Below are 144,179 nucleotides of genomic sequence, written 5' to 3' on the forward strand. Positions count from 1 at the left end.
GTGTCCCTCATCTCTTCCAACTATCCTCATCACTTTGTTCTCCTTACAGTCACCCACTTCCCATTCTCAAAATTCTCCAACATTCCCTGGGGAAGAAACTTTGTGGTGCTTAAATAGTTGTCTTCCAAACTGGTAGTGTAAATGTCCACATAAATATACAAAAATATCATGTTTTGCCAAAATTGTTTCTACTCGATGTCCCCTTTCTGTGCCACTAGTAAATGAAGTAGGAAAATTCCCATACACCAGCTTAGTTATCTTGTCAAGCTCAGTCCTGTTCCACTGACCAAGTTCTCTGTCCATCATTTGCAGATCTCTTTCTGTCACATGTCCAAACAAATTACTAGGGCCTCGAAGACCAACAAACTTTAGAGTCTTCTTGTAGACATCCAAGAGTCCATTGAATTGACGTTCCCCTCATTTCTTTGCACCCTTGGCATCATTGGCAAGGCGAGTCCTAGCATAATCAAGAGAATACACAAGAAGGAGGGAAGACGCCAGGTTACCAGCAAACCAGGCCCAATAGCCATCCTTGTCGAAGCTTGACACGTTCTATGGGAGCAGCCGCAGTCTTTGAGACAGCTACAGAGATTCCTCCCATCAAAGGCAAAGGCATATGAACCCTTCTTCTCCATGGCATGTAGTGCTAATGTATCTTCTTCAAAAATGCTTTGTCCCGCATATTACGTCGGCCTTGTTCACGTGCAACCTTTATCTTCATAGCTTAAATGTCGACTTCTACAAAGCTTCCTTTGATTCCACGGTTGCCTGCACTTTTCTTGAAATTCATCATTGAATATATCAGATGTGTCCAATCGTACTTGATGGTATCCAGATTTAAGATCTATCTTGTTAAATATTGCAGATCCTTGTAGTTTGTCCACAAGATCATCTACCATAGGAATCGGATATCTATTCTTAATAGTGATCTTATTTAGGGTACGATAATCAATGCACATCCTATAGGTATTATTTTTCTTCTTCACTAATAGGATAGGTGTACCAAATGGAGAACTACTAGGTCTAATGAGTCCTCGGGTTAACAATTCTTCAACTTGGGATTGAATTTCTTTCTATTCAATTTGGTTATGTCTATATGATGTTTTACATGATTCAAGAATTAGGTCTATTTTGTGATCTTCAGGACGTATAGATGGTAAGCTAGATTGTAAGTCAGTAGCAAAACAATCTTGAAATTGTGAAAGAAACTATGCGTGCTTAGGATGCATCTGATTTTCTTTAGCTTCAATTTCATTCACCCATATTAAGTAAGATTTGCTACCTTTTTATAATGCTTGTTTAGCATGTGTATGACTAAGCAATGGAAAATTATTGAAAGTGTGTATACCAAGCATTGTGGTTTGTTTTCCATTAGAATGAATCTTCATTGAATGCGTGGAATAATCTATATCGGGATTGTACTGATGACGCCAAGGCATTCCTAAGATAATGTCACTAGATTTAAAAGGCATAACTAAGAAATTTCTACGATTAACATAATCACCAATTTTAACTTTTAAGTTATGCACTTCTTGTATTCCATTGTATCTAGTGCCTAACAATGAAGCCTTGATACGATAATGTGTAGAAATAGTATGCAAATTCAATTCTTTGACCAATTTTGCTGAAATAAAGTCATGTGTGCTCGCATCATCATGTAAAACGGCTTTTTCTTTACCATGCACAAGACATTTCATCGTTAATAAAGAATGGGGATTTGGCATACCTGGTAAAGTATCTGAAGTAGTACCGATATCGTCATCGTCTTCCGTGAAATCTAGCATTTCTTCATGTTCTTCATCTTCTGTCGCTCCCAAATAGTTGATATGAATAGTTGGCTTTTTGGTTTGTCAATTCGCCGCTAGATATCCAGGTTGATGACATTTGTAACAGGCTATGGGTTTGGCTTTAGACACATTATTGGTAATAGCGCGAAGTTTAGGAATATTGGGATTTTGCTGGAAAGATGGCTTAGGGTTTGGATTTGTGTTTGATGGTAAAGCAGGGGGTCGTGTCCAAGATTTATGAAATGAAGATGAAAGGAAACGATTTTGATTGAATCTTTGAAAATTTGAATTGAATTGTTTTGAACCAAAGTTAGCATTAGTTTGAAATTGTTGTGGTCGCTTCTCTCGTCCTCGAATTTTGTCTTCAGTGTCATGTGCCAAGGAAATTGCATCTTTAAGAGTCGTTGACTTGAACATGTTCACCTCGGTATAAAAATGTCCAAGTAAGCCAGACGTAAACTTGTGTTTATGGGTTGCTTGAGGTACATCTTCAAGCATTCGAAGTTGCAATAAAGCATTCCAAAAACACTCAGTATATTGTGAAATAGGGCTCACAATCCCTCTATTGCAGAAGATCTCGTTGTTTGATTGTTTTTTCATGGTATTGGGGTGGAAGGAAATCTGCAAAAATTTCTTTTGAAAAGTCTCTCAAGTAGTAAGACAATCAATGCTCTTGCGGACAACAGTCCACCATAGGGATGCTCTGTCCACTAGATGATTAGTGACACCCTTAATTTTATCTTTCTCAGCATATTGTTCTTCATGGAAATTCTTTTACTTATCTTTATTTCTTTCTGAATATATTGCGCTTCAAGTGTTGCATTGATCGTATGTCATATAAGATCTTTAGATTGCAGTCCATCTTGGTCGGCGATAGATCATTGCAGATTGGCCAATTGAGCTTGCAAAGTTTGACATGCTCTTTGTTCCTCTTGACACTGCATCATAATCAAATCCCATTTTTGCTCCATCGTTGGTTCGGGTAGGTCACCTTCAGCCATAAAATCTTCCATGGTTTGATCGAACATCTTGCAAAATTCCAAAAGACCTCACACACTTGAAATCTTGTTAAAGGGTTGAGCGTAGCTCAAAGTAGGGTTTCTAAGGCTTATTTTTTGTTTTTTAATGGCTTTTTTGTAGTATTTCTTCTTTGCGAATGTAGAATTTGATCACGGTTGTCTTCCAAGAAAATAATTCGTACGTGCAAAATGTGGGTAGCAATATGTTTGCTGGAATTTGGCTCTATCAGTCCAGAGGTGTGAATACGGGCTTGCAGGAGGTTGAAGACGAGTTCAAGATTGATCCAATGTGAACGCTAGCTAAGGAGGAATTTTAAGATTGACTTTGAAGCTTTAGAAACCATAGAGTATTAAGCTTTATTTAAAAAGCTTGAATATTTTTCATGAATCGAATCAGGACAATAAGATATTGATGGCAGATTCAGCGCCCACGAATACATACCGCCGCTGTCGTTTTTGAGAATTGGGAGGATTAAGTTTTACTAAAAAGATTATTAAGCTTTTAAGCTTAAATTCACTTATCTATCTTCTCTGGTCTTGAAAGAAAAACATATTGATGAAGAAGCTTCCTGCGTGGTCCTTGGCCTGTAGAGGCCGGTCCTTCGCGATCCAATAGCGTAGCAGGGGGTTCTTCACTACAACACGTTGGTATTGACGGATTGACTGTAGAGCTCGATCGTTCATGTGATATTTTTGCTGACAAAATTACAATCCCGCGTGAGTCTCATGCAAATGACAATGCCAGCATTGAAGATACGAACGGTGCATTCTTTATGTTGTACACAACATGATCCTCCATTGGCAAAAATCAAGACTAAGGTTTAATAAAAACCCAAATATCTATATGTGAACCTCCTCTTGGGAGGAGGTCAAAAGGATAATTAATAGATATATGGCAAAAAAAAAAATTTACCCTTCTTTCCCCCAGGCGAAGGCTGTGTTGGAGGAGAGGGAGTAGGCTCGGATGACTAAGCGCAGTGCTGGAGGTCGTCGGGGGGGGATATGGCCATGCAATAGGCCGCGTGGGGGGGGGGGGGGGGGGGGAGGTCCCCCTCCCTTCACCTGTAAAAACCCATTGTAGGGGGGGAGCAAGGGAGGGAGGGCGTGAGGAAAGAAATACTGCGCTAGTCTATCTGAGTGGAGGGAAGAGAATAGGCTGATCGTGAGAGAAGGGGAGATTTCGCCACAAGGTGGGAGGCTTATTGTTGATGTGTTGCTGCTAAAGACCGTCGTGGAGTGGAGAGGGACAAAACACTGTCGCCAAGCTGACAAAATTGCCGCCACCTAGCTCATTGGCCACCATCCTCAAGAGCCCATCTCCCTGCTACATGTCGTAGTGAAGCCTGAGAAGCTTCTTAGAAGCTTCTGAGGGGGGGCTCTTTAAGGCCCATTCCCTTGCATTCTTACACAAGGGGTTTTTACCCCGGGAAATTAAGCCTTCCCCTTGCCTTTCCCCCCGGGATTTAAGCAACCCTTCCCGTGGAAATCCCCACTCAAGTTCATATTACTCCCAGGATACTTAAAAACCTTTTCTATTGACCCTTCTCAAGCGGTCTTTACACCCCCGAAATTAAGGCCTTTCCCCTTGCATCCTCGGGAATTGAGCACTTTCCCTTGCATCCCCTATAAAGCTCACACTAGCCGGGTTTTTTTAGGCCCCTTTTTATAGCATTTCCACAGGAGTTTTTAACCCCGTTTCCTTTTAAAGCCTCCCCTTGCATCCAACAAAAATTCATTTTAAACCCCCGATTTCCTTTTAAAAACCCTTCCCACACAAGTCTTTTAAATCCATTATATCCCTTTTAGTGAAGGCCCTATTATATCTGTAATTTGCAAGTCCCCTTTCCCTTACATTCCCCAAAAGCCATTTTGCCAGTTGTAAAGTCCTTCCCGTGGACTCACGTAAGCCCATTATAATTGGGATTTAAAGCCTTTCCCATTGTACGCGTCACAAGCCCAAACTATTTGCCGAGTTTAAGGCCTCTCCCATTGAATCCTCCTAAAGTTAACTTCTCTTTACTCCAAGCTTCAAGGAGGAAGCCTATAAGGCCTTCCAAAGCCCAAATCCGCAAGACGGTGCATCAATCAAGGAAGCTGAATCTCAAAAGGAATTGCACATGCAAGGGAGACAGGCCAAGATCATAAGTCTACGACCAAGGCAAGGAGGTCGAATTCACGATGGCCCCTAAAAAGGCACAAGGCGCAACCGTAGGAGGATCATCTCTTAACATTCATGTGGACATTTCACTGAATCCACAAGTCCAGGTTTTCTTCCTATTTCTTGATTTACATCGAAATATTACAAACATGCATGGTTAATTCATGGAATTAGGTTGCGCTTATGCTTGTCAAATCCACCTAGTTTGATAAAATGCACTTTTGCGCTCGAAATACATTGGCTAATTTAAAGGAAATAACTCACGATTGAAGAAACGGGTCAATTGTATTTTTCAATGAAACAAACAAAAAAAGAACATAAGATCTCTATGCATTCTTAGCAAGTGGTTTTTATACATTGCAAAGTAATGAATCTAGATCAACTAATGACCATAATTACAAAGTCGAAATTATTGTAGTACACTTCGATTATGCATGGAAAGATAAAATCGCATGTTGCACTATTAGACATCTCTTTCTTCGCAATGATTCATTAAAGAAGATTGCTAACAACCCTAGAAATTCGCAAGGCATGGAAATGATTCTAGGGTTGCATAAAGTAGATTAAACTGTAGGCAATTGGCATAAATCTCGTTCAACTACGAAGTAGTTAGAAAAGGTTGCATGGTTTGTTTTAAACATAAAACCCTAAAGCTTAGTAGCATGAATCTTGAATGCATGTTCTAGAAGGATCAATAGAAATTATGCCGTAACTTAGCATATGCTTTGATCTTAACCAAAAAAGTTAGGGTTTGTAAATCTAACCATACATAGGCAATGAATCATGTGATTACGAGGATGGTATCATAAATATCTTCTAGAATAGACAAGTATATTGTTTTACCCTAAAACACTTGAACCACAAAGGACTCGCTTAGGAATGGTTAAATCGATGCAATATATCCCAAGTGTTAGCACGTTGAGGACGTGACCTAGTTGCACCTATTGCCAAAATGAAACTCTCATACCCTAAAGACCTGTCCACATTCACGGTACGTAGGGAAAATATAGGACATACTTGCAAGAAACGATCTAGGGTTTCTACCCTAAGGATTGCCTGCTAAAAAGATAAAACTCAGTTTGAGAGGAACCCTAGGATCGACAAAATCGGCCTTGTGTAATCAGAAATGGATTGGATATGAAGACACCCTAAACCCTGTTTCCTATCTAATCATGATTTCGTGATTAGAAGACGACGTTCGATGGGTAAAATAGTCCCATGGATTTTGATGTGACACTTGTGCAACAAGTTGCAAAGTCGCATGATCTTGTGATTTGATCACAAGGGAATGGCCAATTCCTCGGAATAAGATTGGAAAATTCTTGTGCAAGTTTATCTTGCAAGAGGATGAGTAGTCGTCCTGATATAGTACCTTTCTTGGGAAAAGTGACCAAGATAAGGGGATTAGATATTTGTATGGAAGCAAAGGACCAATCAATAATCTAGAGCAACATATTTTCTGTTAATAGAACTTAAGGTATTGGTTAAGTTGGGTAAATAGGGTACGGCCCTAACCCAAGGACATAAGGGTTAACAAACAAACCCTTGGGGATCTTGCCAAGTCGCAATTGATCCTGGATCGAATGCTAGATGCGTTCGGAGAGAACTATTCACTCCTTAGTGGTTGGCCAAATTAACGACCACTGGAAATGATTGTGCTTGTAACAGTTTAGAGAGCACTGTTTGCTTTGTTTGCTCAAGGAGTTAAAGAATGAAAGATATCTAATGCTTTAGGTTGAAGGCCTGAAGGGAGAGGCAGCCTTAGTTGCCCCCGACTGTCTGCTTAACCCTAACCAAGGGGGTTGTTAGTCACGCCGTGAAGGTGGACCGAACCCGCCGCGTGAGATCTCTTCGTTGAGCGCTAGTTGGAGTAGGACGACGCTTAGGTGCCAGGGGGCTCTGGCCGTAAATCCCTAGCCTTCCGGGCCCTGCACAAGAGGCCAACGTGACTCGGGATTGGATCTCAAGGCCCGCATACTAGTCTATGGGCACAATCTTGGATTAGTAATCCCTATGGATTGCTGGATAGCCTTCGGGCAAATTATGGATAAGCCTAGGGGCTGGACTTTATGAATGTATTCCAAAGATAAATATGATAACATGTTACAAAGGAACTTGTTTGACACTACTTTTCTATGTCAAGTACTATGATTACGTGAAGGAACCGGTGACTAACGGGCTAACTAAGGAAGTTGCTTGATGCATGTCCAACTAAATGTGGTAAGTAATTAAACAACTAAAACAACATGAGGAAAGTGCGGTGGATGTGGCCATGGGTCCGTCCTACGGATGGGTGGTCTCGGTTGGCCGTGAACTTTTCTCAATCATAATGGACAACAAGAAGATCGTCTCAAAGGAAATGAATAGCAAAGGCGCTGACCTAGACTCTAGGTTATATTAATCCCGATTTACGCTGTTTTAGGGGAACGGAATGGGGCTATGACTTATAGCAGAGAGATCGAGCTTTGCATTCCTCTCATTTCCCATTCTCCTTAAACCAAGTGCAGCGTAAATACGCTTTGGCCCCGACGTTTTTGCGTAAAGTAGTTCGCTTGGGGTTCGATGCTAGTTGTCGTTTAGGAAATGACCATTAGGGGGAACCCTGATTCAAGTCGTTCCTAAGTGGGAACGGCCAGAATACTTCCGCTATGTGGCAGATGTGGGAAGTCCTAGATCACAAACCCCATAACATTACATGGGAGTGCTGGGCGGAGCTTTCTAGATCTTCTTTTCGATGGACTGCTAAGATGTGTCCTGAAGGGAATAGGTGGACACGTTACAGTTGGTATCAGAGTGAACCAACAAAGAATTTATTTTTAAGAAATCTTAATAAGAAGAAGTAAAGCAAATGTTGTTGTTCCGAACATTTCCTTACTTTTGATGCTGTCTTGCAGAATTATGAAGCATGGAATAGGTTCTTAGTGTTTCGAGTCATGTTTATGACCGCGATGCATTCCCCGGATTATCGACAAAGGGTTGAGATTATGAACATCCTAGATCGTATTTATAATCTATCATGTTTGCACGTGGAACAGAGATGGACGGGTGACTCACGAATCTACTATATAGCTGCCCATCGATTTGCATATCTTCAAACCAACCTAAAGAGGATCAAGTGGTTGGAAGACCTGAAGATCGTGAAGCTATTCATTTTTGTGGAGGCTCACGTAAACTCAACTTTACATATTCAAGGTCGGAGGGTTGAGATGAACTCATATGTATATGAGGAAGTGACCCGTGTAATCCCCGCCGACGGGATCAAGGTGTTGGGGCACTATGAGAAGAATGGGTTCCAAAGGAAAGGATACCCTAATCTTCCGATGACTACCGATTCTTGAAGATCCATGACCCGAAACCATACTATTATCCAGTTCCCGTAGATAAATGTAATACAACATTATTCTCCCCAAACTAAATGTAACAGTTGCCCTACCATCTCAAGAAATGTTGTACTCCGAAAGGGTTATGCCCATATAAATGCAAAAAGACTTCTTTTTATCAATATCTGTCTTGTCCATGAGAATTGATAAAAAGTTAAGTGGCTAGGATTCTTGGTTGATAGCTGAATTGGGTATGAAATATAAATCATGATGATTAGCGGGTTATAACGTTAAGAATCCTTTATCCAGACACAACCCTAGGTACAGATTCCCAGTTTGCCTCCTACATCAAGTACTGCTGTGATCCAGGAGAAGAAGTTTCTACTCAAGCAGATTAAGCCGCCTGATTTTGACGGGAAAGGTAGGACTATCCAAGTGGATGCTGAGATTTGGATAGAATCCATGGAGGATTACTTTGAAGCAGCCGGTACTGCACCCACCAACCAGGCTATGCTCGCCAAGCTGAAGCTCACCAGTGAAGCCAAGCTCTGGTGGAAGCAATGGTGCAGAGATCAAGGGGCTGCGGAAGGATTTGTTACCTGGGAAAAATTGAAGAAAGTCATGCAAGGAAGATACTTACCACTTGCGTATCGCACGCCGAAAATGAATGAGTTCTACGAGCTGAAATAGCTGGGACTCACTCTTGATGTATATTACTCAAAATTCGTCTCACTTCTTAAGTATGTGCCACAGATGGACATGACACAGCAAGTGTTAAAATTTTGTACTGGTTTAAACCCACCAATGAACACCCGTCTTGAATCTATGCCCCCATCAGGCCCTCACAACGCACTCATTAGCTGCGCCTATAATTCAAGAGGTGCTGCAGACTAGGCCAAGAAGTAACAAAACTTGGTCTTATAATGACCCGAATAGAGGAGCATATAGGCCTCAAATGAAGAAAGTTCAAGGTCAGAATCGGGGACAAAGAAAGAAAGCAAGGACTAATAATGCCAACAGCTTTGTCCCTACCCAAGGCAGTGGCCGAAACCTCCATTGTTTCCACTGCAACGAGCCCGGTCATTTCAAGAGGCAATGTCCCAAGCTTGGAGGAGGACATCGCCAAGCACCTTTCCAAGGAACTGGCCGTGGCCAGGGAGCCACTACCCGAGGCAGAGGAAGAACCGCATGTGTTGCCAACCGGAAAATGTGCAAAGAAGAAGATCCGACCATGGAAGCAGAGTTTGAAAGGGCAACAGTCCATGCCGCTCTTCACAAGAAAGGGACGAATTGCCAGTTTTCGGTGATTCAGACACCATCGGACTATCAAGGTAAAAGTTTCAAAACCTTGATTGATTGTGGCAGTATACATTCCTTTATCTCACCAGCTTGTGCAAGAAGATTAGGAATAGCCACAGTAGAAGCACCTACCTTGCTTGTGGAATTAGCAAATGGTTGTGAGGTCACTTGTACTAGGCAAACTGCTAAGGTGGAATTCTTTCTGGGAGGAAAGATGACTTTGGTCAAATTCAAAGTCATGAACCTAGGTATTCATGAGTGTCTACTCGGAATGGATTGGCTTAAACCTAATGACACCCACATTCATTGTGGAAAGGTCCAAATTTCCTTTCGAAACTCTAAAGGGGAAATGGTCACAACTCAAGGTGAGGTTGAAAAGCCAAAAATTCAATTGGCCGAAGCATCTCGAATTATAAAGGGAGTCAGAAAGGGACTACCTGTCTACTTGCTTAAGCTCAATAAGTTAGATCAGAAGCAGGACTCTAGTGAAGGACCTTCATGGCTAAAGAAATACGCGGAAGTATTTCCTGAAGAGTTAACAGAACTCCTGCCTCAATTATGGTTTCAAATCAGCCTATGTGTCGTGGAAAAACAACCCTTTTCATGAATTTTTGCTAATACGTAATGTTGCATTGTACAAACCTAGCACTCAGGCAAACCTCATGCTGTTAAATCCATTACTTTCAAATAAAGCACATCCTAAATGTTATGCATATAGAGAAAAATCATACTTTGTATTAATTCAACACTTAAACTATGGTATAACATCATCCTTCCCCTCACCGTTTAGATTTTGCTGCGGTGCATATGTGTAGAGGTTCTTTTATGTCATTTTTTACATGTAAAAGCAACAAGTATCCTATTCCTAGAATAGATGAGCTTCTTGATCGTCTTCAGGGTGGGAAGTTCTTCTCCAAGATTGATCTCAGGTTTTGTTACTATTAGATAAGGATCAAGGAAGAAGATATCCCAAAGACAACCTTCAACACAAGATATGGACACTTTGAGTTTCTAGTTATGTCATTCGGGCTTAGCCACCTTCAACAGGTTAATGCAGGATATCTTTAGGCCATATCTTGATGAATTCGTACTCGTCTTCTTTGACGACACTTTAGTCTATTATAAACAAGAAGATCATGAACCCCAACTTTGGATTGTCCTTAAGACAATGAGAGCCCATAAGCTCTATGCTAAGATGAAGAAGTGTGCATTCTTCAAACGTCAGATTGAATATCTGGGATTCATCGTATCAGCGGAAGGAATCTCAGTGGATCTGGCCAAAGTCAAAGATGTTCTAGAATGGCCAATACCAACAACTGTCAAAGAAATATGTAGTTTTCTTGGATTGACAGGATGGTATAAGGTCTTCATAAAAAATTATGCTTTGATAGTAGCACCTCTGATGGACTTATTGAAGAAGTAAACATCCATTGCATGGTCAGCTTGTCGAACAAACCAGCTTTGATAGATTGAAGCAAATTTTGGTATCAGCACCTATCCTAAAACTTCCAGACCTCAGTAAGAAGTTCGAGGTAGTAACTGATGCTAGCAGGCTTGCCTTAGGATGTGTGCTCATGTAGAAAGGTCATTCTGTAGCATACTCTTCAAGGAAACTAAAGAGCCATGAGAAGAATTATGCTACCCATGATCTAGAATTGTTAGCTGTCATCCATGCTCTAAATCTTTGGAGACACTACCTGTTGGTGGGTAACAAGTTTACTCTAGTGACTGATCATAAAAGTCTCAAGTTTACTCTAGTGACTGATCATAAAAGTCTCAAGTGGATCTTTACTGAGAACGAGCTTAACATGAGGAATCGTCGGTGGATTGAAGTGTTGGAAGAGTATGATTTTGAAATCAAGTACCGACCGGGAAAGGAGAATGTAGTTGTCGATGCACTGAGTCGCAAGGCATTCCTTAATTCACTAATCTTGCAAAATCCATCAACAGCTAGATCTCTAGTCATAAAAGTGTCCATGCCAAACAACCCAATACTTGAGCTAGCTAGACAGGAAGCATGCCATGACCCAGCCTATCAAAATATGCTAAGGAAGATCCCTATCAAGGACCAGGACCAAAAGATATAGGCTAAGTATCATGAATTCTCTATCAATAGTGGACTTGTCTACTATAGAATGAGATTATGTATACCGGCAAGCTAGTCACTTAAGTAGAAGATACTATGGTAAGCTCATCATTCCCCTTTTTCAGGACATCCTGGCTATGCCATGACTCTCAATGCAGTTAGGAAGAGCTACTATTGGGAAAGGCTTAAAGGTGACGTTCTCAAATATGTCATTGAGTGTTTGTCTTGTCAACATATCAAAGCCGAACATGTCAAAATGCTAGGAAAGTTACAACCACTTGACATTCCCCATATGAAATGGAAATTCATCAGTATGGACTTTGTTGTTGGCCTACCCCAAGTTAAGGGAGGATACAACTCCATCATGGTTGTGGTTGACATGCTTACTAAGGTTGCACACCTTATTCCAGTAAAGACAAACTATAAAACCTCAGACATTGCAAGGTTGTTTATCAAGGAGATATTCAAGCTACATGGGTTACCCAGAAGAATCATTAGTGATCGTGATTCTCTCTTCACATCACACTTCTGGAGAGCTATCTTTGAAGCCATTGGAACTCAACTCTATTTTAGCACCGCTTACCATCCTCAAACTGATGGCCAAACGGAGCGAGTCAATCAAGTCATCGAGGATATGCTAAGGGCACACTGTTGTCGTGAACCAAAAAGGTGGATCCAATACTTGCCTTTGGTTGAATTTTCCTACAATGCTTCTTACCAACAAAGCATTCAGATGACCCCTTTTCAAGCATTGTATGGTTATGGCTACCGAAGACCCCTAAATTTTTTAGATCCAACCTTGAGGGTTGAAGCTTCAAGGCAGATGTTGGAAGAGATGGATGACCAAGCAAAGTCAATAAGACAGGACATCCAAGCTGCCAAGGATAGAAAGAAGGCATATGTAGACTTGAAGCATCAAGATAGAATCTTCGAGGAAGGAGACATGGTCTTCATTCGCGTACGCCCAAAGAAGAGTTCCCTATCCTTAGGAGATTGCAAGAAGCTAAGTCCAAGGTATTGTGGACCATACAAGATCCTCAAGTGCCTAGGACCTAATGCTTATAGACTTCAACTCCTTGAGAACCTAAAGGTTCATAATGTATTCCATATCAGCCTATTGAAGAAGTGTGTACCTAATCCTAGTCATGTACTTGATGACCAACAAGTTGTAATGCCTAATCAAGGAGTCCTTGAGCTACGGCCTGATAGGATCTTAGATGTTAGGGAGAAACAACTGAGATCCCGAACCTTGAGAGAATACCTTGTCCAATGGAAAGATTATCCTGAGGAGGATGCCACTTGGATAGATGAAAGTACTCTCAACCATCAATATCCCCAGTTTATCTGGAGATGAGGATATCTCGATTCTTCCAAGGGGGGGAGAATGTAATATTTCTGCTGAAAAATATTACGAGCCCCCGTGAGTCTCATGCAAATGACAATTCCGGCATTGAAGATATGAATGGTGCGATCTTTATGTTGTACACAACATGACCCTCCACTTGCAAAAATCAAGACTAAGGTTTAATAAAAACCCGCATATCTACATGTGAACCTCCTCTTGGGAGGAGGTCAAAAGGATAATTGATAGATATATGGAAAAAATTTTGATTTTACCCTTCTTTCCCCTAGCCAAAGGCTGTGTTGGAGGAGAGGAAGTAGGCACGGATGACTAAACGCAGTGCTGGAGGTCGTGGGGGGGTAGATGGCCATGCAATAGGCCGTGTGAAGGGGGGGGGGGAGCAAGGGAGGGAGGGCGTGAGGAAAAAAATACTGCACCAGTCTATCTGAGTGGAGGGAAGAGAATAGGCTGATCGTGAGAGAAGGGGAGATTTCGCCAGGTGGGCGGCTTATTGTTGACATGTTGCTGCTGAAGACCGTCGTGGAGTAGAGACGGACGAAACGCTACTGCCAAGCTGACAAAATAGGCGCCGCCTGGCTTGTTGGCCGCCGTCCTCAAGAGCCCATCTCCCTGCCACGTGCCGTAGTGAAGCCTTAGAAGCTTCTAAGGGGGGGTTCTTTAAGGCCCTTTCGCTTGCATTCTTACACAAGGGGTTTTTACCCCGAGAAATTAAGCCTTCCCCTTGCCTTTCCCCCAGGATCCAAGCAACCCTTCCCGCGGAAATCCCCACTCACATTCATATTACTCCCGGGATTCTTAAAACCATTTTCGATTGACCCTTCTTAAGCGGTCTTTACACCCTTGGAATCAAGGGCTTTCCCCTTGCATCCTCGAGAATTGAGCACTTTCCCTTGCATCCCCTATAAAGTTCACACTAGTTGAGTTTTTTAAAGCCCCTTTTTATAGCATTTTTGTTGAGATGACAAGCTCAACACATGCGGACATTGATGATGGACCGCTTGGTTAGATGGGTCCACACATCTACACTTAGCTCGTCGGTGGTCATTATGACTCAGACATGGCCACTGACTCATTACTTATCATATTCAGGTTGTTACACCTATTTACAGTTGGCATAGTTATAATGTCAGTCAACTAGTGTAGTCAGTTATGCATTGTTTGACTTAGTAGGCCACTTTCCTTTATGTTGTACCTTATCTATACTTTGTGTACATTTTAAATAGGGTGGAAGAAGAAGAAGAAACCAGCGAGAAAACGTACTTGTATGTCACTACTGTAGCAAAACAAGTCATATTGCAGCCCAATGTTATGCTAAGAAAGATGATATTTGCAGTGGTAAGTTGCAGTAAGGAAACTATGCATTGTCTTTACAACAGAATGAAGAAAAAAATGAACGTCTGTTTGTTATGCAGCATATGCTGAATGCTGTTACAGGAAAGGGAACACATGATGATGTTTAGTATGTTGATTCAGGTACATCCAATCATATGACCAGCCATGTAGAATGGTTTGGAGAGATGCAGGATTTGCAAAATGCAGGTTATGTGCAGACGGGTGATGATTCATGTCACCCAATTTCACACATTGGAAAAGTTCCCTTGTCCTTGCATGATGGTAAGACAAAGAGTCTTTCAGATGTATTACATGTGCAATCTATTACAAATAACTTGGTGTCAGTCGGTCAAATGGTAGAGCAAGGGCTGCAAGTCAGATTTAATGCAAAGGGTTGCTTTGTAGAAGACTTCAATGACAAGTGCAGGTTGGTAGCAAAGGGAAGTAGAGTTGGACATATGTTTACTCTAGATGGTGGAATTCCAGATATTGAAATTTGGCACAAATGCATTGGACATGCAAATGTACAAAGGCTGAAATTAATGTAGTTCAAAGGGTTGGTTACAGGTTTGCCTACATCTAGAGTTGCAGAATTTCATAAGGTATGCGAAGCATATCAGTTTGGTAAGCAGGCAAGACAACCCTTTTCACATGACATAGATGTAAGAAGAAATATCCTTGATGCTGTGCATACAAACATTTGGGGTCCTTCACAAAATGTATCCTTTGGAGGTAGTTCATACTTTGTCACATTCATTGATGATTGTTCTAGAAAGCTGTGGGTATATTTTATGAAGGAAAAGAGTGAAGCATTTGAGCACTTTAGAACTTTCAAGGCTGTAGTTGAAAGAGAAACAGGCTTGAAAGTAAAGTGCTTGAGGTCAGATGGAGAGGGAGAGTACCTCTCGAATGAGTTCAGTGATTTTCTGAGGTCTCATGGGATAAAGAGAGAGTTCACATGCAGGTATACCCCACAGCAAAATGGGGTTGCAGAAAGGAAAAATAGGCATATTGCAGAAGTTGCACACACCTTGATGGCTGAAAATAATATTCCTAAGCATTTCTAGTCTGAGGCTATTGTGGGAGCTTTCGCTCAACCGCCAAGACCCTCGGACCGCTTATTCTTTCAAGCGTTTCAAGCAAGCTCTAATGGCTATCTCTCACCTAGCCGACATGCCGTCGATCCTACGAGTGTAGTGAGCTTACCTTGATGCTCGATCGAGTACCCTCCTCTCTCTTGCACTCCGGTAGCTCCACGATCCTAGATGCTAGCTCAAGCATCCTCAAGCCTCCTCCATCTCCAAGCTCCATCCTCTTTGGCCGCGTGCACAAGAAAAGAGAAGAGAAGAGAAGAGAAGAAGAGGAGAGGAGATGGTGAAGAGCTTCACCCTCTTGATCCCTCACTCTCACACACACTCACTCCCTCACACTCTCACACTCCCTCTCTCAAGAGCACATACAAGCAAGAAGGAAAGAAGAAGAGAGGAAGAAGAAGACTCCTTTTGCCACACACCAAAGAATGAGCTTCTCATTCACTTTTCAACTTTATATACATGCCCTAATTTCCATGGGCGGTCATCCCCCTTTTTTACATGGCCGGCCATTAGCCTAGGCCCCTTTTCTCATTGTCCTTCTATCTTCCTAGCTTCCTTCCCACCGCCTGTCTACATTTACAAATTTCACGGGTGAGAGCCCGGCGCTCTTTTACAAGATTTCAGGATACGCATTTTTATTTTAAAATGCGCATTTTCCCTTTTGCATTTTCCTTGGACTTTTAAGATTGCCCTTGCGCTTTTGGTCTTTTTTCCTCTTCTTTCTTCAGTCGGGCTACCTTTTTTCTGCCTTTGCCCTGCGTCTTTTCCACTTTCTTTTTCTTTCTTCGTGTTGGGGTTAACATTACCCCCCTCCTAGACGAGTGCCAGTCCCATGGCACTCTGGTGGGAAGTAGTGGAATAGATGATGCTATTGCTAGGTGTAACTGGTGGGTAGATGACACTGAGGCTTGTGAATGAGAAGTGATGGAGTTTGATGACGATGACCTGGAGAGATTTCGGCGTGCTTTAGGTTTCCTGACGATTGGCGGCATCTTTCTCATTGTTCTGACACCCCTATGGAGCCGGTCGTCTTTTGAGTATCCGAAACACTTGAAACAATAAGCAATCCCTTAGGAGGATGGTATTGGAGGGATTTATTCTGGAGAAACCCTCTGAATGCTGTTTGCCTTGAAAAGCCGTGGCCTCGGCTGAAAGCCCTTGTCGGGGAGTAGAGGATCTTCAAATTTGAGTTGGAAGTCTTCAAGCTTGTGGTGTTAATAAGTGATCCGTAGATCTTGAGGCGGTGGGCATGGATCATCGGACGGTGAGGTTCCAAGATCTATGCCAATGGCAGCCCATCCCGGGGTTTTCCTTCTGCTTGATTTGGTTCAGTCATGGCAGCCATTAGTAGGTGGATGACTGGCAACATGAAATCCGTTGAGCCATTGAAACGTTCGTAGCGAAGCTCCTGAAGTTGCTGTAATGGGGTCATGTCCGACTCCTGGAAAAATTCCTTATCATTGGAGGATGTAGTAGATGATCCCTTCAACCCAACATCCCATTCTTGAAACATGAACATAGCATGCAAGGAAAGTGGTGCACTTCCTAGGGGGTGTGTCTGTCTCACTGTGTAGTGCATGGTGCCCGTGCCAGTGGAACTGGGAGATGGATCTAACCTTGGGCAAGCCCTTGGTAATGTCCCACACTTGAGGACCCAGTTTGTGCATTGTTGGTGGTGCAGTGCACGTCTTAGGGTGACAGGTCTGAACGTCCTGCCCTTGATGTGACCTAAGTGTGAAGTGGGGGGGGGGGGCTAGGGAGGGTCCTAGATGCGGTGATTGTGGTGCGTCTTTCCGTTTTTTTTTTTTAATATAATAGCATGAGGAGGCGTATACATGGAGGCAAGCGGTACAAGGGCATGACAAGAGTTTACTCCTCTTCATCTAAATAGTGGGTAGGGGTTGGTGGAGGGCAGGGGGCCTTATTAAGGAATTTTTGACTCAACAAGTAGCCTTTGATGTGGAGGCGGGTTTTGAGGGTGGTGGTAGAAAGGAAGGGGTGGTTGCACTAGGTGAATTTGTTGTCATTCATGTCTTCGAGTAGTGCACCATAGAAAGATGGCAAAATAGAAGCACGCATCATGAGGCGAGTTATGGTGTTGCTGTCTATGGCATTGGGGTCAAAATAGAGGGGTGAGAGGTGGTGTTCTTGGGGTGCGGGCTCTTGGTGGACTAGGATCCTAATTAACCTAAGATAATTACAAGTGGTGATGAATGCAGGGTCGGGAAAAGAGGTAAACTCGCTAAGAAATTTATCTATAGAGCTATACAAGTCGGGGAGGGTGAAAAGAAGGGCGTTTCTATGGGAGGTGCTATTGGTATTATAGATGATGGGAAAATCGAACCTGCCGTGGATGGACAGATTGAAGTCTACCCCTACCCTTCAAGGATACAGCATAAAAGTGGGGTCATTTCTCTCTGAAGGGAGGGTGTTGCAAAATGCCATCCATGCTTCCAGGTTGATGTCAAAAATGTGTCTCCTCCAGATGGGTTGGCAATTATAGCCTTCCACTGATCTAGGCACCTGGAGGACTATATCTTGCCAAAACTCGTGGTCCTCGGCTCCCCAAGCAATTGGGTGAGCCTCACGCTCCGCTAACCATTTGGCTTTGAGCCTTGCCCCCATGGCAATGGCATCCTCCAACAGTTGAATGGGTAGTACCCTATTCAAGGCAGTGGAAAACTCAAAGCGCAAGTCGAAGGGGTCGCGGTTATAGTCCTGTTGTTCCCAGATAATCAATTCGGCATGGAATTCAGCAGGGGAGTCTTGGGTGTGCAGTAGGAGAGGGGCAGGCTGTCTTGGGATAGGTTTGGCATTCAGCTTTCTTCTTGCCTTGTCCACCATCTCTTCCCTATGGTTGGTTTGGGCCGCTCTTCTCTCGGCAGATGTATTAGGGGGCTGCACTTCGGCTTGTTGTGGTTGAGGGGGTGGTGGGACGTATTCCTCCTCCTGAGGTCCCAGATCGAGCTCCGGTTCACCCCCTTCTACTTGCTCGTTATCTTGTGTTTTTTCCTCTGTGAAACCGAGGTCATCTATCTCCTGCGCCGTCAGGCCTACTTGTGCAAGATATCTTCTCTGCTCTTCTAGGCTCTGCGGCGGCGGGCCTCCTAGCTGTAGCGGCACGTGCAAGCCTGCTATGAGAGCTCTGCGCACAATGGTTAGTTTCCTTTGCAGCTGATCATTGGCTTCATCTCCTTCTAGTCTGGTGACATGGAGCAGCATATTGAGAAAGGTGTACTGCTGCTGGGCTATCATGGAGAATTGGGCCACTTCTACCTGATTCTCAGCCAGCACCCTGTCTCCTTCGGCCTTGGCTAGCCGGCGTGCTAAGTCCCGTACTCTATGCTCGTTATGATCGGACCATTCTTTTGTCCTTGTTTCTATATGTTCTAGGCTCTCCCCCTGATGGAGGGTCATTGCCATGAGTTGTTGCTGTTGGGCCTCGAGCTCAGGTGCAGGCGGGACTGCTCCTGGCGTTCCTCTGCGATTTGTGCATTGAGCTGGTCCAACTTCACCTGCATCCTTCGAACCTATTCTGCCCTTAATTGGTCCAGCTCTGCAGCCTCCTATCTAATTTTTTCAAGCTGGCTTTGCGCTTCCAGGTTGACTGCAGATAACTGATCATTTTTGCGCCGAAGGTGGGCATTTGTTTCCCTCTCCCCGTTGAGACGCTCTATCAAGATTTTTCTTCTTCCCTCCCAGGCAGCGTCACGTTCCTTTAGGGCTTTTAATTCTTCCACCTCCTTAGTGCTGGCTTCCTCCCTGAGCACCGCAATTTCCCTTTGATGTTCTGTTATCTGCTTCATTCTTTCTAGCTGGAGGGCGGCTTGTGATTCTCGTTCCGTTGCCACCTCCTCCACGGCTATCCTCCTTTCTTGTCTGGCCCTTTGCAACTGCTCGAGCAGTTCCTTCATGTACTCGTCGTATAGGCCTACTGGAGGTGGGGGGTGGGGCATGGTCGTAGTGGTGGCGATCTCTTCTAATTTTTGCCTTTTCAGTTTCAACCTTGGCTCCAGTTCGGCCGTGGCTGCCCTTTTGGCTCCTGAAGCTGGGGTGGCCACGGCCGCTTCCCTTGCCAGCTTCCTTTCCACCAAAAACTGCAGCCAGGTGACCACATTGCTCTCTCGACTTTTGGGGTGTGCACCCGCGTGGCGGTGGCAAGGGGTGTCATCATGATAGGGGTGGCTTGCATGGGTGGTATGAGGAGAGGGGAAGCTGGCCTGATTAGGTCCTTTCCTTTTCCTTCTGCAGGGGGCAGGGACGCAATTTCCGACACACCAATACTGGGACCGGGTGCCTCAGGTTGGTTCGGACCCTTTGCTCCTTCCTCGTCTCTTCTTTGCTGTTCCTCGATGGAGCGACGGGTTGCCAGCTCCAATTCTTCCTCTTCCTTCCTTCTCAGCTCCTCCTCGGCCTTCTTTTTTCTTTCCTCCTCATCCCTTACCGACTCCCTTTGGGCCCATTCCAGATCTTCCTTCTATTTCTTCTTTCGCTCCTCCTCTCTTTTTCCATGTACGGCCTTAGTTCGTTGTTCTGCCTACCTTTCTGATGTAGCGTGGGGTTCTCCCTCCTCATCGGTGTCCGTTTCCGTTTCATCAGACGACCTGTGCTGCTCTTCCACGTGAGGCTGGGACTGTGACAATGATTCACCACTTTCCTCGTCACCTCCCTCTTTGTCTTCTCCTGCTTGTCCCTGCCCTATCGCTTCTTGAATGATTGTCGTCAGGACACCTCCAAACCCTATGGTGGAGGCCTTGGAGGATGAGGCTTTGCAGGTCAATCAATTTGACGGGGACTCTCCTGCCACGGCTCTTCCTCCTGTCGCCAGGGCCTTTGCCGAAGCCTCAATTGTCTTTCTTACGAACCCATTGAGGTTCACCTCGTCCAGTGATTGCGCCGCGATGCTGTCGAGCAGAGGTACATTGATTTGGGTCATAATGCTGTTGTACCTCTGGCTTGAGAACAGGGCGTGCACCATCTTTGCCTGCAGCTGAATTTCTTGGTTGGGGATGTCCACCAGGCTAATTCCGTCATTGGTGTGAACCTTCACTTTATCCATCCCCAACATGGCATAGATGTCTCTTTTTTGCTTCCTTTCCACCTTATTTGGCAACCCTATTGCCCTTTCCGCCAGCTCGGGGGTTAGCTCGATATGCACCTGTCTGGTAGCTTCCTTGTCACGCACCGTGACGGTGCCCCTATTTCTATTGAAGGTACGCAAGAAATCAGCGCACAGGGTGTAGTCTATCCTCCGGCCCACTACATCCAAGTACTTCTGTAGGTGGTACTACTCTATAATTTGACGTACTGCTGGTTCTTCGATGACTACGTCTTCCAGGTTGAATACGTAGCGGAACTTTAACTGATTGAAAGCTCTTATTTCCACCGTGAGGCCGTACTTTACTTGTTTTTCCTCCGAGAAGGGGAGCTTGCCTGCTTTGTCCTGGCTTGCCATGGTCACCACCTGCACATTTAGCCATTTCCCTCTTTAGTATTTTTCGGCAACTAATTTGCTGGACGACCAAAAGCATAGCAGATTTTATTGCCCATAGCCTTAACTTTTCCTTTCAGACTTCTATCACCTCCTTTTATATTGCATTTCAATTTTGAGCGTTTCACACTTGGTTTACTTTTTAGATTTTATTTCATTTATCCCCTTACTGCCTCTTCCCCCTTTTGGAAAAGAAGAATCCGTCCCAGGATTGGAGGTTGTGGGGCCAAGGCATTCATGTTTATTTGTGTAGGAGCCAAACGTAGAAGTTGGGGTTATATTCCAGTTGTGCAGGGCAGTCTAGGTCACAGGGTCGAATGCCTACATGTGTGATGTACGTGAGGACATCTGTGAGCAAATCACCGGAGTGGACCCTACTTGCGATGTGGAGCTCTTCCTCTGTTAAGAGGCGGTCGAGATAGGGGTGCCCTGAGATATGATCGTCCATGGGCCGACCCTGAAGAGTGGTTAACACTGTATACGAGGTAGGCGCGACATAGGTGGAATCATACTCGGCCGTTTTGATGGCTCGGCGTTGTTCAGCGTTGGTCATTATGCGACATCCGTCGACTTCCCACTGCAACCTAAGAGCGTACCACTGCTTCAAGAAGGGTGATCCCATATCCGCCAGGTGGGATAACCTTGCGCTCTCTTGGTCAGACGTTGTCTGTGGGTCAAATGATATGATGAGACGTTGCTTAATGGCTTGCTCTTTGGAGACCTCACTAGCGAGCAACTCAGCGGCAGAGCGAGAAGCTTGTGCAAAGGCGAATTCAAAAGTCTCCCAAGAGCAAGGCATATTGCGCACGTCTGTTGCAAAGGGTTCTGCTAATAGACCTAAGTCCAGGCGGTCATAGCTGGCATTGAGCTGTTTGATGCAGTCCACCACATCATCTCCAGTGTCCTCTGTAAGGTCAACGGCCAACGTTAGAAATGACTTTCGTTCATAGGAGGGCTTAAGGCCGACGGGTGGTTGAGGTTTGCTGGAACTGGAGGTTGTGATAGTATAGAGTTGCAGCTGGGGGTCCATTTGAGTTGGAAACCTGGCTGTTGGCAAGATGGATGGGTCGGGTTTGATCTCAGCAGTTATGCTACTGCAGTCAGCTAGGCTGCGGAGCGGCAGGTTGACTTGGTTGGATGATGCCACTTGTGATGATGGCCATTGTTTGGGCCGATAGGTGTGTGTGACTCTCTTGGGTTGATGCGTAGAGGGGTTGGATGAGTGGGGTGAGCACTGCGATTCATGGTCTTGAGGCGTCGAGGGACAAGGACTGATCAAACTTGAGGTTGACGTAGAACTAGTGCTTTTGGCAGTTGGGATTTTAGGGATCCACAGTGAGGCATTCCCGTCATAGTAGCCTTGTGCACGCAGGAAGATTTTAGGGACCCATATTTGTTTAATCACGCGGCACTTGCGGTGATGGCGTCTTGGTTTCCTAGATTTAGATTTGTAGGTCTTATGCAGACATGCGCGTCTAGTTCTAGGCGGTTCTCGAGGCTGTTTAGGTACCCATTGCAAGTGAGGCTGTTGGGGTTTTTCTTTGGGTGCTGCGGCCTGCGGTTTATGGAGATCTAGGTGCGGCAGATATGCATGACCCCCCTCCTTAGTCCTACCTATGGCTATTTCTATCAGTGGCCATGTGAAGTGGTGATAGGGTTACGAGGCCCTTGCTGAAAGTCGTGACAATACGCACGTTGCCGATCATTAAGTGGATGCACTGCGACTCATAATCAACATTGCAGTGAGTCTGCTTTTTAAAGGTTCACCCGAGCAATGACTCTGTGTTTGCATCCATGTTACTTGGCAACATGTAAAACAGAATGGGGATAGTTTCAGACTCGATAGAAATGGCGACTTGGCATGTGCCGAGAAGCGGGTAGGATTGAGCCCCGTATGGCCTTAATTTCACTGTTGTGGGATGAAGTATTGGCTTGCCGAGCTGGATCCAATGCTTGTGCATTAAAACATTGAGATCCGCCCCCTCATCAATCAGGGTGTTGAAGGAGCACGTTTGCTTGGCAGTGACCATGACACGGAGGTAGGCGAGTTCTACAGGCTCCTCCTTATTCTCGTAGATTTTCGTAATTGTGGCTACTCGTATTTTGACAAGTGGTTCTACCATTGGTGGCTCATGCAAAGGATGAGTGGGTGGGTAGTACTTCTTGACACGGCTGCCATTGAAGAAGCCCATTCCTTCACCATCCAGTGTCTCAAGTTCGACATTACCAGTTCGGCTGATTGCTCGGACCTTGAAGGGTTCGAGACCTCTGAATTTCATATTTTGATTATGTCCTTTAATTGAGTAGAGGAGCACTAGGTCACCCTGATCAAACTCCCGTCGCTTGACATGTTTGTCAAACCAGCTTTTGCGTCGGGATTTCTCGCATATAAGTGCGTGGGTGGCTAGAAGACGAATCTCTGATAGGCGTTCCAGCTCAACCAAGCGTTGTGTCCATGCTTCCTTCCCTTCCCACCATTCTTGGAGTGCTATTCTCAGGCTAGGGACGAAGAATTCTAATGGGAGAATGGCTTTAGTCCCATAAGTCAACCTAAAAGGTGTTTGATCGACGGCCGTTTTATAAGCTGTTCGGTAGGCCCACAAGGCTGCCATCAACTTGTTATCCCAGTCCCTTCGTGAGGCTGAGACCACTTTAGTCAGGACATTGATGAGAATTTTATTGGTTGATTCTACCTGGCCATTAGCGTGAGGGTAGTATGGTGAGGATTTGCGATGGATGATAAGAAAGGCGGATAGGAGATGGGCTATCACTTCGTTGATGAAGTGCGTTCCCTAGTCGCTAACCAGTTAGCTGGGGCAACCAAAGCACGAGATTACTTGCTCCCATAAGAACTTGGCAGTCGTCCTAGCATCGTTTCTCTATGTGGCTCTCGCCTCCGCCCATTTGGTGAGGTAATCCGTGGCCACCACGATGTACTTGGCTTGTGAGTATTGCGCCGCGGGGCTGATGGGTCCTATGAAGTCAATCCCCCATTTTTCGAAAGGTTAGCAAGAAATAACAGGGGTTAACTCCATCTGATCCTTACGAATCGGACTTTTGTCCATTGGCACTCGTCACAATGCTTGACGAATTGTGTAGCATCGCGGAAAAGTGTGAGCCACTATAGCTGGGACTGCAGCACCTTCCGTGCTGTTGTGTCTCCGCTAAAGTATCCTCTTGCAATACCGTTGTGTGCCTCTTAGAGCACATCGTGCATCTCATGCTCACATACGCACCTACGTAGCAATCCGTCTTGCCCCAGCCTATAGAGTTGTCCTGCAATCAGCTGGTAGGGCTGGATTTTCAGGATCAAGCGCCTAAGCCATGCCCGTTCTATTGGTCGTTCGGGCAGCCCATGTTCGAGCACTTGTACTATGTCGTCTGCCCAGTATGGTGTCAGATCATCCCTGAATAGGTCTCCTTTGCTGGACAGATGGAATAAGTGGCTGTCTGGTAACTCGTCCATGATGCCTTGTCCAGCAGCTTCTCCTGTGGGTATACGGGACAAATGATCAGCCATGTAATGTTGTTTTCCCTTCCGCACCACCACGAAGAAATCGAACTCTAGGAGTAGGAGAAGCCATCGAGCTATACGTCCTGTAGCACAAGGTTTGTTCACTAAATAGAGCAGGGCTTGATGGTCTACGAAGAAGGTGAAGGGGGTGGCCAGCAGGTAATGCTGGAACTTCTTCACGGCGAACACCATGGCTAATCCCTCCCTTTCCGTTGTCGAATAATTCATCTCCGTCTCAGTGAGTTTTCTGCTAGCAAAACTTCTGGGTAATCTAGGTTATGCTCACCAGGTTGGCACAACACTGCCCCCACAGCAAACTTAGAGGCGTCAATGTGTACGTGGAAAGTAATGGTCCAGTCTGGGGCTCATAGAATAGGTGCCGTTGTTAGAGCCTTTTTCAATTCTTCGTACGCCCGTTGGCATTCTTCTGTCCACTCGAAGACAATTAGCAGCTTGTACAATGGCCTAGCGATCAGCGCGTAGTTCAGTACAAATCGCCAATAGTATCCTGTGTGACCTAAGAAGCATTGAGCTCCCCTATAATTACTTGGGGGTGGAAGGTCAACGATAACTTTGACCTTCGAGAAGTCCGTGGAAATGCCGTTCTTTGACACCACGTGTCCTAAGATGCATCCGTGCTTTACCCAAAACTGACATTTCAAGGGGTTCAGGGAGAGACGGTATAAGCGACGCCGTTCAAAGACCGCATGAAGTTTGTCTAGGTGTTCAATCCAGGTCGAATGGACACACAGGTCATCGACAAAGACCTCTAACTCCTTGCAAAGCATGTCCTTGAATATGGTGCACATGAGGCATTGAAGGGTGGCGGGGGCATTGGTTAACCCGAAGGGCATGACTTTGTACGCAAAGAGGCCCCACTCAGTGGCGAAGGCGGTCTTGTGCCTGTCTGCAGGATACACTTGCACCTGGTTGTACCCTGAGAAGCCATCCATAAAACTGTAGGCTTCCTTGCCTGCCACTCTCTCAAGCATGTGCTCGGTGTACGGCAAGGGATAATTGTCTCTCTTTCTAGCGGCGTTCACTTTTTTGTAATTGACGCACACTCAAATCTTGCCATTTTTCTTCATCACAATGACTATGGGTGACACCCAGTCTGTGTGCTCAATTTCGTAAATGAATCCAGCTGTCATTAGCTTGTCAATTTCCTCCTTGACAACATGGATGTGTTTTGGATTCATGGGGTATGGTCACTGCTTGACCGGCGTTGCGTCCGATGTTATGGGTATATTGTGAGTCACAACACTTGGATCTACCCCCCGTAGCTCTTCTAAGGACCAAGCAAATACGTCTATGTACTCCCACAAAAGAGTGACAAGACTGGACTCTTCTTCACTAGTCAAGTCCTCGACAATGAACACTGTTCGGGGCACTTCCGCTTCTAGGGCTAGGTTTACCTCCTTGACCTTGGCTAGCCCTTCGATTGGTTCGCTGGTTTGCCCTTGGCGCTTGGCACTTAGCAGAACCACTACCCTGTCCCCTTTTTTGAATTTAGAGAAGCATTTAGGGAGGTCTTGCGGCTTCCTTTGTTCCTCTGATCGTGCATCCTTGGGACGCTTTGCCTCATCCTGCCGCAACCGTCTGCGCCTCAGGTGGACAGGTAAGTCCCCCTTCGTGCATCTGGTCATGGGTGGCCTAGGGATTTCTGGGTCACTATCCGAAGTAGCTTCCGATTCAGAGTTAAACCCCCCATTTTCACTAGAGGAGGTGGTCTCCCCTGGTGGCCGCAATTCCGATGGTGATTCGGTTCTAAGTATTGATGCCGTTCTTGCTTGGGCTAGGCCTGCTTGCTCCAGGTCTATGGCCCCCATACATTCCAACCATGCACAATCACATTCCATGCGCATGACTCTGTGCTCCAGTCTAAGGGTCTGCCTTTGTTGTGGCTTGACGTCTGCTCGTATCTGCTCAATTTTGCGTCCATCCGTGTCGTACTCTATGGTGTCCACTTCACCCTCGCTCTCACCGTTGAAAGATTGGCAATCTTCGTATTCATCGCAGGAATCTATGTCATTCAACTGCCCATCGTCTCCTAAGGCTTGGAGTGCTCCGTCTCCTTGGTCTCATATCAGGGCCCAGTTATACATGAGGTTCCGCTCGTGCACTCTGGTCTATTGCCACTTAGGATCCTCTAAGAGATCCTGGAGCAGCTTGAAGTTGGCAGCCGGGTTACCCGCTAGCTGGTCTGCTAGATATTCCAGTACCCCCTGGAGTTCCCTTTTGTTGGATGGTACTTGGAAGATGACAGGCTTAGGCCCTTCATGGAGGCTTGCTGCCATCATGTAGACAGGTGTAGAGAGTGTTTCGTTTGGCTTGCCAAATGTTTTGATAGCCTGCTCGTACGCCTCATGGTCTGAGAACGGCAGGTCAAGTTTAGCGAGAACATGCATCCAATCCTGCTCGTCCTCCAGGCATGGGATATACTTAGTTAAGGACCCATAGGGTTTCTTGACCTGAGTGTTCCCTTTGAGCATAGTAGAGATGGTGTCTAGGTCGACTGGTGAGGTCTTCCAAGTGTCCATCTCTATTCTCACGGCGTCAGTTCGGTTGCCAAGGAAGATCAGGCTGTTACCCCAATTTTCGATGACTCTAGCATTGCGCATCTAGGGTCGACCCAATAGGATATCATAGTCCACTCCCTTCATGACTATAAAGTCGACAGAGAACTGGACTCCTACAATCTTTATTGGCCAATTCTTCAAGACCCCGAATGGCTTTACTCGCATACCGTTTGCTAGCGTGACATTAAACCGAGCAGCTTCGACAGGCGGGTTTCCCCACGTCTGCAGCACTGCGTGGCTAAGCACACTAACCCCAGCTCCTATGTCTACAATTCCCTTCCTCGTTGCGTCCCCCAGGCTAGGACCAACAGGACTGCGTGTATCTCCGAGCCCTCCCAGAAGGCGTTGACGTGCAAGGATTTAGGCCTGGAGTGTAGCGTCAAACTTGGCAATTGTGTTTCCGCATCCTGGTCTTGAGGATCTGCCGTGGCTTGCTCTTGCGATTCCTCGACCCATTGCTTGAGGTCTTGCCATAGGGCAGGGTGCTGCTTAAGCAGATCTCCCAGGCCAAACGTTACAGGGGTGGTCACTAGTGTGGTCAGGAGATTGCTAAACACTCGTCCTTCCTTTAGCCTAGGCTGTCCAGGCCAATGGCCGCGGTTGGTCTGCGGCTCTGTTGCATCTAGGCTTGGCCTCAATGGCACTGCTTGTGGCATAGTAGCCTTGGCCGACTTAGGTTGAGGCGGTGACATTGGCGTGCTTATGCTGGAGAGATCATCGATCTCGTCCTCCATGATGGGTTCAACATATTTGAGGTGCGGTTGAGCCTCCCTCAACCATTCCTTCACCTTTTCTATGGCCTCTACTTGCCGCTTGGGATGTGGGTATTCCCCTATCTTAGCACTTCCCTTTTGGGCTGTTTTAGGGGCTGAAGTCTCTGCCTCTGCGTCTGAGACTTTCTTCCCATTAGGTAAGGTCGTAATACTGTCGGTTTTTAGTGCCACCTTAGCTACCGATCTCTTCTTTTTTCACCTACGGCTTTTCTTTCCTACTGCAGTCACGTCAAGATTGCTAGGTCCTGGCAGAGAGATGCCAGCCTGCTTTGTTTGTGCTCGGGTCATAACTCACAAGGGAATAGGTGTGGCCTCCCCATCGGGGTTTTCAACACCAAACAGCCCCAATGGGATGGATGGAAAATTAGTTGAACCGGAGGGCGACTTCCGTTTTGGGTAGTCTATGAAAAGATGGGTGATTCCGCACTCTGCGCACCTTTGGTCAGCTTTGTTTCTGTTTTGCTGCTCTCTTTCGGGGCAGCGCGATGAGACATGACCGGGATGTCCACAAGTCCAACAAGTGATCGGATCCTGTGGCTGCTCTCCTAGGCCTCTATCCCGTTCTTGTCCTAATGCCATCACCAGCACGGGTCGATAATCCATGAGGACTGCGTTTCCCTCTTCGTCATGCGAGACGTAAGGGTATATGTAGGTGTCTTCGTCACTGGGCTCCTCCACGTAGTGTACGGGAGCGTCGCTCGGTGGGTGGGTCACATAGGGACCAGGCGGTCTAGCGATGCCGGTAGGATTCATGTCCAGGCTAGGGACAGCTGGTTTCATATCGTTAGGCGCAGGTAGGGCTAGCGGGGTTCCCTGTCCGAAGAATGGCTGCGGCCTGTTAGCCGGATAAGGCTGGCAGTAGGGTTGCGCATATGGTAGTCTTCGTGGTAGTCTGCAGTGTGCGGCATCGTGGCCGAACCTACCGCAGTTAGCACAAGGTCTTGACCTAGGGTCTTGACACTCTTCTGGCAGGCGATTTCCTCCACAGTACACGCATTGGATGTGTGGACGCGTCGGTCGCCTCAACATGTCTTGTATTTTGGCCAATTCCATCTTGACCTTGGCCACCGTCTCAGTGGTCTTCCCCTTATCTTGGGATGATGGGTTTGATTGCTCGCTAGAGGTTGACGTTCGATCTATGCTTCATGGGTTAGTCTCTTCCAGAGTTGAGCTCCTAGAGCTTCGCTCTTTCAGCTGGTCATCGACTCTGATGACTTCCTCAAAAACCCTGGCCACCACGTCTCGCTGCAAACGTGAATTGCCTGCCAATGCCTTGTACAACTCCTCATCTCTAATTCCACTTATGAATATAGTTGATACTGCTTTGTCCGTCGGTTGCTCGCCCAAGGGGATTCTCTTAAAGAGACTTCTCACGTGGGTCACATAGTCGCGGATGTCCTCCTTCTCCTTCTATTTGACATTCATCAAGCGTACTAGCAGGTTGTCGGAGTATCCAGGCTCGGCAAACCTCTTCACGAAGAGATCCTTAAGGTTATTGAAGTTGGCTTGCTCTACGGCATCCAGGCTTGTATACCACGTCCTACCCTTATCTCTTAAGCAAAGTCTGAATGCTTGTGCACGTTGAGTCTGGTCGTTGAGGCCATTGGCTTTGCAGACTTGCTCAAACTGCTCAACAAAGCTGTACGGATCGTCACGTGGCTGGTACTTGTCAAGTTGCTTGGCAACAATCGGTATTTTGGCCTGGTTCTTTGAGCCCTGGTTTGCCCCTAATCCTGCAAGCAGCGACGTCGCTAGTGTAGTGGCACTCTGCTCTATTGCGGTGTTATCTAGCAGCCATTTCATGAGGAGCTGGCTCAGCATCAGGTCTCCCTCTAGTGCTCTTTCCTGGTCTGTCTGGTTCTGGCCAGTCAAGTTCAGCACTCGCTGCACCTCATGTAGCTCTATGCTTTGCCTTAGGCTCCTGGCTTGTTGATCCCTATTATACTCGGCTATGCCCTGCAATGCCTTGCGGGCTAGCCTTCTCTCCTCCTCTAGGTCCGCAATGATTGCATCTGTCGTCCTGCCACAGTGCTCGTACCAAGCATGCGCCTCGTAACTGCTCACTATCTACTGTATAGCGTCTGGGAATGCACTCACATCGAGCTCCTCGGTAAACCAATGGTCTGAGCCTTCCTCTGTCATGGTTGAATGATTGCGCCTCGCTGCCCTCTCGATCAAGTTAACCAGTCGTGAGACAGCTCCTTGTCGTTGATGCTCCTTGCTTGATTCTCCCCTACGCTTCGTGCGTTTGCCTATACCTTGGGTCTTCTCCTATTGGTGGGTTTTTTGAGCAATTTATCTGATTGAGTTCCTTTAATTTTTAAATGCAGTGCTCAACTTATGGTCACTCGTGAGTGTGTTGTTCCTCGTGCACTTGCCCTCAATCAGGCTTTCAGCTTTCTTAAGTGTACTTCAAGTGCAGAAATTCAACATGAGTGCTGCAAGCAATCCCCTGGCGTCTTACTCACTCTCGCTCGTTTCGGCCCTGATAGGCTTTGCTACTCCAGTCCTGGCCATTCTAACGGGTTATAGGGTCTTGTGCTGCCTCCTATTGTTCACGCGGGGATGGGTCGCTGGGGAGTGCCCCAGTGTGTCCCTGGATGGGTCAAGTTTTTTTTTTTTTGACTCTGGGAATCGGACGTCTGATTTACCAGTGGTTTGATTTACCAGTGGTCCGATTCTGGGAATCGGACCAGGTGTATCAGGGCTGAGTGGCAGTCTCAAAGTTCGAGTGTCCGATTCTCAAAAATCGGAAAGGCAAGTGTTCAATGAATCGGACAAGGGGGTCTGATTTTGGGCTGATCCGATTTTGGATGATCTAATTCGTCCGAATGGTCCGATCGGACAGGGTGGTCCGATTTCTAGTAGTCGGACGGTCCGATTCTGGACTAGTCCGAGTGGTTCGATTATGGGCAGGTCCGATTCTCGGAATCAGACTGGGCAGGTGGTTCGATTGGTGACATGTCTTAATTCGTCTGATCGGACAGGGTGGGTCTGAGTCAAAGCGTCCGAGTCTCCGAGCATCCGATCGGACGGTTGTCCCAGTGTCCGATTCTGGGAATCGGACACTAGATCGGCCGTCCGAGTCCGCTGGCCCGACGAGCTTGCACACACGGATTCGCCCAAATATCTCCAGATGTCTATTACTATTAAACATGAAATTCACCAGCGATGGAGTTGGAGTGGTAAGGGGGAGATCGGTGTACCTGGGGATCACCGAATGCAATGTCACTCCGTGCCCTGGTTGATCGGACGGTCACCAAGCTCGCTCTCTCTCTCTCTCTCTCTCTCTCACTCTCCGTTGGTTGCAAATGGGGGTTCTCTTGCCCTTCTAGAATTTATACCCTGCTGGTCCTTCCCTCAACACTATAGATCACTCTCCTGGCGTTTCCTACGCAGTTACATTCGCATTTCCTCTATTTTCCCCCCTGTTTTCTCTGATTTTCTTTCTGTTTCACAGCAGCAACCCTCTGCCTCTTTGTGTGTGATTTCCTACTATTAATCTACCCTAAACACAACATAAATTGAAAGCAAAACAATGAACTAGTTTCTCCATGTTTTCCAATCATCAAAAAACCAGAATATCCCAAAATACTTACCTATTCTAAAGATCGAAAACACCCAACTTCCTACCTATCTCAAGCTCCGTTTCGGGGATGAATACCCTACTTCGATGCTCGATATGAGGCACGCAAGTGCTCAAGCTTGAATCCGTTGGTTCCCACAACGGAACCAAAATGTGGGAGCTTTCGCTCAACCGCCAAGACCCTCGGACCGCTTATTCTTTCAAGCATTTCAAGCGAGCTCTAATAGCTATCTCTCACCTAGCCAACGTGCCATCGATCCTACGAGTATAGTGAGCTTACCTTGATGCTCGATCGAGTACCCTCCTCTCTCTTGTACTCCGGTAGCTCCACGATCCTAGATGCTAGCTCAAGCATCCTCAAGCCTCCTCCATCTCCAAGCTCCATCCTCCATAGCCACGCGCGCAAGAGAAGAGAAGAGAAGAGAAGAGAAGAGAAGAAGAGGAGAGGAGATGGTGAAGAGCTTCACCCTCTTGATCTCTCACTCTCACACACACTCACTCCCTCATACTCTCACACTTCCTCTCTCAAGAGCACACACAAGCAAGAAGGAGAGAAGAAGAGAGGAAGAAGAAGACTCCTTTTGCCACACACCAAAGAATGAGCTTCTCATTCACTTTTCAACTTTATATACATGCTCTAATTTCCATGGGCGGTCATCCCCCTTTTTTACATGGCCGGCCATTAGCCTAGGCCCCTTTTCTCATTGTTCTTCTATCTTCCTAGCTTCCTTTCCACCGCCTATCTACATTTACAAATTGCACGGGTGAGAGCCCGGCGCTCTTTTACAAGATTTCAGGGTACGCCTTTTTATTTTAAAATGCGCCTTTTCCCTTTTGCATTTCCCTTGGACTTTTAAGGTTGCCCTTGCGCTTTTGGTCTTTTTTCCTCTTCTTTCTTCAGTCGTCGGGCTACCTTTTTTCCGCCTTTGCTCTGCGTCTTTTCCACTTTCTTTTTCTTTTTTTCTTTTGCTTTCTTCGTGTTGAGGTTAACAGCTGTTCATACTGTTGTTTATATTATGAATAGAACTCCCACAACTGCAGTTCATGGTATGACTCGTGAAGAATGTTTTACTGCAAGAAGCCTGTGTATCACACTTGAAAGTGTTTGGCTGCATTGTGTATGTTCATGTGCCAGATGAGTTGCAGAAGAAACTGGACCCAAAGGCTGAAAAGTGTGTCTTTATTGGATACTCTTTAGAGCAGAAAGGGTATCGCTGTTATAACCCTGTCATAACTTACTCATGTAAGTTCAGAGTGAGCAGGGATGTCATCTTTGATGAAATGAGCAGTTGGTGTGCATCTAGTGGTGATGCATTGGATGATGATGATGATGATCATGACACTCATGTGCAGGCTAAAAAGCAAGAATCACGAACTCTTAGTGGACCAGAGACATCATCTAGTAGTCCTTGGTCTGGGAGACTAAGGAGTACCTCTACATCTTCAGGTGCATCTAGTAGCACTACAAGTAAAGACAAAGGAAAGAATAAAGTGTCAGATGGCATTGATGCAGTTCTTGATGGAGACTCTAGTGGCTCAGAGAGCTTAGATGATGAGCTTGCTATTCTTTCTGTCAAGACACCATGTGTACAGAGAGCTCATAATAATGTAAAGGATCCATTGAGTGATTCGGTGGTATGCAGATCTAGCAGGGTTAGATACCCTGTTAAAAGATTTGGTTTTGAAGGTTATGCAGCTCACCATTATGCTTATATGGTGAAACTAGTTGAGGATGTTGAGCCCACTTGTTTTGAGGAGGTTGTTGGTCATGCTCATTGGGATGCAACAATGGATGAGGAGATGGCTGCATTAGAGGCCAATAAGACTTGGGATCTAATATCATTGTCGAAGGGCAAGAAAGCTATTGGATGTAAGTGGGTTTATAAGATTAAGCACAATGCATATGGTTCTATTAGTAGGTACAAAGCTAAGTTGGTTGCAAAAGGCTATGCCCAGATATATGGCATAGATTATGATGAAACCTTCAGTCCAGTTGCTAGAATGGCAACTGTCACATGTGTGATTGCTTTGGCAGAAGCCAAAGGTTGGAGGTTGTAGCAAATGGATATGAAGAATGCCTTCTTGCATGGTGATTTGCAGGAAGAAGTGTATATGGATCAACTAGCAGGTTATGAAGATTTAGAGCATCCCACATATGTGTGCATGTTGAAGAAGGCACTCTATGGGATCAAGCAAGCAACTAGAGCATGGTATGACAAGATTAGAGAGTATCTTGTCAATATTTCCTTTTATGTTTCTGATGCTGATCACTCATTTTATGTGAGAAAGGGAGATGCAAGTTTGGTCATCATAGTCATCTATGTGGATGACTTGATTACTACAGGTGATAGTGATAGTGGGATTTTTGAAGTCAAGGATTTTTTGAAGAAGAAGTTTGAGATGAAGGATTTAGGTGAGCTAAGGTACTTTCTTGGCGTTGAGGTGATCAGATCTGATGATGGTATATGGTTGTCCCAAAGACAGTATGGCTTGGATATGTTGTCCAAGTATGGTATGACAGCATGCAAACTACTTTTAGTCCCGTTGGAGCAGAATGTAAAGTTGAGTGCTAATGTTGGGGATGAGATAGAAGACCCTACTATGTTTAGGAGGATAGTGGGGAGTTTGATCTACATGACCATTACAAGGCCAGACTTGAGCTACACTGTTGGTCTTGTGAGTCAGTTTATGCAAGTACATTACATTATGGACTTTTCTATGAGGCAGGTACAGATATACAGGTGTTTGGATACACAGATGCAGATTGGGCTGGTAGTATGTCTGATAGAAGATCTACCAGCGGATACATGTTCTCTCTTGGTAGTGCAGCAGTTGCTTGGAGCAGCAAAAAGCAATCTACAGTTGCTCTGTCGAGTACATAGGCTGAGTATAAAGGTGTTGCTATTGCAGCATGTGAGATAGTATGGCTACAAAAGTTAATGGCTGATTTGGATATGCAGGTGGAAGGTCCAGTTGTCATTTATTGTGACAATATGAGCAGTATACAGTTGGCTAGGAACCCTGTGTTCCATGCCAGGACAAAACATATTGAGATAAACTACCACTTTGTGAGAGAGAAGATACTAGCAGGTGAGATTGACTTGGTGTATGTCAGCACACAGGATCAGATAGCTAACATCTTCACGAAGGCATTGGGTACAGAGAAGCTTCAAAAGTTTCGAAGCTTACTTGGAGTTGCAGAGATGCAGTTGAGCTTGAGGGGGAGCGTTGAGATGATAAGCTCAACATATGCGGACATTGATGATGGACCGTCTGGTTAGATGGGTCCACACATTTTCACTTAGCACATCGGTGGTCATTATGACTCACACATGGCCACTAACTCATTACTTATTATATTCAGGTTGTTACACCTATTTACAGCTGGCATAGTTATAGCGCCAGTCGACTAGTATAGTCGGTTATGCATTGTTTGACTTAGTAGGCCACTTTCCTTTATGTTGTACCTTATCTATACTTTGTGTACATTGTAAAGAGGGTGGAAGAAGAAGAAGAAACTAGCAAGAAAAGGTTTTTGCCTCCATCTCTCTTCTTGTCTCTTGAGTGAGCTTCTCCTTGTGCATTCTGTGTGTGTTCGGCGCAGCATCTTGAGCAAGTCCCCCCACCACGCAATTCTTGACAATTTCCGCAAGGCTTTTTAACCCCGTTTCCTTTTAAAGCCTCCCCTTGCATCCCAAAAAATTCATTTTAAACCCCCAGTTTCCTTTTAAAAACCCTTCCTATACAAGTCTTTTAAATCCATTGTATCCCTTTTCGTAAAGGCCCTATTATATCTGGAATTTCCAAGTCCCCTTTCCCTTACATTCCCTATTATATCTGGAATTTCACCGGTTGTAAAGTCCTTCCCATGGACTCACGTAAGCCCATTATAACCAAGATTTACAGCCTTTTGCATTATACCCGTCACAAGCCCAAACTCTTTGTCGGGTTTAAGGGCTCTCCCATTGAACCCTCCTAAAGTTCTCTTTCCTCCGATCTTCGAGGAGGAAGCCTATAAGGCCTTCCAAAGCCCAATTTTGCAAGATGGTGCATCGGTCAAGGAAGCCGAATCTCAAAAGGAATTGCGTGTGTAAGGGAGACGGGCCAAGATCATAAGTCTGCGGCCAAGGCAAGGAGGTGGAATTCACGATGGCCCCTAAAAAGGCATAAGGCACAACTGCAAGAGGATCATCTCCTAACATTCATGAGGACATTTCACCGAATCGACAAGTCCAGGATTTCTTCCTATTTCTTGATTTACGTTGAAATATTACAAACTTGCATGGTTAATTCATGGAATTAGGTTGCGCTTATGCTTGTCAAATCCACCTAGTTTGATAAGATGTACTTTTGCGCTCGAAATACATTGGCTAATTTAAAGGAAATAACTCAATATTGAACAAATGGGTCAATTGTATTTTTCAATGAAATGAACAAAAAAAGAACATAAGATCTCTATGCATTCTTAGCAAGTGGTTATTATACATTGCAAAGTAATGAATCTAGATCAACTAATGACCATCATTACAAAGTCAAAATTATTGTAGTACACTTCCATTATGCATGAAAAGATAAAATCGCATGTTGCATTATTAGACATCTCTTTCTTCACAATGATTCATTAAAGAAGATTGCTAACAACCGTAGGAATTCGCAAGGCATGGAAATGATTCTAGGGTTGCATGGAGTAGATTAAACTCTAGGAAATTGGCATAAATCTTGTTCAACTACGCAGTAGTTAGAAAAGGCTGCATGGTTCATTTTAAACATAAAAACCTAAAGCTTAGTAGCATGAATCTTGAATGCATGTTCTAGAAGGATTAATAGAAATTATGTCGTAACTTAACATATGCTTTGATCTTAACCAGAAAAGTTAGGGTTTGTAAATCTAACCATACGTAGGCAATGAATCATGTGATTATGAGAATGGTATCATAAATATCTTCTAGAATAGACAAGTATATTGTTTTACCCTAAAACACCTGAACCACAAAGGACTCGCTTAGGAATGGTTAAATCGATACAACATATCCCAAGTGTTAACTAGGGCTTAGCACGTTGAGGACGTGACCTAGTTGCACTTATTATTGCAAAATGAAACTCTTATACCCTAAAGACCTGTCCACATTCATAGAATGTAGGGACAATAGGACATACTTGCAAGAAACGATCTAGGGTTTCTACCCTCAGGATCGCTCGCTAAGAAGATGAAACTCGGTTTGAGTGGAACCCGAGAACGGATGGAATCGACCTAGTGCAATCAGAAATGGATTGGATATGAAGACACCCTAAACCCTGTTTCCTATCTAATCATGATTTCGTGATTAGAAGACGTCGTTTGATAAGTAAAATAGTCCCATGGATTTTGATGCGACACTTGTGCAACAAGTTGGAGAGTCACATGATCTTGTGATTTGATCACAAGGGAATGGCCAATTCCTCGGAATAAGATTGGAAAATTCTTGCGCAAGTTTATCTTGCAAGAGGATGGGTAGTCGTCCTGATATAGTACCTTTCTTGGGAAAAGTGACCAAGATAAGGGGATTAGATATTTGCTTGGAAGCAAAGGACCAATCAATAATCTGGAGCAACATATTTTCTATTAATAGAACATAAGGTATTGGTTAAGTTGGGTTAATAGGGTACGGCCCTAACCTAAGGACATAAGGGTTAACAAACAAACCCTTGGGGATCTTGCCAAGTCCCAATTGATCCCGAATCGAATGTTGGATGCATTTGGAGAGAAGAATTCACTCCTTAGCAGTTGGACAAATTAACAACCACTGGAAATGATTGTGCTTGTAACAGTTTAGAGAGCACTGTTTGCTTTGTTTGCTCAAGGAATTAAAGAATGAAAGATATCTAATGCTTCAGGTTGAAGGCTTGAAGGGAGAGGTAGCCTCAGTTACCCCCGACTATCTGCCTAACCCTAACCAAGGGGGTTGTTAGCGGCACTGGGAAGGTGGACCGAACCCATTGCGTGAGGTCTCTCCATTGAGTGCTACTTGGAGGAAGAGGACACTTGGGTGACAGGGGGGCTCTAGCCGTAAATCCCTTGCCTTTCGAGCCCTACACAAGAGGCCAACGTGACTCGGGATTGGATCTCGAGGCCCGCATACTAGTCTATGGGTGGAATCTTGGATTAGTAATCGCTGTGGATTATTGGAAAGTCTTCGGGTGGATTATGGATAAGCCTAGGGACTGGACTTTATGAATGTATTCCAAAGATAAATATGATAACATGTTACAAAGGAACTTGTTTGACACTGCTTTTCTATATCAAGTACTATGATTACGTGATGGAACCGGTGACTAACGAGCTAATTAAGCAAGCTGCTTGATGCATGTCCAACTAAATGTGGTAGGTAATTAAACAACTAAAACAACATGAGGAAAGTGTGTGGATGTGACCATGGGTCCTTCCTACGGATGGGTGGTCTCGGTTGGCTAGGAACTTTTCTCAATCATGATGGATAGCAAGAAGATCGTCTCAAAGGAAATGAATAGCAAAGGCGCTGACCTAGACTCTAGGTTATAATAATCCCGGTTTACACTGTTTTAGGGGAACGGAATGGGGCTATGCCTTATGGCAGAGAGGTCGAGCTTTGCATCCCTCTCGTTTCCCATTCTCCTTGAACCAAGAGTAGCGTGAATCCACTTCAGCCCCGTTGTTTTTGCATAAAGTAGTTCACTTGGGGTTCGACGCTAGTTGCCGTTTAGGAAATGACTATTACAGAAAACCTTGTTTCAGGTCGGTCCTAAGTGGGAATGGCCAGAATACTTCCACTACCTGGTAGACGCAGGAAGTCTTAGATCGCAAAACTGGTAACATTCCATGGGAGTTCCGGGCGGAGCTTTCTAGATCTTCTTTCCGATGGACTGCTAAGACGTGTCCTGAAGGGAACAGGTGGACACATGTAACGTGTCTACTAAAATCATCCAGGACACGTCTTAGCAGTCCATCGGAAAGGATGTCTAGAAAACTCCGCCCGGCACTCCCATGGAATGTTACGGGTTTTGCAATCTAGGTCTTCCCGTGTCTGCCACGTAGCGGAAGTATCCTGGCCGTTCCCACTTAGGATCCACCTGAATTTGGGTTTTCTTGTTTGGTCATTAGCTAGCAGCACTAGCGTCAGACCCGAGCGAACTACTTTACGTAGAAACGCCAGGTCCGAAGCGGATTCACGCTGCACTTGGTTCAAGGAGAATGGGAACGAGAGGGATGCAAAACTCAACCTCTCTACCATAAGGCATAGTCCCATTCCGTTCCCCTAAAACAACGTAAATTGGGTAAAACATAATTCTAGGTCATTGCTTTCGATGATCCTCCCGCTGTTCTTCGAGATTTTTGAGAAAAGTTCCCGGCTAACCGGGACCACCCATCCGTAGGACGGACCCATGGTCCATCCTCCGCACTTTCCTCGGTTTGTTTTAGTTATGTAATTATCTAACACATTAATTTGACATATAACAATCAACTTCTTTTAATTAACCCTGTTAAGCACTGGTTCCTTCACGTAATCTTATCACGTGACATAGAAAAACAATATCAAACAACTTCTTTTTTATCATTTCATCATTTTATCTTTGAAATACAAGGAGTTCCGCCCGTAGTCTTGTCCATAATCTGCCCGAAGGCTTATCCAGTAATCCGCTAGGGATCATTATTCCAAGCTTCTGCCCGTAGACTAGTATGCGGGCCTCGAGATCCAATCCCGAGTCACGTTAGCCTCTTGTGCAGGACCCGGAAGGCGAGGGATTTACGGCCAGAGCCCCCCTGGCACCCAAGCATCCTCCTGCTCCAAGTAGAGCTCAACGGAAAGACCTCTTGCGGCAGGTTCGGTCCACGTTCCCGGCGCGGTCAACAACCCCCTTGGTTAGGGTCAGGCAGGCAGTCGGGGGTAACTGAAGCTGCCTCTCCCTTCAGGCCTTCAACCTGAAGCATTTAGATATCTTTTCATCCTTTAGTTCCTTGAGCAAACAATGCAAACAGTGCTTTCTAAACTATTACAAGCACAATCAATTTCCAGTGGTCGTTTATTTGGCCAACTGTTAAGGAGTGAATCCTTCTCTCCGAATGCATCCAGCATTCGATCCGGGATCAATTGCGACTTGGCAAGATCCCCAAGGGTTTGTTTGTTCACCCTTTTGTCCTTGGGTTAGGGCCATACCCTGTTAACCTAACTTAATCAATACCTTAGGTTTTATTAACAGTAAATCCTGGCAACCATGTCGCTCCAATTTATTGATTGATCATTTGCTTCCAAGCAAATACCTAACTTTCCTTTACTTGGCAATTTTTCCCAAGAAAGGTGATATAACAGGATGACTACTCATCCTCTTACAAGTTAAACTTGCGCAAGAACTTGCCAACCTCATTTCAAGAAATGGCAAAACTCTCTTGTGAACAAATCACAAGTCTATGCGATGTTGCAACTTTTTGCACATGTGTTGCATCTATTCCACGGGATCATTTCACCCATTGAATGGCGTTTTCTGGTCACGGAATTACCTCCACCCGAGAGCAAGGTTTAGGGTGTCTTCTTACCCAACCCATTCCTAATTATATTAGGCCACGGTCCTAGGAATTCCAACTCAATCCGGGTTTCATCATTTGAACGAGTGATCCTTAGGGTAGAAACCTTAGATCGTTTTATGCATGAGCATCCAATTGACTCAACATTTCGGGAATGTGGGTATGATCTTTGGGTTTGAGGGTTTTGACTTGACAACAAGTGTAAAACTAGGTCGAATCCTTATCGCGCTAAACCCTAGTTAGCACTTGGGATAATTATCATATCGACTGAACCCTGCCTATATGAATCCCTTGTGGGTTAGGTGATTTAGACAATTCAATATACTTGTCTTGCGACAAGGATGAGCCTTTCCTAGAGATAATAAACTACATATAAAGGAGGAAAAATAGTTACAACTACACCAATACATGTAAACATGCGATTCATTGCTTCTATGCATCACATGGTTCACAATAACCCTATCTTTCCTTGGTAAAGTAAAAATGCATGATAATCTGGATACTAACTTTCCTAGGTCCTACTAGGACTTACATCAAATAATCATGCCTACAACCTTGTTGTCTACACTTTAGAATCTCATGCTTTGATAAACCATGCAACCTTTCCTAAATGCGGCTCCTGATGAATGAAATTTTTACGTATGATGAATGTGCAACATGCAATCCTTTCCTAACTACACGTAGTTAAATGAGATTCATGCGAATTGAAGCTAGAGTTAACCTATTAATGCAGCCCTTAGAATTATTTCCATGCTTTGCTATTTCCTACGGGTGATAACGACTTCCTTAATGAATCATTACCAAGAAGATTTATCTAAAGAAAATGTGACATGCCATTAATCTTTCCATGCCTAGTAAAAGGTGTACCTCAATAATTTCAACCTTGTAATGAGGCAACAGTTGTCCTAGGCTCGTCACTTTTGAATGCACAAAAGGAAACTTACTGGTAAGGTCCTAAAAATGCATAGACACCTTATGTTCTTTTCATTCATTCCATTGAACGTACCAATGATCAATTTTCATATCTTGAGCTAATTCTAGTAAATGTTCAAATAGCCAATTCATTTTCCAATTTCATTTAACTTGACTAGTTGAATTTGAACATGCATGAGTGCTTTCTAATCCATGAAGTTATCGTGACTAATTCAATACTTTTGTGTGGAATCCAATTAGATAAAACCTGGACTTGTGGACTCCAGGAAATATCCACGTAAATACTAGGAGAAAATCCTCCCGCTGGCGCGCCTTGTGACTTTTTAGGGCCATCGTAGGCATGATTTCGGCTTGTGGTTTGCCTTCGTGGTCCATCAATTTTACTCATCTTGGTATGCAGCCTTTTGATCTTTGCCTTTCTCCATCGTACATAGGAGATTCCTTCGCGGGACTTCAGATGAACAGTGCTTGCGGAAAAGGGCCTTGATGAGCTTCTTAGGAAGAACCCGAGTGGTGGCTAGGACTGGGTTTACGGATGGCTTGTGGGCTTTGAAGCCTATTTGCGGAGAGGCTCTTACGATGGGTCTCGCAGAAAGGAAGCTTTATAAGCTTCTTCTTCTTCTCTTCAAAATTCCGAGGCTAGGAATGGGCTTGTGGGTGATTGGTGGAAGGGCTTGTAGACTTCCCCTTCTTCTCTTCAAAGTCCGGGCTAGGGGGGTGGCTTGTAGGAGTTGCAATGGGAAGGATGGATTTAAATTCCAGAGGGTAGAGTAGACTTAAAGAAGATTCAATGGGGAAGGGGTTTAAAAGGAACCCGTGGGGGAAAAAAAAAATGGGCTTTATGAGGAATCCATGGGAAGGGGTTTATAAAAACGGGGGAGGGTATAAAGGCTTGTGAAAGTGTAATGGAAAAGGGGGCTTAGAGAGCCCCCTTAGAAGCTTATAAGAAGCTTCTAGCAGCTTCTATCAATTACGTGGCGGCATGGAGACCGACGATGCCATTGAGGGGGGGGATTTGGCAGAGATTGGTGGTGGTGTGATAGCCCGTGGCGGAGAGTGGCAGTAGTAGCGGCAAGCCTAGCGGCTGGTGGCGGCCCACTTTTTCAACGCGGCAACGATGTATGGAGCCTCCCTCGTCCTTCCTCTGATGTAGCATGGCGACTGGCAGCTCATGTAGCAACTCCTCCCTCCACACGGTGCATCACAGCACATTGGCAGCGATGTCGCTCCTTCCCCCCCTCCTCGCAACACGACCTCCTCTGGTTCCTCTCTACGGCCGCCTTTTGTCAGCTCCTCCCCTCTATCAGTCTCCCGACTCTCCTTTCAGCCCCCCAACTCCCCCGTTAGAGGGGGTTTATATAAGAAAAGGGGGAAGAGGACACCCTCCCATGTGGTGGCCTGCATGGCTCTTCTCCCCTCCACCTCTCAAGTTCCCTATTTCAGTCCATCCCCTTCCCTCAGCCACGCTTTGGCTGGGGGAAAGTAATAAAAAAAATTTGCAATAAATATTACATTATCCTCTTGACCTCCTCCCAAGAGGATGTTTACCTATGGTTATGCGGGTTATTTAAACCTCGGTCCCGTTTTGCCAGTGGAGAGGTCATGATTCTTCGGTCCCGATTTACCAATGCGGAGTACTCCTTTTCTCGCGTACGATCATAAATCAACTACCGGAAATGGAGATAACCTTTTCACAAATTTACGATGTGCGGGAGGTTGGTCTAGTAATATTACAACACATTACAGTTCCAGGAGCTCCACCTTCGCACGAGATGATAAGCGATTTGGAAGCCGTTGATGTTAGCTTCGCTCTGATACCACTGGTGCATAGATCGAATGTTGTATTCGCACGTAGCAAGCATCGAAAGGTCCCCAAGATCAAAAGAACTCTACCTTTACACAAAAAATAAGAGAGAATACTTGCACAACATGAAGCAAAAAGACTAATTGGGTACAATCTCCCCCGATGCCTTGTGTGAGTGCTCCATAAAGCATGTATTTGATATATTATTTATCTCCAAGCTCAAAAAATAGCCCAATTTACAATTAGCACGCTTTAGCTTTTGTGTTTGCTTTTGTCTCACTAAAGAATTAAAGCTATTGGGCAGCCAAAGAGAATACAATGTCCAATAAAATATTTAAATCATGCGCCCATGTGCATACAAAATAATAAATAAATGTTAGGCGCTTCAATAAATAATTGCATAAAAATAAATATTGACACCACGCCTAAGATGCGCGCCCATCAAAAATGATAATTTCTTCGAAATAACTTGAATACACGCTATCACCACACTGTTTCCCAACGCCACCGCTGCCTGCTCTACACATCAACTGAAGCATTTACAATTGTTAAAAAATAATAAAATTAAACTGACAAAAGTGAATACTTAGTAGTCTTCAACTACTAAATAAATAAATTGGTTAGAACTCAATCCTAACCTTAATTTATTACGAGTGCGCATTCTAAACTCATAAACGCGCATTAATTTAAATATGTATTTTGCAGAATCACCCGCTATGGAATCACCCACTTACACATTAAATTAACAAGACGCTAAAAAAGGGCAGGTGTCCCCATTGACTTTTCGCACAAGGAATCCACCTTGTGTATGAGCCTGAGAAATAAATATAATTTTATGGAATCCACGGCAAAACCTCATGGAATCCACCATGGAATACGCCTCCTTGCATCAAATAACTCATTAGAACACTCAACAAGTGAGTCATTCTCCACTAAAGTGGCTACATTTGTTTTCTTCTTTCTCCTAGTAAGCTTTTTTATATACCTTTGGTGTGAGCACTCAAAAAGAGAAAATGAAGCTATACAAGAAGATAACTAGTATAACCTTCACACATAGCCATGTGGTTCACATGGTCCCAAAGAAGAGGTATATGAAGATGCAAGACCTCCTCCCTCATTCAAGGCAAATCAATAAGGAAAATTTTGTAAAAAAGACAAACGAAAAGGATGTGGTGCCCTTAGGTTTTGTTCATCCTGTGTCAAAGCCATATGTTATATAAATGAAAAACACGCGAAGATAGCCTGATATGCCCATTGATAGATTCCATGAAGTACCCCTTAAGGCCTACTGGGGTGATTTAATCATGGTAACATACTATTATAGCTTACACTCTACAGGCAGTAAGTACCCTATTAGAAATACTTTGGTGTCTATCTTTATTATGAGAACATAGTAGAGAAATCAGAGGGGGGGGCTCCTCATATCATTTTGAATTAAAATCTACAATAGGGATCCAATTGTGAATTGTGAGATTTTCATAATATATGCCCTTATCTCCCTAATAGTTGCATGCCTTTTGCACCAGTGCAATGCCAAACCATCCTTAGTAAGGCAGTTGAACGGTTGAATGTGTATGTACAGAATATAAGACATTACACATTGTTGTTTGTATAATATAAGAAGTACTATTTCTTGAGAGGCTAATATATGAGAGGAGAGCAATCCCTCATGTTACGGACTACCTCCCAACTTCTTGCTTAGTTCTTCTTCCACCCTCTTGTAGTATGGCAGTACATGGGAGGGTAGATAGATTTGCATGCCATGTTTAATGACAACTCAAATAGAGCAAGCTCATTTTGAATGGGATGGTGTAAAACCATTTGTATATAAGAATCCTTTTTAGAATTGTGTAAATCCATACATAAATCCATTACTTGTTCTTGTATGGCTCCCACTCTTATAAGACTAGTGCCATTTAAACCAACGTAAAGGAGGGTTTTAAGCAATGTTTTAGGGATATCCTCTCACCATTCAAACATAACAAAGGACAAAAAATGACTAGTTTTGTAGACCTCCAATGTATTTAGAGCTAAACCTCTCCCTATAAGACCCGCATAAATCATTGCATGATAGGCCATTATATCTAGTTCCTCAAGAATTAGATGTTGCGAAATGACTATTTCTTGTAGTAGCTCCTTGAGAACCTTCATACACTCCCTTTTTAGACAAGAGATAGTGCCAGATCCTTCAATCTCATGGGAAATTAGTCTTGGATAACCTAATTGGGCACCGATGATTAAAATAAGTGCTACCTTGTCTCCTAAATAGCCTAAATAGCATATAAAAAATGTCCATTATTGGGGATCCTGCTCTATTTATTAGGTCAAAAAGGCTTTGAAATTGTAATTGGGATAGCTTTAATTTTTCAATATATTGCTCTAAGGCTGGATCTAGCATGTACTTTAAACCATCCATGGTGGTTGAGAGACACAGTGTAGATGGTAGTTGAATGCTAACAGTATATGATTTTACTATGGATTGGTATACCTTCTCTACCTCCTCTATGATAGAGTAATCCCCTTGTAATATGATTTTTGGCCTCATCTACTATACGCTCTACAAAACCAATCCTCCTATTAGTTTGCCACCACATCCTTTAACCATGGATAATTTGAAAGAAATTCTTTGGTTTTTTGGTCTTCTAGCACTGTCAAAGATCCCACTTTTTCTTCAATTAGATAGGAAAGGATCCCTCTATTGAATTGCTTCTTAATAATTCTATTGCCCTTTGCACTCCTTGGTCTTTCCTCTAGCCTTAATAGCCTATTGTCCTACTTTTCTATCCTTTTTCCTTTGTCTATTTCTTCAAATGGATTGACTATTGTCATTTGAGTTCTTTTAGAATAGACAATCTTGTTAGATATCTTAAAGTCTCCATGGTCCTCATGATCATCATAGTCGTCATGGTGGTCATCATGTTCTTCATAGTCATTATACTCATCATAGTCATTATGGCCATCCTTTCTATCCTCCCTAATGGTAACTCATCAAAGAACCCTTACCAAGGCTCCATGTCCATCAAATACTTAATAGTGTCCGACCATAGGCTTCTTTTTATAAGTTCTTCCTCTTCTAAACTGATGCCTTTTACCATTCTTCCATTCATCTTCTTTTGTATGATGATATCACTATATCGCAATGATCTTGGAGAGTTAGTGAGCACTTATTCAAATGAAAGGTAAATGGTGGGATCAATCCTATTTGCCTCTATGTACTATATATATGAATTGTACAACCACCTAGGTATGGGTATCTTCCTCACACCTAGTGGTATTGCACAAGGGGGTGATACTTTATATTGGTAAACAACCATTCTAGTACACAAGAGACATCTCTCCTGTTAGCTATATATAGTCTGTCTATATATAGCACCCCAGGTCCCCTCTATATATTCCTATCACGTGTGCTCAGTTGACACACTTTCGAGGTTCCTCTTCTGGTGTCTCATATCTCTCTTCTCTCCTCTCTTCCTTTTGTCTCTTGTCTTCCTCGCAATTTCCAACATCTCCCCCCTCCACTTAGGTTGTTAATGGCTTCTACACTCTATCCTATTCGAGACAATTTGGTAGGCATATCAAGTGCCCAAGTAACTAGCGCACTTGCATCTTTTTTAGTTTTGTAAGTAAATATGGGTCTCTTTTTATAGCCACTGTGGGTATAGAATACACTGTCTGAAGCTATTGGTTGGATGTAACTTGTAATAATGCTATCATGGGTGCAAAATAAGTACACCCATTTTTTATTTCCACTACAAGCTTATTGCCCGATATCATCTTCTTTACAATGGAACACTACACGTTGTCCTGTTGCTACATGGACAAACTATGAAAAACCTTTGAATGTATCATCATCTGGCTTTCGTATTGATCTAGGGAGTCAATGTCATCTTAGTCATTGGTGCTAGTGTCCATAGTATGATTAGTTCCAAAATATGGGATTTTTGGACAAGTTTAGTATATTTTTGATATTTTTGATATTATTTCTTGTAAATATCCTAAAAAGGTAAAGAACGCTTTTAGAATAGAGTGACATGCAAAAAGCAAGTGGCTTTTCAACCAATTTTTGGTTGCGCAATGCGCGATTGCAATTTACAGGTAGCAAACAACACTGCGAATGGAGAGAATAGGAAGGAGCAACCTAGGAGGATTTTGAGCAAGTGTCATGCAATTTTACCCCCTTTTGGAGCTAATGGAACCACCAAATTAGCAATTTGAGCAGCGGAGAAGAAGTTAGTGTTTGGTGTACGTTTTTGGTCTACCAAGGAGCTCCAAGAGGAGATCTAATGCTTGGAGATTTCTTCCGAGTCGTCACTAACAAGGATTATGTTTGTCTTTATAGGTTCTATCAATACATAGTTCTTTGATTTATTATTCTTTGTCTTTGTCTTGTGTACCTCTTGCCTGATTTTTTTCTTCTCTTCTATGTCATATTCTCTACTTCCTTCTCTCCTTGATCCCCGGTGGATATGACCTTTCAACTAAAACCCCTTTGATAGCATCGTTTACTTTGTAGGTATATCTGGAAGCACAATTAATATTTTATTCTATATTATTTTAATTTCAAAGTGATTAGTCAATCTAAGTAAATCCAAGGAATGTGTTACATCCCCAAATATATGCTCCAAAAACTGCACAAATGTAGACTTTTTGATTACTCTCATGATCCCCATAGATATAAACAAGACTATTCATGGTTATCATTTGTAAAGAGTAATCACAGAAAAAACCCTAATCCATTGCACTTAAGAGGGTATCATCTTATCAAACTATGTGGCAACCTTTTGTTTGTTTCAGACAAGGGTGTATACAAATCCAGCTTTATATCCCTTCAATGGAACAACCATAAACATGGATTGGGGGGTTGCAAAACCTTTCGTCCATTTTTTACAATTCATATATTGTTAGTAAAATGTACCCCCCTTAGGGGATGAACAAATTTGTGCAGCTCTATCCTTAGGCCTGGGACCAATGCCTTGTCTTCATAAGGGGTGACATTTGGTTGCAAAAGAAATACGGATGGTTAGAGCAAAAATAAAAGTGAGCGAAAGAAAAAGGATTTAGTGTCGCCTTGCAACATCTTGGTAGGTTCTTGGATACCGAGAGACAAGACCTAAGATCAATACCATGTTCTCCTTGGGTCACAATATGCTCAAATTTGTCCTTTTTACACACGCAAGTATCAAGTCCAAAACTATATATTGATCATAATCTACATAGCTCCAACACCCCCATTCAAACAAAGGCCTATTGTTGTGAATGAAAAAACCCTTGGGGAGCACAAAGGAAAGACTCGAGCTCCTATATATAAATGTGCATATATAATCAAGAAGGATTATTGTGTGCATGTAAAGTGAATCCATGTATGTGAAGTAAAACTAAATATGTATGCACAAAGATGACCAATAGGTCTGAGGTGTATGTGCCTGGCAGCGGGTTTGTGGCGGCAGTGGCGTCCTCCCAGCACGCCGGCGTTCTTCAACTGGCAACCTATCATATGCTCCTCCTATCTCGTCAGTTCTCCAGCGTGGCAATCATTCCTTTTGCTCCCTCAGTGTAGCAGCCCACCTTCAATGCACGACCCTTATTCCTCACGGCAGCATCACAAGCTCCTCCTTTCCCCAAACCAAAGCTAGGGGGGGTTTTTATAGTTTAAGGGGGGGGGGGGGAAGATGTTAGCCACCACGTGGCCATGCATGGCTCCCCCCCTGGACACCACTTCACCACATCACCCCCTTCTCCCATTCCCTTCCCTCCAACCATGCATCGGCTGGGGAAATTAGTAAAAAAATTTACATTATTTTCATTATTATCAATTTTTCCCAGAGGGTGTTTCCCCGTGTTTATGCAGTCTTGAACCCTTGGGCTCGATTTCACAATGCCGAGACCTCATTTTTATGCGTGCAGGTTACGGGTTAAAAGTGCCGGTAAATACAATACAGGAGATAACCTTGCATAGGTTTTACGCGGTGGTATGCAGGGAGTCAAGTTTGGTAATATTTTTGAGCAGGAATATTACATTCTCTCCCCCTTGGAGGAATCAAGATGTCCTCATCTCGAGAAGAACTAGGGGTATTGTTGGTTGAGAGTGCTTTCATCCATCCAAGTGGCATCCTCCTCGGGATAATCTTTCCATTGGACGAGGCATTCTCTCAAGGTTCTGGATCTCAATTGTCTCTCCCTAACATCTAAGATCCTGTCAGGCCGTAACTGAAGGACTCCTTGGCTAGGCATTACAACTTGTTGGTCATCAAGTAGATGGCTAGGACTAGGTACATATTTCTTCAGTAGGCTGATATGAAATACATTATGAACCTTTAGGTTCTCATGGAGTTGCAGTCTATAAGCATTGGGTCCTAGACACTTGAGGATCTTGTAGGGTCCACAATACCTTGGACTTAGCTTCTTGCAATCTCCTAAGGATAGGTAACTCTTCTTTCGGCGCACATGAATGAAGACCATGTCTCCTTCATTGAAGGTTCTATATTGATGTTTCAAATCCGTGTATGCCTTCTGTCTATCCTTGGCGGCTTGGATGTCTTGTCTTATTGACTTCATTTGGTCATCCATATCTTCTAGCATTTGCCTTGAGGCTTCAACCCTCAAGGTAGGATCTGAGACGTTTAAAGGACTTCGACAGTCATGCCCATACAATGCTTGAAAAGGGGTCATTTGTTAATAAGAAGCATTGTAGGAAAACTCAACCAGTGGCAAGTATTGAATCCACCTTTTTGGTTCATGGCAATAGTGTGCCCTTAGCATATCCTCGATGACTAGCTCTCCAAAAGTATGATGTGAAGAGATAATCATGATCACTAATGATTCTTTTGGGCAACCCATGCAGTTTGAATATCTCCTTGATGAACAACCTTGCAATGTCTAAGGCTTTATAGTTTGTCTTAACACGAATAAGGTGTGCAACCTTAGTAAGCATATCAATCACAACCATAATGGAGTTGTATCCTCCCTGAACTTGGGGTAGGCCAACAAAAAAGTCCATACTAATGAATTTCCTTTTCATTTGGGGAATGTCAAGTGGTTGCAACTTTCTTGGCATTTTGACATGTTTGGCTTTAATACGTTGACAAAACAAACACTCAGTGACATATTTGAGAACATCACCTTTAAGCCTCTCCCAATAGTAGCTCTTTCTAACTGCATTCAGGGTCTTGGCATAGCCAAGATGTCGTAAGAAAGGGGAATCATGAGCTTCCCAAAGTATCTTCTCCTTGAGTGACTGGCTTGCCGGTATACGTAACCTCATTCTATAGTAGACAAGTCCACTATTGATAGAGAATTCTTGATACTTAGCCTTTAGCTTCAGGTCTTGACCCTTGATAGGGATCTCCCTTAGTATCTTCTGATAGGTTGGATCATGGCATGCTTCTTCTCTAGCTAGCTCAAGTATTGGGTTGTTTGGCATGGATACCTTTGTGGTTAGAGATCTAGTTGTTCATGGATTTTGCAAGATTAGAGAATTAAGGAATGCCTTGCGACGACTGAGTGCATCGGCAAATACATTCTCCTTTCCAGACTAGTATTTGATTTCAAAATCATATTCCTCCAGCACTTCAATCCACCGGTGTTGCCTCATGTTGAGCTCGTTCTAAGTAAAGATCTGACGTTTGAAGAGTGCACACTTCTTCATCTTGGCATAAAGCTTGTGTGCCCTCATTGTCCCAAGGACAATGCAAAGCTCATGTTCATGATCTTCTTCCTGTTTGGAATAGACTAAGGTATCGTCGAAGAACACGAGTACAAAGTTGTCAATATATGGCCTAAAGATATCCTGCATTAACCTGTTGAAGGTGGAGGTGCATTCGTTAGCCCGAATGACATGACTAGGAACTCAAAGTGTCCATATCTTGTGTTGAATGCCATATTTGGAATATCTTCTTCCTTGATCCTTATCTGATAGTATCCATACCTAAGAGCAATCTTGGAGAAGATCTTCGCACCTTGAAGACAGTCAGAAAGTTCATCTATTCTTGGAATAGGATACTTGTTCTTAACGGTTTATTGGTTCAACCCTCTGTAATCAATGAAGTGTTCCATCCTTCTTCTTCTAGAACAGCACTGGAGCTCCCCATGGTGAACTACTAGGACGGATGTAGCCTTGATCTAACAGTTTCTTGAGTTGCTTCTTTAGCTCAATTGCTTTCGGGATGGACATTCTATAAGGCCTCTTTGCAATTAGCACAGCTCCCGGCACTAGCTTGATCTCATGATCAACTTGCCTTTGAGGCGGAAGTTCTGTCAACTCTTCAGGAAATACATCCGCGTACTCCTTTAGCCATGAAGGTTCCTCACTAGACTCCTGCTTCTGATCTAGCTTATTAAGCTTAATCAAGTTGACAGGTAGTCCCTTTCTAACTCTCTTTATAATCCGAGATGCTTTGGCCAATTTAATTTTTGGCTTTCCACCCTCTCCTTGAGTTGTAACCAATTCCCCTTCAGATTTTTGAAAGGAAACTTGGCCCTTTCCACAATGAATATGGGCATCATTAGGTTTAAGCCAATCCATTCTGAGAAAACTCTCATGGATATTGATGGGACCTAAAACGGGCTGGCACTAGCTCCTGCACTAGCCAAACCTCTATCATGCGCTGAACAACCCCACGACCTTGCGGCCAGGAGCGTGGATGACACATACATCATCTTCCTAAACATATTGCGTTTGTACTATGTTTTATAGTCCAACTCTAACCCAATTAACACTCCTCAGAGGGAGTCCCAGCACATTGCCAAATAGCATGAAGCACAAACATAGGAGGTCCTCCAACGGCTGAATGCCGCTACCTCACTGCGACTCTCCTACACCTTGGGGATTGGCCTCTCGATGCGTCGCTAAACATATATAACACATGCGAACACAAACTTCTCTCTTTTATGATCCATGTATTTCCAGGAGATATACCATGCTTCCTCACTTTCTTTCCCCTAGACCCAATGCCTAGCCTACAGCTTGGACAACCTTACTCACTAAACGTTGGTCATATTCCTCTAAAAAACAATTGCTATGCATCCAGGGGGTATTATCTGATACATTTTAAATTTCATACTTCATGCAAATTGTGAATGTCTACGTGCTCAAACAATTAAGAAAATCAGCATTGGTGCTTAGTGCAAAAGCATTCTTTCAATGAATTTGACTATTACTCATATGCAGCGTTGCATGAACCTGGCACCGAGAAACCCTCGTGCTACTAGGTCCTTAATTTCTAATTATCAACCGATCTATATGATATGCATAAAAACCAGCAAGATTTTCCTCATTTCATTCAACATTTACACGCTTTTTATACACTCCAACCCCTCTCACCCGTTTAAGTTGTGCATTGTGCATAGGTTTAGGATTCATTTTCCGCATTTTTTTTTCATAAAAGCCATAAAAACTCACTAGAACATAAAGGTAGGGCTGAACTGAGGCTAAACCTTATACTTCAGACCCCCCATACATCCACAAACATGAATCTTATTTTTTCTTAATTTTCGACACTCAAAATTTATTTTTCCCCTATTTTTTCCTTATTTTCTCTATTTTTCTTGTATTTTTTGCAATAAATAATGACTGAAAATTCAAAATGAGTTATGGGCTATGGCCCTTAGGTTCATTTTCAGCAAAAAGACAAGTTTAGTTGGTGTGTCTTATGATATTTTCCATTGATATCTCAAAAACACCCAATTTTCCCATATTTTGCATATTTACGGGTTTTTTCACTACTAATTTCATCCACAACACTTATGATTTTATGATTTTTTGAGCATAAACAATTGAAAAACATTGAAGACAACATTATAATGCATAATCATCTCATGGGAACAAGAATTCATGAAGCAAATTGCATAAAAACACCATTTTCCTTTGTAAAAATGAGATTACCGTTCTTTGTGGGTTGTGGGTTTTTATTTGCCATATCTCAGGACTGATTTTCAGCCACCATTAATGCTCATGACAGTCCACAATCAGCAATCTTCAATCTTCTTACACCAGGGAGCAATCCGGTCTTCATTGGACAAGCATCCATCATCCATTCTTCTTCTTCCTCTTCACCACATGAATCTGCCTTTAGGGGAGAGAGAGGGAGGAGAGAGAAAGACTAGCTTTCTATCTCAGCATTTAGGCCACCATTTGATGGGCGAGAGGCGGCGATATGACCAGCAGGGAGAAGGAAGACAAGGCCAATGATCAGTTGGGTGGGTTGCTTGCAACCCCCCATCTCCCTCATCCTCCCATATGGCGCATTTTTCGGGCACATCTTCTCTTCTTCTTCTTCACGGTTTTTTTTGCCTCCTTCTTCATTCGACAATTTTGTGTGGCATAAAATGCCTCCCAAGACCCCAAGGGTCACTTACCATTTGGCCCACCACCTCTTCAAATCTTGACCAATTCTTGGCCATTTCCCCGTCCGGACTCGGAATTGAGCTCTGAAAAAACTTGGGCATCCAGCTCGGCATCCCGCATTGGCCAGTAACTCATGTCAACCCGCATGACTGTCTGACAAATTATGAAAAATCAACAAGTGTCGCTCGGGCGCCTTTAAAGCACTTTGGCGCTTAAATCGTCCTAGATCGAGCCGTCGCCTTTGATGCTGAATATTTTTCCCTTGATATTCATAATTTTTAGCTATTTTTAAGCACTTCTTGACACCAAAATTCTGCTCTCATTGGCGACCACGGGATAGGGCAGCTCAGCTCATCGAATCCACGAACATATCTGCACATAAACAACCAAAGAAGCATCAAGTTGATACAAAACAAATATGCGATAAAATTCAGCACAATGCTCACCCTACCCCCTGAAAAACCAAGGCATGACATCCACAAGGAGTAGGCCTAGTATCATCTAATAGAAGATCTGAAGTGAGTCACTAACCAACTGCTCCAACACAGCCAAACTAAAAAGAATTGTTAAAGAGGTTGCCTTAAGTGGTGGTCTGAACTACCTACCAACTAAAGACAACACAACTAGGAGCCCCTACTAGGCAAGGACTCCTATAGCCTGATCAAGAAGTATTTTCTTGCAGCACCTTTTCCTTTAGGGCTTTATTTGAGTGACATACTCGGGTATGTAAAAAGGAGGGAGTTGAGCGTAGTGACCCAAGGAGAACAGGGCATCGGCCTCAGGACCTGTCTCGGTACCGAAGAACCTACCAAGCACTCGCAAGGCGACACTTAATCCTTTTCTAACGCTCACTTTTATTTGCGCTCCAATTTTCCTTAATTAATTTCTTTTTTCCAGCAAGAAGCCACCCCTTGGAAGACAAGGTATCGACCCCGGGTCTGACTCGTCCCCAGAAACCTACCAGGCCTTCGCAAGGCGATGATCAAATGCTTATAATTTTTTCTTTCTTTTCTTCTCTTTGATAGGGATTAGAACCCCTTTTTACACACCTTCGTATTTATATTTATTATCTTGTCAGATATTCAGGGTTTTTTTTTCCTTTTACCATTATTATTTTTCTTATGGCAGGCTTCTCTAACGGCCTCACAACTAACAAGAGCGCCTAGAACGGCTGCCTAGCAGGCTAGCAGAACAGGGTTACTAGAACTCCCTTCTAAAATAGGTCTTTCGATGCCTGACAATGTCTTTACAGGAGGCAACGACTACTCAGACCTCCCTCAAACATATTGAACCTAAACCTTGGAACTTCATGCCTTGGACGCCGGTCCCCAACAAGAAACAAAAAACCCCCCTTAACAAGTACTCAACCACATATAACAAACAACCACAGTACTCATAAAGGAAAGATATCACCTGGATAGGGCCACAAGAATCTTCCACGCAACAAAAGGCTCCTTCCAAGCTCATCTTCAAACCTGTCTAGCACAAAACTCAAACAAGAAACCATTAACTGCACCTATACTAAACAGACAACTGGCCCTCTTGGCCTAATGAAATAAAACACTTTACTACAAAACTGAATCGGCCCTCTTGGCCTAACAAAATAAAGCACAGTAGCACCTACACATCCTTCCTCAGAATAGCACAGATACACAATCATAAGCTCCTTTCCAAGGAGGAAAATAGGCTCGTAGCCCTAAACTAAATGCATGAGGTTATGACCCATCCCTCCTGCATAGATAGCAAGAGGCGTACACATAATATGATGTCTAATCAACCGATGGGTCCCAGATAATAACGGTAGATTGGTCTCGGCTACTCTTTGCATCACCCATATCAACCATCGTCTGCCATATATTGCATGTTCTGATAACATCCCCCACAAGCGGCGGGGTCCTGTTTCATCATTGATCACAATATCCAAACTAGGACCACAATTAAAGAAGAGGTCTTCCTCATAAGCAAGATTTTCTAATGAATCCGCAAACTGATTCCAGTAACGTGGGATTAGATGAAAAGACACTCTCTCAAAATCCTCAAGTAGGGTCATCGCAGTCCGATGATACATACAAAGAATGGGATTCCGCACTGTGTATGTCCTATCTAACTGATTCAGGATCAACTGGGAATCCCCTTTTATTAACAATCGACAAATACCACCTTGCTTGGCAATATACAGTCCCATAATCAAGGCTTTATACTCCGCCATATTATTAGTGAATCCTACCCCGAGATAAGCAACTAACTTCATCGTAACTCTTCGTCGGGGGTCTTGGATTACTACTCCCACGCTTCCTTTTCTATTAGGGCCTCTGGACGCTCCGTCAAAATATAACGTATACGTCCATAATGGGTTTACACAGCCGGCCATCGCGAACTCCTCTATTCGTAATTATGGTAATTAAAGTTTAGCATGTTGAGAGGATGAACTGACGGCTCCATCCTACCTTCTTCATTGAACTCAACAAGGATACTCGTCAACAGTCGTAGATAGTGATGGTAGAAGACTTTAATCTCCCACACAAAAGTTTCGTCCTCTTGCTCAATCACCTTATATCCTTTGCTCCACCAAATGAGTTTCCCTTGATGGTATCTTTGCTCCAGATATGGGTGCTCCAAATAAGGGATTAACCGACCCATCAACCAACTTTTAAGCTCTTTTCCGCAAGTCTCAGATCATTCCTAGTATGGACCTGCAATGCATTTCCTTTGTATTAGTAGACTTAGAAATAGTAAGGTTTAATCTTATTAAGATTAACCTTATTCTTAAACTCTACTCCCTGTAGATCAGCTAATAGGGCTGTAGACTTATTCTTCCCTAACCTAACGATTTTGTAGGGTCCATTCCATTTAGGCTCCAAATTTTCTGTGAAAAGCTCCCTACGCGCATCATAATATAAAACCAGTTGTCCCTTCTTAAAGGTGTACGTCTTCGCTTTTAGATCATGCAACTGTTTCATGCGACGTTTAGCCACCTCTTGGTGTAATAGAATTTGCAACTTAAGTTCATCTAGGTGTGCTAAGGTCGTAAATCGCTCTAATAGGGCGTCCTCATTACCCAAAGAATGGTTTATTGCAAATCTAATGGTCGGCAACTCAATTTCCAAGGGTAAAACGCACTCTTCACCATAAACTAGTTTGAATGGCATGTGGCCAATGGCTCGCTTGAACGTGGTATTATATGCCCATACTACCACATACAGCTTCTTATCCCAGTCGCGTTTCTTTTCAGATACGACTTTCGATAGGATACCCACAAGCTGCTTGTTAGTACTTTCAACCTGCCCATTCGTCTGTGGATTATAAGGAGTCGTTTTGTTGTGCTTGATCTGCCAAGCCTCTGTTAAGCTTTTGATCACCTTATTCACGAAATGGGTTCCACGGTCCGACACCAATTCTTTCGGTGGACCAAAACGACATATTATCTGCTCTAAAAGGAAACTAGCAGTTTCTTTAGCATCATCTTTCCTTGTTGCATGTGCTTCTGACCACTTTGTGAAGTAGTCAATTGCTACAATGATATACCTCTTTTGCGCAGTCGACAACGGAGTAATAGAACCCAAAAAGTCTATTCCCCACTTCTCAAATGGAAGTATCGCCATAATAGGGGTGAGTGGTCTTTTCCTATTCTCTCGACTATCATGTCATTGACAAATATCGCATCTCTTAACATACGCAAACGCATCCTGGAAGATGGCAGGCCACCAATAACCTGCTCTTAAAGCCTTTTGTGCTGTAAGCCGTCTAGCAAAATGGCCTCCGCAAGCAGAATCATGGCATTCTTCCAAAATAAATAGCACCACGTCAGGCATCACACATCGGCGATAGATGTCATCAACCCCTTGCCGATATAGTGTACCTACGATCAAGGCAAACTTTAATGCGTGCTGCTTAATTTTCCTTCTCTCAGCTTTAGATAGTTCGGATCCAGCCTCTCCTGTCGATAAATAATGTGTTATGGTAGCATACCAGGAGGGAATAGACGCCGTATCTATTTTAAATAACAACTCCATGTCACTACCTTCAACCGCAAATTCTTTTGGCTCCCCAAAGTCCACAAGACATTCCACAATGCCCTGTAACCTTGGTGGCTTACTCCTGATTTCATAATCAAACTCCTGCAAAGTGATTAACCACTTCATTAGACGATCAGGCGGCTGCAGCTTATTCATCAATAGTCGAAGCCCCTCCGCCTTCATATAAAGCACGAATTTCTCATAGAGAATATAATTCCTGAATTTCTTAGTCCCAAAGACCATCGCAAGACACAACTTCTCCATGTGGGTATAATTGATCTCTGAAATGCCCAATTTCCGACTAGCAAAGGCTATCGGATGATACCACTTTTCTTCCCAAATTTGGGCTAAACAGCACATCTGATACTATGCATGGTGGCTGCTGAAAATATATAGAACATCTCACCTCTTTTAGGTGCTTTTAAAATGGGAGCTTTTACTAGCTCCTGCTTCACATCCTCGAATGCTACCTTACAGGGGTCGCTCCATACAAACAAATAGCTAAAGGACAATAAATTTGTAAGCGGCAACGTTCTTTCTGCCAAGGCATTTATAAATCTACGGTAATAACCAACCGAAGACAGAAAGCTATGAACTTCTTTCGGAGTGCGTGGTGGACCCATGGCAACTATGACTTTGACCTTCTCGGGATCTGTTGCAATACCTACCGAACTGACCACATGGCCCAGCAATAGCCCATAAGGTACTCCAAAAACACATTTTCGTGTGTTTAGGGCGATGCAAAATTGTCTGCAGCGCTCAAAGCATTTTCTTAAAGTGATCAACTGCCTTTCTCTCATGGTGGCGGCCCCTAAGTCATCAATAAACACCTTCAACTCCTCAAGGGATATGTCACCGAATGTCTTATCTGCTGTTCGTTGCCATCAACCAGGCGCATTGCATACACCAAAGGCCATCACATGGTACGCAAAAGTACCAAAGACAGTAATAAAAGTTGTTTTCATCTTGTCCTCTTCTACAATTGCCATCTGGTTATATCCTACAAAGCAATCCATAAACGAATATATCTCCCTACCTGCTAATTGATCCAAAATCTGGTCAATAAATGGCAACGGGTAGTAGTCTTTAACTGTCTGCTTATTCAGCTCCCTAAAGTCTACACATAATCGGATTTGATTCTTCTTCTTCTTTCTAATCACAACTGGCGAGCACCATTCTATGTGTTGCACAGGGAAGATCAAACCCGCTTTCTGAAGTTTCTGTAACTCTTCAAACAGCCCGTCCCTCAATTCAAAAGGCATACGCCTTACTTTTTGACATACAGGACGACTGTCTTCTTTCAATGGAATTGTATGAATAGCAAGACAAGGAGGAATGCTCATCATAACTCCATGCAAATATATTGCGGAATTCCTGAATCAAGGACACATAGTCCTCCCTTTCTGCTGTGTTGAGCATAGAACCTAATTTGATTGGTCGCAACTCATCAGGCGTACCAAGGTCTAGCTCGATAACATCTGCATCTCTTATGCAATCTTGGGCCTCTATCGGCTCGTTCAAAGTGATCTGATAGATGTCTTCCATGGTGGATCCCTCTTTGGACTCATCACTCGATGATGTCTCACTAGCGGATAAATCTTCTAATGTCTCCAATTCTGTAGAAGATAGAGGAGCTCTCTCACTTTGCGGGGACTCAGGATAAACATCAACCACCACGCATTGGGCACCTCTGCTGAATATCAGCCGACCGATGGGTATATCCACTTGGCAGTCCGCTTGCAAGATCCAAGGTCGTCCAAGTAATACTTGGTAACTTGGACGCCCTGCAAAACGAATTACCCTAAAGTCCAACATGCATTCTACATTTGCAACAGTGACATGGACCTTAGTAATGCAGCCTTCCGACTGTCTCAAACTATCATCTGCCATCCTGAGAATTATGGAGGTATATTTCTAGATCGCAAGACCCAACCTTTCCATTAGTTCAGAACTCGTGATGTTAACAGATGATCCCATGTCGACAATGGCATAATCTACTAATATCCCATCAACATAGGCTGCAACCCTTGGGCAATGCTTCTCAGCATGCTCGAACCAGTCATCACCAACTCGCGCAATACCCAAAGGTTCCACGATATACCCGGTATTATGCATGATCTTTCTAAATTCCTTGCGTACTCCTGGGGAAAGCTTAATAAGCAGTAAAAGATTCACATCCGGCTTGACTTTGCAAAGAGAGCTCGCCAAATCGAATTCATAATAGTTCGACAGAGTTCGCTTTTCACGCCAAACCATCCACTCTTTAGGTCGCTGAATCGTCTTTATTGCCTCTTTTTTAACTTTCACCTTCTTCCTCGGTGATTCCTTATCCTTCTTAACATCGGCTTTACTCTCCACAGGCTTCAAAGGTCCCCCTTCCATGGCAGGATCCAAAACTTGCATTCCTTTGTCGCCTTGTTTAGGGTTTCCGTCGACAGGCTTATTCTTGTCGGCCTCTCTACCCTTTTGACCTCTTGTAAGGAGAGCTCGCACATTAGGGGTTTCAGCATCATTAATGCGCACAGCCTCAATCAAACTAACCCCACTACCACTAGGCAGCTCCTCTACTGTAGTCTTTGGTCGTTGAAGTATTTGTTTAGGCACGTCTTCTCATTGGGAATCATTTCCTTGCGCACGATGATTAACAGGCCATGGTTGCCGACTACCTCGCTGGAGGGAACTAATCTTACTCCAGCAAGTGACTGCTAAATGGCTGGATTTTCCACAGATGTTGCACTTGACATTTGGGCAATTTCTTGGATAATGTTGCCCACCACACCATTTGCAGCTAAACCTCGAAAGTGCACCCTCATTTGGGTATCTACTTCCTATCAAGTTTTGTTGTTTTTTAAGAAAGTTGACATCAACGGCTATTTGTCGATACTGCTCCGTAATCATGTTAGTATAATGCTTCATCATGTCCTTAACCTTGCCAAGAACATTGGAAGCACTCGACTCGTAGCCTTGTTCATTACCCTATCGTTCCATCGGCTTAACAATTCGATTAGGCACTGGTTGTTGAGCCACAGGCATGATATTAGAATTAACTGCCTGGCCTCCACCATTTGGAGCTATTTGACTGCCCGTAGGCATCGACATGCTAGGGGAAACTGGTAATAAAGGCATATTCTACATCATGTTTCCTCTCCCATTAGGATTAGCCATCGCTATCCCTTGGCTACCACTATCATTGGCCGTCACCATATTGTTTCCCAATGTTAGACCCATATTTGAATTGCCTCGAGAAGAATAAGCTCCTTGTAGTCGGGATTCCACCTCTTGTGCGCGTGTAATGGCAGTATCTATATCCCCCAAGGGGACACTACTCAACTGCAACTGGATATTAAATTCCAAACCATGCAGAAAATATTGCAATTGGGCAGTTGCGGGGATAGGAATAGAGGTGTCCAACTTACGGAAAACCTCTTTTATTTTCTTCGCATAAGCATGAATATCCTTGTGTGGTTCTTAGTGGGTTACGTTGAGTACACGTAACCAATATTGCCTACCCCTTTCAGGGGCAAACTCCCTTTGAAAAGCTCCATAAAATGCATCAATATTCAATATGGTTCCAGCTTCTAAACCATGATATCATATGGCAGCTCTTCCTTTGAGAGTCATGTTGAAGAACATCATTAAATGTCCTTCTTCTTGGATATGACAGTTAAACATCAGCTTTTGGAACTCCCTGATATGGAGTTCTGCATCTTCCTCAACTAGCTCATTAAAAATGGGTAGCGGGTAACCTAGAGCCGGCAAATCCATCGTTCCTACAGGAATTGCAATAGGCTGCGCCATGACGAGAATTGGGATTTGCACTAGGAATAGGGGACGGTGGGGTTACACCACCTGCACTTGATGTAGACTGGCTTATGGAAGCAAGGGGAGCACTAGAGCTTCCACCTTCTCCTAACTTACTGCTTGTGGCACCAAGACCACTAGATCCACTCCCTCGTAAGGGTTCAACACCGCTACACTTACGGGAATATCTCCTAAAAATTTCAACATGTCGCCTAGCTCTTTCATCTCTCTCTTGCTTTTGGATTTCTGCTAGATGATCCTTATCGATAAATAACGGATCAATCTCAGTATCCTTTGGCATAAATTGCTAATTGGTCCCTAGAAAACCAAGATTCGAGGATCGCCACTTCTAAGCGGCTCCCGGCAGATGCACCACTGATGGGACCTAAAACGGGCCAGCACTGGCTCATGCACTGTTGAGAATTAGCAATCACACTCAAACAGCCTCTTTGTATGGATTCTCAGGGTCAAGGACATGCAGGGTACATTATCCCATATGCACAATGGTGCCTACTGCAGTTTCCTACTTTCCTATAAAGCATTGTACTTGCTTCCTTTCTTAATGCAATGATAGTACTCTTTTCATTTAAGTAAAGTGTCAATGTCATTGTCCACATACACAAGATTGTGTTTATGAGTCCAAGCTTCCATCTTGGAACCTAATTCACTTGTGTAACAAACAGTGTCATTCCATCATGAGTCTACACTTCTCCTTCCATCCTCCATAGCTTCCGGTTATGTCATGCTCTAGATCCCGCATTTCTAACATGGTATCAGAGCACAGCTGAGCATGGCTTAGCATGTCTCAGGTCTCCTCTCTGCTCTTTCAGCTCCTCTTCATCTCTGGACAGCTCAAGATTGGTGTATGACTCTATTTCCAACTTCATACTTCATCCTCACTCTTGTCTGCCATAGCCAGACAGTACCCAGCTCACTTGGAGCTTCTTGATCTACTTCTACAGCCCATATTTCCCCACGCTTCTTTCTGGAGAAACTTTCCTATGGCTCTAGCGTAGCTCCTCGTCACATCAAAGACCGACATTGGTAAATCGTAGCTTCAGCATTGCACAAATTGGAAGTCGCTGCCCATTCTGCGCCATATTCCGGTCGTACAGTTCGCGCTGCCTCTGCGTGCTGTGATCTGGTCCGTGTGCATAGGGCAATTGAAGCTCATTACCCAAGTTTCCTTCCCATCAAGTATTATGCAAAATGGTTACGTCTACGAGCTGCACGAGCTGAAAAACCAGGCTGCATCCTGCAAACCCTAAAGGGAAGCCATAGCTTTTCTACTTCAAGCTTTCATTTCACTTGAATTTCTCACTTCTCTGGAGTCAGCAAAACCCTTGCCACTTTGAACTGATCAACTTTCCCATCAAATCATCAAGGAAGGGAGATTTGTGCTTGGAAGATTTGATAAAGTTGAAGAAATCAAGTAGCTCAAGCAATAACCACATCAAGCTCCTCTTCCAACTCTTACTTCTCACTCAACTGAAGGTTTTGCTACACTTATCTACTCCAAAACTCAGCCTTCAGCTAGAAATCAAAACATCAAAATCAACAAGAAGAAGGTCCAAGAAGATCCAGCATCAACATCAGGCTCATCAAGAACAGTATCTATTGATACTTATCAAGTGTTATTTGACACTATTTTTCTTGTATCCTTTGATACACTTGAGTACAACACTCTTACTGATTTCACTCAGATCTGAAGACATCAGCATCAAATCAAGAAGGGGTAAAAGACTTTTGCAGATTTGGTATTCATTGACACTCAGTTAGTGCTTTTTAGCACTTGTGTCTCTCAATCAATTCGTCTGTTGCTCAAATCTAATAAAGTCTGAAGTTGATTTGCTACTGTTTCCGTAAATCTAACATGGGCAAAGACTCGCCAAATGCTCGATTCAAAGGAGTCGGATTCCACACTTGGCAAACCCGCATCAAGCTCATCCTGATGAAGAAGGGTCTCTGGGCCATTACAAATGGCAAAGAGAAGAAACCTCGGGATGTGGACCTTGCAACTACTTGGCAAAAGAATGATGACAGAGCCTAGGCCATTATCAAATTGGAGCTAGATGACAGTTATATCCATCACATGGATAACTGTGAGACCTCACAGGATACATGGAAAAGACTTGACACCCTGTTCGGTGCACAATCTAAATCATCAAAGTATGGTCTCCTAATTGAATTCTTCAGGCTTGAAATGAAGTCCAGCACATCACTTGCCACACATCTTAATTACATGGAAGGACTCCTAACCCAACTTGCAGGAATCAACATTAAAATGGATGAAGATGTTTGCATCGGTGTTCTACTTAAGAGCTTGCCTCCTGAATATAATAACGTATCAACAACTTTAATCAACATGCCAAATCCTGAACTTGTTGATATCCAGGCATCACTGTTAGAAGAAGAAAAGAAGCTAAAAACTAAAGAAGAACCAAGTACCTCTAGAGATGAGCATGCATTATATGTTGGCAACAGGTACAAAGGCAAGAAAGATCAGCTCTTTTGTGACTTTTGCAAAAGGACCGGACACACCGAGAAGTTCTGCCACGCAAGAAAGAGATCCCAAAAGGCCTATCTAGTCGCAGTCAAAGAAGAAGAAGAAAATGAAGCAAAGGAAGATGAAGATGAAGACCACCAGGATCGGAAGGACAAGACTCATCAGTCCTTGTACTCTCATAATTCTGATAGACTGTTTTAATAGCCTTGTATTTTCCTTGCCCTAATGTTTCCTGCCATAAGCTTTGTAAACTCCTTATGTAACTTGGCATTACAGTCCCTGTACACTTTGTGAGGCCCCTGTTACAGCCTCTGGATGTCCACCATGTTTATGGTACCCACACTTAGCTTTTTCTGTGATAGCCTCTGGTGTTTTGCCATGTCTGTGGTATACCCACACTTTGCAGGTGGTTCTCATTACAGCCTCTACACACTTTGTGCCTGTCCTAGTTGTGATTGAGGAGGGATGTTGAGAATCAGCAATCACACTCAAACAGCCTCTTTGTATGGATTCTCAGGGTCAAGGACATGCAGGGTACATTATCCCATATGCACAATGGTGCCTACTGCAGTTTCCTACTTTCCTATAAAGCATTGTACTTGCTTCCTTTCTTAATGCAATGATAGTACTCTTTTCATTTAAGTAAAGTGTCAATGTCATTGTCCACATACACAAGATTGTGTTTATGAGTCCAAGCTTCCATCTTGGAACCTAATTCACTTGTGTAACAAACAGTGTCATTCCATCATGAGTCTACACTTCTCCTTCCATCCTCCATAGCTTCCGGTTATGTCATGCTCTAGATCCCGCATTTCTAACATGCACTAGTCGGACCTCTATCATGCGCTCAACAACCCCACAGCCTCGCGACCAGGAGCGTGGATGACACAAACATCATCTTCCTAAACATAGTGCATTTGTACTACATTTTATAGTCCAACTCTAACCCAATTAATACTCCTCAAAGGGAGTCCCAGCACATTGCCAAATAGCACGAAGCACAAACATAGGAGGTCCTCCAACGGCTGAATGCCGCTACCTCACTACGACTCTCCTACACCTTGGGGATTGGCCCCTCGATGCGTCGTTAAACATATATAACACATGCGAACACAAACTTCTCTCTTTTATGATCCACGTATTTCCAAGAGATATACCATGCTTCCTCACTTTCTTTCTCCTAGACCCAATGCCTAGCCTATAGCTTGGAAAACCTTACTCACTCAACGTTGGTCATATTCCTCTAAAAAACAATTGCTATGCATCCAAGGGGTATTATCTGATACATTTTAAATTTCATGCTTCATGCAAATTGTGAATGTCTAGGTGCTCAAACAATTAAGAAAATCAGCATTGGTACTTAGTGCAAAAGCATTCTTTCAATGAATTTGACTATTACTCGTATGCAGCGTTGCATGAACCTAGCACATTTTAAATTTCATGCTTCATGCAAATTGTGAATGTCTACGTGCTCAAACAATTAAGAAAACTAGCATTGGTACTTAGTGCAAAAGCATTCTTTCAATGAATTTGACTATTACTCGTATGCAGCGTTGCATGAACCTAGCACCGAGAAACCCTTGTGCTACTAGGTCCTTAATTTTTAATTATCAACCGATCTATATGATATGGATAAAAGCCAGCAAGCTTTTCCTCATTTCATTCAACATTTATATGCTTTTTATACACTCCAACCCCTCTCACCCGTTTAAGTTGTGCATGGTGCATAGGTTTAGGGTTCATTTTTCACATTTTTTTTGCATAAAAGCCATAAAAACTCACTAGAACATAAAGGTAGGGCTGAAATGAGGCTAAACCTCATACTTCAAACCCCCCATACATCCACAAACATGAATCTTATTTTTCCTTAATTTTCGGCACTCAAAATCCATTTTTTCCCTATTTTTCCCTTATTTTCCCTATTTTCCTTGTATTTTTTGCAATAATTATTGATTGAAAATTCAAAATGAGTTATGGGCTATGGCCCTTAGGTTCATTTGCAGAAAAAAGACAAGTTTAGTTGGTGTGTCTTATGATATTTTCCATTGATATCTCAAAAACACCCAATTTTCCCATATTTTGCATATTTACGGGTTTTTTCACTACTAATTTCATCCACAACACTTATGATTTTCTGATTTTCTGAGCATAAATAGTTGAAAGACATTGAAGACAACATTATAATGCATAATCATCTCATGGGAACAAGAATTCATGAAGCAAATTGCATAAAAACACCATTTTCCTTTGTAAAAATGAGATTACCGTTCTTTGCGAGTTGCGGGTTTTTATTTGCCATATCTCGGGACTGATTTCCAGCCACCATTAATGCTCATGACAGTCCACAATCAGCAATCTCAATCTTCTTACACCATGGAGCAATCCGGTCTTCATTGGACAAGCATCCATCATCCATTCTTCTTCTTCCTCTTCACCACATGAATCTGCCTTTAGGGGAGAGAGAGGGAGGAGAGAGAAAGACTAGATTTCTATCTCAGCATTCAGGCCACCATTTGACGGGCAAGAGGCGGCGATATGACCAGCAGGGAGAAGGAAGACAAGGCCAATGATCAGTTGGGTGGGTTGCTTGCAGCCCCCCCATCTCCCTCATCCTCCTATATGGCGCATTTTTCGGGCGCATCTTCTCTTCTTCTTCTTCACGTTTTTTTTTGCCTCTTTCTTCATTCCACGATTTTGTGTGGCATAAAATGCCTCCCAAGACCCCAAGGGTCACTTACCATTTGGCCCAACTCATGTCCACCTCTTCAAATCTTGACCAATTCTTGGCCATTTCCCCGTCCAGACTCGAAATTGAGCTCTGAAAAATCTTGGGCATCCGGCTCAGCATCCCGCATTGGCCAATAACTCATATCAACCCGCACAACTGTCTGAAAAATTATGAAAAATCAACAAGTGTCGTTCGGGTGCCTTTAAAGCACTTTGGCGCTTAAAATCATCCTAGATCGAGCTGCCACCTTTGACATTGAATATTTTTTCCTTGATATTCATAATTTTTAGCTATTTTTAAGCACTTCTCGGCACCAAAATTCCGCTCTCAGATATCTAGGTTCATGACTCTGAATCTAATGGAAGTCAACTTTTCTCCCAGAAAGAATTCCACCTTAGCAGTTTTCCTGGTTGGCATGTGCGGTACTGGCCGCTTCAAAGTAATCTTCCATGGTCTCTATCTAAATCTCAGCATTAGCTTGGATAGTCCTTCCTTTCCCGTCAAATTCTGGCGGCTTGATCTGCTTGAGAAGAAACTTCTTCTCCTGAATCACAGCCGTACTTGATGTAGGGGTCAGACTGGGAACCTGTACCTGGGTTACGCCTGAGTAGAGGATTCTTAGCGTTAACAACTCGCTAATTGTTACTATTACATTACATTTCATGCCCAATTCAGCTTTCAGCCAAGAGACCCAATAACTTAACTTTTTACCAATACTTATAATCAAGACAATCATTGATAAAAAGAAGTCTTATTCCATTCATATGGGCATAGGCCTTTCGGAGTACAATATATTTTGGGACAGTAGAGCAAGTTGATACATTAATTCGAATTGGCCACTGAAGATTGCAGGCGTCTAGTTCTCTGTTGACTTTATACTCATGAAGGGAGTGGACTACGATATTCTATTAGGCCAACCCTAGATGCGCAATGCTAGAGTCATCGAAGATTAGGGTAACGGCTTGATCTTCCTTGGCAACAGAACGGATGCCGTAAGGATAGAGATGGATACTTGGAAGACCTCACCAGTCGACCTAGACGCCATCTCTACTATGCTCAATGGTAACACTCGGGTCAAGGAGTCCTATGGGCCCTTGACCAAGTATATCCCATGCCTAGAGGATGAGCGGGATTGGATGCACGTTCTTGCTACAATCGACCTGCCATTCTCAGATCAGGAGACGTATGAGCAAGCCTTCAAAACGATCGGCAAGCCTAGCCACGCACTCTCCGTACCAGTCTGCATGATGGCAGGAACCCTTTAGGGAAAGCCTAAGACTGTCAACTTCCAAGTCCCAACCAACAAAAGGGAACTCTAGGAGATGCTAGAATGCTTGATAGACAAGCTAGCTAGCAATGCAGCTGCAAACTTCAAACCACTCCAGGATCTCTTAGGTGAATCCAAGTGGCAGTGGACCAGAGTTCATGACCTAAACCTCATGTATAACTGGGCCCTACTCCTTGACCAACGACAAGAGGTGTACCAAGCTATAGGAGATGACGAGCAGTCTAATGAAGGGGATTCTAATGACGAATACAAAGACTGCCAATCCTTCAGTGATGGAATTGAGGGTGAAGTAGATACCGTAGAATACGACACGGAAGGACAAGAAATAGAGCAAATATGAGCGGACTCCAAGCTGCAGAAAAGAAATATCTTTAGGATAGAGTGAGGGGTCATGCGCATGGAATGTGACTGCGCCTTGTTGGAACATGTAGGAGCCATAGACCTTGAACAAGCAGGCTTAGCCCAGCCAGGGGCAACACCAGTCCTTAGGATAGAATCACCATTTGAACTACGTCCACCAGGGGAGGCTACCTCTTCTAGCGAAGACGGGGAGTTCAACTCTGAGTTAGAGGTTAGTTCGGACAGTGATCCAGAAATCCCTAGGCCATCCACGAGTAGACACACGAACGGGGATCTACCCATCCACCTGAGGCGCAGACGGTTAAGGCAGGAAAAGGTGGAACAACCCAAGGATACGCGAACAGAAGAACAACGAAAACCGCAGGACCTCCCTAAGCGCTTCACGAAATTCAAAAAAGGGGATAGGGTAGTGGTTCTGTTAGGTGCCAAATGTCAAGGACAAACTAATGAACCGATCGAGGGACTAGCCAAAGTCAAGGAGGTGAATCTGGCCCAGGAAGGGGAAACACCCGACCAGTCTTCATTTCCGACAACTTGACTGAGGAAGAAGAAACTAGTCCTGTCACTCTCTTGCGAGAGTACATAGATGTATTTGCCTGGTCCTTGGAAGAGCTTAAGGGGGTAGATCCAAGTATCGTGACTCACAACAAACCCATGACGCCAGACGCAACGCCGGTCAAGCAGCCTCCATACCCTATGAATCCAAAACATGCTCATGCTATCAAGGAGAAAATCAACAAGCTGATGAGAGCAGGATTCATTTACGAAATTGAACGCATAGACTGGGTATCACCCATAGTCATCGTGATGAAAAAGAATGGAAAAATCTGAGTGTGTGTCAATTATAAGAAGGTGAACGCTGCTACGAAGAGGGACAACTATCCATTTCCGTACACCGAGCACATGCTTGAGAGGGTGGCAGGCAAGGAAGCCTACAGTTTTCTGGATGGCTTCTCAGGGTACAACTAGGTGCAAGTGCATCCTGCGGACATGCACAAGACCGCCTTTGCCATTGAGTGGGGCATCTTTGCTTACATAGTCATGCGCTTCGGGTTGACTAATGCCCCTACCACTTTCCAATGCCTCATGTGCACCATCTTTAAGAACATGCTTCGTAAGGAGTTAGAAGTCTTTGTCGACGACCTGTGTGTCCATTCGACCTGGATCAAACACTTGGACAAACTCCGTGCAATATTTGAACTGTGTCACTTATATCATCTCTCCTTGAATCCCTTAAAGTGCCAGTTTTGGGTAAAGCACGGATGCACCTTAGGGCACGTGGTGCCAAAGAATGGCATTGCCATTGACTTCTCAAAAGTCAGGGTTATTGTTGACCTTCCATCCCCAATTAATTACAAGGGAGTTCAATGCTTCTTAGGCCATATGGGGTACTATCGGCGGTTTGTATTGAACTATGCGTTGATCGCCAGACCATTGTACAAGCTGCTGATTGTCTTCGAGTGGACCAAGGCATGCCAACGAGCGTAGGAAGAATTGAAAAAGGCTCTAACCACAACACCAATTCTACAAGCCCCAGATTGGACCATTACCTTCCACGTGCACATCGATGCTTCTAAGTTTGCCATGGGGGCAGTGTTGTGCCAACCTGGTGAGCACAACTTAGATTATCTAGTGATCTTTGCTAGCAGACAACTCATTGAGATGGAAATGAACTACTCGACAACAGAAAGAGAGGGATTAGCCATGGTGTTCACTGTGAAGAAATTTTGGCATTATCTATTGGCCATACCCTTCATCTTTTTTGTGGACCATTAAGCCTTGCTCTACCTACTAAACAAACCTTGTGCTACAGGACGTATAGCTCGATGGCTCCTTCTGCTCTTGGAATTCGATTTCTCCGTGGTTGTGCGAAAAGGAAAACAACACTACATGGCTGACCATATGTCATGCATTTCCATAGGAGAAGCCGCTGGACAAGCCATCGTTGTGATGAATTACCCGACGCCCATCTTTTCCACCTGTCCAGTGAGAGAGATTTATTTTAGGCTGATCTAACGCCATATTGGGCGGATGACATAGTCCAAGTACTTGACCAGGGACTACCTGAGCGACTAATAGAAAAAGCCCGACTTAGGTGCTTGATCCTTAAGATCCAGCCCTGTCAGCTCATTGCAAGCCAACTCTATAGGCTGGGGCAAGACGGATTGCTGCGTAGATGCATATGTGAGCATGAGATGCACGATGTGCTCTCGGAGGTGCACAACGGCATTGTGGGGGGACACTTTAGCAAAGACATGACAGCACGGAAGGTGCTATAGTCTCAACTATGGTGGCCCACGCTTTTCCACGATGCAGTGCGATTCGTCAAGCATTGTGACGAGTGCCAGCAGACAAAAGTCCCAATTCGCAAGGATCAGCTGGAATTGAACCCAATTATTTCTTGACAACCCTTCAAAAAATGGAGAATTGACTTCATAAGACCCATCAGTCTTGCGGCGTAGTACTCACAAGCCAAGTACATCATTGTGACCATGGATTACCTCACAAAATGGGCAGAGGAAAGAGCTACACATAAAAATGACGCTAGTATGACTGCCAAGTTCCTATGGGAGTAAGTGATCTCGCAATTCGGCTACCCCATCGAACTGGTTAGTGATCAAGGCATGCACTTCATCAACGAAGTGATAGCGCATCTCCTATCCACCTTTCTCATTATCCATCGCAATCATCGCCATACTACCCTCAAGCAAACGGTCAAGTAGAATCCATGAATAAGATTATCGTCAATGTCCTGACCAAAGTAGTCTCAGCCTCATGTAGCGACTGGGACAAGAAGATTATGGCAGCTTTGTGGGCTTACCGTACGGATTATAAAACGACTGTTGGTCAAACCCTGTTCAAGCTGACTTATGGAACAGAAGCAATCCTACCCTTAGAATTCTTTGTTCCTAGCCTGAGAATAGCCCTTCAAAAACGATGGGAAGGGAAGGAGGCATGGACACAACGTCTGGTGGAGCTCAAACGCCTATTAGAGATCCGTCTTCTAGCCACCCATGCACTTATATGTGAGAAGGCCCATCGCAAGAGTTGGTTTGACAAGCATGTCAAGCAACGCGACTTTGAATAGGGCAACTTAGTGCTCCTCTACTCCGTTAAGGGACATAAACAGAAAATGAAATTTCGAGGCCTTGGCCCCTTCAAAGTTCGTGCGATCAGCCGCACAGGCAATGTCAAACTCGAAACCTTAGACGGTGAGGGAATAGGCTTCTTCAATGGCAGTCGTGTCAAGAAGTACTACCCTCCAACCCATCCTTGGCATGAGCCCCCGATGTTAGAACTGCCTGTCAAAGTACGAGTGGCCGCAATCACTGAGATGGATGCCGAGGATGAAGAAGTCGTAGAGCCCGCATACCTCCATATAATGGTCACTGCAAAGCAAACCTACGCTTTCAACGCTTTGATCGATGAGGGAGCAGACTTCAATGTCCTAACTCATGATCATTGGACCAAACTTGGCAGACCACCACTTCAGCCCACGAATGCTCAGTTAAGCCCATATGGAGCCCATTCCTACGCACTCCTCGGCAAGTGCAAAGTAGCCGTTTCTATCGAGTCTGAGACTATCACAATGATTTTTTACGTATTGCCAAATGCTAAAGATGCAGGCACGGAGTCACTGCTAGGGCATACTTTCAAAAAGTAGACTCATTGCAATGTTGATTATGAGTCGTAGTGCATCCACCTCACAATAGGCAACGTTCGCATTTCACAGCTTTCAGCAAGGGCTGCGCGACTTCATCACCGTCTGCAAAGCCCCTGATAGAATTCTCCATAACCAAATCTAAGGAGGGGGTAGTGCACGGCCGCCACCTCCCAGAATTCAGGACTCACAGCCCACAGTAGCAAAACATAAAGCTCAACAGCCTAGATCTCAATGGAAGCCTAAGCAGCCGCAACCGTCGCCTAGGAGTCGACGCCCCTATCCTCATATGACCAAAAACTCTAAACCTAAGGGGCCAAGATGCAGTCACAGAAAGCGTCGCATGATCAAGCAAATATAGGTCCCGAAAGCCCTCTTACGTGTGCAAGGCTACTACGAGGGAAATACCTGGTTGTGAATCCCTAAGGCAGACACAGCTAAGGGCACCATTCATACACCACCCTCAAGCTTGATCAAACCGCGTTTCATCAACCCTCAAAACCACAAGTCGCAGTGCTCTCTTGAACCACAACCATCCACCTCATCCACGCCTAGGTCCAAGAGAGTCCCACAAACCTACCGGCCCAAACCGCAGGCTCCGTCACAAGAGTCATCACCCGGCTGAAGTCAATCCGCCTGCCCAACTCCAATCTGAATGCAGCAACCCATCCATTGTGGCTACTTCTAATCCACTCAACCTCCAAGCGGCCCAACCACAAACTCATGAACCCTCCCAACCGCCAAATCTTCGTTGTCAAAAGCTCTTGTTCTGTTAAACCTCAACCTCCTGTCGGCCTTACGCCCTCCTATGAACAAAAATTATTTTTAGTGCTAGCTGTTGACCTCGCTGAGGACACCGGGGATGACGTGGTGGATTGTATTAAAAGACTAGATGACACTTTCGTGTCACTCGCACTAAGATATGACCGCTTGGACTTAGGTCTATTAGAAGAATCCTTTGCAACTGAAGTGCAAAATATGCCTTGCTCTTGGGAAACCTTTGAATTCGTGTTCACAAAAGTTTCTCGCTCCACTGCTGAGTTGATTAACAGTGAAATCTCCAAGGAGTAAGCTATCAAACAGCGCCTTATCACATCATACGATCTACGAACCACTTCTGCTATCACTAACCAAAAAATTGCAGAGTTATCACAACTCGCTGATACTGGATCACCCTTCTTGAGGCAGTGGTACGCTCTTAGGTTGCAATGAGAAGTTGATGGATGTCGCATAATGACCAACGCTAAGCAACACCATGCCATCAAAACAGCAGAGTATGATCCCACTTATGTCGCGCCCACCTCATATAGAGTGTTAGCTACTCTTCGGGGCCAACCCATGGAAAAACACCTCAAAGGACACCCCTACCTTGATCGCTTGTTGACCGAGGAAGAGCTACACATTGCTAGCTGTGTCAACTTGGGTGACTTCCTCACGCATGTTCTCACATACATCACGCAAGTGGAAATTCAACCCTTTGATTTGAACAGCGCAGCTCAATTAGAATACAATCTAAATTTCTATACTTGGCTCCTTTACAAGTAACTCCCACACCCACATGCCGAAAGCCCTTGACCTTTTGACCCTCAATCCTAGGAAGTATTCTTCTCAAGATGGAAGGGGAGGGGGTAAGGTGAAATGAATTAGATGAGAAATGAATCAAAGGGGATAAATCAAAGTAAAATCAGTGAAAAACATAAACATGTATTATGAAAAAACGGATAGGGTAGGAAAATGGGCATGAAAACTTTGAAGTAAAGGGCAAAAAGTCCAAGTCTAAAAAGGAAAATATACATTGCTTCTTAATGAATTCATTCAAAAAACATAGAGTTTTTCTTTTCTAGCAATCAACGAATTAATATGTGGAAAGCACTAATGAAAGTTACGATTTATGGGCAGGAACATAAAATGTCGCAGCAAGACCGCGCCCACCGACTCCCGTTCATGGACAAGGAAAGAGAGCAATACCACATCTACCTAGAGAACCGCACCTTCAGCCAGCTGAAGTTTCGAACCATCCACAACATAGAAGTTGTGGTGGCCAAGGAGGAAGCAACTATGAGGGTGGTTGAACAATGCAACTCACGAAGTGTCTTGAAAAGTTCTTGCAGGAGCCGGACCACCTGAAGTGCATGGAGTTCCTCAGAACGTACAACCCAGATCAAGAATGTGGCACTGTGACGGTGGGCAGAGAAGAAAATGCAAAGCAGGTACAGGTCCGCTTAGACCCAGCCTTGGTGGAGAAGGCTTTGGGGTTGGAACCAAAGACAAAGAGGAAACATAAAAGAGATGTTTATACCATGCTTAAAATGAAGAGGGAAGATGTGCTCACAAATGACGGCATAAGCATCCAGGATGTCCCCGATGTAGAAGCCAAGATGCAAGCAAAGCTGATACATGTGCTCTTCTCTAGCCGGTGCTACAACTCATTGATGCATCGAATTAGCATACCTGTGCTAGAGAATGTAGCAGCCCATACCCTAGATGAAGTGGACTAGAACAGGTATGTGCAAAAAAAGATCGACTAGGCAGCCAAAGCATTGGCCTTGGGAAGGGTGCCAGCAGGAGAAGAATCTCTAGCCTCTAAAGCTACAAACAGAAAGAAAGCCTCCTCCAAAGCCTCTTTTATCGGGTATGGAGGTGTCTTGACTGCGCTCATCTAGAAGGCAGTGAAGGAAGCACAGGATGCAAAAGAAGGAGAAGGAGAAACGCGAGAAAGGTTGCCTCCTCACTAGGACAAGGATAGGTCCACCGATAGAACTGAGACAGAGAAAGAAGGGGAAGGACAGACAAGCAAAAAGACAACCAGGAAGCACAAGAAGAAGACAACACAGAGAAAGAAGAAGGATGACAAAGGCAGAAAGAAGGAGAGAGAAGACTTGGAAAGGGCAAGGAAAGAGTCCCTAAAAGAGGCCAAGGAGAGAGGGAGGAAGAAGAGACACGACGAAGAGAAGGAAAAAGAAGAATTACAAAAATCAAAGAAGGCATCGAAACAGGAAGCAGAGGAGAAGAAAAGAAAGGAAAAAGAAGAAAAAGAGAAAAAGAAGGAAGAGCAGAGAAAAGCGGAGGAGAAAAGGAGAAGAAAGGCGGATGAGAAAGAGGAAGAACTAAGAAGGAAGGAGGAAGAGGACCTGGCAGAAGCCACACGCCGGTCCATCGAGCAACAAAGCGGAGCAGATGAATTGGGGAACTTAAGCCCGCATAGAGAAGAAGGGCCAGGGTCTAGCACATAGGTACTGAAGTTCGTGCCACCTCCAGTTACTGAGGGCAAGGGCAAGGCCCCGATTCATCCAATTCCTACCCTCCTGGTGCCTTCCACTGAACCCACCACCATCACCCCTAGCATCCCGATCAGTGCCGACGTGTCAAACTTCGTGGCGTGGATGCAATACTTCATCAACAAAGAGATGGGCCAGGAACAGAGCACAGAAACCACAGCCACATGACAAAAGAGGCCAGCTACTGATGCGGAATCGAGACAAGATCCTAAATGGTAGAAGGTAGAAGCCTCAACCTCACCCATCCATACAACGATGATGCCATCGGCTAACTACGACGAGTACGTTGCCGAGCTGCTCTCCCAATTAGAGAAAGCTAAGGAGGAACACAGGATAGCCATGGTTGAGTTGGCAATTGAGAAGGAATCAGTAACCACCTTCCAGCTGGATAAAACGAGGATGATAGCCATGCAGCAAAGGGAGATCGCAGATCTCAAACAAGTAGTCAAGGCCAAGGATGACAGGGAGGAGCACTAGAGACAACAGCTTGAGAACGAAACACAAGAGCTAGTGAAGATGCAAAGAGAGCACAAACTCCTGATAGTGCAGTACCAGGAGCTCATCACGAAATCTGCTTAGGTTGATGCGCTTGTGGGTGAGATGAATGCCAGAGATGAGGAGAGAAAACAAGACATAAGGGAGCAGCAAGAAGAAATTGAGCGCCTAATAGATCAACTAAACTCTAAAAAGGAACAGCAAGAGAGGCTGGTTAGGGAGTTGCAGGACCAATAGCAAAAACTCATGATACTAACCCTAAAGCAAGGAGAGTCGTTGGAGGTGACACAAAGAAAGCTCAACATCGCACGTAGAGCCTTACATGCTGGATTGCAGATGCCACCCCAACCTGCGGAGGTTAGACTGAGCTTGGACGAGCAACAAAAATACCTATTGCTGACCGGCCTAACCCCCCAGGAAATTGATGCCCTCGGATTCGAAGAAGAAGCACCATAGGGAGAATAACAGGGGGAGGAAGGAGAACTTGAGATCGAATGAATCGATTCAAGGAGGATATAGTCCCACAATCCCCCTCGCCGCAGTCTCAAGATCCACCACAGGAGGACCCATGTACAGAAAGACAAGCCGCATCTAGGGAAAGACGCAGAAAGCTTGTAGAGAAAGCCAGGAAACAGCTAAGAGCCAAACCAACCGTGCTGCCATCCGCACCCCTGCCACCTTGCCCTAATGATATCCCCGCGGGATTCCACGCAAAACTGGTGCTGTGGGAGATACAAGAACAAGGAAAGGATCCATTCACCTTTAGTTTTCTCCTACCCAACAGTCTGCGGAGGGTCTTGCTGCTCAAGGTGATGGATGAGGTGATCGCAATCGGTGGCGGGTTGGGACAAAGATGGCTAGAAGAGCGAGAAAAAATCCCGACCTCCTGGGGCATAGAAGTGGCTGATTACTGGCAGAACAAATTTTTTGAAGTCCCACACACTGTATAGGGCCACAAAAGCCAACCCCTGTGGAGGAGGCGAGTATGCGACATCAGTATGCTTGCCTGGATGGCATTTTGTAACACCCTGCCATTCGAGCGGAACAACCCTACCTACATGGCATACCCTCGAAGGGTAGGGGTGGATTTTGATGCCACTCTCCACGGGTGGTACGACTTCCCTATTATTTATAACTCTAATGTAGTGTCCTTCAAGCATGCCCTTCTCCTTACCTCCGAAAGCCTAGATGATTCTATGACACGCTTTCTTGCGGATTTCTCCTCATACCCTGACCCTGCCTTTGTAACAACCTGTAATTATCTTAGGTTACTTAAGCTACTCCTTAAGCAGGACCCGACTCCACAAGAGTGCAGCCTACCTCCCCTCTTCTTTGACCCTAACGCTATTGACAGCTGCGCCATGGCTCGTCTTATGATGAGGGCTAGTCTCCTCCCCTCTTTTTGCCTAGCTCTCCTAGAAGATATGAATGATAGCCAATTCACTAGGTGCAATCACCCTTTCCTCTCCACCACTTCTCTTCATGTTCGCATGAATCTGAAAGATTACATGCAAAGTCACTAGTTTTTGAGCAAATCCATCCGGCCCCCTTCCCCTCCTCATTTAGATGAAGATAATTAGGCCTGGCTATCATTTCAAAAAAAAAAGGGTCAAAGCAAAAAAAAGAATAACATGAAAGGAAAAGCACACAAGTACTCACTTGCAGAAGCACTCAAACACCACATAGAGCACTATCACTGCACCTAGGGGTTCTCAAGTTAGGCATGCTCGGTGGCTTCAGTCGGCCGGGTCCGCTCCTAACCCCCTAGCCCTTTTTGCTTCCCCACTTCATGCTTAGGGCACATCAAGGGCAGGACATACCTAGGGAGCTAACACTCACCTATGGTTAGACCTATCACCGTAAGTCACTTGCACTGCACCTCCCTTAATACAAATGGGATCCTCAAGTGTGGGACATCACCCAGGCTCACTTGTGGTTAGACCCACCTCCCCATTCCACTAGCACAAGCACACTGCACTACAACAGTAAGGTGGACACTCCCCTTAGGAAGAGCATCGCACCTTCTCCTTTCAGGCATCACACAAGCGGCAACCCACCAACTTCGGAGGTCCCTGTCAACCACTCACTATCCATCAAGCTTCCCCGACAAATGTCAGCTTCCACACACACCTAAATCTACATGTGGTGTGGCCCTTCCCTTTACACCATCATTGCCCAAGTGCTTACCACCCTACAACAACACAGAAGTGCCATGGGACTGGCACCCGTCTCGAAGGGGGGTAATATTAACCCCAAGTCAAAATGGCAAAAAATGGCAGGAAATGAAGGAAAAAGTGGAAAAAGCATGGAAGAAGAGCAAAGACACACAGGCAACCTCTAGAAGCTAATCCAAGACCAAAGGCGCAATTTTAAATGAAAGGTGCCTCAAAAAACTTGGAAAAATCTTGTAAAAGAGTGCCAGGCTCTCTCATGTGCCAATTGTTAAATATTAGACGGGCATAGGCTACAGGCATAAGGCTAGAAGAGGGAAATGGAAAAAAGACCTTGCCACAATGGCCGGTCATATAAAACAGGGGATGGGTGCCCATGGGATTTTAGGGTTTGTATATAAAGTTCAAAAAGTGAATGGAAGCTCATTCTTTGGTGTGTGGCTAATAAGAGCCTTCTTCTTCTTCTCTTCTTCTCTTCTTCTTGTTTGTGTGTGCTCTTAAGAGAGGGAGTGTGAGAGTGTGAGGGAGTGAGTGTGTGGGAATCAAGAGAGTGAAGCTCTTCACCATCTCCTCTTCTCTTCTTCTCTTCTCTTCTCTCCTCTTTTCTTGCGCACACGGCTATGGAGCATGGAGCTTGGAAATGGAGGAGGCTTGAGGATGCTTGAGCTAGCATCAAGAATCGTGGAGCTATCGAGGTGTGCGAGGGAGGAGGCTACTCATATCGGCATCAAGGTAAGCTCACTACACTTGTAGGATCGACGGCGCGTCGGTGAGTTGAGAGATAGCCATTAGAGCTTGCTTGAAACACTTGAAGCAATAAGCGGTCCGTGGGTCTTGGCAGTTGAGCGTGAGCTCCCACTATACGCGGCATGCAGGGAGTCAAGTTTGGTAATATTTTCGAGTGGGAATATTACAAATATGTACAATGCTGTGACAATGTCATAGTAGATTAATTCCCAAAGATTGAAGTTAAGACAACTCCAAGTTCTAAGTGCAGCATAGTGCATCCTTTGGTGAATATATCTGCGGTCATGTGATCACTTGGACAATTTTTAATCATGATCATGCCTTTATTTACTTCATATCAAACATAATAATAATGGACTGCAATCAGTTTAGACTTTTTATGTTGAACATAGTCTTTAGCGAGACTAATAGCACTTTGGTTATCACATCAAAGTGGTGAGCTAGACATTTGATGATAGAACCTGTCAAAGTCATACTAACTCTCAAGATGCTAAAGTTGTAACTACATATTCATCCTTTGTAGTGGAAAAAACAACACAACATTGTTTCTTGCTAGTCCAAGAAATAAGAGAACCATTGATAAAGAAACAATTTTCACTTATAGAATGCATAGATAAATGAAAGCTTTCCCAATCTGCATCTATATAACCCAAAAGTTGAAGTGAATGTAGAGAATCACAGTTTTGTTGGTGTTGATAAACCAACCCAAAATCTTTAGTACCTTTCAAATAATTGAAAACTTGTGTAACTACAGTCCAATATTTAAGGCATGGAGAACTAAGATGTTATTCAATAAAATTTGTACTGAAAAGAATGTCAAGCAGAGAATTTAAGCCAACAAATTGAAGTCATCCAACAAGATTAGCATAAGGTTGATGTAATGTTAATTGTCCATCATTTTGCAGAAACTAAGTGTCTTTGGTAGAGCCTCACAAGACAAGGAGTACTATAGAATGAGCAAAACCCAAACCAAACTTCTGAATAATATCTTGAATAAACTTTGTTTGATATAGGAACAAAACACCCTTTTCTTGATAGTGTTGAATCTGAATACCAAGACATGAATCTATGTCTCCAAGATCCACCATGTCAAATGCAGAAGATTGATGGGACTTGAAATGGGCCGGCACTGGCTATAGCACTAGCCGGACCTCATGCTCATGACACACAAACACCTGCACGGTCTCGCGGACCAGGAGCATCAATATAAGGCTGAAGGACAAACCGCCCTAAAGCTTAATTCTTGCATTTATAGTTTATAGTCCAACATTTCCCTTAAACTCCTTAGAGGGAGATCCCAAAGTACTTAGGCATAATGCCTCCTCACGCACATATAGGAGGCACTCCACCAACTAATAGTCAGAGCCCCACTGCAGCTCTCCTACATCTCAGGGATTGGCCCTTTGATGTGCTGCTAGATATATAACACATACGAGCACAAACTCCTCTCTTTTATATTTCTCGTATTTCCAAGAGATATACCATGCTTCCTCACTTCACAGTCCCTTAGGAAACTGACCCTCTACCCTATGGCAAGGGATAACCTCACACTCTCAATCGTGGATCAAAGTCCTAAGAAAACAATTGCTATGCAGACTAGGAGGTTTTCCTTTGATACCATGAACCATGCATAGTGCATAATGTGAATGGTTTAGTGCACAACCAATAGAAAATCAGCATTGTGTGTCGTGTGAAACCAATCTTTTCATGATTTCCATACTAACGTTTATGTATTGAAATGAGGAGAGACATCGAGCCTTACGCTCATACTGCCTTTTCCTTTATTTTAAAACAACGTCCTATAGCCATGATGCAACACATAAATCAAATTTAAGATTTTACTTTAACACTCAAACTCCCCTCTCACTCTACCGTTTAATGTTTTGCAATCGTTGATAGATGTAAGAGTCGTTTTATGTGTATTTCTTTGTAGAGAAAGCAATAAACACGAACGGAAACATAGAAATGAGGGTAAACCGAGGCTAACCTCGTGCTTTACCTTCATTATACATTTCACAAACACTTATGTAATTTTCTGGAATTTTCCTTTTATGGTTTTCTAATTTTCTCCCATTTAAAACCCATTTTCCACCATTTTTTGGTATTTTTGGTCTATTATCTTTAAAAAAAAGTGACTAGAAATTGAGATTAATTGTGGGCTGTGGCCCTTAGATTTCTTGATAGCAAAATTTCAGGTTTTATTGATGTTATATCTCATGTTTCCCCTTTATTTTGCAAAAAATCCCCATTTTGCCTCTTAAACGCGTGGTTTACGGGTTTTATACCATTAATTTCAGCCATAACACTTATGATTTTCTGAGCATAAACTGATCAAAGTCATAGCAAACAACAACATAATGCATAATCAGCCCATGGGAACAATATTTCATTACCCAAATAGCATAAAAACTCATTTTTCCTTCATAAAAATTGAATTACCGCTTAGGCTTTGTGTCTCGGGATCTCGATTTTGCTATGGGACTGCGTGTCAGCCCTCATTCAATGCCAAACATCTTCAAAATCAGCATTCTTCATGTCTTTATCCACCCGGGAGCAATCCGGTCTCATCCGGACAAGCTTTCCTCCATCATTCTTCATTGTCTTCTTCCACACAAGAACAGCCCCTTAAGGGAGAGAGAGGGAGGAGAGAGAAAGACTGAAATCACAGATCTCCATTGAGGCCACCATTTGACGGGCGAGATACAACGATAGAGTCAGCATCCAGAGGGGAATGAATGCCCATGATCATTGGGGGGGGGTTGTTTGCAGGCAGGAGGATGTATCATGGAGGGATGAGGCGCAAAAATCGGTGCATTCTTGACGCCCTCTCTCTCCACGCTTGCATATCTCTTGTGCATGAAAAGTTTCATGCTACATCTAAAATTTGGGCTCCCAAGGGTCACTTGCCCATTTGACCAAAGTTTTGTCCACCTCTTCGCATCTTGACCGTTTCCTTGGCCATTTCCCCGTCTGGACTTCGAATCGAGCTTTGAAAAATCCTGGGCGTCCGGCTTGACATCCCGCATTGGCTGGCAACTCCTGACAACCTGCACCACAGTCTGAAAAATTATCAAAAATCAACAAGTGTCGCTCAGGCGCCTTTGAAGCACTTTGACGCTTAAAATCGTCCTAGGCCGAGCCGCCGCCTTCGACGTTGAATATTTTTCCCTTGATATTCGTAATTTTTAGCTATTTTTAAGCACTTCTCGGCATCAAAACTCCATCTCATTGGTGACCACGGGATAGGCGACTCAGCCAGTCGAATCCCACAGTAGATCTGCACAAAACAACCAAAGGAAGCATCAAGCTGATACAAAATAGATACGTATTAAACACATCACAGTGCTCACCCTACCCCCTGACAGAACCAAGGCATGACATCCACAAGGAGTAGACCTAGCATAATCTGATAAAATGTCGGAAGCTAGTCACTAACCAACTGCTCCAACACGGCCAAACTAAAAAGAACTATCAAAGAGGTTGCCCTAAGTGGTGGTCTAAACTACCTACCTAACTAAGGTCAACACAATTAGGAGCTCCTACTAGGCGAGGACTCCTATAGCCTGATCAAGAAGTATTTTCTTGTAGCACATTTCTTCTTTTAGGGTTTTTGTTTTCCATACTCGGGCATGTAAAAAGGAGGGAGCTGAGCGTAGTGACCCAAGGAGAACAGGGCATCGGCCTCAGGTCCTGTCTCGGTACCCAAGAACCTACCAAGCCCTCGCAAGGCGACACTTAATCCTTTTCTGACGCTCACTTTTATTTTCGCTCCTACCTTCCTTGATTTCTTCTTTTCCAGCAGGAAGCCACCCCTAGAAAGACAAGGCATCGGCCCCGGGTCTGACTCGTCCCCAGGAACCTGCCAGGCCTTCGAAAGGCGATGATCAACTACTTATAAATGTTTGTTTCTTTTCTTTTCTTTGATAGGGGTTAGAACCCTTTTTTACACACCTTTGTATATTTTTATTGTTTTTAAGATATTCAAAGTTTATTTTCCTTTATCATCATTATTTTTATTCTGGCAGGCTTCTCTAACGGCCTCACAACTAATCAAGAACTCCTAGAACGGCTGCCTAGCAGAGGCTAGCAGAACAGGGTCACTAGAACTCCCTTCTAAAATGGGTCTTTCAATGCTTGGCAATGTCTTTAGAGGAGGGAACGACTACTCAGACCTCCCTCAAACATATTGAACCTAAACCTGGAACTTCATGCCTTGGACACCGGTCCCCAACAAGAAACGGAAAAACCCCTTAACAAGTACACAACCACATAGAGCATAAAAACCACTGTACTCATAAAGGAGAGATATCACCTGGATAGGGCCACGAGAAGCTTCCATGCAACAAAAGGCTCCTTCCAAGCTCTTCTTCAAACCTGTCTAGCACAAGACTAAAATAATAAACCATTAACCGTACCTGCACTAAACAGACAACTGGCCCTCTTGGCCTAATGATATAAAGCACTTCACTATAAAACTTGATTGGCCCTCGTGGCCTAACGAAATAAAACAGAATAGCACCTACACATCCCTCCCTAGAATAGCACAGATATACAATAATAAGCTCCTTTCCAAGGAGGAAAAACAGGCTTGCAGCCCTAAACTAAATGCATAAGGTTATGACCCATCCCTCCTGCATATACAGCAAGAGGCGTACGCATAACATGTTGTCTAATCAACCTATGGGTCCAAGATAATAATGGTGTCGTATTGCTGCGCATTCGCGGTGTGAAAACCACCCAAAAGTTGTGTGTGTGATTTGAAACTTTGTACATACTTAGTTGTTGTGTTTACATTTATTTTCTGCGTATGAGAGAAGTTTGGAGGCATAGTGATGGGTATGTATGGGAATTTTGGAAATATTATGGATGCGGAGATCGTTTTGTGAACATGCTGAGCACAACGTTGTATTATGGACTTTATAATTTATGGCAAGAATGCTACAGTTGAACAAGTTCAGGAACTTTTTGGGATTATAGAAGGTCAGGCTGGTTTAGATATTCAGCTTATCGCATCAAATTCAGAACATATTGATAGGATCTTATCATGCTTTGATATTAGAAAGCATTGGCATGTGGGAATGCCTAGATTTTACCCTACTTCAGTTTTTACAGGTGTTGATACCTCCATTTATGGGGACACTGTGAAATATGTCCTTAAGGCCAGCATGGATAATATCAAGTTGGATTTCTATGTGATTGGGACTTATAAACATGACAATCACATGTTTACTTTGGATGATTTTAATTCAAGACCTTGGACTGCGCTATGACTATGATAAATTTAGCCTAATGGAAATGGAAAAGCCAGGGATGGTTATTTTTGACACGGCTATTTTTGAAAAGGGAGCTTTTTGAATCGAAAAGAAAGAGGGAAAAGTAAGGAGCCTGGAAAAGGGATGAAAGGACAAAAACGGAGAGAAGGAAAGGGGACAATACTCTGCAACTTGACGAAGGGAGGTGAAAGGCTAATCTGAGGGGGAACAGAGGATTCAAGGGAGATCTATGAAGAGTTCAGAAGGGGGATGAGGGGGACTTGTTCTTCAGGAGCTGAACGTATCAGAAATGGAATGGAAGATCGTCATCTGGAGGGCAAACATTGTCCAGTCGACGAGGATTGACTGAGGAGAAAGGCATTGACAATAAAGAGCAGGGGATTTCATGGATCCTTCGTGCTTTTCAACATCGAAGGTATACTGCGACTGGACAAGAGAGAATTACACTAAGGAAGAAGGGGGATATGAGGGAAATTCCACCACGAATTGGAGTTGAGGAAGTTCTCTGCTAATTCGTCTCTCTATTACTTGAGAATATCTGTATTGCGATCAGTGCAACTATCTCTGGGAGATGTAAACCTTGAAGCAAACAGTGGGAGCATTGCAGAGATCACGGCAACGTTGCTTTTTCTGCTCTGGGAGAGGAACAGAGCATTGGAGGATCGACTAAGGAGGAAGACGGAGGGTATCCTGAGGGTCAACAAGAGGGAATTAGGCGGGATAAGGCGGAATTATTCGGAACAGAAGAGAAAGTGAAGTCGATGCTGTCTCCACCCTCGGTTCCTCTTGGAACCTCTCTGAAGACACTCTCCTGCATAAACTCTGTGGCAAAAGTAAAACAAGGAAGAAATTGCAATATTTCGTGTGCAGGATTAGACTATTTATCGTCAAGAGTAGTGGGATTTACTCTGATTGCAGTTCTCCTTCATAAATCTGACGAGAATGAGAGGCTGCAACGACGATGCATCAACAATAGAAGTCGAGGATTGACGAAGAAGATGGAGGTAATAAGGGACTTAAAAGCGACAGTTGAGGAATGAAATGGAGGAAAAACCAATAAAGCGAGTTCTGTGTTCGGAACAGAGGAGAAGGGAAGCTGAAGACGAAGAGGGGGTAATTCACAAAAATCTTCGTGATCAGGGAACACGGCCTCCACTCTTTGGTTGCTGTTGCCCCTGCTGAACCTTCAGCCCCTCCAGAACGCCTCGCTCCAACATCTATTTCTGGGAGACTCGATTCCAATAAGCTTCGAGGGCCGTCACCTTAGGGGTGAGCATGTGGTGTATGATCTAGTCATCCATTTACCAAAGAAGGTGCAACCCCAGTTGGATGTCTCTTCCATCACAATCCACGAGTTCAGATCTTTGAAACTGAAGGAGAAAGGCAAATTAAGAATGATTGGAGTTGTTCGATTTATGCCAGCAGTCACTATGCAGGACACTTCATCTTGACAGCTTCACCTTAGACACATCATGCTAAGCACATGGAGAATTGTGGTTTCCAGAAGCTGCATCATCAAGCATCTTGACATTTGTAAATATTTTCGTCCACATACCAGCTGGAAAGAAAAATCTGATTCAGTACAGAGATCATTGTTGCTGTGAACGAAGGATCTTCTTTGGAATCATCATGAATTTCTTACAAACGCCTTGTAACAAAAAGAAATTTAGACAAGGATTTTAATGATCTTGATGAGAGTGGTGTGGAGGAATCTGAATACAGTGGATTAATGGTTCTTTTAAGTGAGTTTCAACCATGTCTCTTTACCTCCAAGCTTTGAAACTCTGATCATGGATAAATTCGGGAAGCTTATAAGCAAAGACTGTCATTGCTTCTTTCAAATAGTGGATAAAGTGCTGCTCTGTGGAAGCGTGCAGAAATAGAAGATTTAGCCAAAATCATCAATTCCTTCTTGACGACATCTCATTCATATGTCACTTTTTCATTCCCTCTACTCCATCACCAAAGAACATTGATTATTCTGCAGGAAAAGAAAAACACACATGATATATATTATCAGAATTCTTTTATGTTTTTGAAGATGGTTCACTCAATACAAAGAATTTTATATAATCATGTACATGATTGATCTTCCCAAGTGATCAACATCACAGGAAGTATTTGTTGTCATAACAGATTTGACTTCGTTCTTTTGCTTGATTTTCTATCCTGAAATTTATCAAGGACTTCTGAAGTTGCGACATTGCTTTCGAAACCCTTCGACAACGGTATATTGGTCTTGGCTACTCTTTGCATCACCCATATCAACCATCGTATGCCATATATTGCATGCTCTGATAGCAGACCCCACAAGCGATCGGGTCCTGTTTCATCATTAATAACAATATCCAAACTAGGACCACAATTGAAGAAGAGGTCTTCCTCATAAGCGAGATCTGCCAATGAATCCGCAAACTGATTCCAGTAACGTGAAATCAGTTGAAAATACACTCTCTCAAACTCTTCAAGTAGTGTCATTGTAGTTCGATGATACATACAAAGAATGGGATTCTGCACTGTGTATGTCCCATCTAGCTGATTCAGGATCAACTGGGAATCCCCTTTTACTAACAACTAAAGAATACCACCTTGTTTGGCAATATGCAGTCCCATAATCAAGGCTTTATACTCCGCCATATTGTTAGTGAATCCTACCCCGAGATAAGTAGTTAGCTTCATCGTAACTCTATGTCGGGGATCTCAGATTACTACTCCAACACTCCCTTTTTTATTAGGGCCCCTGGATGCTCCATCAAAATATAATGTGTACATCCACAATGGGTTTACATAGCCTGCCATCACAAACTCCTCTATTTGTAATTATGGTAATCAAAGTTTAGCATGTTGAGAGGATGAACTGATGGCTCCATCCCACCTTCTTCATTGAACTCAACAGGAATACTTGTCAACAGTCGTAAGTAGTGATGGCAGAAGACTTTGATCTCCCACACAAAGGTTCCGTCTTCTTGCTCAATCACTTTGTATCCTTTTCTCCACCAGATAAGTTTTCCCTGATGGTATCTCTGCTCCAAATATGGGTGCTCCAAATAAGGGATTAACCGCCCCATCAACCATCTTTTAAGCTCTTTTGCAGGTCTCAAATCATCCCCAGCATGGACCTGCAATGCATTTCTCCATATTAGCATACTTAGAAATAATAAGGTTTAATCTTATTAAGATTAACCTTATTTTTAAACTCTACTCCCTGTCGATCAGCTAATAAGGCCGTAGACCTATTTTTCCCTAACCTGACAATCTTGTAGGGACCATCCCATTTAGGTTCCAGCTTCCCTGGAAACAACTCCCTATGCGCTGTCGTATTGCTGCGCATTCGAGGTGTGAAAACCACCCGAAAGTTGTGTGTGCGATTTAATACTTTATACACACTTAGTTGTTGTGATTACATTTATTCTCTGCGTATCTGTCTATGTTGAACAGGATCAAGGAGACAAGACATTACAATTATTCAAACAAATGCATGAGGAGGATATCTCTTTGGATAGTATCACACTTGTATGCACCTTAAAAGCTTGTGGCATGGCTGGAGCTATAAACAAGGGCCAAGAAATACATGTTGAGATTGATAGGATAGGGCTATTGAAGACAAATGTGGATGTGGGCATTGCATTAATTGATATGTATGCGAAATGTGGCTGGCTGGCAGAGGCACAAGCAGTGTTTGATATGCTTCCTTATCGAGATCTAGGCACATGGAATGTCCTAATCACAGGATATGCACAACTTGGAAAGACTGAAGATGTATTTTATATATTCGTCAAAATGAGGGCACAAGGCATAAAACCAAACTTGATAACATTCAGTAGTGTGCTTAAAGCATGCAGTCACACAGGTCAACTGGGCCTATTAGGCGAGGCAGTAGCAGTTATAAAGAAGATGCCATATTCAGCTAACCTTGTGTTGTGGCTTACTTTTTTGGGTGCTTGTCAGAAGTGGGGCAATGTGGAACTCGGAATGCAGGCCTTCGAACATGCATTGTAATTGAATAAGAAGAATCCAGTGGCTTATGTCTGTATGTCTAATATATACTCGGATGCTGAAAGGGAAAAGGAGCCGTGCTTTGAGGGGAAAAAGAGAAGCTTTTGGGCTATTTTTAAAAGCAGGTTTTTCCACGGATGGCTATTTTTGAAAAAGAAGGCTTTTTGGGGGGAAAAAGGAGTCGACATGCAGAGATTGGAGGGCGGAATTAGGGAGGCATTGAGCCTGGTTTTTGTCGTGAGACAGTGAATGGAGGGGCGCAGAATTCTTGAGAAAAGGAGTCGACACGCAGGGGCAGAAAAGCATTAGACGCTGCTGCGTGGGGGAAACGGAAGGAAGAGATTTTCGTTGAAGGCTGCTGTGACAGAGATGATGAAACTGAAGAGAGGACAGACGAGATGACAATGAAGATGGAGAAGCACATTGTCTTCTGAACTGACTGCGGCCTCCAAGTGGTGTTTGATGTGGGGCGGCATAATCCGACTGGCAAAGAGAAGCGATGTTAGATCATTAAAGATGGTGAGCAAGTTGGCGTTTCGACGGTAGATGGTGGGCAAAGACTGCATCAACAAGATGGTTTTTCGTACTGGAGCTGATAGGCTTATCTTAAATCTCCACCAACATGAATCGACGACATAAGGAGGGTGGAGGGTGAAAATCACATTCCTTCAGCACACACACCCTGCCCTTCCTCACTACTCTGATGCAGAGTGGGAGTGGCTGCGTGGAGCGCTCTCGACAGTGGATCGTGACTATGGCATCCTCAATCACGTGTTTCATCATATAACAGACACTCACGTGGCTCATCACATATTCTCTACAATGTCACACTATCATGCAGCTGAGGCAACAGAGGTAATCAAGCCTATATTGGGCAACTATTACCAGTTTGACAGCAACTGATTATTATTCAGAGGCAATCAAGCCTATATTGGGCAACTATTACCAGTTTGACAGCACCTGATTATTATTCAGACAGAGCTTGCAAGAGAGCACGAAGGAAGAAAGGAAGGAAGGCTAACCAAGGCTTGAAGACGGAGGTGGCCAAGGTGTCCATGAAGGTTGGCGTCGATGGAGTTGCTGTGATCACAGTGAACAATCCTCCTGTCAATTCCCTTTCCATTCCAGTCTTTTGGGAATTGAAAGCAAAATATATCGAAACTCTACAAAGAAATAAAGTAAAAGCAATCGTTGTAACAGGTGCAGGGGAAAACATCAATCCCTCTGTATTCTGCTGCTCTGCTGCTCCTCTATGGGAAATCATGAAGTACTTGTCTGAGAAGAAATCAAAGGATACAACCAGCAAAGCACATAAACAAAGTGGCAGCAGCCTTGAGAAGATTTCATAAAGGAAACCATATCTACCAGAAATTTCAGTGACATTGCAACCTGATGCCTATGAAGACATTAAAAAACAAAATCAGAAAACATTACCAAAGACTTATTGCTCGTTTGATCATGCAATGTCATGTGAATTTAATTCCTGTATTGGAATACAACTAGCACCTACTGATGCTTCTCAGACTGACATTTAATACAAAACCTCTTCAAAGAGGTTAGCAGGCTGGCTATTTCCTGCATTCACATGTATGTTGAAGTTTGTGGTGTCAAGCATTAATCAGCTTTACGAAACTTACAAGAGCCATGTGTAGATGCCATAATCCATTCATATTGTAATGCTGTCATGAAATCTGAAGGATTAATCGACTTTTCCATGGAAGATGCTCCCCATAATTACATGCTTGAGCATACACTCACAACCATAAAACAAAACCGTCTGGAACTTGTTGCTGTGTGGAAAATTGATCAATAGGATTATTCACATGTTGAATCTTCTATCCTGAAATTATTCAAAGTCCTCAGTGGTCGCGACTTGGCTTTCGAAAACCCTTCGACATCTTTGGTGAACCCGATGTGAAAGCGTCGCAGAAATTTCAGGATGGGAGACACTTCAGCCTCTATTTCAGCTTCCTCTACAACTCCAGCTGCCTCTACTTCAGCTCCATCAATGACTGCTGCGTCAAGTACTTCAACGGAGGATCTAAAACAGATTTTGCAAAATATGTCGATGTATATGCAGCTCCAAAATCAGCAAACACAAATGTATATGTAGCAGCAACAACAATTGCATCAACAACAGTTGTCTTAGCAAAGGTAACTCTATTCGGAGCATGAGAATGCAAACAGTGCGACTAAGGCTATTGAAGCAGTTGAGAGTGAGAAGAAGCTATTTGACAGGCGTAATGTTTCAGCATATTTGAAGACATATGAGATCAAGATGGGGTTTTTTGGACTTCTTGCTGGACTTATGAGTAAGTACTTCCTTCGTCTTGTCACACCTGCTTTGAGGACAAAAGTGACTGATCTTTTTATTCAAAATACACACTGGCAAGATTTTAAGAAGGCTCTAAAAGAAGAATACTTCCTTGAGGACTTTGGTATGGCTACTCGACGGTCATTTCGAGAGTGGGTCTACATGCCAAACAAAGGTCTTGCTGCTTCGGAGTTGATTCGAGAATTCGAAGAGAGGTATAGTCAGCTTGATGCCATTGAACAAAGAGCATTGGATGTTGAAAAAGTTGAACTTTTCTTGCAAGGTGCAGATCCTGCTCTTCAAGAAGAATTGGGTGAGCTTCTTGAAGATCGCATGAAGCCTATGGGTCTTAAAACTGATTGGCAGGATGCACAGGATGCAGTCTCGACTTTGACCAAGAGGAGGATATGGAAGACTCGCCTACAGAATGGTTCCAAGACACCTACACCATCATCTGCTCCTATGCCTACTTCTATCCCTGTTATTTCTTCTCCTCCTCAGCCAGTTTCTTGGCCTATGCCAGTGCCTACTATTTCCACTCCACCTATTCCTCCTGTTCCACGACCGATGCCTACACCTTCTGCTCCAAAACCATCCGCTCCATCGGTGCCTACCTCTATTGATGATATAATCAAAGGCATCACAGATTTGACACTTGAGTCAGTCAAAGCGGAGTTGGTGGGTAAGTTGAAGGAGCAGTTTGCTTCGACTGTGCCTACTACTTCTAGTGCTCCTACTGCGCCTAGGAGTGCTCCTAGTGCTCCTAGGAGAGATCGGAGATGTATTTGGTGTGATAGTACGGAGCATCAGCATTGAGGGATTGTGACTCTTTCCAGGATGCAAGGAGGCAGAATTTGGTATATTGGGGGCAAGATGGTAAGATTTGGTTGACTGAGACAGGAGCTCCACTTGCTACCAACTTTGGTAAAGGTGGAATGAAGAAGTTAGTGGAGGACATGGCTGCGCGTACTTCTTATGTGACGGCTAGAGGTGATGCTTCTGCATATGGAGTACAGATTGAGAAGGGATTAGAGACTCAGTCCGCACTATGGACTTATGCTATGGAGACTGTAAACAAGGGGAAAATTCAGCAAACTGTTTTGACTAGTGCAGGCTCTAGCATCAGATCAGAGACAGGTTGGGACTCGCCTGTTGACAGGTATTCTATTTATGCTTATTTGGCTAAATCTCATGGTGCAGATGTATTTGTTGAGGAGAAGCGTAAGAGGGATGAAGAAAATCCAAGTGCAGCTAAGAAGACTAGAGGGGGTGAGTTTGTTACTCCACCTACTGTAGGACCGTCTTCAAGACCAGGGCCAGATCGACAGATGGAGGATGCTCAAAAGAGGGAAAAGAGGCAAGAGCCTAGAGAGAGAAAGCAGCCAGGATTCAGATTGATGTCCGATATTGAGACATCTACAGACATGAAGAAAATCTTTAATGATAAGATACTTGGAAGTGAGGTGACTTTCACTATTTCTGAGATTTTGGGCATCTCAAAAAGAGAGTTTCAGGATCAGTTTCAGGAGGTCCTGAAGAGGAAAAGACATGCATTGGCTACCACTGATACACAAGGAGTTTTGATAGGAGAGTTGGATGATGATGATGATGATGAGGTTATGGTTGATAATGCTTCTGTTTTGCCGCAGGCAGAGAAGAGGGTTCAGCCTATGCGTTATGCTGAAATTGATGAGCCTGTTTTGATACCGCGTAGTCACTTTTCGCGGAGCCATTGGGCTAGGGCAACTACAAAGACGATGGTAAAGATGGGAGAGAAACAGGTGCCTTATGTTGCATTGGTTGATCATGGTTCAGAGATTAATCTCATAGTTCGTGGAGTTTATGAGAGTAACAGATGGCCTATGGATGTAGAGCATGGGTGGCGTATAAGAGCCGCCAATAACACTGCAGGTGATTTATATGCTGCTTGCCCTAGTGTCAGGGTTTCTATTGGTGATGTAGAGGAGGATTTTCATTTCTTTGTGCAGGATTCATGCTCTTATCCCATAATTCTTGGTCAGCCATTCATTACAGAGATGCGCATGGAGACAAAGGTCATGGATGATGGATCTGCTAATGCACGGATTCGCAGTAAAGATGGTATGAGAGCAGTTCAGTTTATGACTGTATGTGTGAACCATGTTAGAAACAGGGATACTCTCAGAGATGCACCCTTGCCCACTGTGAGGGATTCGGGTTTTCATTAGGTACCGCCGTTTCGCGAGACGACGGTGGTACAGAGCAGAGGAGATTGGAGTTCTCACCTCCTGGCAGCGATGTTTTCTCCTCCGGTTATGTTGGGATTTCAGCAAACAGTTCAATGAGTTATCAGAAGACTTCTAGGTTGCCTAGAGCTGCCAGGCAGTATATATGCAAGAAGGAGAAAAATTTGAAAAATGCAGGAATTTTGGAGGATGATGAGCACATAGATGGTATGTATGACAGTGTGATTTGTGCAGATACGATGACAGAGATGGGAGATATGCTGAAAACTGATATGCTGAATTGTCATGGTAATGTATTAGTGCAATCCCTGGACATGTTTAATGAAATTGCAGATTTTGTGTCACAGATTGAGTCAAAGGCTAAGGTAACTCAGCAAAGAGTATTGAGTGCTGAGTATTCAGGTTATGATCAGTTTCAGTTGGCTTTGGAAAGCAGGGACATAACCACCATGAGAACTCCTATTGGGCTTGTTAGGATGTGTACCTTGCCTGAAGGTGCCACTAATTCTGTTGCGCATATGATGAATGCCATGCATAAGGTCCTTCGTGATTACATACCTCAGCTTACTATGCCTTTCTTGGATGATGTGCCCATTAAGGGGTGTGCAGAAGAAGAGAAAAATGAGAGCCTAAATGAGCAGGGATGCAGATACTTTGTGGCTGATCATATTTCAGCATGTGAGAAGATTTTGGCCAGGTTAGAAGAAGTGAACTTAACACTTTCAGGGAAAAAATCTGTTTTTGGAGTGAATGAGGTTGTCATTGTTGGGCATATGTGTGGATATTATGGCAGGAAACCCTCACCTGATAAGGTGAATGCTATAGGCAAGATTGCAGAGTATTGTTCTACCACTTCTGAGGTACGGAGATTCATTGGTGCTTGCGTGTTTTATATGATTTGGATACCTCATTTTGCACACATTGCAGATTGTTTGTATCAGTTGCTTCGAAAGGGGCAGAAATTCTATTGGGATGAGAGTCACACTAGAGTCATGCGGAAATTGAAGAAGTTATTGCAGAATGCTCCTACTCTCAGGAAAGCGGATTATAACTGTGATAGGCCTATTGTATTGACAGTTGACACTAGTCCAATTGGCATAGGTTGGGCTGTGGGTCAAGATGATGCAGATGGAAATAGGTATGCTATTCGGTTTGGGGCGAAAGTCCTAAACGAGAGACAGAGGAGATATCCGCAAATCAAGAGGGAGTTATTGGGGATTGTCACGGCTCTCAAATGTGACAAGGAGTACTTTATTGGAGCTTCAGTTGTGGTAGAGACAGATTGCTTGCCATTGATTGGCATGATCACGAGTTGCTCAACTCCGGATATAGCTATGTTGAGATGGATTGCATACATCAAGTCATTAAATCCGGAATTTAAACACATAGCAGGGAAGGATAATCCAGTGGCAGATATGTTGTCTAGAGCCAGATATGACGATGAGGAGACTCTACTTGCAGAAGAGGATGATGCAGAAATTTCAGCCACTATGGTTGATCATGTTTGTCATGTCTATGATATTGTGGCTTTCAGAGAAGAGCTCTATGTTGGAGATTGGTTGCAGATTGGCAGGTACCTTAGTACACTAAGCAAAAGAGATGAATGGACAGATGAAGAGTTTAAGAAGATCAGAAGGAAAGCCTATGGTTATTTTCTCAAGGACGGATTTCTTTGGAAGCATCCGAAGAAAAGAGGCGGATTACCTTTGCGGGTTGTCTGCGATAGAGAGACACAGTTACATGTGATGAGGGAGTTTCATGAGAGTCCTTGGGCTGGTCATAGTGGAGTATGGGCTACTTATGAGAAAATCAGGGAGAAATATTGGTGGAAAGGCATGTACAGAGATGTTTCTCACTTTGTTGAGACTTGCAGAGACTGCCAGATGTATTCAGTAGTGCGTCATAGAGATGAGCTTCATCCGACTTATCCGCTATGCATTCATTATAAGTGGGTAGTTGATTTGGTTACCATGCCTATGGGTCTATGGCAGATGAGATACATTGTTTTGGCTAGAGAGGATCTTACTAATCATGTTGAGGGCAGATCTTTAAGAACGAAGACCACTAGTGCAGTGTGTAAGTTCTTATTGGAGGAAATTTTCTGCAGGTATGGTTGTGTGGGTAAGATCACTGCGGATCGTGGTGAATTGGATGCAGATGTAGCTAGGGAGTTTTTCTCTCAGCTAGGAATCAAATTGGCTCTAACCACAACATATAATCCAGAGGGAAATGGAAAGAGTGAAAGAGGGCATCCGCCTATAGTGAAAGCATTAGCCAAAGCATGCAGAGGACGGATTGGAGAATGGCCAAGACTTCTACCATTTGCTTTATGGGCTGATCGTACGACTCATAGTGTTACCACAGGATATATGCCTGCAGAGTTGATGTATGGTCAGAAACCCGTTATGCCGATTGAGACTTGTGCTTTGACTTGGTCAATTTTACCTTGGCAGGAGGATTTGACGAGAGAGGAGCTCTTAGCTCTTCGGATTCGACAGTTGGAGAGGAGACCTGAGGATATTCAGCTAGCTATTGACAGGTTGAAGGTTGCTAGACTAAGAAATAAGGACAGGTTTGACAGCAGGCATCGCTTGCGGCCTAGAGCAGTAGAAGAGGGAGATTGGGTATTGGTGTTTGATAGCAGCCTTGAAAATCAGCATACTACACTTCGGAAGATGGTGAAAAGATGGTTTGGGCCGTACATAGTCAGACATGTCTTTGATAATGCAACATATGAGCTGACACAATTGGATGGAATAGTGCTTAGAGTGCCTATTGCTGGAAAAAGAATCAAGATTTTCAAGAAAAGAGATGATGAGGATTATGCATTGGAAGAATTTTCGAGAGAAGAGCAACGACAAGAAACTCCAATGGAAGAGACAGATGATATGGCTGAAAATCTTGTTGATCTACCGGAAATGCATAACGAAGAGATTGATTTGTTTGTGGATCTTGATGATAATGATCATGGGTAATTGGCCCATCCGGAGGATGCGCAGGATTAGAGGGGGTGGATGTCGTATTGCTGCCCATTCGAGGTGTGAAAACCACCCGAAAGTTGTGTGTGCGATTTAATACTTTATGCACACTTAGTTGTTGTGATTACATTTATTCTCTGCGTATCTGTCTATGTTGAACAGGATCAAGGAGACAAGACATTACAATTATTCAAACAAATGCATGAGGAGGATATCTCTTTGGATAGTATCACACTTGTCTACACCTTAAAAGCTTGTGGCATGGCTGGAGCTATAAACAAGGGCCAAGAAATACATGCTGAGATTGATAGGATAGGGCTATTGAAGACAAATGTGGATGTGGGCATTGCATTAATTGATATGTATGCGAAATGTGGCTGGCTGGCAGAGGCACAAGCAGTGTTTGATATGCTTCCTTATCGAGATCTAGGCACATGGAATGTCCTAATCACAGGATATGCACAACTTGGAAAGGCTGAAGATGTATTTTATATATTCGTCAAAATGAGGGCACAAGGCATAAAACCAAACTTGATAACATTCAGTAGTGTGCTTAAAGCATGCAGTCACATAGGTCAACTGGGCCTATTAGGCGAGGCAGTAGCAGTTATAAAGAAGATGCCATATTCAGCTAACCTTGTGTTGTGGCTTATTGTTTTGGGTGCTTGTCAGAAGTGGCGCAATGTGGAACTCGGAATGCAGGCCTTCGAACATGCATTGTAATTCAATAAGAAGAATCCAGTGGCTTATGTCTGTATGTCTAATATATACTCGGATGCTGAAAGGGAAAAGGAGCCGTGCTTTGAGGGGAAAAAGAGAAGCTTTTGGGCTATTTTTAAAAGGAGGTTTTTCCACGGATGGCTATTTTTGAAAAAGAAGGCTTTTTGGGGGGGAAAAGGAGTCGACACACAGAGATTGGAGGGCGGAATCAGGGAGGCATTGAGCCTGGTTTTTGTCGTGAGACAGTGAATGGAGGGGCGCAGAATTCTTGAGAAAAGGAGTCGACACGCAGGGGCAGAAAAGCATTAGACGCTGCTGCGTGGGGGAAACGGAAGGAAGAGATTTTCGTTGAAGGCTGCTGTGACAGAGATGATGAAACTGAAGAGAGGACAGACGAGATGACAATGAAGATGGAGAAGCACATTGTCTTCTGAACTGACTGCGGCCTCCAAGCGGTGTTTGATGTGGGGCGGCATAATCCGACTGGCAAAGAGAAGTGATGTTAGATCATTAAAGATGGTGAGCAAGTTGGCGTTTCGACGGTAGATGGTGGGCAAAGACTGCATCAACAAGATGGTTTTTCATACTGGAGCTGATAGGCTTATCTTAAATCTCCACCAACATGAATCGACGACATAAGGAGGGTGGAGGGTGAAAATCACATTTCTTCAGCACACACACCCTGCCCTTCCTCACTACTCTGATGTAGAATGGGAGTGGCTGCGTGGAGCGCTCTCGACAGTGGATCGTGACTATGGCATCCTCAATCACGTGTTTCATCATATAACAGACACTTACGTGGCTCATCACATATTCTCTACAATGTCACACTATCATGCAGCTGAGGCAACAGAGGTAATCAAGCCTATATTGGGCAACTATTACCAGTTTGACAACAACTGATTATTATTCAGAGGCAATCAAGCCTATATTGGGCAACTATTACCAGTTTGACAGCACCTGATTATTATTCAGACAGAGCTTGCAAGAGAGCACGAAGGAAGAAAGGAAGGAAGGCTAACCAAGGCTTGAAGACGGAGGTGGCCAAGGTGTCCATGAAGGTTGGCGTTGATGGAGTTGCTGTGATCACAGTGAATAATCCTCCTGTCAATTCCCTTTCCATTCCAGTCTTTTGGGAATTGAAAGCAAAATATATCGAAACTCTACAAAGAAATAAAGTAAAAGCAATCGTTGTAACAGGTGCAGGGGAAAACATCAATCCCTCTGTATTCTGCTGCTCTGCTGCTCCTCTATGGGAAATCATGAAGTACTTGTCTGAGAAGAAATCAAAGGATACAACCAGCAAAGCACATAAACAAAGTGGCAGCAGCCTTGAGAAGATTTCATAAAGGAAACCAGATCTACCAGAAATTTCAGTGACATTGCAACCTGATGCCTATGAAGACATTAAAAAACAAAATCAGAAAACATTACCAAAGACTTATTGCTCGTTTGATCATGCAATGTCATGCGAATTTAATTCCTGTATTGGAATACAACTAGCACCTACTGATGCTTCTCAGACTGACATTTAATACAAAACCTCTTCAAAGAGGTTAGCAGGCTGGCTATTTCCTGCATTCACATGTATGTTGGAGTTTGTGGTGTCAAGCATTAATCAGCTTTACGAAACTTACAAGAGCCATGTGTAGATGCCATAATCCATTCATATTGTAATTCTGTCATGAAATCTGAAGGATTAATCGACTTTTCCATGGAAGATGCTCCCCATAATTACATGCTTGAGCATACACTCACAACCATAAAACAAAACCGTCTGGAACTTGTTGCTGTGTGGAAAATTGATCAATAGGATTATTCACATGTTGAATCTTCTATCCTGAAATTATTCAAAGTCCTCAGTGGTCGCGACTTGGCTTTCGAAAACCCTTCGACAGCGCATCATAATAGAGAACTAATTGCCCTTTTTTAAGGTATATTTCTTCGCTCTAAGGTCATGCAACTGCTTCATCCGACGCTTAGCTACCTCTTGGTGTAATAAGCTCTGCAACTTCAGCTCATCTTGGTGGGCTATGGTCGTGAAACGTTCAAAAAGAGAATCCTCATCTCCCAAGGAGTGGTTAATTGCAAACCGTATGGTTGGCAACTCAATCTCGAGGGGTAACACACACTCTTCCCCATAAACCAATTTAAATGGAGTATGGTCGGTAGCTCGCTTGAACGTTGTATTGTACGCCCATACTACCACATACAACTTCCTGTCCCAGTCTCGTTTCTTCTCAGAGACTATTTTAGACAAGATACCCACAAGCTGCTTATTAGTACTTTCAACTTGCCCATTTTCTTGCGGATTATAAGGAGTCGTTTTATTATGCTTGATTTTCCAAGAAGGCTTTTGATCACTTTATTCAAAAAATGGGTTCCACGGTCCGACACTAATTCTTTCGGTGGACCAAAACGGCAGATAACCTGCTCTAAAAGGAAACTTGCAGTCTCTTTTGTATTGTCCTGCCTCGTCACCCGCGCTTCTAACCATTTTGTAAAATAATCAGTGGCTACTATAATATACCTCTTCTGGGTAGTAGACGACGGGGTAATAGGACCCACAAAATCAATGCCCCACTTCTCAAATGGAAGGATAGCCATGATAGGTGTAAGTGGACGTTTCCTATTCTCTCTGCTGTCATGCCTTTGACAGGTATCACATCTCTTCACATACTCAAAGGAATCTTGCAATATGGACGGCCACCAATATCCAACTCGTAAAGCTTTCGACGCCGTCAACCGTCCCGCAAAGTGCCCTCCACATGCAGAGTCATGACACTCCTCCAAGATGAAAGGAACCTCATCAGGCATCACACATCGGCGATAGATATCATCAACACCTTGCCAATATAGTGTCCCTACGATCAAGGAAAACTTCAATGCCTGTTGTTTGATTTTCCTCTTTTTAGACTTTGACAAACCAGCTCCCGTCTCTCCTGTTGATAGATAATGCGTAATAGCAGCATACCAAGATGGAATGGAAGCTGTATCAATTTTAAACATTTCCTCAATATCACTTCCTTCAACCAAAGTCTCTTTCGGCTCCCCGAAACCCACAAGGCATTCCACAATACCCTGCAACCTCGGTGGCTTACTCTTAATCTCATAATCAAACTCCTGCAAAGTGATTAACCACTTTGCCAAACGATCAGGCAGTTGTAGCTTGTTCATAAGCAATCTAAGTCCTTCCGCCTTTGTATAGAACACTACCTTTTCATAGAGGATGTAGTGCTTGAATTTCTTAGTCTCAAAGACCATCACAAGACACAACTTCTCCATGTAGGTATAGTTAATCTCTGAAATGCCCAATTTTAGACTAGCAAAAGCTATTGGATGATACCACTTTTCCCCCCAAATTTGGGCTAAACAGCTATGCATGGTGGCTGCTGAAAATATATAGAACACCTCGTCTCTTTTAGGTGCTTTTAAAACAGGTGATTTTACTAGCTCTTATTTCACATCCTCATAAGCTACCTTACAAGGGTCACTCCACTCAAATGAACAGCTAAAGGATAATAAATTAGTTAATGGCAATGTCCTTTCTGCCAAGGCATTCATAAACCTCCGATAGTACCCTATCGACGAACAGAAAGCTATGAACCTCTTTTGGAGTGTGTGTGGACTCATAGCAACTATGACCTTGATCTTTTCAGGGTCAGTTGATATTCCTACTGAATTGACCACATGGCCTAGCAATAGCCCATAAGGTACTCCAAAGACACACTTCCTTGGGTTAAGAGCGATGCAAAATTGTCTACAACGCTCAAAGCATTTTCTTAAAATAATCAACATCCTTTCCCTTACAGTGGCTGTCCCCAGGTCATCAATAAATAATTTCAACTCATCTAGGGAGATGTCACCAAAGGTCTTGTTTGCTGTTCGTTGCCACGATCCAGGTGCATTGCATAAACCAAAGGCCATCACATGGTACGCAAAAGTACTAAAGACAGTAATAAAAATTGTTTTCAACTTGTCCTCTTCTGTAATTGCCATCTAGTTGTATCCTGCAATGCAATCCATAAACGAATATATCTCCCTACCTGCTAATTGATCCAAGATCTGGTCAATAAACGGCAACGGGTAGTAATCTTTAAACGTCTGCTTATTCAGCACATAAGAACAGCCCCTTAAGGGAGAGAGAGGGAGGAGAGAGAAAGACTGAAATCACAGATCTCCATTGAGGCCACCATTTGACGGGTGAGACACGGCGATAGAGTCAGCATCCAGAGGGGAATGAATGCCCATGATCATTGGGGGGGTTGTTTGCAGGCAGGAGGATGGATCATGGAGGGATGAGGTGCAAAAATCGGCGCATTCTTGGCGCCCTCTCTCTCTCCACGCTTGCATCTCTCTTGTGCATGAAAAGTTTCATGCTACATCTAAAATTTGGGCTCCCAAGTGTCACTTACCCATTTGACCAAAGTTTTGTCCACCTCTTTGCATCTTGATCGTTTCCTTGGCCATTTCCCTGTCTGGACTCCGAATCGAGCTCTGAAAAATCCTGGGCATCCGGCTTGACATCTCGCATTGGCTGGCAACTCCTGACAACCCACACCACAGTCTGAAAAATTATCAAAAATCAACAAGTTTCGCTCAGGCGCCTTTAAAGCACTTTGATGCTTAAAGCCGCCGCCTTCGACGTTGAGTATTTTTTCCTTGATATTCGTAATTTTTAGCTATTTTTAAGCACTTCTTGGCATCAAAACTCTGCTCTCAAAGATAAAACCTTCCTTACTTGTTAAAGAAAGTTAGAATTGTTAGAAACAATTATGGTATCATCCATATATAGAGCAAGAATAACAAAATTATTATTGCAGTGCTTGACATATAAGTTAGGATCTGAAGAAGAAGAGATAAAACCTTATTTTGCAAGGAAGAGATCAATCTTTTGATACCAAGCTCATGAAGATTGTTTAAGACCATAGAGTGCCCGATGAAGTCTAGAAGAAAGATTTTCCTTATGTTTGACTATGAATCCCTTTGGTTACTCCATGTATATCTCTTCCTTTAAATGACCATTAAGAAAAGCAATTCTCACATCCATTTGATGAACCTCCAAATCAAACTCAACAACAAAAACTAACAAGACCAGAATACTGGTAATACAAACAATAGGTGAGAAAGTTTCTTGATAATCCACCCCTCAATTTGTGAGAAACCATTGGCAACTACTCGTGCTTGGAAAAGAATATGCCAGTACTTTATAACTATGAGGCATTCCTTTACAAACTCACTTCCACATTTGGAGATGTCAATACTCCTTGAGTAGCAAAAAAAAACTTTGGAAGCCATAAGAAGATAGTTGCCCTACCTCTGCTTATGTATCCAAATCTAGGAAATTAATGTGTGATCTCACTTGGCATGAGGAGTATTTTATCAGTCAATTTAAATGGGGTCTTTGAGGTGACATCAAGGACCTCATGCTCACTATGCCTAATGCAAAATTACTCAATGATTATATTATGCAAGCCATCCAGTACGATAATAGATTGTTCAAGAGAAAGGAAGATGTAATGTACCCACCTTGATCTCTTGATAGATAACATTTTAGTAGTAACCCATAGTTTACATCCCAGTCGTCGCCATTTGTACTCAAACCAGAATGATCAGATTTTTTTCAGTTGGTTAACCCTAGGTCTACCTACAAGGGAAGTGTCCTATTGTTACCCATACGCAGGACCAACCTAAAGGTTCCTAATTGATCTAACAATCACCTATCAACAACTAGCTCACATTCGGAGGTGTCCTTTGATAGGCTTCTTGTCTGGAAGGAGCCACTTCCATTACCCTTGGTTCATGGAGTACAACGCTTTTTTCAAGTAGAAGACTAAGGATTTATGGAATCCCTCACAATGCTCTGGCACAACTGCCATACCTTTCCTCTAAGATAATCTACAGTCCAGGTTCTGAGACCAAACCTTAAGTAAGTTAGCGACTCGACCCTTCGTAGATTTTCTTCCTAGTGTTTGTTTTTGGGGAAACCTCTCAGCTAACCGCGACCACCCTACCATATGACTCGATTCATCGAGAATCTATCCACTCGCTTCCCTCTATGGAAGTTCTTAGTTATCTATTTACCTACCACATGATGTGAAACATATAAAAAGAACTTCATTAATTAAAATCCCCTTTTGCACAGTTGTTCATTTACGTAATTTACTCACGGACATACAATCAGAATAAAACCAGTTCTTTGATTATATTCCATAATGTGTGTTCTCCCACCCATAAAGGAGAAAAATTACAATATCATGTGATGCCTCATCCAGCGCATCTGCACGTCGCGTGCTGCCTCATCCAGCGCATCTGCACATCACCAAGATCAAATCCACCTATAGCTAGCGTTCATAGGTGTCCCAAGTAGAACTTGAGCCCATACAAGGGACCAAGTAGTTCCTAGGTGCGAAAAAGAATTTAGTATCTAGAGCTCCCTTGGCACCTTTCCATCTCCTACTTAATATGATCCCTACTGGGAGACCTCTCGCCATTAGAGCCAACAGTCCATGCTTCTCTGGCAGTAAAAACATCCCCTCTTGGTATGGGGATTTGGCACATATCCGTGGGGGACGTATAGGGCTCCTCAATTCATATCTATTCCAATTCTTAATTCAATCAGGATCTAATCTAAAAGATCACAAACAGATTGATATCTACAAGAAATTATGACTTCAATCAATTATGCATCTTTCAAGTTATGCTTAATTCTAGTAGCAATCGACACTTGAGTTTCACATAATGAAATCTTTCCCTTGGAATTTAACCAGGGACATCTAAATTTTGGGGTCTCTAACTTCCCAGATCTTGTAACCAAGTTTCTTGGCCTTAAGTTAGTATTTCTCAAGAGACTTATCTTATTTCTATTGAATCTAGATAGAACTTTATTTTAGAAAAACCTGTGATGTCACGGTTGGTAAAGGGTTGTTATCAACACCCGTGACTCCATTTGTGACTCTCGAGCCCACAACTCGAATTGTTTCTTCCATGTTAGTAGGGTCATTCGTGACTTCTATCTTTGAATTCTTTTTATTTGGGGCCATGATAGAATAGAGATGAGAGTACAGGTATGATAGAATAGGATAGAGTTCTTCAGTGTCTTCTTTTCTTAGATCAGAGTAGAAGAGAATGAGAGACCTTCAGCATATCAATTTCCTTGGGTTGAACGGGATGATGTCTCTTCGTCTTGTGGAACAATCTCTCCTTCTTGATCAACATCTCATCCTCATCAAGATTGCAGGTTGTCACTCCTCCTTCTCCATCAGTGCCTCATCTCGTCAAGATTGCTCTGGTCCTTCCTCATCTTGTGGGAGCCATGGAAGAAGTCTAATGGGTTCGAGAAGCACTTTCACGTAGGGTTGGCAAGAGAGAGAGAGAGAGAGAGAGAGAGAGAGAGAGAGAGAGAGAGAGAGAGAGAGAGAGAGAGAGAGAGAGAGAGAGAGAGAGAGAGAGAGAGAGAGAGAGAGAGAGAGAGAGAGAGCTTGGTTCTTTACAACAGAGCTTCGTTGCGTTGTTATGCGAGCGGTGATCGAGAGCAAGCCTGACTCACAACCTGATAACGAGACGTTAAGGAGTGCCGGTTGGGGTAATTGACTTTGTCGAATGCTCAACACAACTTGAAAATTTCAAATATTTAATAATACACCACAAACCACATATAAAAATAAGACAAAACACAATGCCTCTTGAAGCTCAAAACAACTAAAAACCCAAATGTGGGTAGAACATCACACAACCACAACACAACGAAAATACCAACAATTCGAAAAATAAACCAAGTGAAATATATTCTCGTACTTAACAACCTTGAGCCGATGCTCGGCGCTTTGACACCCAAAAGCTCAAACTTCCAAATTGGCATGACAAGAGCTTTTCTAGCATGTGACCCTCCTCTCTCCTCTCTCATCAAATACAATTGTAATCAAGGGGGAAGGCCCTTAACTCTCCATTCACATCTCCTTATATAGTTTTCTATCCACACTCACACACATTAGGCTTTTTGCTTTCAACTTTTGGCTTTTGCTTTTCTATTGCTTTTCACTATTTTGGTTTTTTCTTGTCATATGCCTATTTGCAACTTGTTTGGATCATAACTTCGTCATTTGAACTCCGAATATAGTTGTTCAAGTATTCAAAAAATTTGAAACATATTTGGTCGACAAGCCAACGCGGGCAGAATTACGAAAATCCATAAAAAATAGGTAAAAATATTGATATTCGTAAATCGCATCATTTTTCTCCATCTTTTATCTTGGACAACTTATTCCCTTCCTTGGCCTATTGTTCTTATAATTTCACACACTTTCAGCACACATGTTCTCATTTTCTTCAAGAAATACTCGCTGACGATGTAAAACATACGACCTTTTTCCTTTGATCCTTGAGTCTTCAAAATAAATATTCGCTGGATATGAACCTGTTTCTTTTATACAGTGTGCCCTAACAGAAATATGCTTTGGAATAGAACTCCGTGCACAACCATACATGATTTGAGAAAATATACAATTGATCTATGATATGCAATCAATCAATCCATGCTATACACAAAACAATGTATGCATTGAAGAATCGTGCCTAGCCTATCTAGATGTGATTGTGCATCATGCAAAATGCAAACATAGTTCCTTGATTATTTAAAATCCTTATCCTCACCTCTCAACACTCTTCAAAAAGATATAATATACTCCACTCCTCCCATCCAATTCTCACAATCTCTTAAGAAAATGATAGTCCTCAAGATGTTGACCAGATAGGAACAACCCTTCTCACAATTGGTGGTGTCCTTCACGACCCTCTAACTCACCCAACCTCCTTACACACACAACAAGAGGTTCCTAACTTTGTGATGAGCATTCCAAATATCGTGTGTGCAAGAAATGTGTGTGCTCAATGACACGTGCATCTAAAACTTACTACATATAGCTATAGTGGACCTCATGCCGTGCTAGTGCTCAATGATGATGCAAAACGTGTTTCATCCCAAGCCATGGCATGGAAATACTTGATAAGAATAGGAGACGACCCTCGAGTGCAGTCCATCAACAAGTGTAACGTGAAGTGCTCGTGAACCCATCATCCGCGTGATATGCAAGAGTCTTGACAAGAATACATACCTAGCTCCACAATTTTCAGTAGCTATTGACAAACACAAGCTTCATCTTGTTCAAAGAAATACCAAGCTCGACCAAGGCTATCAAGTTTCACACTCAACAAATCAAACAAATTGACAGAAACAAATCCTATGCTAGTCAAACACAAAAAAACCAATTACAAAACAACAAAACAAACTGTCACACAAACAACTAAGCTAACAAAAATCAAACCTAACTACAATTTGACTAGGGGTTTTTAGTTTTCACAAAAACGCTTGACATATTTAGCCCTTTCCCTAGTCTGTAAACATTCATGTGCAACAGTTGTTTTCATAAAAAGATGCAACATTTATGAGCCAATCAAAAATCAAATCCAACGATCTATCCACAATCTTCTCAACAAACACAAATGGCACATTTCTCTCAAACAAATCCTTTACAGGTAGACAAAACTCATCCATGAAATTCTCATCAAAATCCTTGAGACCATCCTCTCCATCTAAGGAAAATACATCATCCCCCAAATTCTTCAGATCCCTCAAGTCATAATCACACTCAAAAATGTTCAAATCCCACAAATCCCAACCATAATCCAAAATCTTTATATCCCACCCATCCTCCCTAGGAAAAACCATGTTATTTTTAGAGTATCTAAATAAAAATTTGACCCTTTCTTTGTTGCCAATGTCAAATTCATCCATTAATTCATCTACAACTTCTCCTAAAGATACTATGTAAGGATCTCCCAACTCAGTCTCCAAATCAAACACAACATCAAAAGGAGTCAACTCCGGACTCATAACACCACAAAAACCAACAACATCCACAAATGGGGTCACTCCAAGACACCCAGCAACATTACTCAACTCATCAACAATACAAGACTCCATCGAGTCTTTCACACACGAAGAGTGGTAAACAACTTCCACAGTATCCTTACAAGAAACCTCACAAAAAACTGAAGAAACCTTTACCTCTATATCATCACAAATAACATCTTCACTGTATAATAATTTTGGGTCTAAAACCTCAACCAAAGACTCATTAACTACCAAATCCCCTACTAGCTTCTCAAAAACCTCTTCCAACTCTATTTCCTTGGTTTTAAATCTCTCTTTCCTCAAATTCTCAATCCTTTTTAAAGCCTTACTTAAATTCTCTCTTACATCATCATCAACGTCACTCTCAAGATCCTCAAAACCCCAATCAAAATCATTACAAACAACATCAAAACCTTCAAGAGAACTCAAAGAAACTAAAAGACTATCAGATGAAGTTTTCTCTTCGACATTGTTGCCTAAAACAACCAAACAATCATCATCACAACTATCAAGGAGTAAGAGATTAGGTCTACTCAAAACCACATCATCAACATCACAAACAAAAGCCTCTCCAGGGCTACTCAAAACATCACCAACCAACTCACAAGACTCAACTGAGTCAACAACACCAACACCAAAATCACAACATGAGTCAGAACCTAAAACCTCAATACTCTCTTGATCAGTAAACTCATAACCAAACTCAACAAACTCATCAAGCAACAAATTCGAACCCTCAACTTCATCTTGGAAACTTACAGTTTCTAAGCCCTCCCCCTCATGGTCTTCCAACAAACTCAAAAATTCATCCTCTATTCTCTCTTCATCTTTTAAACACTCAGGTCCATCAAGACAAATACACTCATTCTCAAAGCTATTACTGCTATCTTCAATACTCCCAAGACTTTCAAAACTTCCATCACTCCTTTTCTCATAAAAAATATCAAAAATCTCTTGACTCTCATCCTCACTCAAAGAACATAAAAACTCTTGGTCTTTAAAACAATCAGATCTCTTCTTTTCTTCCTTACAACTCAGATCCATCTCTAGCTCATCTCTATAGTCCTCAAGCTCCAAAGTATCATAAGACCATCCCTATTCTCTAGTTAAATCACTAATCATTGAACTAGAAGTATCAGTGGTCAATGGGTATGAATTCACACTCCTAGACTCTTCACTCCAAGTATTTTTCTCCTCAACCACCCTAGGAAGTTTCTCCTCACATACTTCAATTGATTTCTCACAAGTCAACTCATCTCTTCTAAATAGAGAATATAGTATACCTCTCTCAGGATAGACATAACTGACTCTCTTCTCCTCAAAAACTTTTCTTTCAACTCGCCTTGAACTCAACATTTCCCTTAGTTCATCCTCTCTTGATATTGAGATTCCTCAAAAGTCTTAGGGTTCTTTAACTCTAATATCATTCTCAAGTATTCTAATTTCAACCCATTTACAAAATACATTATTTTCAACATAATTGGGGCTATCTCACCTTCTAACAATGTTAGACTCCATCGATTCCACAATCTCTCAAACTCCCTAGTAGAGTCCTCAACACAAGATCATCTTTTTGAACACAAGTTTCTATTTTTGCCCATATCTCACATTGACTTTCTCTTTTTTTAAACCTAGATAGAAAAGTATCTTTAATGGTCTCATAGTCCAAATTTCGTCTCTTAAATTTCAAGCTTCTCTCAAAGTCAAGCAACCAATTTTGTGCTTCTCCCTGCAATTGATATCTAAAAATCTGAAGTTTATCCTTAGGGTCAATCACTCTCTCTATCAAACAACAAAGCTCTATTTTTTCTAAAAATCTTTCGGGATCTTCAGTATGATTACCATGAAACTTAGGAAAATCATTAGCCATTTTCATCAATCACAAGAAATCAAAACAAACTCACATTCAAAACAACAACAATGTCAATTTCGACACTCCTCAGTTGGGGCTCCAAAAAAGAGATGTTATGCAAGTAGTGATCGAGAGCAAGCCTCACTCACAACCTGATAACGAGACGTTAAGGAGTGCCGGTTGGGGTTATTGACTTTGTCGAATGCTCAACACAACTTGAAAAATTTAAATATTCGATAATACACCACAAGCCACATATAAAAATAAGACAAAACACAATGCCTCTTGAATCTCAAAACAATTAAAAACCTGAATGTGGGTAAAGCATCACACAACCACAACACAACGAAAATACCAACAATTCGAAAATAAACCAAGTGAAATATATTCTCGTACCTTAACAACCTTGAACCAATGCTCGACGCTTTGACACCCAAAAGCTCCAACTTCCAAATTGGCATGACAAGAGGTGAATCTAGCATGCGACCCTCCTCTCTCCTCCCGCATAAAATACAATTGTAATCAAGGGGGAAGGCCCTTAACTCTCCATTCACATCTCCTTATATAGTTTTCTATCCACACTCACACACATTATGGTGCGTAGATCAGATGCTATACGCTCGCGTAGTGAATGCCGGAAGGTCCCCAAGCACAAAAGAACTCTACTTTTTGCACAAAACTCAAGGTAAAAAGCATGAATGACATGAAACAGAGACCAATTGGGTGCAATCTCCCCCCATGCCTTGTGTGAGCGCTCCACAAAGCATGTATTTTATGTATTAATCATCTTCAAGCTCAAATAATAGCCCAAATTACAAAATAGCAAGCTTTTAGCTTTTGAGTTTGCTTTAGCACAAAATAGGAATAAAGCTAATGGGCGGTGCCCAAAGGGTCTGGCATGCCCAATACAATGTCCAAGTACAAATAACATAATCGTGTGCCCATGCGCATACAAAATAATAAATAAATATCCAACGCCTCAATAAATAGGCACGACAAAATATAGGCGCTATGCCTAAGGTATGCGCCCATCCAAATATAAATGATAAATCGAATACTTGCTATCCTCCAATGCTTTCCTTCGCCACTGCTGCTATATCTACACATCAACTGAAGCATTCACAATCGTTAGTAAAATAATACAATTAAACCAACAAAAGTGAATACTTAGCAGTCTTCAGCTACATAAATAAATCAACTGGTTAGACATCAATCCTAACCTTAATTTATTACGAGTGCGCACTCTAAACTCATAAACGTTTATTAATTTAATATGCATTTTGTGGAATCACCCGCTATGGAATCACCCATGTACACACTAAATTAATGAAACACCCGAAAAGGATAGGCGTCCCCATCAACTTCTCGCACAAAGAATCCACTTTGTGTATGAGCCCCGGTCATCAAAGTTTACGGAATCCACCATGGCATGGAATCCACCGTGAAATATGCCTCGTGGCATCATACCCCCGGGGTGGGATAGCAATTGACCTCCATTGCTATTAGCTCAATGTGGAGCTAAGAGCGTAGGGAAAGCATTTAAGTCTCTAACGTACATCCATTGGGCTTCCTCTACAGGATGGTTCTTAAATTTGACTAGATATCTAGAATATCTTCGGCCAGTTCTAGTGGTCATAAAGTCAGTATCTATGATAGCTTCAGGTTCAAGTATTTCAGTTTCTTCCTCTAACAAAGGTGGGTTTTCATAAACAGGATGTAGAGGTAATTGACCTCTAAAGGGTCTTAATAAACTAATATGAAATGTGTTGTGAATTTTCCAGTGAGGTGGTAATTCTAACTTGAATGCATTGTCATTAATTTTGTGAATGATCTTAAATGGTCCATAGAATCTAGGTGCTAATTTCACAACTGGGTATCTATCTACACTTTGTAATCTACGTTTTTCTATTCTCAACCAAATATAGTCATCAACTTTGAAATTCATTGCTTGTCTTTTCTTATTGGCTTGCTTGGTATATGATTGCTGGGCTTTGGCAATCATGTCTTTAACCTCATCAAAAATAGTATTGTGCATACTAGCAATATCATCAGCACTCTGAATTCTATTTGATAAAGATGCAATAGGTGTGGACAATCTATAACCATAAATCACTTCAAACGGTGCTTTCTTTGTAGATGGGTGTGGTGTATTGTTGTATGCAAACTATAATAAATGCAAATGTGTATCCCATGTCTGTGGTTTAGAAATAGTGTAAGCACGTAAAAGATCTAGAATAGTACTATTAGTGGCTTCTATTTGTCCATTAGTTTCAGGATGAAATACAGATGAGAAATCAATTTTTGTGCCTAGGTTAGCAAACAAAGTAATCCAAAAGTTGTTACAGAATCTAGAATCACGATAAAAAATAATAACTTTTGGTAATCCATGGTTAGTGAAAACAGTTTTAAAAAACAATTGTGCTGCTTGTGATGCTGTTAAAGTTTTCTTACATGGAATGAAATATGCTTATTTATTAAACCTATCTACTACTGTCCAGATCATATCATGGTTAGATTTAGTATTAGGTAAACCAGTAATGAAATCCATAGAAATTTTGTGAATGTTTGATTTGTCAAAGAGTTAAGAGACATCATGGTAAACAGTATGGTTAGACATCTTTTAATAACTCGAAAACCAATGAAAAATGCTCATAATGTTCTTTCTCATTTTGACTAAACACCAAAATATCATCAAAGAATACAATAACACAATACTGATATTTCAAAAATATACGGCTCATCATTCTACTAAATGTAGTAGGTGCATTAGTCAATCCGAAAGGCATCACTAAAAATTCATAATGACCAAACTGTGTCCTAAATGTAGTCTTGAATATGTCAGACTTATCTAGTCTCACTTGATGATAACTAGATTTAAGGTCTATTTTACTAAATATGGCAGAACCTTGCAGTTTATCCATAAGGTCATCGACTCTAGGAATTGGATACCTAGTCTTTATAGTGATCTTATTTAAAGCTCGATAGTCAATGCACATACGATAGGTATTATTCTTTTTCTTTACTAACAGAACACGTGCACCAAATGGAGAACTACTAGGTCTAATCAATCCTCTATTTAGTAATTCCTCAACTTGATTTTGAATTTCTTTTTGCTCTATCTGGTTATATCTATATGGTGCTTTACAAGGTGGTTGGATACCAGGAATCAAATCTATTTTATGGTCTTCTGGATGTGATGGAGGTAAACCAGGTGGTAGATCTTCGGCAAAACAGTCTTTAAAGTCTGCAAGAAATTCTTTATGCCTAGGATGCATATGGTTTTCTTTAACTTGCAGTTCATTCACCCAAATGAGATAAGATTTACTACTTTTGCGTAATGCACGTCTAGCTTGAGTATGCGAAAGCAGTGGAAAAGCATTAGATGCATGCATACCATACAATGTAATATGTTTTCCTTGAAATTTAATATTAATTGAATGTGTGGAATAATCTATATCAGGGTTATGCTGATGACACCAAGGCATACCTAGAATAATATCACTGGACTGTAATGGTACAACTAGAAAATTTCTTCTTTCAGTGTATTGACCAATTTGAATTTCTAAGTCATGCACTTCCTGTGTACCATTATACCTAGTGCCTAAGAATGCTACTTTGAAACGATAATGCGTAGGTACAGTCTGTAACTTCAATTCTTTTACTAGCTTTGCAGAAATAAAATCATGAGTACTACCATCATCATGCAAAATAATATTTTTCTTTCCATGCACTAAATATTTCATTGTCAATAAAGAATGTGGAGTTGGCATACCTGGTAAAGTATCCGAAGGAGTAGTAATGCCGTCTTCATCTTTCGTGAAATCAGGCATTTCTTCATGTTCATCATCTTCCATTGCTCCAAGGTAGTTGATATGGACAGCTGGCTTCTTCGAATGGCAATTTGCTGCTAGATGTCCAGGTTGGTGGCATTTATAACATACTATAGGTTTGGCTTTGGTTACATTGTTTGCAATAGTGGGAAGTTTAGGGACATTATAATTTGGCTGTGGAATAGGCTTGGGGTTGTGATTGGTATTGGATGGTAAAACAGGTGGTTTTGCCCAATTTTTACGGAAAGATGATGAAGGAAAATGACCTTGATTAAATCTTCTAAAATTTGAGTTGAATTGCTTAGATCCATAGTTACCATTGGCTTGGAATTGCTGTGGACGCTTGTCTCTTCCTCGCAGCTTGTCTTCAGTGTCATGAGCTAATGAAATTGCGTCTTCAAGAGTTGCAGGCTTGAACATATTAACTTCAGTGTAGTAATGCCCAAGTAATCCAGACATATACTTGCGCTTGTGTGTCGCTTCAGGTATGTCTTCAAGCATGCGTAACTGGAGTAATGCATTCCAAAAACGTTTGGTGTACTGAAGAATAGGCTCACGATCTCATTGCTAAAGAGGTCCCATTGCTTTATGGCTTTTTCATGTAATTGTGGAGGAAGGAAATTCTGCATAAACTTCTTCTTGAAATTCTCCCAGGTAGTGGGACAATCTATACTTTTACGAACCACGGTCCACCAAAGAGATGCTCTATCCACTAAATGATTAGTGACACACTTGATTTTATATTTTTATGCATATGTTTCCTCATGGAAGTAGTCATCAAACTGACTAATGAATGCAAGAACAGTTTTTCCCTCTCGAGTGCCATTGAAAGTACGGAATTTGAAATTTCTTTTACTTATCTTTGTTTCCTTGCGGATGGATTGAGCTTCGAGAGTTGCATCGATGGTACGTCGGATAAGGCCTTCAGATTGAGGTTCCTCTTTGTCGGTAGTCGATCTTTGTAAATTAGCCAATTGAACTTGCAATGCTTGCCTAGCTCGTCGTTCTTCATCCAATTGCATCATAATTAAGTCCAGCTTTTGCTCTATCATAGGTTCAGGTAGGTCACCTTTAGCCATTAAATCATCCATATGTGGTTTCGTCATCCTGCAAAACTCAAAAGACCTCTCACTCTCAAAATCAAGTTAGCGGGATGAGCGTAGCTCAAGATCGGGTATACAAGGCTTATATGTTTTTGTGTGTGGCTTTCACAATCTTCGTCTTTGGCTATTGCGGGATTTGTAATCTTTGTTAAAATCTGCATTTTATCCTTCTGCGCGTGCTGAAAATGCTTCAGCAAACCTGCGTATGCGAAGAGTACCTTCCAATGAACAACTTTGCAGTTCGGAGTTTCTGCGCAAGAGCAGCTCTTCTATGAGTTTTGAACAGAAGTTAGTTTTGACTTCAGATGACTTGTCTGACTTGCAGAGTTGCAGACTTATGTGACTTGCAAAGTACCAAGACTTGCAAAACTTGATTGATTTATCTGACTTGCAGAACTTGAACTTGGAGAACTTTGAAGACTTGAATAGTTGAGTGACCTTAGATGACTTAGAGGATTAAGAAGCTTTATGGTTCTTAATTAGCCGTCGTTTTTTAGGACATGAATATGTCCTCGGCACAAATTTTGGCGATCAGAACGTCCTCTCCTCCCCGTGATCAGTCGTTTTGAAGCTTTAGTAAAGCTTCTAATTAAACTAAGCTTTGAAACTTGAAGATTTAAGCTTTTAAGCTTGGCAAGAAATATGGCTTATCTATGTTTCTTGATGACTTGAAGAAGAGGATGTAGGAGTGGTCCTCTGCTGCTGTAGGCTGGTCCTTTGCAATCTCATGATGAAAACATAGGTTCTTAATTGCCACAAATCCACCCGTATCGACCGTTCGTGACGAGATTAACCGTAGAGCTTGATCTTTCTAGGAGCTTCGCCTTTGCACAAAATGGGTAGCGATTCGAAACTCTTGATCTCAGCTTCGCTCTGATACCACTGGTGCACAGATCGGATGCTATACGCTTGCGTAGTGAATGCCGGAAGGGTTAGTATGGATTTTGTTCTATGATGCTATTTGTTTGGATTTTGACTATTGCTTTTCTCATCGAACAAAAGAACTCTACTTTTTGCACAAATCTCAAGGTAAAAAGCATAAATGACATGAACAAGAGACCAATTGGGTGCAATCTCCCCCCATGCCTTGTGTGAGCGCTCCACAAAGCATGTATTTTATGTATTAATCATCTTCAAGCTCAAATAATAGCCCAAATTACAAAATAGCAAGCTTTTAGCTTTTGAGTTTGCTTTAGCACAAAATAGGAATAAAGCTAATGGGCGGTGCCCAAAGGGTTTGGCATGCTCAATACAATGTCCAAGTACAAATAACATAATCGTGCGCCCATGCGCATACAAAATAATAAATAAATATCCAATGCCTCAATAAATAGGCGCCATGCCTAAGGTATGCGCCCATCAAAATATAAATGATAAATCAAATACTCGCTATCCTCCAATGCGTTCCTCCGCCACTGCTGCTATCTCTACACATCAACTGAAGCATTCACAATCGTTAGTAAAATAATACAATTAAATCGACAAAAGTGAAAACCTATCAGTCTTCAGCTACATAAATAAATCAACTGGTTAGAAATCAATCCTAACCTTAAATTATTACGAGTGCGCACTCTAAACCCATAAAAGTTTATTAATTTAATATGCATTTTGCGGAATCACCCGCTATGGAATCTCCCATGTACACACTAAATTAATGAAACGCCCGAAAAGGATAGGCGTCCCCATCAACTTCTCGCACAAAGAATCCACTTTGTGTATGAGCCCCGGTCATCAAAGTTTACGGAGTCCACCGTAAAACCTCATGGAATCCACCGTGAAATATGCCTCCTGGCATCACATAAGGCTTTTTGCTTTCAACTTTTGGCTTTTGCTTTTTATTACTTTTCACTATTTTCGTTTTTTCTTGTCATATGCCTGTTTGCAACTTGTTTGGATCATAACTTTGTCATTTGAACTCCGAATATAGTTGTTCGCATACTCAAAACAATCTGAACATTTCTGATCGACAAGCCAACGCGAACATAATTATGAAAATCCATCAAAAATGGGTAAAAATATCGATTTTCATAAATCGCATAATTTTTCTCCATCTTTTATCTTGGACGACTTATTCCCTTCCTTGGCCTATTATTCTTATAATTGCACACACTTTCAGCACACATATCCTGTTTTTCTTCAATAAATACTCGCTGACGATGTAAAATGTACGATCTTTTTCCTTTGATCCTTAAGTCTTCAAAATAAATATTTGATGGATATGAACCTGTTTCTTTTATACAGTGTGCCCTAACAGAAATATGCTTTGGAATAGAACTTCGTGCACAACCATACATGATTTGAGAAAATATGCAATTGATCTATAATATGCAGTCAATCAATCTATGCTACACACAAAATAATGTATGCATTGAAGAATCGTGCATAGCCTATCTAGATGTGATCATGCATCATGCAAAATGCAAGCATAGTTCCTTGTTAATTTAAAATCCTTATCTGTAATATATTAAATATAAAAAAAGAATTCTTTTCCACCCCACGGCGGCGTATGGTGCTGGCGTGTGTGAGGGAGGATGGAGGAGCCAGCAAGCTCCTCGCTGGAGCTTCCTTGGCTCCCTCGCCATGCAGCCTTACACGTAAGGGGGGGAGGATTCCCTCCCCTCCCCCTATATAATTGAGGGTAAGAATCGAGGAGGGAGAGGCTGTTGTGCGCTACCAGCTGAAGAAGTAAGCTAATCCTCTGCTATCGCTGCCATTGACGAGGGGAGGAGGGACAAATTTGATACTACTGCCATCGACATGCTGTGAAAGGAGAGGGTTAGGCTAAGGGTATAGTGCAAAGGGTCGCCGTTGAATGAGAGGGGGAGGGAATCCTGAGACTTCTATGAATGGGTGTCGTCACCCAGTGCGCCAAGCTTGAGGGAAAGGTTGGACGTGAAAGGGAGGAGCCGCCTCCACCACAGCAAGTACCGTAGCCCTCTCGTAGGCCCTTATCGCCTCCCAGGACACGCCAGTTTGCGGATGCCATCACCACGCCAAATCCTTCCCCCTTGCCACGTAGAAGCCGTGGAAGCTTCTAAATAGAAGCTTCTAAGGGGGGGGCTAATCAAGCCCTCTTTCACCCCCCTTATAACCCTTTTAACCTTTTCACCCCCCCCCCCCCCCCCCCCATAACTCTTTCTTTTTTTCACAACCTCCTAAGTTTTTTTATCCCCCGTGTCCCCATTACTTCTTTCTTTTCCCCCCCCGGAACCCAAATCCAAACCATCATCATGGGCCCGGATGTTGTCCCATGAGGAAAAGATAAGGAAGGAAAGTAGAGAGGAGTGAAGAAGAAAAGAGTGGTGTGAAAGAAGTAGAGGGGGGAAAAAGATAAAAGAAGACTAAGAAAGGAGTAAAAGAGGAAGAGTAGAGAAGGAATAGAGGGAGATAGAAGGGTAAAAAGGGAGGGAAAAAGAGGAGTGAAGGAGGAGGAGTAGGGAAGGGGAAGGAAAAAAAAAAGTAGAGGAAGTGCAAGGGAAGAGAATAATTTCCTTCTATACTTTTGCCCCAAGCCAAAGTTCTCCCAAAGGTTCATGTGGCTGCAAAGCCACATTCACCCATAATCTCTTTGCCAAGTATATACCCTATAGGTTCTTCTTAGGTTTTATAAATCTTTCCTCTCTCCGAAGAAGCTAGGAACCTAAAAGTCTTGTTATTCCTTCTCGTGATCAACCATTCAAACGGCACCTTGCCTCGAAAGAGAGTCGGTGGAAATCCGGAAGAAAGAGTAAAAGCTACCTTCACATTCGAATTGCGATGATGCCTAAGAAAGTCCAAGGTGTAGCTGCAGGAGGGTCATCTCCTAGTATCCATGTGGATATCTCACCCCAAAACCAGGTTTTTCTTCTTAGCTTTAATTCGGTTCTAAGTCAATCATGCAAAGAGAAATTGTTAGGGATAGGATATATTTGTCTGAGTTATTTGTAATGAAGGAGTTAAGCTTATTTGAATGAATGATAATGTATAGAACTTAGTTTCCTTCGAATAGCATCATGCATTATAAATTATGAGCAAGATTATCTATTTACTATAGTAGTATATTTCAGTTAAATCCTGAAGGTATAGAAATTGTATCTTGCACCATTAGTCCTATTCCTTTTTGCAACGAATCATTGTAAATGATTGAATTCATGAAAGGTTCTTTTCGTTGCTCAAATTACTAGGAAGTCATCATTGCTAATTGCACATCTTAGCAAGGGAAATGATTGTTAATTGGCATGAGTTCGTCTGCAAGGAAAAAAGGAAGTTTAAATTGAATTGTACCGAGTGAAAAATCAATTAACAAAACCGTGATGAGGTGATCAATATTACCTTCCAAAAGATAACCAAACCAATCTAATGGGTTGAAAGATTCTATTTTAGTATTTCTCTCTCCTCTCTCTCTCCCCTAAGAGGCAATTCATGTGGAAGAAGCCTGATTGATGAATGCTTATCTAGCGTGGTACTGGATTGCTTCCAAATCGAGTGGGGGCTGAAAATGGATGATTGGAGAAGGGCAGGGTTTAGGGTTTAGGGTTTAGGGTTTAGGGTCATCTCCTAGTATCCATGTGGATATCTCACCCCAAAACTAGGTTTTTCTTCTTAGCTTTAATTCGGTTCTAAGTCAATCATGCAAAGAGAAATTGTTAGGGATAGGATATATTTGTCTGAGTTATTTGTAATGAAGGAGTTAAGCTTATTTGAATGAATGATAATGTATAGAACTTAGTTTCCTTCGAATAGCATCATGCATTGTAAATTATGAGCAAGATTATCTATTTACTATAGTAGTATATTTCAGTTAAATCCTGAAGGTATAGAAATTGTATCTTGCACCATTAGTCCTATTCCTTTTTGCAACGAATCATTGTAAATGATTGAATTCATGAAAGGTTCTTTTCGTTGCTCAAATTACTAGGAAGTCATCATTGCTAATTGCACATCTTAGCAAGGGAAATGATTGTTAATTGGCATGAGTTCGTCTGCAAGGAAAAAAGGAAGATTAAATTGAATTGTACCGAGTGAAAAATCAATTAACAAAACCGTGATGAGGTGATCAATATTACCTTCCAAAAGATAACCAAACCAATCTAAACTTAGAAATACCATGCCCGCAAAAATATGCCTTGGAAATGATTTAAAGACCAAAGAAACATTCATACCTTAAGCACTTGACTACTTTCCTTATTGTAGGGTCAATAAATTCGTAAACATAAAGAACTAGGGTTTGTCCCTGAGGTTCTAAAAAAGAAACCCTAGGTTCGACATACGTCAGCTTAAAGAAACCTAAACAGATTATTTCAACGTAGGACGTGCGCACCAAGTTTGAAGTCATGTAGTCTTGTGACTGGTTCACAAGACGAAAGGGTAAATAACCTCAACAAGGATGATAGATCCTTACGCAAGTTATCTTGCAAAAGGACGTATTCATGAATATCCTTCTAAATAAGGAAAGTTATAAACCCGAAACTAAAGTATCTAATGAACTTTAGGGTTGACCAAGTTGGGTTGATAAGGTACGCCCTAATCCGGGCTATAAAGGATCTCGCCAAGTTACAAGACACCTTGGAAAGGAGTGCTGATACACTCAAAAGGAAAGAATAATTCCTTAGGAGTTTGCCAAACAACACGGTTGTTTACTGGAAATGTTTGTGTTTGCTAGAGATTTTAGGGCACTATTTGAATTATGAATTAAAAATTAAATGAATACCTATACTTCAGGTTAAAGGCCTGAAGGGAGAGGCAGTTTTAGTTACCCCCGACTGCCTGCCTAACCCTAACCAAGGGGGTTGTTGACCGCGCCGGGAACGTGGACCGAACCTGCCGCGAGAGGTCTCTCCGTTGAGCTCTACTTGGAGCAGGAGGACGCTTGGGTGCCAGGGGGGCTCTGGCCGTAAATTCCTCGCCTTCTAGGTCTTGTGCAAGAGGCTAACGTAACTCGGGATTGGATCTCGAGGCCCGCATACTAGTTTACGGGCAGAAGCTTGGAATAGTGATCCCAGCGGATTATTGGATAGCCTTCGGGCGGATTATAGACAAGCCTACGGGCGGAACTCATTGTATTTCAAAGATAAAATGATGAAATGTTAATAAAGAACTTGCTTGATATTGTTTGTCTGTGTCACGTGATAAGATTACGTGAAGGAACCAGTGCTTAATTGGTTTAATTAAAAAAGTTGATTGTTATCTGTCAAATCAATGTGTTAGATAATTACATAACTAAAAACAAACCGAGGAAAGTGCGGAGGATGGGCCATGGGTCCGTCCTACGATGGGGTGGTCTCGGTTAGCCAGGAATTTTTCTCAAAAATCTCGAAGAACAGCGGGATGATCATCAAAATGAATAACGAAAGCGATGACCTAGAGTTATGTCTTACCCGATTTACGCTGTTTTAGGGGAACGGAATGGGACCCACACCTTATAGCATACATGTTTCCCTCATCATCATCCTACCAAATGACCCCACCAATCCCTAGAAGACTCATATTAACAATGATAATGAATGGCTTTCCAACAACATAATTAGCCTTCCTAAATGTATGCATAGTTCTCTTATATAACTCATAAAGAGAAATTGCAATACATGCAAAACTAGAAATCCAAATACAAGCTCCTCTTTGCACCTCCAAAATTGATGTGCAAGTCTCTTCAATCCTTTCAATAGCATCCACATCTATTGAAGATGGCTATATTCCAAGGGGACCACACATATAACCCACAATCAAGAAGCCATTTATCCTAATGATTAATTTTTTCCCTACAAGTGTGAGATTCACCTCTTCCAATCTAGTTAAGATCTTCTCACACTCAACTATAAGCTCTAGAATAAATCTTCTACATCTCTTTTCATCCAATTATTAATCTTTGTCTTCTTACATGTACCATTTTATTGATGTGTCATCTAGAAAATGCATGCTGAGTTGCAATATGTAATTTCGTAATATTATGAGGAACAAAATTCATTGCTTATTGTGGAAAAGTGCATATTTTCACTAATCTCAATGGTGTTTTCATAGTATTGAGATCTTAGCTTTCTATAGCCAATTGAAACTAGCCATAACTAGATTATAGGTCACTTAAAGGGTAAGTAGCTCGTGTAGCAAAACAGTCTACAAATTGATCCACAATTGGATGCACCCATATATCCTAATGGTCACTTTGTTAATTGACTACATATCTTGAATAAAACTCCATGTTTCATTTTTCATAGGCACTCTAAACTATATGTTTCAAAATGGAGTTGAAGAAGGCTCCAAAATTTCCATCTTAATCTTGTCATTTGGAAGTCAATAAGCTAGGATAGATGGGCTTTAGGCTTTCGAATCGATCACAATTGAAAAATGCAAGTATTCATTTACTTGTACTTCAATTTGTCATTGGTTTTTTTGTACGAATGATGTGTTTATTTTGTATTTTAATAGTGTGAAGTAAAATCCTACTCACTATGAGATAATGTCTACTCACCGTCACAGTAGGCTCGACACATGAAGATACTGATATGCAAAGGACATCATCACTCAATGGATATAATGAGAAATTATGATTAGTAAAACGTGTTAACTTATTTATTTTATATTTTATAATAGATCTTTCTAGTCATTTCTAAGTGCATATTATTGATAGCTATAGGAGAAACAACATAATGAAGTGGAAAGAGAGAAGAGCGCAAGCAATAAACATTACAAAGCACAACAAGAAGGATGATGAAGAGGTGATAAGCAACGGGAAGATGATGATAATATCTTCTGCCATGAGATATGATCCATGTACATAGTATGATACCGATGTTGCTTCATATTCAAAGTTATGAAAGGCTAGCTTTAAATAGATGTATGTGCTTTCTTATGCTACTTCTGTATACCTTTAGTAGCGCAAGCCAAACATGGTCATTCTCATTCTTGTTTCATATTTTCATTCAACAATTTAACACCATATTGGGGAATATGGGAATTTCCCATAAGTTTGGGACACATGGTCAAATCTTTGGATTTGTCATAACTTGAACACTAGAACTCCAAATCGAGCGCTCTATAGCTCAGTAGATTCCATTTTTCAAGCGCTTTCCAATGATAGGTTACATCATATGGTTTTGAGAAGCTTATGGGCATGTTATCCGGGTGTCACCTTTTTAGCATTCAAAAAATGGGAATTGGGAGATTCCCAAACTCACTAATATTGTGTTATTTACGTTATTAAACCTTTTTATAGTGTGTTTTGGAAATTGGAATGTGACTTTAGTTTGTATATAAGATGCCCAATCAATATACAAGAAAGTGTAGGAAAAGAAGTCGGGAAGATGTTGGGTTGTAGGCCTATGATTAGAGTCCATGTCTATAACCAACAACTTCTTGTTTTTTTCCCTATAGTAGGTGTGTATAATTTTTTGTAAAACTTCACATGAAAATTGTAGATGGAATGTAGTTAAAGCACATATATTTCTACATTATAGGTCAAACTTAGTTTTGGTTAAATACACAGAAATTTGGACACAAGTCTCGCGATGTGAACATTAGTAGGAAATCAGGCATAAATTAAAGTTATTTTCATAGTTCAAAAAATGCATCAATATGAGTACCTATTGGGGTAGTTGCTTTGAGTGTTCTCTTTCCCTCTCTCTCTTTGCCTACCTCTATTTGTCTCTCTTTCCTCCTCTTTATCTCTCCTCACCCTCTCTATTTTCCACAATTCTTTTCCTCTCTCTTTCCCTATGATTGTTATATTTGTCTCTATCTCTTTCTCCCTATGTCTTTCTCTCCCCTCTCCATTGTCTCTCCTCCTTTTCTTGTATTTTTCTCTTCCTCTTCCTATTTTCCAAAATTATTATTATTTCTCTCTCTCTTCCTTCTTTCCATCTTTCTCTACTTCCCTCTCTCTCTCTTTCCCTCTCCATCTCTCTATCCTTTCCTCTCTCTCTTTGCCTCTCCCTCTCCTTTTCTCTTTGTCTTTCCCTCTCTAACTCCCTTTTTCACTATCCCCATAACCCTCTCTTTCTCTCTCCACCTCCTTTCCTCACCCTCTCTCCCTCCCTCTCCCTCGGCATATTTAGCATCACTATTATCATTGCTTTATAGCAATGTGTATAGTGACGAAAATAGCAACATTAAAAAATAACTAATTTTTGTTCCTACGATGCCAATCCCTTGTAGTGTGAGAAGACATACAATGATGCTTATTTTAGGTTGTTAGAGATCTATTTCCATATGCTATTAGAAATTGAGATAAATGATAGTGTTAATAGAATTGTCAGTGGATTGTCTACATAAGATGATGTGCAACACTTGTTGTCAATGGTGATAGCATATTGATGTTGCTACTACACTTGCTATCATTGACTATAATTTAGGGGGTATGGTGTTATTGTGCTAGCTATATCTAGTGGCTATCTTTTAGTGGTGGTAGCTTAATAAGGTTAGAGATAGGGAGGATGGGTAGTAGATCCAAAGAGTAGAGAAGCTACTTGATCAGATTGGGTAGGTAGGTGGTATGTTTCGTTAGTAGAGATGACAACTCAAATGGCACATGCTAGCACCTTTGGCTATTCAAGGACATTTGATTTTTGCTAGACTGGTTTCAACTAGAGTTCAGATTATTCTCTTAGTCTAGCAACATGTTGATGTTGGATAGAATGTTTCACTGACTATGATCGTTGACTTTTACTGCTTAGATATCATTGCTTGTAGTGCGCTACACAACACTAAGATGGTTGGTGGCATACTTGAAATTTTTGGCTATTGGTAAAAAATAGGCATGAAAAACAACAAAAAATGGTAATTTTAATTTAAAAAGTATTGTAATAGGGGTACTAGCCGTTAGGAATGGCAGTGACATTGGAGCATAAGGGGAGGTGGGACCCATGAATGCTACTATTGTTGTATTGAGCTAAACACATAGCACTGAGGACATTGGAAGAATTTACATTTCTTCAAAAGTTACAACTCACTTAGGTGATGATATCTCACCTTGTCTCTTGGCACTCCACTCTAGCTAACTATAAATCCTTGAAACATGTTTGATTCTTAACCTGAATACAACTATCATACAATAATACATTCACATTTTAATGTGCATAACCCGCACAATATTTATATGATGTGAGAAATACAACTATGTATTGAAATGTAGATAGAGAATATATTTAGAGATGTGATAGAGAGAGAAGAGACATACCATATACACTCGCAAAGACTATATCATATTGATCACAGTCTACATATATATAGGTGAGACCTAGTCTAGATAGGGTGAGCTATATATAGCTATATATAGCTCTAATACCCCCACTTAAACAAAGGTCTCTAGCTACCCTTTAGGGAGCACAAGGTGTTGAAATGTAGAGAGAGAAGATATGTAGAGACGTGATAGAGAGAGATGAGACACACCATATACACTCCTAAAGAATATATCATATTGATCAAAATCTAGATATATATAGGTGAGACCTAATCTAGATAGGATGAGCTATATATAACTCTAACATCCCCACTCAAACAAAGGTCTCTAGCTCCGAATGAAAAAAAACTTTGGGAGCACAAGGGGAAAAACCGAGATCCTATATACAAATTTACAAAAATGATCAAGAAGGATTGTTGTGTGCATGTGAAGTGAATCCATGCATGTGAAGTGAAACTGAATATGTATGTATAAAGATGACTAAGAGTTCTAAGGTGTATGTGCATATGTGAATTGTATGGTGCCTACAAGGAGCATATACAATGGCACTACAATGTCATAGTAGATTATTTGCCAAAGATTGAGAAGTTGAGATAACTCCAAGTTCTGAGCGCAGCTAAGTGAAGTATGTTTCATTGAGTCCTTTGGTCTTGCCTTTCTTTACTTCATATCAATTATAATTATAATGTAGTGCAATATGTTTTGACTAGTTATATTGAACATAGTCTTTCTAAAGACTAATAGTTCTTTGATTATCACATTGAAGTGGTGTGATAGAGAGAGGAGGATGGCCAATATCTAATATGACTTGTCAAGCCATACTAACTCTCAAGCCGCTAAAGATACATCTATATATTTAGCCTCTCTAGTGGAAACAACAACACAATGTTGTTTCTTACTGGTCCAAGAAATAAAACAACCATTGCTAAAGAAACAATTTCCACTTGTAGAATGCATAGATAAGTGAGAGCTTGACCCATCTGCATCTATATTGCCCAAAAGTTGAAGTGAATGTAGATAATCAGAGGTTTGTTGGTACCAATAAACCAATCCAAAATCTTTAGTGCCTTTCAAATACTTTAAACTCTCTTAGTTCTAGTCCAATGTTTAAGGCATGGAGAAGTTAGATTTTGTAACACAATATTAGTGAGTTTGGGAATCTCCCAATTCCCATTTTTTTAATACTAAAAAGGCGGCACCCAGATAACATGCCCATAAGTTTCTCAAAACTATATGATATGACCTATCATTGGAAAGCACTTAAAAAATGGAATCTATTGAGCTATAGAGCACTTGATTTGGAGTTATAGTGTTCAAGTTATGACAAATCCAAAGATTTGACCACATGTCCCAAACTTATGGGAAATTCTCATATTCCCCAATATGGTGTTTTGTCCAAGAAAATTCGCAACAAAAGGAATATCAAGGCGATCATTTAAGCCAACAAATTGAAGACATCCAACAAGATTATCATAAGGTTGATATAATGCGAATTGTCTATGATTCTGCAAAAAGTGAGAGTTTCTAGTAGAGCTCACAAGTTAAGGAGTACTAGTAGGGTGTGTAGAACCCAAACCAAACTTCTGAATAATATCTTCAATGAACTTTGTTTGACACAGTAATAAAATACCATTTCCTCTATAGTGCTGAATCTGAATATCAAGACATGAGTGTATATCCCCACGATCAATTATGTCAAATGCAAAAGATAAAACCTTCTTTACTTATTGAAGGAAGTTGAGATTGTTGGAAACAAGTATGGTATCATCCACATATAAAGCAAGAATGATAAAACTATCATTGCATAATCAACTCTTGCAATTTGTGAGAAACCTTAGGAAACTAGCCTTGCTTTGAATTTTTTGAATATTCCATCTGCTTTTGTTTTAGTCTTATAAACCCACTTGCATCTAATAGTAGTACGACCAAGTGGTAACTTAGTTAGAACCCATGTATCTTTGAAAGAGAGAAGAGATTCATACTCATCTTCCATGGTCTCCTGCCATTGTTCCTTTTGTGGGGATGACATGGCATCACTATAAGAGATAGAGTATTCACAAATATTGAGAGCATTCTCAAGAATATGAGCATCATAAATATGACAAGTACCATGCTCATTATCAATTGGAAGATCAACATAAAGATCAATGCCAACATCATCATCAACAATAATAGGTGTAAGTTGAGAGTCCTAAAGTTTTGAAGAGTCAATATTATCATGTGAAGGAGGTTCATCATCATATAGAAAAGAAAAATAAGTGAGTAATGACTTTGTATCAACAACATCCTCTAGTGACCATCGTTTGCCTAGCATCCTCCTGAGACCATGTGCTGCCTATAAGTTGCTCTTTGAAAATAGCATCACAACTTATGATTACCTTCTTAAAATATGGATCATAAAACTTTTATCCCTTAGAAAAATTTAAATATCCAATGAAAATAACTTTCAAACCGGAAGGATCAGTTTTTTAGCAAGTCTCTTAGGGTGCTTGAATATAAGGAATACATCCAAAAGTTTGAAAATATAAAATAGAAGAAGTTTCAACTATCCAAGTAGTAATCAGTATTCTTCCAAAAGGAGTAGTTGTAGGAAGATGATTTGGCACAAATATTGTTGTTAAGACTGCTTCATCCTAGAAACATCGAGATAAGCCAAAATGAATGAGCATACATCTCATGCCATTGAGAATAGTCCTATTTTTATGTTTATCAATACCATTCTCTTGATGAGAGTAGTGAATCATATATTCATGTGATGAATACCGAGAGTATTACAATAATCATTAAAATAATTTGAAATGTATTCTCCACCATTATTGTTGTGTGAAGTTTCTTGATGTGATACACGATGCAACAAGAAAGAAATGCAGGGGAAAAAAACATGTTGATGGGTGCATTTATCCACCCAATCCAGTCACTCAAAGGCCACCACAATTTGAAGGGCTTATATCATTTATAAAGCTCGTTTGAGAAGGCAAGGAAGGATTGTATGGATACACATGCAAAATTGTCACACAAGGATTACCATGGGTTCATTAAGCCTTGACAAATATGCAACAAGATTACAAGGAAATATGCAGTCTTTGATGGAAAATGATAGATTATTGGTTGAGAAGGATAGAGAGAACTAGAGCCTACAACAAGCAATGTCTGTCATTGAAGATGCTATGCCGGCTATGCACGTGTAAAATATGGAGTTGTAGTCTAAAGTTATGGACTTGCAGAAGGAGAATCGAAACATAGAGAGGAAGCTCACAAAAACTTTCGTGATTGTGTCCACTTTAAAAACCAAAGAGGCACGTCGATGCATCCGATTAGTTAAACCAATTCACCAATTAACCAAAGGAAGTGGACAATATCATAGATGGATATATGCTCAATCTACTACAATGAGAAATATCTTCCCTCATGCAGAGAATGATACTATTGCCAAAGTCCTAAGCAAGGATATGGTAAAAAAAATGCATTAAAAGTTTTTAAATTCAAGGACATTGTAGATGGTGTCGCAAGTGAACATCTTAGGGATGTGAGCAACTTTTTTATTGCTATAGATGCTCAGGGATTATGTGACAAGGTGGGAATAAGTTCTGAGTCATATAGTATGCTCTATCAACAATCAGATACAGGATTTAAGCAAGTCTTAAAAACTATGCGAGTAATGCCTTTGCCAAAATCGTTTCACATGAAGAAGACTTGAAAATAACTAAATGAGAAAGTTTTAGAACTAATTGGTGAGCCAACGCATCTAGAAAATACATACATATTGAAGTATTGTTCCAAAGAAGTTACATTTGTATTGAATGCATCCAACAACTTTGTATTGGATATATGTAGGGTTCAAATTGCTATGGTCAAGTTCTACAATATGTCTATGGAAGAATGTAGAGGCAAGCTGTCCTCAAACTTGATGAGAGTAAGATTATTAAGGTGCAAAAACTTGAATGTGTGAGTATAAGACTTATGAACCGAGCATTGGATCCTAACATTGATGAAAATTGTCCTTCATACTTCAGTGTACAATCAGAGAATGAAATATGGTGTTTTGCGGTATTTGAAGTACCAAAGGAGGACCATGAAGTGCTTAAAGTTTTTTAACCTCACTAATATACCTCACAAAATAATGGAGAAATTTTACACAGCTAGGGGTTTGGGGACTATCAAGTTAAATGGCATCTTGCAGGTGATTTAAAAACATTGAAGTATATGTTTGATTTATCAAATACAACGAATGTAAAGTTTCCATGCACATACTGCATGCAAACTAGGAAGAAAGAGAAATATGGAAAGAAAGAAAGGCTTGCCAAGGTAGGACAAGAAGGTGCTCCAACACACGCGATCAAAAAGTCTTTAGAAATGGAATGTTAGTTCGAGTGGATCCAAACTGGAACCCTATTTTGGAAATACCACTAACAATGGTTCACTTTTGCACATTGCATTGTTTGGTTAGAATAATTGAGAAGCTAGTATATGAATATATATGCTTTGCATATAAGATGCAACCTGTGTCGAAGCCGATGCTACATGCAAGAAGGTAGAACAAGGCCTCTCTAAAGTTTGATTGCATGGGGGCCAAGTAGAGATGAAAAAAGATGAGAAAATTTTGGGAAAGAGTGGAAATATCCCTTATAAATCATGCTTTTGTGGACCCAAGACTAGGAAGTTTATATCTCCACCTCGAGTTGAGAAAGGCAATATACTTGTAAAACAACCAGAGAAGTATGAAGCATGGAAAAAGTTGCACCTTGTTGTTTTGCATTGGAGCAATGGGGGGCAAACGAGGATTGCAAAGGCAGAAGTGTGGATACACCTAGATAGATTAGCAACTCTCCTACAAAAGTTGAGGTTTAGGGATAGTGATACCAATACATTTAAAGAGATAGTTACTAAATTTCATAAGTCCATGGTGGAGACATGGACTACAAACAATATAACACACTACATGGTCAGTATTATCACCATTACAAAAAAATATCATCATTTCAAATACGAGTGTGTTTCTAATCTCTCTTCTTGTGTAGAATAAACTTGAAGCACATGGTCCATACTTTGGAGATGATAAGAAATGGATAACTAGATAAAGATAATACTTTTGATACATTTGGAGTCCACGAGAGAGAATAGGTACCCAGGATATGACACATTAATACTCCTATATTTAACATGAGATGTCTTGCAAAATTTGTATAAAAATTTGAAGGTTTGTCACTATGTGCTTCAAAGTCTATTTTGAACTATGTTTTTTAATTACAAAAAGTCAATTTCAAAATCCTAAGACAAAGATATGAAAATTCCAAACCTTGGAACATTCATTGGCCTAGATAGAGAGGGGCATCAAGGGGTGGTAAGAGACACAGAGAGGCAGGGATGGGGTGGAGAAATGAAATGAAATGGTATTTTTAAAGTTCATTTATACCATAGTAAGTTTAAAAGTTTTGTACTCAAGTCAAGTCTCGCCTTTCATTTTTTTCCATTACTCTTCATTCTACCCTCCACCTTTCTATCCCTCATCATCACAACCATGGCACGTTTCAAACTTCCTATCAAGAAGGCGCATACAAGAGCAAGAGCTCAATACACTTATGTATCTAGTGAGCGTACTATGAGTGACAAAGGTCACTCGGTGGGACAATAATGGTGGCCCTATTGCAGCTAATAATGGTGATGCTACTGTGTCCAACAATGGTGGCCTAGTGTGGTCAATAATGATGGTTTTCCATTTTCCAGAAATGGTGGTCCACATGCTTTAGTTGATCCACCTCCCGCTACTGCTCCAACTAGTAATACACATCCTACAATACATAAGAAGCAAAGATGGAGACCAGGCACAGCTGCACTACGTGAGATAATGAAATTCGAGAAGAGTGCCAACTTGATTATTCCTAAGGCACCATTCTCTAGGTTGGTGTGAGAAATACTGCAAGATCTATAATTAGGACATCATCACAAGTTCTTTTAAAGGAACTAGGCAAGGAATGTGGGGTGATGGTCAGACCAAGCCTTGCTTGCTCTCCAAGAAGTAGCTGAAAGTTACTTGATTGATCTAATGGGTGATTGTCAACTTTTAGCCATTCATGCCCAATATATCACTATTAAGCCCACATATATGGTTCTTATTTGTAGGATCCGCAACAACAAGGATGCATTTAATCTTAATGTCAAAAATATGCTTTGAGAAGCTACCTTGCAATTGGATTTATGTTTTTAGCTCAGGTTTGGTTGTAGATTGCAAAGAGCTTAGTTTTGGTTTATCTTTCTAGCAGAACTTCAAGTATTTGATAGTAGTGGTCTACAAAATGGAGCTAAATTTTGGCTAGCTCTAGTTGTACTTGGTGTAAGGCACTATCTACCGTGTATTTCATGGTTTTCTAATACCAAATCTGATATTTGATATTCTATTTTGCCATGATTTGCATTTTGCATATTTTGAAGTTTCTAATTTTGAAAGTAGTTTAGTTGAGGATAAATTCAATGAGCAATCACGTAAACATTAGTGATCAGTTGTACATGGACCAATGCACTATATATTTATTGTATTTAGTGGTTTGATTACACTATATTCGATATGCAATACTCTATCTGATCCATGACTTATTTTTGTGAATTTTTAAGTTTCCAATATTTCACATGGTTTGGTTGACAACACATTTAATATGCAGTTGCACACACTCGGTGTGGTGTTGAGCTTTTCAGTTATACCAGGGAAGTATAATCTAGTTAATGCATTTTCAAAAAATGATTGAACCATCAATTTTACAAATTAAAGTCTAGTGAAACTTCACCCACATGTCGAGCATCATAAAAACTCATGGATATTAAAAATTTGGCCCCATCGGATGATGCCAGGAAAGGCATATTCCATTGTGGATTTTGTGATTATATTTACTTATCGGGACTCGCGTATAAGGTGGATTCATTGTGCGCCCTGAAGTTGACGGGAATGCCTGTCCTTTTCGGACATCGGATTAATTGAATGTACACATGGGTGATTCCACAATGGGTGATTCCATAAAATACATATTAAATTAATCGACGTTTACGATTTTATAGTGCCCTCAAATTAAATTAAGGTTAAGTTTACAGTTTCAACCTATTTAATTATTTTGTAGCTGAAGACTGCTAGGTATTCACTTTTTTTGGATTTTATTTTATTATTTTCTAACAATTGTGAATGCTTCAGTTGATGTGTAGAGGTGGCGGTGGCGTTAAGTAGCACCACTGAGCAATAACATGAATCCAAATGCCTAGAAGAATTATTATTCTTAATGGGTATGGGCCTTATCACTAAAGGCGTGGCACCAATATTTATTTAGGTACACTTATTTATTAAATCACTTCGACAAAATATTTATTATCTTGTATGCACATAGACGCTCAGTTAGATATTTATTATTTGGACACAACCTGACTTTTGGATACCTAAACACCTTACTCTATGATTGGGCAAAAGCAAACACAAAAAAAAGCATGCTATTTGTAAAGTGGGCTAATTTTTTGCTAAAAGATAAATAAATCTATAAATACATGCCTTGTAAAGTGCTCACACAAGGGCATGGGGGAAAATTGCACCCAATTTGTCTTTTTGTCTCATGTTATGCAAATTCTCTTTTTACTTTTTATGAAGGTTTGTAGAGTTCTTTGTTCTTTGGGACCTTTCGATATTCGATACGCACGCATACAACATCCGATCAACACATCAGTGGTATGAGTGCGAAGTTGAGATCAAGAGCTTCCAATTGCTTACCATCTCACGCGAAGGTGGAGCCATTGGAATGAATGGGCTCTACATGCTATCTCGTGATGAACTGACAACACAGGCGTATTCCTAGCAGTGAAGAACCCCCTGATGTACTCTCTAGTTGCGAAGGATCTCTCCCAGGGGTGAAGGACTACTCGGGAAGTCTTCTCTTCAAGATGTTTTTTCTCACAGAGAAATTGTTAAGCTTTATGGGAAGTGTTAAGCTTATTGTTTAAGGTTAGAAAACATACCCTCGTCTTGCGTCAAAATTTCTAAAAATCAATAAGCTTTTAAAAGCTTAAAGTTACTAAACTTAACTAAAACCTAAAGTTTAAATTATCCATATCCTCCATAGCGGGTGTTTACACTATGGTATTCTTAAACCAGATTTGAAGTTCCAACAAGCCCCTGTTCCCACCTGCAATTTGGCTGAGCGGATTCAAAGCAAGTAGGTTGTCACGCGCAGTCTATGTTGAAGACTATTTTACTTGGAAGAAGGCCGTTTCCATTTCCGTACTCGAGAAAAAAAGTAAGATCATAAAAAGAAAAGGCATCCTAATAACCAAAGCAAGTTTGTGGTGAGCTTCTTTACATGTGACTAGAAGATGAGTGACGAAGCTTCAATCAAATCTAGGATGTTGGATCATAATATGGACGATTTTATGGGCAAAGGCGATTCGCCTAAGCTGACTATGGAGCAGAAATTGGATCTAATCATGATGCAGCTTCAAGAAGAGCAAAGAGCATGTCAGAACTTGCAAGCATAATTGGCTACACTTCAGCAATCCACTATTGATCAAGACATAGCGCAACCTGAAGATGTTATTTGATGTTCTATTGATGTGACACTCGATGCAAAAGCTCTTAGAAAAGAGGCCAAGATAAGTAAAAGAAATTTTAAATTATGTACTTTTAATGGGCAGCATGATGGAAAATTTATTCTTGCTTTCATTAGTCAGTTTGATAACTTTTTTCATGAAGAGCAATATGCTCAAAAAGATAAACTTAAATGCATCACTAACCATCTAGCAAACATAGTATCATTATGGTGGATTCTTGTCCACAAGAGTGTTGTCTATCCCTCTACTTGGGAAGCCTTTCAAAAGAAATTTCTACAGAATTTCCTTCCACCTCAATTCCATGAGAAAGCTATGAAACAGTAGGATCTATTGCAACAAAGAGATCATGAATCCATCTCGTAATACACTGAGAGTTTCTGAAGTGCCTTACTTCAACCTCGAATTCTTGAAGATGTTCGTGAGGCAACCCACAAGCGCAAGAACATATCCAGTTTACTTGGTCACTTCTATGCAGAAGTGAATATGTTTAAGCCAAAGACTTTGAAGGATGCTATTTCTTTAGCGCCTGATGCGGAGAATAAACTTTGTGGACCAGAAAAGCGACCACAATAATTTTTTGTTAATGGTAACTTTCGTACAAAGCAATTAAATTCTAACTTCCGAAGATTCAATCAAAATCATTTTGCTCCTTCTTCTTTTCATAAACCCTAGACTTGACCTCCTTCTTTACCATCAAATACAAATTCAAACCCTAAGCTTTCCCTCTAGCCAGATCCCAATATACCCAAATTTCAAGCCCTTACTAATAATGTCTCCAAAGCAAAGCCTATGGTTTGTTACAAGTGTCATCAACCTGGACACTTAGTAGTGATCCGGGATTTTTACAAACCGGATTTCTACCACAAAATTTGGCCAAAACCCCTATCAAGAACCTTATCATATCACTTTGGGTTTACTCTTCAAGCACTAGGTATGCTACATTGCTTCTCAATTATGATAATTCTAGCAAATGGGGGGAACAAGTTCTTAGAAGGGATGTTAATTACACCTAGGAGTTGAGTGAGTGCATAGATTTTTCAAAGGATTAGCCTTCAACTACACGTGGGTTCCACCTGCATCACTAAGATTTAGAATCTATCACCATCATTAGAAGACACCTCACCCTAGTACACAAGTCAATATCCACATCATGGTGTCATTTGGATCTTACACAAAAGCTTACAAGCATGGACCCCTTCTGTCACATGCTTATATGTATTTATATATATATGGGAGACTAAAGTCAAAGCAGCTTTTGAAAGCCGTTTTTTATAATCTCAATAACTCCCAAGGAAAAGTGAATTTCAAGAAAATTTCCACAATGCCCGATCGGCTTCGATCTGGTCTACAAAGTTGCAGAAGAAATTTTTTTCAGATTCTTCACCTATTTAAAGCTACGAAGGCGTAGACTGCTGGCTACATGCAATTTTCTTCTCTCTTTCATCACATCAACTTTTCATTCTATCCTTCTTGTAAATATATTATAATAATGTGCTTTGGGCACCCACATCTTGTAACCTAGCTCCCTTTCTCTATTTTGTCTACCACCACCCTTGGCTTCTTGTATGATGACCAAGGTAGGGGCTTGTCCCATCCACTGTTCTCTATATTTTCAAAGATGCCATACATCATCCAGGATTATGTTAATCAAGAAGATTAGATTAATCTAATCCCTCATGGAGGCTATATAAAGAACCCATGGAGAATGGAAAAGGGGGGAGAAGGACAATGAAAAGCACATGAGAGAACTTTAGAATACCCTCATACTAGTCCATCTCTTTGAGATAAGCTATGAGTGAGTTCTTTTATTATATAGCATGACGACAAGCTTCCTCTACCTCTTCTCCTCTGGTCTCCCTCTCCTCTCATCTCTCTCTTATATATTCTAATAGGGTGTCTAGTATATATATTCTCTCTTGTAAATTTGTGTCTTGGTTCTTTTGATTCTCTTTGAGAAAAGGGATGTCCTAGCCCATTCTCCGTGGTACCCCTCTTTAGTTCTCTTAGTGAGGATTGGAGGTTGGATGGGTGAGAGGCAACCCATTCATCATTTCATCCCTCATTTTTGGTGCCCTCGCTGAGAACATTCTCATCCACAATTCTCTACCTCCTTATGTGTGATGATACAACACATAGTGGTGCATCCTCTACAACAAGTGCTCCAAGTGGCTCTTCTCCAATGCCTTTACCAACTCTTTTTGAAGCTGGTCAAAGTCTACAACTCCCACAATGGTCTCCTAAGGAAACCCAATAAAGGAAGTATGCCTCGAATGACGGCACGTATGCGGAAAAAATGTGTTTACCTTAGAAATTCCATTATCTCACAATGGAAAAAATCATGTTGCCATCAATTGCTAGCTTCTCATAATTGTGGTGAGTGTTTTGTAAACAAAGTGAAGGCCCTTCCGGGAGGTCCTCATCTCCAAATCATCAAATCCCTCTCTCTCTCTAGCCTAATCAACATCAAAGGAGGACAACTATTCATGAACGGTGTGGAGTTTTGTAGAGGTGCAAAGTATGGAGACTACCTTCAATTGTTGCTAGCTCAAAAATTGGGTGTGGTTGAAAAGGTGGCCATCACACCTTATGAAATTATGTCGCCGAGGATGGACACACTAAGGCAAGAACAATCACTGGTGAGCAAATTCTCTGTATAGCAAAGTTGGTGGATTCCAGAAAGAGACAATCTGGGAAAAATCCTTCATAATTCAAGAAAGTGCATTCCCTCTATTCCCTTAAGTAGTCTCCACTCATGAATAATAATAATGGCCCGAATTTCTACACCTTCCACTCTGTACAAAACATCCAAGTTAATGTATGCATTAGTAGGAAGATTTTCTTCTAGTAGCATCTTGTCATGTACTTTGGGGCTAAAAGATTAAGGGAGATTCTTGTATCATTAGAATCTATAATCTTCCCAATGCTAGAATACAATGCATCCTTCAATGTACATGTCTTTATCTTATTATAATAGTTTCTCATGAATCACTACGAGTTGTATAGACTATTCGTCCACTTGCTATGCAAACTATGCATATTGTAGCTAGCACAAAGCTTAGATTCCAAGGCATTATTAGAAGCATACTGCGACCTAGACGTCTTGCTGAAATCAATGCATCTATGAACCCATTCATCCTTCCCTTCATAAAATATAACTTAAGTCTAGACATGTTCATCTTTGTACTCTACTAAGGCAACATGGCATTTCCAAGTTTTTTTGGGCACAAAGGGAAGAAAGCTCTAGACTTTTTGGATGACTTAGAAATGGCCTTCCTAGTCACAGGCCGAGATGATGAAGCAACCAAAGTACAGGCCTTCTCTTTAGTTCTAAAGGGTAATGCTCGAGTGTGGTATCAAGCTCTCCCGAAGGCTACAAGGGGTAATTGGGAGGATCTCAAGACCGCATTCATGCACAAGTACCAAGATATAGAGCGACCTGAAGATATTTGGAGACAACTCTTAGATCTTTGCCAAACTGTACCAGGGAAATACCAAGCCTATGAAGGCATGTTTATAAAATTGTTGGATAAATGGACAACCTCCTTAGCCAAGGGAGAAAGAGTACCTGATTGCCTTAAGAAAGAATTTTTTCTAGCCGGACTCTATCCTCTACTAAGGGAGAAGGTCAAAGGAAAGTTTCCCACATCCTATGAAGAATCAATCACTTATGCCAGGGAGAAAGATAGAAAATTGAAGTATCAAGCCCAGTTGAAGGGGGGAGTTAAGCCCATACAGGTTTTACCAACCATGCCAAGGCCTAGAGAAATAACAGAGGCCCCATCTGAACCGAAGATGCCACAGCAAGAGCTCCTACAATGCATTACTAATCAACTTGAAAGCCTTTCATTAAATTTGGTGCAAGGAGTATAGCCCCCTCCCCTCATAAATGAAGGCAATCGAGGTCCAAGGAGACAAAAAAGAGAGTATGTTTGCTATAATTGTGGGGAGACTGGCCATGGTATGTACTTTTGCTCTCATCCCAAGCGTTTTCCAAGAAATGGGTTGCAACCAAGAAGGAGGGGACAACAAGTGACACCACCTAGGGAGAGGCTTGTTCCACCGAATCCAGGGCCTCCACCGCCAATTCAAGTTCTCCAGCATCCTCGACCACTTGCATGTCAAGATAATTAGTTTAGATAAGAGTGATGTCAAAGGGAAGGCCAAAGTAGTAGAGGTTGAAGCAATGCCGATGAAGAAAGACCATAGAATTGAGAGAATGAAGCCTAAACCACCAGAGGAGGTTGAAAATATGAAAGAGGAGGCAGAGTCTTCAAAGGCTACAAAGACACGCAATAGTAAAAAGAGGAGGGCTCGCTTACGCCGACACATTGAGCCAAATGATTTTTTCTTGGGTAGTAAAGGTACTAGAGCTTATGATTTTCTTGCTCATGTGAGGGATCAAGGGCCAAAAACTTCATGGCCACAATTACTACATCTATCTCCAATAGTGTGGCGACAATGGTCAAAGATGGTAAGCATTAGACCCATGAAGAATAGACATATGAATGCAATCCAGGCTAGAAAGATGAAAGATATTGTGCCTCTAGTGGAAGTAGAAATCAATGGGTAGAGAGTGTAAAAGACATATGTGGATGGAGGTGTAGAGATTTGTGTCATGACGGAAAAGTTGATGCATCATTTGAGATTAGAGGTAAATGAAACTACTAAATTTGGGGCCAAAATGGCTAACAATGCAGTAGTAAATTATTTGGGAGTTATAAAGAAAGTTAAGGTAAAGGTGTGTGGAGTGCAATTGGAGCTTGGCATGTATGTGATGCCAGTGAAGGGGGATGGCTATTCGCTCATTCTCGAGTGACCATGGCTAATGGGAATGAAAGTCAAACAAGATTGGGAGACAGGGGCTTTAGAGCTAAGGCCACAAAAGGGGATGCAGAAAAAATGGAAGAGCACTATCTACAACATGAAGGACGGCCGACAGGAGGATCTTGTGTTAGAGACCACCGCTGATGAATGGAGTTCCAGTGAGGGTTGTTCATCTATGATAGAGGGAGAGTCTTCTAATGAGGATGAAGAAATCTCTATAGAAGTGATGGGGATTACATTAAAAGGTCCATCTAGTAGTGAAATTCCACAGCAGCTTCCAAAGGTCGAGAAGGAGGGGTTAGAAAAAATGTTGGCTAAGGATCTATCAGTTGAGGAGACGACAGCCTACGTGGAAGTGGTGATAAAACACTCTGCACTTTTTATTTCTAATTATGAACACATCACAGGTGTGACAGTGGTACAACATCACATTAATCTAAAAGAGGGAGCAAGGCCAGTGGTGCAATGACTACGACGGTTGGGACTAGTTCAACAAAACACTCTACTCGTTGAGGTGCAGTGACTTTTGAAGGCAGGCTTCATCTATCAAATAGGGGACTCATAGTGGGTTTCACGTGTGGTGGTGATGCCCAAGAAGAATGGAAAATGGAGGATTTGTGTGGATTACAAGCCGCTAAATGCTGCAACAAAGAGAGATCACTTTCCTCTTCCCTTTTAGGATGACATACTCAATGAGGTGACCGGGCATGAGAGATACACTATTTGTGATGGGTATTCAGGTTATTTCCAAATCCAAATAGCTGAAGAGGATCAACAAAAGACCACCTTCATTACACCTTGGGGTTGTTTTACTTACAAAGTAATGCCATTTGGATTAACAAATGCCCCAGCTACCTTCCAATGATTCATGAATTATGTCTTCCAGCCATATTTTGGGAAATCCATCAGGGTCTTTATTGATGATTTTTGTATTTACAGTTCTTAGGCTCTACATCTAGGGAAGGTAGATGAAGCTTTCAACCGTCTCTCACAAATGGGAGGGCAGTTAAACTATGAGAAGTGTCGCATTGGCAAAGCAGTATAACTTTGTTAGGGCATGTCGTAAGTGAGAGGGGCATTGAAGCAGATCCAAACAAAGTTAAGGCCTTTTGACAGTGCCATCACCATCTTCTGTGAAGCAACTAACCTCTTTCATTCAAAAGGTGTGATATATGGGACGGTTCATTCATCTCCTCTCCCAATTTGTATTTCCACTGCAACAGTTAACCCACTCTGGGGAGCTCCTGTGGAGTGATGAAAGCGAAATGTGCTTTCACGAGGTGAAGAAGGCTCTTAGCATCCTTCCTATAATTTTACAGCCTTACTGGGATCAAGAGTTTTTTGTCAACCCGAGTTTTGGGGAAGATGCTCTAGGGGCAGTACTAATACAAAAGGATGCTAAAATTGGCCTAATGAGACCGGTTTACTTTTCTAGTAGAGTAATGACAGCATCAGAACGAGGGTACAAGATGGTGGAGGTGATGGTTTTGTCTCTAATGTTTGTTGTAAGAAAGTTTCGTCCTTATCTTCTCCCTAGGTCGTTCACAGTGATCACAACAGAAGAGCATTTTCCCCATGCCTTATAGCACATGGATGTTTCAGCCAGAATCACTAAGTGGGTGATAGAACTCCAAGAGTTTGACTACACATTCAAGGTGGAGGATTCTACTTGAGCTTGCTTAGCTGAATTGTTGACCCATAGATGCCATCAAAAGAAGGAAAAGGAGAAGGGAAAGATAAAAGAGGAGACACCTCCTCTTGAGGAGCCGCCACGGGTGGAGAATGCCCATGCCCTCTACTTCGATGGGGCCTACAAGCGTATTAAAGACAGAGTGGCAGCAGGAATTGTGGTGTTTAGTCCCAAAGGTGACAAAATTTATGGAGAAGGCCTCAGCTTGGAGGATGTCCATTCTAACAATGAGGCAGAATATCAAGCCTTGCTTTTAGGTTTGAGGTGGTGTCTTTCACATGGTATCACTCAACTTAATGTTTTTGGGGATTCTATGCTAATTGTTAAGCAAATGAAAGGAATCCGAGCTTGTATAAATGACAACTTAGCAGTGAAAATGAGAGAAGCTAAAACTCTCATGAGAAAGCTACGGAAAGCCCAAATCTATTTTGTGCCAAGGTGCACAAATGGCGATGCAGATGCTCTAGCAGCAGCTGAAAAATTGAAAGAGGTAATGGTGGGCATCATTGTAGTAAAGCTTCCCTTGTTTCAAGGTAAGTTTCAACTACAAGATGTGCTTTATTTTCTTGAGCATGGTGAGGCACCTACACATATGGGTAAGAGTGGGAAAAGGTGGCTCGCTACTAAGGCCACTAAATACCGCTTGATAAATGATGTGTTGTATTGCAAAGGAAAGGATGCAGTGCTTAGAAGGGTGCCAACAATAAAGAAGATTATGGATGTGATTAAGAGCTTCCATGAGGGGGTTTGTGGAGGACATTTTGCTCAAGAAATAACCAGCAGGAAGATTCTCCATGCCGTTTTTGTGTGGCCTAGTCTACATCGAGATGTGCAACATTGGTGCCGTACTTGTGACGATTGCCAAAAGACCGGACCAAGGAAGCTAGTGCATGAGGAAAAAAATCCCATAACTACATATGGCCCATTTGAGAAATGGGGGATTGATGCAATAGGGCCACTCCCACGAACTCAGTCTGGCAAGGAATACATCATAATGGGTGTGGACTACATGACGAGGTGGGCAGAGGCTTCAGCAACTAGTAGAATCACAGCTCAAGAAGTGGAAAATTTTGTGTTTGAAAATATTTGTTGCAGGTTTGGCACACCTTTGGAAATTATCTCTGATCGGGGTCCTTGTTTTAGGTCCAATCTAGTGGGGGGGAGCTAATGGAAAGGCTAAAAATCAAGCGCAGGCATTCTACTCCCTACTACCCATAGTGTAATGGTTTGGTCAAAAAAGTGAATGGGCTAATTTGTAAGATAATTACCAAGCAAGTACACATGCACCCCAAGCACTGGGATAAAAAATTAAGTGCAGCACTTTGGGCCTATAGGACTTCATTCAAAACCTCACTTCGCTATACTCCATTTCACCTCGTCTATGGCCAAGAGGCTTTGCTTCCTATAGAGGTGGAACTGGTCAGTTTGCGTGTTTTAGTAGCCAGTCGAGAGAAGAATCAATATAAGAAGTTACAGGAAAGGATCTTGGATCTATAGAGACTGGAGTTAGACAGAGAAGCAGCAGTCCAACACTATTCCATGCAGGATAAAGAGAGGAGGAAGACATTTAATAAGAAGCTGGCTAGCAAACACATAAGGAAAGGATAACTTGTGCTACACTATGATAGTCGCTTTGACAACATAAAGGATGCTAAACTTGTGTTCAAGTGGGAAGGGCCATTCATGGTCATAAGGAGATATCCAAATGGCAGCTATAAGCTAGGTGACATGGATGGAAAGGTTCACAAGACAAGGGTAAATGGATGGCGAGACTGAAGCCTTATTTTCAAAGAAATATGAACACTTTGGAGCAGTCATTCAATGAAGAGCCACCAATGAGGGGATGCAGTCCTCCTTGCTCTATTGGACCATCATGAGCAAGCTAGAGACATAAATGCCTCTAGCCTAAGGGGAGGGCTAATGATCCAGGTTTTTTACAAACCAGATTTCTACCACAAAATTTGGCCAAAACCCCTATCAAGAGCCTTACCATATCACTTTGGGTTTACTCTTCAAGAACTAGGTATGCTACATTGCTTCTCGATTATGATAACTCTAGCAAATGGGGGGAACAAGTTCTTAGAGGGGATGTCAATGTAAAGGGTAAAAGGGATGGTTATCTTAGTGAAGATGGAAATGAATTACACCTAGGAGTTGAGTGAGTGCATAGATTTTTCAAAGGACTAGACTCCAACTACACGTGGGTTCCGCCTGCACCACTAAGATTTGGAATCTATCACTATCATTAGAGGACACCTCACCCTAGTACACAAGTCAATATCCACTTCATGGTGTCATTTGGATATTACACAAAATCTTACAAGCATGGACCCCTTCTATCACATGATTTTATGTATTTATATATATATGGGGGACCAAAGTCAAAGTAGCTTTTGGAAGACATTTTTAATAATCTCAATAATTCCCAAGGAAAAGCGAATTTCAAGAAAATTCCCACTGTGCACGATTGGCTTCGACCTGGTGTACAAAGTTACAGAAGAATTTTTTTTATGATTCTTCACCGATTTGAAGCTATGAAGGCGCAGACTGCTGGCTACATGCAATTTTCTTCTCTCTTTCATCACACCAACTTTCCATTCTATCCTTCTTGTAAATATATTATAATAATGTGCTTTGGGTACCCACCTCTTGTAATCTAGCTCCCTTTATTTATTTTGTCTACCACCACCCTTGGCTTCTTGCATGATAACCAAGGTGGGGGCTTGTCCCATCCACTATTCTCCATATTTTCAAAGATGCCATACATCATCTAGGATTATGTTAATCAAGAAGATTAGCTTAATCTAATCCCTCATGGAGGTATAAAGAGCCCATGGAGAATGGAAAAGGGAGGAGAAGGACAATGACAAGCACGTTAGAGCACTCTAGAATACCCTCATGCTAGTCCATCTCTTTGAGGTAAGCTATGAGTGAGTTCTTTTATTATATTGCAAGATGGCAAGCTTCCTCTATCTCTTCTCCTCTTGTCTCCCTCTCCTCTCATCTCTCTCTTGTTGAGATGACAAGCTCAACACATGTGGACATTGATGATGGACCACCTGGTTAGATGGGTCCACACGTCTACACTTAGAAAGTCGATGGTCATTATGACTCTCACATGGCCACTAACTCATTACTTATTATATTCAGGTTGTTACACCTATTTACAGCTGGCATAGTTATAGCGCCCAGTCGACTAGTGTAGTCAGTTATACATTGTTTGACTTAGTAGGCCACTTTCCTTTATGTTGTATCTTATCTATACTTTGTGTATATTGTAAAGTGTGGGGAAGAAGAAGAAGAAATCAGCAAGAAAATGTATTGGCCTCCATCTCTCTTCTTCTCTCTTGAGTGACCTTCTCCTTGTGCATTCTGTGTGTGTTCGGCGCAGCATATTGAGCAACTCCCCCCACCACGCGATTCTTGACATGGTATCAGAGCCGCGCTACTGAGAGAGGCTGATTTTGAAGGTTGAAGCGAAGGAGAAGAAGCAAGATTCGAGCAAGCAAGCCATGGTTAAGAAGCTCTCCCATTCTTCCACTCTCTCTCTTGGATAGTACCTGTGGAGGCACTGGAAGCAGGGTCGAGCAAAAATCTCAGATTGCAGTGAGATTTGGTGGGCGCGAAGAGCGCTGTGTATTCCGTAGTTATTTTGGGCATCTGAGGCCATTTCAGGCCCTGTTTTAGAGCCACAACATTGCGGACAGTAGTTTCAGGGTACATTGTGACTTCGACTGTATTGACTGAAAGTGGGTGCGCAGGTTACAGATTTCAGATCTGTAAGTTCAAAGGTGTTTACCAGTGATTAAACACAATGTTTATCTACAAACTGGTTGCAGATTACATGTATTGTTGAGCAGACAGTGAAAAAGGCTGTCTGGTGTATTGTTGTGCACTATAGGTCGAGGATTGTAGAAGATTTGCTTGCTGTTTGGTATTAATTTTGTGATAATGGCAGAGAATAGTGGAAGCCCCATCATTGAGAAGCTTGACAAGAACAACTACCCTTCATGGAAGTTCCGTGTCATGAACTTCCTTATTGGAAAAGGCCTCTACGAGTTTGTTTCAGGTGAGGAAAAGGAGCCGGAGGTGAGTGATCCTCCAACTACAGAAGAGACAAAGGCACGGAAGGAATGGAATGCAAAAGATAAAAAGGTCATGTATTGGTTGTCTGCAGTAATTGACAATAATATGTTGGGACACATTAGAAATGCAGAGAATTCATATGCAGCTTGGACCATACTTGAAAGTATGTTTTCTATAAATACAAGGCACGAAAGATTCAACTCAAGCAAGAGTTGAATACATTGAAGAAAGGGAAGATGTCTATCAATGAGTATGCATTGAAGGTAGGGAGCATTGCAGATACCTTGGCAGCAATTGATGCAATGCCCGATGATGATGATTTGGTGTCGTCTACCTTGGGTGGACTTAATAATGAAAAGGCTTGGAAGTCTTTTGTAACTTCCGTATATGTTAGAAAGCCATTTCTAGATTTCGATGAGTTGGTCTCCCTTATGAGATCACTGAAGAGATCAACATGCAGAGTGAGACATTTGAAAAAAGTGGTGAACAGGTCCAAGCTTTCTACTCTAGTTCGGGAAGGGGACGTGGCAGGTTCTCTTCAAGAGGCCGTGGTACAGGACGTGTTAGTGACAACCAGCAAAATAGATTGAATCAGCAATTTGGCGATATGCAGGTTTCAGGAGGTCGTGGTAACTTTAGAGGTAGGGGGAGCTTTAGAGGAAGAGGTGGATGGCAAAACAGAGGTTCTAACAACTCTAGTATTGTGTGTCACTACTGTGGCAAAACAAGTCATATTGCAGCCCAACGTTATGCTAAGAAAGATGATATTCGTAGTGGTAAGTTGCAGCAAGGAAACTATGCATCGTCTTCACGACAGAATGAAGACAAAAATGAATGTCTATTTGTTATGCAGCATATGCTAAATGCTGTTACAGGAAAGGGAACAGATGATGATGTTGGTATGTTGATTCAGGTGCATCCAATCATATGACAAGCCATGTAGAATGGTTTGGAGAGATGCATGATTTACAAAATGCAGGTTATGTACAGATGGGTGATGATTCATGCCACCCAATTTCACATGTTGAAAAAGTTCCCTTGTCCTTGCATGATGGTAAGACAAAGAGTATTTTTAGATGTATTACATGTGCCATCTATTACAAAGAACTTGGTGTCAGTCGGTCAGATGGTAGAGTAAGGGTTGCAAGTCAGATTTAATGCAAAAGGTTGCTTTGTAGAAGACTTCAATGACAAGTGCAGGTTAGTTGCAAAGGGAAGTAGAGTTCGACGTATGTTTACTCTGGATGCTGGAATTCCTACTATGAATGCTGCTATATATGCTAAAGGAAAAGGTGTTGTTGCAGACATTGAAATTTGGCACAAACACATTGGACATGCAAATGTACAAAGGATGAAATTAATGCAGTCCAAAGGGTTGATTACAGGTTTGCCTACATTTAGAGTTACAAAATTCCATAAGGTATGTAAAGCATGTCAGTTTGGTAAGCAGGCAAGACAACCCTTTTCACATGACAGAGATGTAAGCAGAAATATCCTTGATGTTGTGCATATAGACATTTGGGGACCTACACAAAATGTATCTCTTGGAGGCAGTTCATACTTTATCACATTCATTGATGATTGTTCTAGAAAGTTGTGGGTATATTTAAAGAAGGAAAATAATGAAGCTTTTGGGCACTTTAGAACTTTCAAGGCTGTAGTTAAAAGAGAAACATGCTTGAAAGTAAAGTGCTTGAGGTCAGATGGAGGGGGAGAGTACCTCTCGAATGAGTTCAGTGATTTTCTGAGGTCTCATGGGATAAAGAGACAGTTCACATGCAGATATATCCCACAGCAAAATGGGGTTGCAGAAAGGAAAAACATACATATTGCAGAAGTTGCACGCGCCTTGATGGCTAAAAAGAATATGCCTAAGCATTTTTTATCTGAGGCTGTTCATACCGTTGTTTATATTATGAACAGAACTCCCACAGCTGCATTCCATGGGATGACTCCCGAAGAATGTTTTATAGGTAAGAAGCCTAATGTCTCACACTTGAAAGAGTTTGGCTGCATTGTGTATGTTCATGTGCCAGATGAATTGCGGAAGAAACTGGATCCAAAGGCTAAAAAGTGTGTCTTTATTGGATACTCTTTAGAGCAGAAATGGTATCGCTGTTACAACCCTATCACATGTAAGTTCAGAGTGAGCAGGGATATGATCTTTGATGAAATGAGCAGTTGGTATGCATCTAGTGGTGATGCATTGGATGATGATGATCATGACACTCATGTGCAGGCTGAAAAGCAAGAATCACAGACTCTTAGTGGACCAAAGACATCATCTGGTAGTCCTTGGTCTAGGAGACTAAGGAGTACCTCTATATCTTTAGGTGCATCTAGTAGCACTACAGGTAAAGACAAAGAAAAGAATAAAGTGTTAGAAGACATTGATGCAATTCTTGATGGAGACTCCAGTGGCTCAGAGAGCTTGGATGATGAGCTTGGCATTCCTTCAGTGAGGACTGCACATGTGCAGAGAGTACGCATTAATGCAAAGACTCCATTGAGTGATCCAGTGGTACGCAGGTCTAGCAGGGTGAGATATCCTGTTAAAATATTTGGTTTTGAAGGTTATGCAGCT

The sequence above is a fragment of the Lygodium microphyllum genome, chromosome 13 (assembly GCF_053477565.2).
Source record: "Lygodium microphyllum isolate KBCC chromosome 13, Lygodium_microphyllum_v1.1.10, whole genome shotgun sequence".
Taxonomy (NCBI): Eukaryota; Viridiplantae; Streptophyta; class Polypodiopsida; order Schizaeales; family Lygodiaceae; genus Lygodium; species Lygodium microphyllum.